General features: G+C 43.3%; 4 protein-coding genes and 1 pseudogene across 7 annotated transcripts; all 5 read right to left on the reverse strand.

The window, feature by feature from the left end:
- Positions 1 to 14,273: 14,273 nt before the first annotated feature.
- On the reverse strand, positions 14,274 to 27,021 carry MS4A10 (membrane spanning 4-domains A10). The gene is made up of 7 exons (XM_081061852.1): positions 26,954 to 27,021; positions 22,478 to 22,660; positions 21,890 to 22,009; positions 20,810 to 20,866; positions 19,069 to 19,200; positions 17,894 to 18,004; positions 14,274 to 15,379 (listed from the first exon to the last, which is right to left on the reverse strand). Exons 2-7 carry the CDS (start codon positions 22,637 to 22,639, stop codon positions 15,272 to 15,274), a joined length of 690 nt encoding a protein of 229 aa, XP_080917978.1. The 5' UTR covers positions 22,640 to 22,660; positions 26,954 to 27,021; the 3' UTR covers positions 14,274 to 15,271.
- A 6,927-nt stretch (positions 27,022 to 33,948) lies between these two features.
- On the reverse strand, positions 33,949 to 40,958 carry MS4A15 (membrane spanning 4-domains A15; the record flags this gene model as incomplete). The annotated part of the gene is given in 10 exon segments (XM_081064274.1): positions 33,949 to 33,966; positions 33,969 to 34,061; positions 35,052 to 35,165; positions 35,532 to 35,624; positions 36,360 to 36,416; positions 38,730 to 38,741; positions 38,745 to 38,827; positions 38,830 to 38,848; positions 40,734 to 40,871; positions 40,875 to 40,958. Coding segments are annotated over 10 exon segments (711 nt in total).
- Positions 40,959 to 57,771: 16,813 nt separating this feature from the next.
- Positions 57,772 to 72,718, reverse strand: LOC308503507 (membrane-spanning 4-domains subfamily A member 8-like). Of its 2 annotated transcripts, none has more exons than XM_081062792.1 (7): positions 72,485 to 72,718; positions 71,508 to 71,730; positions 69,411 to 69,536; positions 65,904 to 65,963; positions 64,745 to 64,873; positions 59,122 to 59,235; positions 57,772 to 58,939 (listed from the first exon to the last, which is right to left on the reverse strand). In XM_081062792.1, the coding sequence occupies exons 2-7, from the start codon at positions 71,724 to 71,726 to the stop codon at positions 58,832 to 58,834; spliced, it is 756 nt and encodes a 251-aa protein (XP_080918918.1). In that variant the 5' UTR covers positions 71,727 to 71,730; positions 72,485 to 72,718; the 3' UTR covers positions 57,772 to 58,831. The 2 variants fall into 2 exon arrangements, with proteins under 2 accessions (XP_080918918.1, XP_080918917.1); XM_081062791.1 differs by having other exon boundaries at positions 71,508 to 71,727; positions 72,485 to 72,665.
- A 21,076-nt stretch (positions 72,719 to 93,794) lies between these two features.
- On the reverse strand, positions 93,795 to 94,679 carry LOC308503951 (akirin-1-like; the record flags this gene model as incomplete). Of its 2 annotated transcripts, XM_081063748.1 has the most annotated exons (2): positions 93,795 to 94,186; positions 94,322 to 94,679. In XM_081063748.1, the coding sequence occupies 2 exons, from the start codon at positions 94,677 to 94,679 to the stop codon at positions 94,104 to 94,106; spliced, it is 441 nt and encodes a 146-aa protein (XP_080919874.1). In that variant the 3' UTR covers positions 93,795 to 94,103. The 2 variants fall into 2 exon arrangements, with proteins under 2 accessions (XP_080919874.1, XP_080919873.1); XM_081063747.1 differs by having other exon boundaries at positions 93,795 to 94,679.
- A 5,492-nt stretch (positions 94,680 to 100,171) lies between these two features.
- LOC308503235 (cyclin-G1-like) lies at positions 100,172 to 101,054 on the reverse strand (annotated as a pseudogene). The gene is made up of 2 exons: positions 100,962 to 101,054; positions 100,172 to 100,791 (listed from the first exon to the last, which is right to left on the reverse strand). The product of its transcript is annotated as a cyclin-G1-like (transcript).
- Positions 101,055 to 141,197: the final 40,143 nt, after the last annotated feature.

Below are 141,197 nucleotides of genomic sequence, written 5' to 3' on the forward strand. Positions count from 1 at the left end.
ATTTGTCACTTCCCTGCTCCACCATTCCTATCAGTGTGGCCAGGTCCCCATCCTCTTCCCACCGTGAGCCATCAACTGACACCTTGAGTCTGGTTCCAGCTGCTGTTCCCCGGATCCCAGTCACGAGCTGTTGATTTTTCTGGACAAGTGCTGGCTTTGTCATTTGGCCTTGCTACATTTTGTTTTGATCTCGCTGGAGACCCAGCTCTCCTCCTTCAGTATTTGCTCCCCCTCCTCCTTTGCGTGTGTGAACCTTGAATCAGGCCCTGCCGAGAAATTGCAACAGGACCACATTATTATGTCAGTTCTTATCATGAGCACTTATCTCAGAGGTTCATTGTTTCTTTGTGTTCCCAGCAGCTCACAATGAGTCTCAGATTTTCAAGAGGAGGAGCAGAGACCTCAGCAGAAGGGCAAGGAAGATGGATGGGAGTGGAACCTGGGACCACTGCTGTGAGACCCCCTCTCTGTCCCCATAGAGCATCAACAGGCTGCAGAGAACCTGCCCGGGCTGGGAAGGGACCTCTTTGCACAGCTCTTGTGTCCTGTATACCTGCAGAGCTTATCTCCTGATCCGCTCACAGCATCTGCATGTTTTGCTAAAACAAGAAGGGGGCAGACATGCTATCCCCAGGACGACAAGTCCACCTCCCCCTCCGCAGGCCCTGCCAGCCTCCACAGCATACTCCCCTGCCCCAGGCAGACCAGGGAAGGGGTGAGGGTGGGCTGGGGAATGAACACTTGGGCCAGGTGGGAGGTAGATACCCCAAGAAGGGGGGCATGGCAGCTCACACCCCATCTCACCCTCATCCCAGTGTGTCAGATAGCAATGTTTCTCAAACTTTGGTGAGCATCAGAATCAGACGGAGGGCCCATTAGAACAGATTTCTGGGCCCTAACCCCAGAAATGATGATTCAGTAGATCTGGGTGGGGCCGAGATTCTGCATTTCTAACAAGCGCCTGGGTGATGCTACTGCTGGTCTGTCGGCCACACTTCGAGGCACCGTGTCCTGCAGGACAGAATGCGCAATGCCTGAAGAGCTGCCCTGTTTCATCTGTGCACAGAGCAGGCACTGAGTTCTCCCTACCGTATATTTGTTCACCAAATATTTATTGGATGTTTCTTCTCTGAAAGCCACTAGGAATATGGCAGGGAAAGGGGCCATTGTGGCCCCTGCCTCAATGGCACCTATGTTGTCTTGAAACACTTGAATCTCCAAACTGTCTTTTGAGGAAGGCTAGGCAGGAATTGTTTCCCCTATTTTACAGGTGAGGACACAGCATCGCCGAGAGGTTACGTGACCTCCTGAAAGTCACACAAATGTGCAGTGGCAGAACTTGAACCCAGTATTTCTCAACTTGAAATCTGCCCGCCATCCACTTGTCGTGAGCCATCCTGGCTTCATGGGGTTGGGTTTCGATGGCAGAGCTACAGACTTTGGATGTGTGTCAGTGGGTGACAGCTGGGGGCTTCGTTCTTACGTATGGAAGGAGAGCTTGACAAACAGGCACATCCCCAAGCCCACACACCCAACTCTCAGTTCCCAAGACTACAGAGTTTCACAATGAGTCACTCCCCCTCCCTTCCTCTCATTTGCTTATCTTTCCCCTCTCATTTCCTCTAACATCTGGATTCTCTACAGCTCTGGTCCTTCCAGTGTGGTATCTGCTCCAGCAAGGAATGTCTTCCCCAACCAATATGGCAGCCGCGTCTCCATGGCAATCCTTGGAAACCTGCCCTTGGTAACAAGGAGCAAAATATGAGGTCCCTTTTTGGAAGCAAGTTTGAGGGTGGAATCTGCTGGCTCTGTGGCTGGGGAACCTCTTTTCTCCATCTCCTCACCCTTTAGCAGTGGAGTAAAACCGGCCCTGGATCTGACTGAGCTGCTGAGATGAAGTTCCCCTGAGTTGACAAGCTTGCGTCTCTGTTCTTCCCAAGGAGCCTCAGGAACCTCGGGTTCCAGGTGGAAGACAGAGCAGCTGTCCCTAGAATCCACTGGATCAGCCAGGCTCCTGCTTGTGGCTCCCACACCCCAAGCCTTGCTTTGTCAAAGGACCGTTATGGAAACAAACAGATCGCTTCCCCCCAAAAGACCCTTCAGTGCTTACAGATTCAAAAGCATATCATTCATGGTAAATTTTACAGACATAAAAATTATAGCAATATTGATGAGAAGACATTTTATTGCAGTGGATTAAAAAAAAAAAACAACCCACAAAAACATACCAAGTCCACCTGACGTTTAGATGGTAGAGATGTGTCCAGAGTGGCTACCAAGCATGGAGGGTGTTTGCAGATTTATCTCATTTAATTCTCATGGCGTCGCCTGAGGAAGTTAATCCTGCTCTTTTTTAGAGGGGAAGGAGCTTGTCAACTCCTTGCCAAAAGAGAATTTGAATCCAGGACTCTGCCTCCAAAGTGGGTGCACCTTTACCCACCTTCTCTGCCTCTGTGTTTTAGGCATTTGACCTAAATCAAGAATAAGTCCTGATTTTCTATTCTTTAAAAATAAGGCACACGGCAGACATTTCAGGGCATTAAGAGTGCCTTCCATACAAAGCAGGGGCTGATCAAGGGTTTTTCTGCTTTTTACAATTTTCAGTTCAAATTAAAATATTACACAACAATAAGATACTATCACTCTCTGAGTGGTTTTAGCTCTGCCTGCGAGATGACTCAGGTTAGACCTAGATAGCCCTCTTTTTTGGAAATTAGACACAGAAGGTACAGGAGAGTGCATTTTCTAAAGCTGGCTGCAATAGTATCTCCTGTCCACGTTCTCTTCCTTCAGTGTGACTTTGACACCCCTTTCCTTGAGTAAGTGGGGTCTATGTTTCCCCACTCCTGAACCTGGATGGACCGTTGTGATTGCCCTGGCCAAAATACTATGGCAGAACGGTTGCCATGTGACTTCAGAGGCTAGAGTATAAGAATGCCACGTGCTCCTGCCTGGGTTTCACAGGATGTTCACTCTTGGAACTCAGCTGCCATGCTGTGAGGAAGCCTAAGTCAGCTCCTGTGGAGAGACCACATGGAGACCAGTGAAAGTGTCCCAGCCGACAACCCACATCATCTGCAAGGCATGAGTGCAGAAGATGCTTTCAGATGCTTCCAGATGACGGCCCCCATCTGTCAGGTCACTCCCAACTTTGAGTCTGCCTAGCAGAGCTTCCAGAAACCACGAGGCAGAGACAACCTCCTCACACTATGCCTGTCCAAGTTCTGTGCTATAGAATCTGTGAAATGATGGTTTCACATCACAAATTTTGGGGGTTGTTACACAGCAAAAGTAACTGGAACAAAGGGTATTTGCTCATAGTCAGGGGTCTGTCTCAAGGGAGAAAATCTTGTGGCATTTTTTTGGTACCCTTTTCTGGGGCAGATGTAATTGGCAGGGGTAATACCCAATCATGGCCCCATTATTTTATGAGTGGCAGTTTGGATGGGCAAACCCTTCCTTGTTCTTTAGTCCCCATATATTAATATATGCTACTTGCATGCTTCTTTATTATTTATTTTCCATTGACTAGAATGTCAGTTTCCTGTGGACAGGATTTGTTTTTTTTCTGTTTTGTTTGTTACTGTGTTCCAGGAGCCCAGATTAGTGCTTGGTACTTAGTAGCTGCTCAATAAAAAATAATATTGAATGAATGAGTGAATGAAGAAACATCAAGTGAGCACAGTTTTTGATAATGATTTCTCAAGAGAATTTTGTCAATGTTACCACGTTCTAGTTATTGTGATAATGTAAAATTATTCTCTGGACAATGGCAAGCTCAGTGTGGTGGGAATTGCTTGAGAATCATAGTAGAGAACAGAATAGAGAACAGAAGAGAATAATAGAGAATAGTTAAAAGAGGTAGGAGTTAATAGTTAAGAATAGTTAAGAGTCCCAACTTTTTCTTGAAATAAAGAAAATAGAATCATTAATCATATGATGAGTGGTAGGGGGACTTCAACTATATACTAAGGAGTTTGTTTAAGGAATTTGTTCCTGGACACTGGTTAAAGGACTTAGGATCAGTCAACAATATGAATCTATTCAATCAAGATTTCTTTGTTGCCCAGTATCATGGGTATCATGGGGTCCTCAAGCTGTGTTGAGTCCAATTGGAGAGACAAGACTGAAGTCTGTGAGGTGGCCAGCGCAATAAGGAAAGCTAGGTCCAGTGATAAAACCAATACGGATTCCTCAGCTGAGGCTCCTGAGGGTGAGAATGTCTGTGGAGGACTTCCTGGAGGAGGCAGATCCAGGGGATTGAGAGACCGGAGAGGTGGGCAGGTTTCTCAGGTACTGATCCAGAGAGACACACTACAACACCACCGAGATTCATCAGAAATCTGCTGCCTATTAACTCAGGTTTTCACCTGTAGGTTCTCACATAGCTGGTGGAAAGGAAATCAGTGTCCCTTTTGCCAAAATACCCGTAAGTAGATAGGTAAGTACTTAAGTAGGTACTTAAGTAGGTAATACCCTTAAGAAGAAAGAAAACCTTCTCCTGAGCACCAGAGATGTCTGTGGGATATTTTTGTGATATGCATTGTAAATTGCTGCACCCACTGGCTCATCCAGCTGTGAGACCAGCCAGCTGGCAACCCCTGGAGTGGGCATTGCTGGGCAGCCCACATTCTGAAACCAAATAATGCAGAGCAGGGGCTGTGTCATGCAGGGTCTCTGGTTCCGCTCCCCGCACCCCGCACAAGAACGCAGGATATGGTGAGGCCCAAAAAGAACACCCACAGAGCCACAGATAGGGGAGTCATACCACTATATTCTTGATGGCGGCTGGGCTGGAGACACAGGAAGCAGGAGCCACACAATCTGCAACCCGCCGTCCGCTTCTCTGCCAACCAACCTCACTTGCTAGCTGCAATCCGTGCTTGCTAGCTCAGCCACAGCAGTTATATCAGTGGCCAATGGCTCACTGGTTATATCTGATGGCCAACTAGTCACAGCTGATTACCATCTACTACCCGAGCCAGCACCTTTCCACGTGAGGCCAAGAGCCTGGAAACCACTCTCTGAGACTCTGTCCCCACAGGCTGTTTACCAAGAACATATCTGCAAGCCTTTAAAATGTCTCCTCAAAAGCTGTTTGGTTACAATGGACAACTACAGAGAGATAACAGTTACAGAGACTAAGCCATGCGCACTAGAAGATACTGAGAATGAGACTCATTGGGATCCTTCTCCAAGTCACTGTCATGCAGGGTGGCCTGTGGGGGCTCTGGTCCCGCTCCCCACCTAAGAACACAGGACATGGTGAGGCCAAAAAGGAACACCCACGGAGCCATAGATAGGGGAGTCACATCACTATATTCTCACCGGTGGCTGGGTCGGAGACACAGGAAGCAGAAGCCATACTGTCTGCAACCTGCCGTCCACTTCTCTGCAATCCGCAACCCGCACTCCACCGTGCTAACTGCAATCCGTGCGTGCCAGCTCAGCCACCATCTTCTTGCTAGCCCCCATTTTTTTGCTAGCATAGCCATGGCGGTTATGTTAGTGGCCAATTGGCTAACCTGCTACAGCTGACGACCAACCAGTCACAGCCGAAGGCCATCTACCACCCCAGCCAGCACCTTTCCACGTGAGGCAGAGAGCCTGGAAACTGCACTCCTGGCTCTGTCCCCACAGTCACCTCCGCCATTTTGTAACTGAGTGAAAAATGCTCTTCAGGTTCGAGGGAGAGACCCAGGAGAGGAAGACAATTCCGAATAAATTAGAGTTCTGTGTGGTACACGTGACACACCCCATTGTGAACACAGAGGAAGAGGGTTGCAGTTTTTATTAACGGAAAAGTGATTTCTTTCCATCCTCACTGACTTAACGTTAAACAAACATTGAAAGATTATGAATTCAAAGAGTGCCAGATTTTCAGCCTGTCCTCAAAAGGGTGCCTAAGTGTTTCTGACCTGCCATGCAGGCAGGATGATTTCTGCCAGGCCACATTGTCCTGGGGGACAAATAATCCATGTGGAATAATTTTAGAATCTTCTAGAGGCCATGATTAGTGCCAGTGGTCAGGGTGACCACAACTGGAGGAATGGGTGTCAGTGGAAGAGCCCAGGAAAGCGCCGGCTTGGTGTCTCTGCCCTGTGACTTTCCTAGCTGTTCCCTACTTGACCAATTCTGTTCCATTCAGCAAATATTATCTTTCTGGGTGCAGCCTTGAGTGGAGCTGACCCCACTGAAACCAGCAACCTCAGCACGTGCCCAAGTTCTGTGTTTGATGCCATACTACCACCTGGTGGCCTTGTGGGGACAGAGCCCCAGAGAGCAGTTTCCAGGAGCTCGGCCTCAAGTGGAAAGGTGCTCACTTGGGTAGTAAATGGCCATCAACTGTGATTGGATGGCCATCAGCTGTGGCTAGTTGGCCGTCAGCTATAACCAGTGAGCCATTGGGCACTAATATAACTGCCATGGCTATGCTAGCAGCAAATGGGGGCTAGCAAGAAGATGATGGCTGAGCTGGCAAGAGCGGATTGCAGTTAGCAAGTGAAGTTGGTTGGCAGAGACAAGTGGATGGCAGGTTGTGGATCGTGTGGCTCCTGCTTCCTGTGTCTCTAACCCGGCCGCCAGCGAGAATATAGTGGTCTGACTCCCCTACCTATGGCTCCGTGGGTGTTCCCTTTTGGTCTCACCATATCCTGTGTCCTTAGGTGGGGAACGGGACGAGAGACCCCGCATGGCACCCTGCATGAGAGGCCTCTAGTCATTTGTCTCTGGGGCTTTGTGCCCCAGATGCTTCCAGATGGCAGCCCCTATGTGTCAGGTCAGCATTTTACTATGCCCACAGCTTCTGTAGCACAGAACTTGGACAGGCAGAGTGTGACGACGTTGTCTCTGCCTCATGGTTTCTGGAAGCTCTGCTAGGCAGACTCAAAGTTGGGAGTGATCTGGTAGCATCTGACAGTAGACAGCAACTTTCCCAGGGTCTACTCTGACCCTATAATTTGTCGACCGAACGGGAGCTTTTGTCCAGGTGGGATATCAGGACAACAGGTCAAAGTAGATCTGCACCAAGGACATAGGGTCACTTGGTTTTGGTACCTCCCAATACTGGGGTGTGCATTCTGCAATCTGCTGTCGTGTGACAGACGTGGGTACCAGGAAGTGATGTTCTTTGTAACATCTGTCGAAAGCACGCTCCCTCCTCTGTGACGAGGCGGCTGGCTCATGCCATTCCACAGTCAGTCTTAGGTTCTCTGGAACCAGGGATACACTGAGCGTTAACATAGCCAGCTCTGGAGTCCGGCAGTCTCAGCTCAGCTACGTCCAGCAGCCTGATTGGGGGGTATTACTTTACCTTTCCAAGCCTTGGGTTCCTCCTGTGTGCATGGGGCGAAGACCGGCACTTCTGTCAGAGTGTGTTGTGAGGATGGACTTGAGATACACATGTAAAGACCTTCGATGGGGCCTGGCATGCAGTCAGTGCTGGTGCAGGGTGCCCCGGGCCTCCTCAGGGACGTCAGCGACCTCACCGATCCATCCAAAGTTCCTGACATCGAACACACGCTCGTTCACTCACACTGGTCTCCTTTTCGGATGCAAGTCACGATAGATGAACAAAGTTTGGGTCTGTTTTATTGAAGGATTTGGGGTGTGAATAAGAGGTGAGGGGCCCTTGTGTCCCGGAGGACACACACACACACACACACACACACACACACACCCCTCTTTGTCCTGTTTCTCTGGAGAGCCCTGACTAGTACAGGTGGGGATGAGGAAGTGAGAAGGAGGGGAGCACTAACAGCCTCGGGGGGAATGGAGGAGACAGTGAGCAGTTTGGTGGCTCCAGTGTGAGACATTGGGGACAGGGGACAGTGCCCCCAGAAGGACTGTGGGATGCTTTCTGTATGGCAGGCTGGGTGAAATTACAGAGGTGACCCCTTAAGAAAACCTACGGTAAAAACCTTCCAAACGCCTCAGCACTTCTCCAGTCCTACTCCCGGGGCCCTGGGGCTCATTTGATTTCCGTTTGGTGAATGAGGGAATGAATGCACTCCCAGAGTTGGAAGGACCCTTTAAAACCACCTAGTTCAGCTCCCTCGTGTTTCAGAAACTGAGGCATGTCAGTTAAGAGGAAAAAACGGTCTTCCAAGAAGAATGCGAAGACTTTTCTTCCCCGTGGGCACATGTTTTCTTTATGTGTGTCCAGCAGCTGGAGAACTTAGCTTCTATTTTGCCTCAAAGGCTTTTGTATGCACCACAGCTCTTAGGAGAGCTTGAGGACTCTCCTGAGCTCCCCAGATTTGGAAAATTGGTCAAGACAATGAATGAACCTTCTGGGCAGGCACTTTCTCTCAGCCCTTCTCCACCCGCTACCCATAACTCGTTCTTTCCTTTGGTGCATATAATGGAACAGTACAGTTCTATGTAAGTGTATGTACATTCACATTACTTACTCCCTATGCACTTGTCTTCACTGGACGTTTTTCTGGGAGTAGCCTGGGTACCTTGGGTTGGGATAGATGGATGAACGTTCAGGTTCATGAAAGTGTCTTCATTTAATGGCTTTTCCACTTGGCAGCAGCATCTTCAGGAAGGAATTCAACTCATTAAGTTAGGAATAGGTGGATATTGCTGCCCACTCATCTGTCTACACATGTCGACATGATATGCTCAGGGTCCCCAGATACACAGACCAAGAGCAGGGTCTTGTCTCCATGCCAGTGTGTGTGTGTGTGTGTGTGTGTGTGTGTGTGTGTAAGGATTGGGGTAGTCATTTATGGAGCTAGGTGTGATCAAGGCAGGGCCACCCCCATGGACATGGGAGGTAGATAGCAGCGCAGTGCCCCAGAGAGGCCAGGTGCTATAGAACAGTCCTTGGAGGTCACGTTGAGCTCAGCTCCTGGGAACAGCAGGTTCTTTGGGCTCAGGTAGTGGCTGGGGGCTGCTGCACCTGTTATGACGGGCTTTCGGGTCGGGCTGCCGTAGCCATGGGCACGGTGGGCTCCGGTACCACAGTTGGGAGAGGAAGGAAGAACCAGGACTTGCCTCCAGTTCTCACAGAAGCCCCTGTGATCTCGTGATCCTTTCAGATCCTTCTCTTTCTGCCACCCTGTGACCCAGGCTTCTGCCTCTGCAGACCAGGCAGCAGTGGTCTGAGACCCCAGGCTGTGTGACTTGGGCTCAATCCGTCCTATAGTCATAGTATTCCCTGGGGAGAAGGTTGCCCAGGAGTCATACCTGGAGTTTGGGGCTGGCTGTGACCTCAGCCAGGTCACCTCCATTCCCGCCCCCAGGCCTGTCCTGAGGGTCTGGGGAATGAGCTTGTGGGAGCCTCCTGCCAAGGTGAGCTGTCATAGCCATCCTCCACCGTGGGGGCTAAGCTACAGGCTCAGCCAGGACCGAGGCGTCCCCTCCGCTCTTCCTTCCTATGGCATCTGCTGCCCCAACCTGGGTCTGGCCTGGCCACATGGCTGCTGTCCCCAGAGTTTTACATTTGCTCTGAGCTTCACACTTTTGTAAATATCTTTTCCCCAACACCCTCCCTGTTATTACAGGGTCCTCAGAGCAGCACACCCCAGTGTTGATCCAGTGGGGCTCATCACAGCCACTGCACAGGGCTCCCCAGCATAGGTCCAGCCAGGCTCACCATGGCCACTGCACAGGGCTCCCCAGCATAGGTCCAGCCAGGCTCACCATGGCCACTGCACAGGACTCCCCAGCATAGGTCCAGCGGGGCTCACCACGCCAGTGTACACTGGGTGCAGGAGGGCAGACTTCTGTCCCCTACCTCCACCGCTCTTGTCCTTCCTCCCTTTGCCTTCCCCGTCCAGGCACACATTTATTATTTGATAAACCCAACCTCCATTTCCCTCACAGGGAAACAGGACCCAGAGAGGGTAAGTAGCTTGCCTGGATCACACGGTTACTGAAGAGTGGAGCTGGGGCCAGAATCCAGGACAGCTGGCTACAATACCTGGGCTTTTCCTGCTTTAGCACAGCCCTCCCACCCCCTCCCCTTCTCTTCCTGCTCTGCAGGCTAGTTAATAACATCGCCAACTCCACGGCTTATACCTGTCTGCATAGCTTGTTACCACTTACCTAGCATCTGCAGGTATGTCCCCTGCTTGATTACTAAGCATTTTATGAGGTATGCAGGACCAGGAGTATCACCTCCCCATTTGCTCAGGTCAGACAGGATGTATGTAGGTGGGTCTACATGTGATCCCCCCACCTTCTGATCCCCATATCTAGTGTTCAGTCCACTGCCTCATGCTGCCTCCCTGAGCAAAAATGGAAGACATTAAAAAAAACACACAATTAAAACTCCCCCAAACACTTCAAGTTACAAGGGAGCACAGGAACAGAGAGCTGGGAGGCCCCCCGGGTCTGAGACCTGTGGCTTTTGAGCCTTCACCTGACCGAGGGGCGCTCTACCTGCAGCCTGGTGACCTCCTCACCTCTGCTAACATCTCTCCTTCTCTTCCCCAGCCTGCCACCTCTCACTGCTCCAAACTTGCCTTGCCCAGTCCCACTGCTGAGCCTGCACAAGCTGCACCTACAGCCTGCGAGCCAAGCCCTTTCCCTACCTGGTGACTCCCAGTCTTGCTCAATTATAAGAATCATCTGGGTGCTTGATAAACACGGACAGTTAGGCTTCAGTCCTGACTGTGGGAACCAGACCCCCAGGGGAGGGGTGTGAGAACCTCTGTCTTGAACACACCCCTTGGTGGTCCTTCTCATCAGGCCGGTTTGCAGAACACTGGCCCATCCCCCCTCTGGCCCTGTGGCCCCTGCTGTGTTTCTTGGTCTGAATGAAGACTCCTGAGTGGGAGCCTTCTGCACGGCCGTCTCAACGCCCACATCTGAGCAAGTCAGCTGATGTTTCTGAGCCTCCGTTTTCTCATCTCAAACGTGGGGGGAAATATTTGTCCCAGGGGATCTTGTGGGATGAAATGAGATGATACCTGGAAAGTGCCCAGCACAGTTCCTGACAACATACGTGTGAGCTTCTTTCCTGCCAGGTCCAAATCGCTGCAGGAAAAATGAGGCTGGCAACTGTAGTCACCCTTGGGTCCTGTGGACCTGTCTTACATGGCCTTCCTTCCCTGATGCCCACGTACCCTCGGTGGAAATGGCTGTACCCCCTTGTAAAAGCCTGTGAGTTTCCTTTTATAAGTGGGTGTCGGATGGTTGCCTGTCCGCCCCAGGTCTGCGAGGGCCATATCTAGACCTAAGCAGGCGATGGTCAGGCCAGCACCCCCACCCCTCCGCGGGCTGAAGGCGTCCAGAGCCCCAGGGTCACTGTCATCAAGCCCACTGCAAACGCCGCTGCTGCCCCGCCCAGTTCTGTGCTGCTTGGACTTACAGTTCCTCCTGCCAGCTCCGTTTCATTGCACAGCACCCTGAGCTAGTCAGAGCAGCTGGTACAATCGATTGTCAATTGCAGCTCCTTGTCTGTTTGCTTCATGTCTTTCTTGAGAGTGCAATCAAGTCAAATTCAGAAATTATGTGGATGCAGCCATGACTCACGTGCCTCAGCTTCCAATTTTGTGCTCATTGCAATGGCCCTGTGGCTCTCACGGACGCTCATTTACATTGCTCTCTTTGATAACAGAGTAATGCTATAAACTGGGACTTGTAAAGTACAATAATAATAATACTACTAAAATACCACCTTTATCTGTTTTAGCTACGTAAGATATTGCTTTTAAAAAGTTCTGCTGCTAAAACCTTTGAAGACCCTCACCTACTTTCTCCAGCCTCTCCTGGTGCTGACATGGCTGCAGTCCAAGGTCACGGAGCACCCACAGATGTGTGCGGTGGCATAACTTCCTTAGGTTCAACTCTTCATGCTCTGTCCCCTTGCTCCCTACACTACCCGGGGTTGGGGAGATAAGTCAGGGGACACCCAACACCTCCTTCTCTGAGAGCTGGTGTCCAGGAGTGAGCCTCGATGGTGGACGGAACGTGCTGCTCCCGCAGGCGGTCTGCTTCACGTGACTGAACTTCTGGGTAATTTATGGGATTTTCAAGGACAAGTCCCTACATGACCTTGACCCTACCTGATTGTCTTAGCACAGGCTGCTAGAACAGGGTACTATAGACTGGGTGGCTTAAACAGCAGACATTTATTTCTCAGGGCTCTAGAGGTTGAAAGTCGAGTTCCGGTGCCAGCATGATCAGATTCCGGTGAGGACTCTCTTCCTGGCCTGCAGACGACTGCCTTCTCATTGTGTCTTTACATGGCGGAGAGCCGAGAGGGAAGCAACTCTTTTCTGTCTCTGCTAAGGGCACTAACCCCATTCATGAGGACTCCACCATCATGACCGAATCGTCTCCCAGAGTCCCCACCTCCAGTCGGTCCCCACCAACCCTCATGGGATTAGGGTTTCAACCTACAAATATTGGGGGATACAAACATCCAGTCCACAGCAATGGTTTTTATCTTACCTGCTGACTGTGCATGCTAACCCCCGTGTGGAGGGGGCTTCCTGTACTTGGAAACCAGAATTGCTTCCTGCTTCTCTAAGCCCATGCCTTTGCCCATGCTGTTCCCTCTGCCAGGAGCACTGTTCCTCTCTTTGAGACTCAGCTCAGCTTCTTTGTGGTGTTAAATCTCTTAGTGTGATAATGATATGGTGGTTATGTAGAATGTCCATATTCTTAGGGAAAATGCAGGCGGGAGAATTTGAGAACAAGGGGTTATGATATCTGCAACTTACTTTCAAATGGTTTAACAAAAAATTACATATAAGACATATAAGTATGTATATGTGTATACGTGTATGTGTGTGAGGGCTATAGATACAGATGGAGAAGGACAGGAAGCAAATATGCACATTGTTAACACTTCAGTCGTACCATTCTTTAAACTTTTCTGTAGGTTTGCATTTTTTTCACAATGGGGAAAGTATTAGGTTTAGGTTAAGGATGGAATACATATCAAAATATTGATTAAAACCTTTGCATCAACAGTAGTCAAAGATTGCTTTCAGTTTTTAACCTAGTATTAGACATTCTGTATTCTGTGCTCAAGGTGTCAACTGTGTAGCGGTGGAAGCCACCCAGCAGGTCATGGTGTCGACCGGCCGGGGAGGGATTGGGCCGTGAGCACACTGGGCCAAGGCCGGCTGACCCAGCATGACCTCCCATCAGCCGCCTGAGAAAGTCAGGACATCGTGCCATTTCAAAGGGAAGTTGTTTCCATAAGTCTTTTATTTGTAGATTTAAAAAATACATAAATCAAGAAGGTGCCATTTCTACCTTTATGGAAGGAAACCACCAGTCTAGTACAACGTTTCATTTCACAAATGAGGAAACTGAGGCCCAGCGAGGGGAAGGGGCTGAGTCAAGATCACAAGGTAAGTCACTGCAGGGCTAGACTTTGCACCCAGGTCTCCTCGTTGAGGTTCTTTCCATCCTGTACTTTCCTCTTTTGAAAGCTTGTATTTGTCTGAAACTTTTGCATGGCTCTGGGCTCTCTCTGATGATTTCTCAGAGCCCATGACCTTTTCTTTATGTTCTGTTCTAAAGCAGGCTGCAACGCACAGAAGCAGCAGAACAGAAGTGGAGAAAAGAGGCTATGGGCAAGCCGGTGATTGGAACCAGAGGTGACAGCCAGAAGTGGCAGCAAGGGAGGGGACAAGGTAAATAGGAGAACCTTGACCCCTGGGAATTTCCAGCGCAAGGCAAGTGATCCAGAGGGCATCTCTACACATAGAGTGCATCATAAGACAATGTACAGAGGACTGCTGTCCCAGACAATGAAAAACGTGGGCTGCCTCAGGGGGAATGGCCTGTCAGGGAGGCCAGGGTTCCCACGAGCTGCGAGGGCCGGCTTTGCTGTGTAGACCAGTGTGGCAGCCGCTCGTACTATGTGCAGGTCTCATCTGAACAGATCCTGGAGAGCAGGGCCACACTACAGCCATGCTTGGGGGGTGTCAGGAGGCAGCATTTCAGGTTGGAACCAGAATGCCTAGGTCTAAATCTTGGCTTTGCCCCTTACCAGCTCTGCACCTTTGGGCAACTTGCTTAACTTCTCTGAGTCTGTGTGAAACGAGAATAGTAATAGAACCCACCTCATAGATTGATGGGAATGAAATGACAGCAGCCTTGGCGCAGAGTCAGTGACTTAGTAAAGATTCAAAAAGTGGGCTCTGTAAATAACTGGAGGAAGAGTCCAGGCAGAGGAAGGGCGAGAGGATGGCTCAGAGGCAGGGCTGTGCCTGGGGTGTCTGTGGAACCTCAAGGAAGCCAGGGTGGCTTTAGCAGAGCAAGCCAAGGGGCAGAGAAATAAAGGGTGAGATCACAGAGGTGGGTAGCAAGTCAGTTTTGGTTTATTTTCATTGTGTTTACATTATTTTTATGGTTAGCTTCTTTTTATGGAAGGATATTGACTTCCTGTTTGTTGCCGATACAAAAGTACCCTTCTAAAATAACATTATGAGAAAAAAATCAATTTAAGAAAACATAAAGGAATAGAGTACAATTTACAAATAAACGAAAGTCATGAAGATTGTCCCAGATGACTGAAATTTGGGAAAGGAGGGAGGCCGATCTCTCTCCCTCACCGTATTTACTTAGCGCAAGTAGGTGTGGAATTCTGGTTTCACTGGAAACCTTGGATGTCGCCACCGAAATCCTAAATTAGACTCCTGATTTAAGAGCTTTCCAGAGTGGAGGTCCAGGTCATTTCACCCTCCCGACCCCTCATCGTGCAGATGGAGACACTGAGGCCCAGGGAGGCAGAGACAGCTATTGCCAGTTTAGGGGGAGGAACCAGCCATGGTTTCTGTCTAACTCAACGCCTCTGCTACCCCTACCCCGAATTCATGGATTCAGACCCACAGTGCCCCCAGAAACTCTTAGTAGGTTGAGTCTAGGGAAAGCCAGGCCGCCTGGGCTCCAAGGACCCATCTCTGGCTCGCCTCACAAGCTCCCTGAGCGTCCACCACTGATTGGAGAACATAGACAAGGGAAGGTAGTGGGTGTGAGATGGGCACCAGGGCTGCTGGCCCAGGTCTGCTCCCGAGCTGGCAGGGCAGGTGGGGAGGACCTGGTCATGCTCTGGTCCAGCTGAGGCAGCTCGGGCCAACCTGTCAGGTGCTGTGGTCTTAGGGGGTGGGGACCTGGAGGCCCCTCCTGCAACTGAGGGGAGAGGGGCCACTCCATCTTGCCTACTAGTATGGGGCAGACAGTTCTTGCAAAAGCACCATTTGCTCCTTTCAGGTAATGGCCCCTTGGGGAATGGGTTAGAGAGAAGGGACCATGGAGTGAATTCTGATGAGAGGTGTGAGGGGGACCCAGGGCCTCTTCACCTTTGCTTTTGTTCCTCTTGTATGTCACCTTGAGTCACCTCTTCATAGGATGGTGGAGGCCCCGTGGGCACGTTTGTGTCAGGAACAAGAAACAAGTCATCCTTCTGCAAAAGAAAAGCCACTGTCCCCACTGCTCATATATGGGAGTGAGTGACCATTTACAAAGCACTTTTCCACTGGCTCATTTGTTGAAGTCTTCAGGTTGCTATGAAGATGGGGGAACTGAGGCTGGAAAGACAGATGGACTCCCATGAGGGTTATGCATGACTCTGTCCACCTCCCTGTTCTTGAGAAAGGAGCTGGGAGAGGTTCATGGGGCAGTCAGCTAACTGGGTCCTCACGCCAGGCCGCTACCTGTGCTGGCCACCAACGTCACTTACCCTGCTGGCTTCCCCGATGGGGTGGGCCAGCTGACACGCCAAGGCTCCTTCTAGCCGAATATATTCTAGGGGCCTGTTAATGCTGACAGCGTCCCCAGCAACTGCTGCCTATCTGTGACGGGGGTGGCACCAAACCTGGGTGGCAGAGCCAGTCCCTGGCACTGTCCTCTCAGCTGGAAGAGGCCACAAAGGGATTTGGAGGAGGCCCGGCTCGGCTACTTACTGGCTGTGTGACCATGCGAAATCGCTTAACCTTTCTGAGCCTCATTCCTCCTCTTTGCAAAGAGAAAGCAGACCCTGCATCCCAAGATGCGAGGTTCAAGGTCTGAGCCAGGGTGGTAGGCAGCAGGATGGCCGCCAAGGACATCCATGGACTCATTCCCGAAGCTGTGCCTGTCTTAGGTTACGTGGCAACGGGGAGTTAACATTGCTAATCAGGTGACCGTGAGGTGGGGAGATGATCCTGGATTCTCTGGAGGGGCCCAATGTTATCAAAAGGGTCCTTCATGGAGGAAGAGGGGGACAGAGGAGAGATGTTTGGGGATGCTAGGCTGCTGGCTTTGAAGATGGAGGAAGGGGCCACAGGCCCGGGAAGGCAGCTGGCCTCCAGAAGCTGGAAAATGCAAGGAAACAGATTCTCCCCTAGAGTCTCCAGAAGGGAAGGCAGCCCTGCCGACACCTTGATTTTAGCCCAGTGAGCCCCATTTCAAACTGCTGACCTCCAGAAACGCAAGGTAATATAGCTGTGTCATTTTAAGCGGCCGAGTTTGTGGTAATTTGTTACAGCAGCAGTAGGAAACGGATACAGCCACCTGCAGCATTTAACACAGTGCCGGGCACAGCAAGTGTCTTAAGTGGGCACAATTACTGTTCATTTCTGCAGCCAGGTGCGGGCTTGGTCTCCTAGTCCTTAAAAGTGGGGTTGGGATGGACATGCGTCCTATTTGGGAGACCACCTCAGGGATACTGTGGATGCCTGATCATGGCATTGTACACCAGAAGCTAAACATTAATGAATGCCAACTATAATTTTATATATATAATGTGATGGCTCAGTGTGAGGTCGGAGGGATAGTGGATGGGGGGATGGGGGTTCACAGTGTGAGGGATATAAATGATGAACGTCTAAGTATTACCTTGTCTTGTACACCTGAAACTAATAAATTAAAAAAAAAAAAAGTGGGGTTGGCCTCAATGGCTCCAGGCCCCCTTCCAGCTCTCTCATGTCCTAATGAGAAGGACATTAGTCCTAGTGACGGCCAGGCAGTAACTAGGACAACTTATTTGCTTGGTGTTAAATAAAACTAAGGGCCACGAACTCATATCTGTGTTATATGAAAATTCAGTAGATGGATGACACTAACATGAAAACAATTGGGGTGTTACATTTGCATAATTATGGGAGACTTAAAATATATGTTTTTATAGTGTTCTAAAGTTAAGATTGTAATATAAACTTTTTCCTTTAAAAAAAAAAAAAGCCTAGAAAATCACTTCTGGTCAGGGACAGTGGAGCAAAGATAGAATTCTATTTCCCAGCCTGCCTTTCTGCCATCTGCCCATGTAGACAAGGGCTTGGCCATGGGTTAGACATACCTCGGGGTAAGGCCTGGATTTCCTTACCGGCTGTTTGACCTTGAGAAACGATGTGACCTCTCTAAGCCTCAGTTTACTTATCTGTAGTATGGGGAAGTAAGTACCTAACGCAGAGTGTTGTTGAGAAGATTCAGTTAAATAAAGGTATCATTTATCTAAAGTGCTTAACAGAGAGAGCACCTGGTACACCTGAAGTGCTCAGCCTCAGCCCCCGGTGACCCCTTCCCGATTTTCCCACCACAGCCAAACCCCACAACATGCGGCAGCTCTTCCAGGCCTTCCCTGTCCTGTTGCCAAGCCACTGTACATGCTGTCTCCTGTGCTGGAGGGCTCTTCTCCCATCCTGATCTGAATCCTGCCCAGCCTCCACAGATCTCCCAGGGCCATCGGAGCTGGGGGCACAGTGGCCTGTTGTTCGGAGCACCCGTGACATTTTTCTCTTGGTGGCTCCGCATTTGTCACCTCAAACTAGCATTCTGTCGCCCCTGTGCCTTGTGTCCATCTTGGGCCGTGGGCTGCCTCTGTGGCCCCGCTAAATAAATGCTCAGCAATGAGAGACGAGCTCCTCATGTGCCTCCTGCCTGCACCCCCCCTTTCAGAACCTCCTCTTGCATCCTGTCCCCATGTGTTAAGGGCCCTCACCTCTGCAGACTGGCAGTCATCCCTGTAGGCTATGAGAGCTGTGGGCCAGGGCAGGAAGAACTCCAGGCAGGTGAAACAGAGCAGGGCCAGCTCTAGCCTTTGGATGTGGACCTAGGAGGGACAGAGGGAGAGAGGAAGATGGGGAGACAGGGGGAGGCTTCACTGGATGCCTGCACCCATTGCGTGGCACAGGCGGGGTCAGAGGGCAATGGGGGCTTTGCTCCCTGGTGTGCATGGGGTGGGTGGGGGACTGTCTGGGGCTGGGACTGGGTTTGTCTTTCACTGCTCTACACCCAACGCCTGGTCCCCCTGCGTCCTCAGTGAGATTTGCCTAATGTTTGAGGGCTGGAGAACCTCGTGGGTCCCTGGCAGAATTCTGGGCTGCAGACTACCATGCAGCTGGGACATCTCATGGGGCCAGAGCATTCGGTGGGGAAGTGTGTGTGGGTCCGTGCACGTGTGTCTGCCTGCGGCTCACATGTGCATTGTGCTTGGTGGAAAGCGGTCAGGAATAGCGAGCCAGCGTGGTCAGAACCTTTGAAACCTGACCGAGAGGCGCACAGCCACCCACATGGAGTGGCTGGTCCACCTCCTGCTTCAGAGGTGGCTGTGCTGAAAAGAGCACAGGGCTTGGAGTCGTATATCTGGCTTTGAGTCCTCCTTGCACCCTGCCTTGTTGTGTGACCTTGGTCCACTAATTTAGCCTCTCTGGACCTCAGTATTTACTCCCATAGAATGGAGGTAGCAAAGCGGACTCGGCCAGCTCTGCAAGGCCAGCTCTGCAAGGCTTCTGTGAGGCTCACAGATAATGGGGTCACTGGGGCTCTGATATTTCAGGAGCCTTGAACAGGGAACCAGCAGTTCCAGGTTGTCGGTCTGAATTGGCTGCCAACTTGCGGCTCAACCTCAGATGGGCCCCTCCCCCTCCCTGGGCCTCAGTTTCCCCAGCTATAAAATTGGGATTGGACTCAGTGATGTGAGTGACGTTGACCAGAGAGAAGGCCAGCATTCCCTTTGCATCACGGGAGCGTTGGGGCGGGAACAGATTGCCGAGGGCCCCAATACTTCCACCTGGGCTCCAGGAAAGGTTTTCTGAGAGCCAGAAACCTGCTCTCAGCCGAGCCCCGGGCCGCGCCTTCTGGGAGTCAGAGGACTCTGGGGACCTGGGCACTCACGGTGCTGTTGGGGTATGGTCTCCAGATCGAGGATTCAAACGGACTCTCCAGAAAGAGATCCTTGGCAATGACAAAGAGGCCGGCCAGCACGCAGAAGAAGCTGGTGATGTTTGTTATCAGGCACAACGCCTTCTACAAGCAAAAAATAAAGTGACAACCATTGTCCAAAGGTTAGAGCTCCGGATCTAGGGCCTCCACAGAGGCCTACCAGCAGCTTGCTTTGTGATCTCAGGAAAGACTCTGCCTGTCTCTGGGCTAAAAGCTCCTCCTCCGAACATGATTTCTGAGCTAGCTCATCACTGAGGAGGCTCTGCTGGCCCTCACCTTCTACAGGATAGGATTGCGGGACCCAGGAGCTGCCTCCAAATCTAGAAGCTTTGTGACAAAGACGGACGTCCCCACCGCATCTTCCTGTCAAAGCCAACCCTGACCATCCTGGCATCAGATATGCCAACTGATCAGGGACTCGACACCCACATGGCCACTGGCCCAGCCCATTTCCCACAGGAAAGGGCTGGAGGAGCCTTGGACGTGGCCTGTCCTCACGCACTCCAGGCCTGCCCCCTCCCTGCCTACCTTGGTCCCTGAAAGACCTCCATTCGTCATCATCTTGAGTTAAGCATTATTCCAAGAGCCTCTTACCAAGTCCAAACCCCTGTAAAGGGGAAGTGTATGGACATAGGGAATCACCAATGTCTTGTACTAGAATGGATTTCTCTACGGTAAGAGGCTCCCTATGCTCAGCTATAGGACGGAGGACGCTTGTGGGTCTGAAGTTCCCAGCCCAGGAAGACTGGGCAGGTTTTGCCATGTATCTCCTGCCTCTGCCAGGTAAACTGCACAACCTGTGAGGGCAGGGGACAGCCACAGCCCAGCCCAGGCTGAGGGCACAAATGAGGAGCAGGTCAAGCTTTCTGGGGCAGAAGGTGGGCTGAAGCCATGACATGGGAGAGTAGGGATGGTTCTTTCATCACCTACGGCCATCAGCCAGTCCTGGGCTGGTGTCTACTCTGTGCCTGCCCAGACCCCCCTGGCTAGAAACATGCTCAGACACCTGCTGCCCACACAGATTAATGTATGGGAGAGAGACAAGGGGACAGGCAGGTCCCGGGAGCTGTGGGGACACAGGAGCCAGTCATGGCAGGTCAGGGAAGACCTCCAGGAGGACGAGGTATGTGAGCTGAGTCTTAAACAATGGCCAGGAGTAAGTCAAAGCTGGGAGAGACCGTGTGGTGTGTGGGGGAGTGGGGGTGGGAAGAGGCAGAGGTGCTGGGGCAGGGGATAGAACAGCACAGGGGAAGACGATGGCTGTGTCTGGCTGGCACTTAGAGATGAGAAGCAGATGGAAAACCGGCTGGGGCTTGCAGACTTGCTGATGCTGGAGACAGAGGGCAGCAGGGAACCGAGGCTGACAGCAGTGGGGTGACCCAGTCAGACTGCAGTCAGACCAGTCTCTAGGCTGCTATGTGGAGAACAGGCTGGAGGACACCCCAAGGCCAGACACGACAGTGGACAGGACTGGGGTGGAGGGAAGGCAGTGGGTGGAGAGACTGGCATGGAGTCAGGCACATGAGGGGCAGACGTCCTGGGCGTGGGCACCTTTCTGCTGTTGTGAAGACTCGTACCCGCTCCTGGCCAATCCCGGACAGCTGCCTCCCAAATCTCCACTGCACACAGATGCCCTTCATAAGGCCACCCCAGGCTGGGGATGGAAGGGAATAATCTCAGTGTTCCCACTTACCAGGTAAGTTTTCAAAACCGTGTCCACTGTTATCGCCAAGAGCCCTGAAATGAGGAACTGCAGGCCAGATTTGAAACAGTTGTAAGAGAGAAGCTGGGGTTCCCTGAAACCCATAGATTCCTTCCCTTCCTGCTATTCTCTTTAAGAAAACAAAAACAAAAAAACCCAAACTCACCTCTGGTGGCTATTGGGGTCGAGAACACCATTTCGACAACAAAGGGAGCTCACCTTGCCCGGCACGTGGCCTATGCCAGGCTCGCTTAGCCAGGGTGCTGAGCCCACTGCACACTAACCTCCATGCCTGGCATCAAGCTGGGCCTCTCAGCCCCTCCCGCTTCCCCCCTTTACTAGCCCAAGCCATCCGTCTGGGATTGGCTGCACTATCCCCTCCACGCAGACCCTTTCTCCTTCCTGAATCCTACAATGTGGAGATTAACTCTCGGTTCTAAGGTCTCTGGTGTGTTTCTGCAATTCTTTCAAATGTCTGACAGTTCCATCCCTGTGCACTGAAAGCTTGGAGCTGGTGCAATGGACTGAGTAACCGTGGGGGCCAGGACACCCGCCCGAGAGGTGCTGTGGAATGGGGACAGAGTGTGAGCAGGCCTCCACCAGGGACCCAGGTTGGAGAGGACACCCTGGGGAGCCTTGGGGAACCGTGCACTGGTCTCCTGTCCTCTCCCATCCTGGCTGATGGCCTGGAGAGGACCGGAGCCACACCTCCCACCGTAGTGCTCTGGCAGGTCCGCCCCCACAGAGACTTAGGGCCCTGGGGATGTGTCGCTGCAGGCGAGGGCCGCCTGGCTGCCCAGAAGCCCGGGGAAGGTGGAGCTGCCCCCAGCTCACACGCACCCCCTTCTCTGCGGGAGGCACAGAGCTTGGGAGCGCCGTCCTGGGAGAGAGCCATTCCCAGAGTGCTTGGAGGACAGCAGCAGAGAGAGGGAGACTAGAGAAGGGGCTGGCTGCTGCTTCCCTCCTATGAGCTCTCTCTGTACCCCCATCCTCACATCAGGTCCCAAATGCCAGGATCCCCCAGGTCACCTGCTGGCCTCCACACCCAGCCCATGTTTGGCTCCTACTCACAGAGGCAGCCCCCCAGAATGGATACCAGGACTTCAGCACCACCAGGTGAAGGTCCTTGACTGTAGAGGCCAGGTAAGCCCCGAGGAACACTTGTAGCAGAGCGATGACAATGTGGAAGGCCTGGGCAGGGAACAGTGAGCCCGTTAGGGGACGGGCCCTGAAGGAGGTCACAAGTGCCCTGGACCAACTGCCTGACATGAGTCTCTTCCACCTTCTAAGGGCTCCTGGTGGGTCCGTAAGCAAGGACCACGCCTCCGGAAAGCAGGTGGGGATCAAGTACGGAATTGTCCTACCACCTGCGGCCATGCTGGTATCACCCTGATTTGGAGGGATGGGGGCGAGAAGCGAATGGGAGACAATGTCTTCTGTGGAGGATTTCCTGTGAGCTGAACCTGAGCCAGTGTTGGTGCAGGTGTAGGTGTAGATAGCCTCTGCCACCTCTCACGGCCTTTTCAATTTTAGGATGAGTGTTAAGCAGGGAAGCTGGAGGGTTTCTTGTCATTGTCCTCTGTCCTCAGGGCTCCTTAGCATCCTTCCCAGGTATCCCCCTTCCCTGTCCCTCCAGGGCCCCGGGAAGCGGACACTCACGCCCAGCTCCTTGAGAAGGCCACTCGGCTTCTGGGACTTCTCCTGGTGCCAGTCTGGAGGCAGGTGGCCAGGCTGGGCTGGACTCAGTGCCTGCCACGGCTTGAGCCCCCCAGCTCCAGATCTGGGAATCACTCTGGCTTCTCCAGTGGCTTCTGCGGCCATGACTCAGGCCGAGAAGCCTGGCTGTGGGCCAAGGAGAGAGGCCAAGTCAGAACCCGTCTTGTTTCTGGGGCTTGTGTCTGCGTGAGACTCAGTGCCTGTCCCCTCTGGCCTCGGGGCCAGCGCCTTCCCCAGAATAGTGGCTGCCCTGCTCAGCAGCCCTGAACTTGATTTAACCTGGGATAACCTGGCCCCCAGGGATGGGGAGAAACTGTCACTCACAACCTCTGTGGGGTTTACAGGGACACAGCTCCTCCTGGGGCAGAAAAACGAGGACCAGACAAACTTCCCAACCATCCAAAGACAGAGCTCACCCAAACTGGCCGACTACAGTTTGTCAAGAACCTGGAGGCCCAGGAGGCCTGGGCAGGTGTGGGCAACTTTGTAAACAGTCCCTACCTACTGGCCCAGGATGAGCCGAATGAGACCAGGTAAGAATCAAATAATTGTCCCACCACCTGTGGCCATGGTAGTGCCTCCTGGGTTTGGGGGATGGGGAAGAGAAAGGAAGGAACCTTCTCTGAGGACCTTCTCTGAGGACTTCCTAGCTCAACGTTGGCTCATGAGCTATGAGCCAATGTTGAGCTAGGAAGTCAGTATTTAAAGAAGACAATAAGTCCATGTCTACAAATACTTTCTCTTTTCCTGGCACTAGGATAAGCATTTTATAACCATTATCTGGTTTTATCTTCATCCCAACTCCATGAGGTAAATACTGTCCTTGCTCCCATGTGGAGATGGGGCTCCGAGGGATTAAGCCACTTGTCCAAGGTCACAGAGCCAGTGAATGACTAGACTGGGCCTCAAAACCTGGCAGACTGGCTCCAGAGCTTGTGGGCTTAAATCCTTCACATACCATTGCCTCAATGAATGAAAAGGAATGTTCTGGGTGTTTTAACGAGCACTAAGAGAGGGTTGGGAAAAACTTTGCAGGACCCTAAAAGCACCACTTGCTGAGGGCCCTGCTTATTGTGTGGTATGTGGATGCTGTGGGTGCTTCAGGACTTGGGGGCGGCCTGGTGATTTGGTAAGAAAAGACAGCCCCCAAGTTCTTTCTCAGGAGAATGGAGCTCGGGGACTGGGAGGGGAGGAGAGTGGTACTGGCTGTGGGGATCACAGCAGGAGATGGCTGTCTTTGGGGATGGGGCTAATGAGAAAATTCTTTAAAGGGAGTGGGCTGTTTTCACTCTAGTAAAAAGAAAGTGGGGGCACATGCCCCTGGATTTTAAGTCTGACTGGGTGAATCCAGGAGGTCCTGTCTGAGCATCCATACTTTGCAGTTTTCCTGCCATGGAGATGGTGGTGTTGGGAGAGGGAGAGAGCCTTGGGAGGCTGGGAGGGACAGGTAATCTGGATGACCAAATCCTGAACAGGGTGGAAAGGAAGGGACAGTGTCGGAGCGTCAGCGGGCTCCAGGGTTGGTAAGCACCAGCTCTGTGCTAGGCACTGCATGCGGACACCCCTCAATCCCCAGGAGCTTGACTTGATTCCATAGAGAAGGAAACCAAGGTCCAGGGGGATGAAGTGCCTTGACCAAAATCACACAGCAAGGACGCGTGTGGTCTGACTCCAGTGCTCTGTGACCGACTGCTGGGACCCCTGATCAATATCTCCAGTGGCCTGTAGGGACGGTTCCTGATTTACGGGAGAGGGTTGGGGGGAGGCTGGGCCTTTCTCCTTCCTGGGGTCTGGAAGCTGAACCCAGAGACACATTGCTGTGTGACTTTTTTCTGTGACCTGACCCAGTTATGCGTGGGAATTCATCCCTCTCTCAATTCCCGCCTCTTCAGAGCCCTCTGACATAGCTAGTAGCTGGACTGAGGGATGTAGCTGGTGGCAGAGGCCTGTACTAATCAGACATGGGCTGCAGCGAGGCTCCTCCTGGGCACCTGGGAGGACAGAGGCTGAACCTGAGCTTGAATACTATCGGGAAGCACAAGAGAAGGAAGTCAGGAGGCCGGGCTGGAGGGGGTCTCGGACGGAACATTGTTCAGGGAGACAGTACGAGCTCGGTCATTGAGGAGTCCTCTGCCCAGCATTCACTTTCCAGAGTTGTGGCAGCGGGAGTGGTTCAAATATCCAGTAGGGAATTAGAGTCAAGAGGCCAGAGTCACTTTTCTCAAAGTATGTCCCACGGAATACCGCTCCTGACAGATCAGCAGCAAAAGGGTTCCATGTTCAGATAAGTTTGGGGAACCCTGGATATCATCTTCCCCTTCTGTTGTGTATTAAAGGCCCTGAGAATTCCTGCAGTGGAGGATTCTATTTTAATTTAAGGGCGTTCCCCAAACTTAATTGGCCATGGAATCTTTTTCTCATTTGGTTTCCTGTGAGGAACACGTTTGGGCAAAGTGGCCTAAAACTCACAGCCTTCTGCTTCTGGGTGTTTGGGCTTTCTTTGCCTTCCTCTTGGTTTTCTCAGGTGCATATCAGGGTGGGGGCAGGGACTTGACTGTGATCTCTAGGGTCACTTCCAATTCCAAATAATTCTCTTACGGGACAAAGAGCCGCTCTAAGGAACTTTATCCACCCAGGAGGGAAGGAGTTGCAGAGGGCAGGGCTTAGATAACCGAGGCAAAAGTCTGTTTGTTGTAAAGCAGGTCATGAACTCTGAGCCCTTAGAAGTCTTATACCTGGGATGGGGACCCTTGACCCCTCCCTACTCTCCTCAGGCAGCTCAGGACCCACAGGACCAGGCAGCCTGGCAACTCCCAGAAAACCAGCCAGGACCTGGGTGCTCCCTGAGTCCTACACGTATACCCTTTGCTACCTCAGCTCCAAGACGGCACAGCGGCAGGGACAGAGCAGGGCAGGACCCTCCAGCCCCCAGCAGAGTGGACCAGGGCATGAGCACAGGGAGTGGACAAGCCTGGGCCAGATCCTGGCTCTGACCCCCAGAGCTTTGACCTCTGTCCACAGAGCTTGATTACATCTTAGTCTCCTCACCTGTCATCTGGGGGAGCTGGGTGGGGGCAGGAGTTATAAGGATGAAATAGGATTAGGTCTGCAACATTTGGGCCCTGGCACATAACCAATGCTCAATAAATGTTAGCCATTACCACCAGCCTGCCATATGCCTGGAATCCTGCCAACCATCCCCCGTCTGGTTCTCGTCTGGTTCTTGGTTAAGACCTGGCACATCCTGTCATTATCTGGAGGGGTGACCACAGGGGGAGAGGGGCATGAGATCTTTGGGCGCTTGGGGATGGTGAGGAAGGCTGTGGAGAGCACAGAGTGTATTGAACTAGTGGTCTGAGATTTGTCTCTGCGTTCTGAGCTGAACACCACAGGGACTCGGGCAGCAGTAAGATGTGTCCACGGGAGCTTTGTGGTCGAGCAGGCAGAGAAAACTTGTGATCCAGTCAGACTGTGCTGTGGAGACCTGAGGACACGGAGAGCTTTCTGAGGGGGTGTGTGTGCACGTGTGTGCATGTACATGTGTGGACATGTACATGCGTGTACATGTACATATGTGTGCACATGTATGTTGAGCAGAGAAAGGCAGCAATTAAGAGGTATCGAGCCGCACCATGTGACAGAGGGGCTGATTGGGGGACCGGGAGCCCCTTTAGAGGGTCTGGGTTCAGTAGATGCCAGTTAGGAAACAGCCGTGAATGCCAAAGCCAGCCTCCCCCACAGCTTCAGGACGAGTGCTGGTGGAAAGAGAGGTTCACCGGCAAGGAGCTGGGGCCCCCACTCTGGGATGTCAGGAGGCCTGGATTCCAGTCATGACTGAGTGGTCCTGGACAAGTCCCATCTCCTCTTTGGGACTCTGTTTCCTCGGAAGTGACTGTGTGTGTATGAGTTCCTGGGACTGGGATGGAAATGGCCTGAGCAGCCCCCACCCAGCTCAGTGACTGGCAGCAGCAGGACGAGGCCCTAGGTAGTGACTGCCGCCATGGGATTCATGCTGTCGGTGCCCCCCTCACCCCCCATGCCCCAGATCCTCTTCATGGGGTGGACACAGTGTATTGTTGGTGCTGAGGGCTCACAGCTGCTCCCTCCTGGGAGTTTAACTTATACTTTTCCCCTAACCCTGCACCAGAGCGTAAAAAAGCACGGCCTCCTTGCCTCAAGGTGGGACCAAGTCTGTGCTTCTGATCAGCTCACCACGTGGGATCAGGCTGAAGCCAGAGGGCAGTTCAGCCCAAATCGGTCCTTGGCTAATTTCCCCTGCCCTGTCCTGTTTCCCTGGCTTTTCTTTTCCCAAAAGCACACCCTCACAGACAGTTGTGCAAAATCCTTGTCTCAGGCTCTGCTTCTAGAAATCTGAGCAAAGACACTGCCCTTCTCTTCCAGCCATGGCGGACCACTCACCTGGCCCCGGGACCTCCACTCCGAGCTTCCAGGCACGGTCTGCCCTCTGTTCCACCTCAGCCACACTCAGGCAGCACCAGAAGGTCAGGATATCTTTATGACACTAGACTTTGGATGTTTTCCCTCCTGGCCCCACCTCCTGCTTCATGCCCAGCCACATGTGAGCTGTCGAAGTCTCGGTCATGCCCCAAACCCAGGCAGCTGAAATCTTAGCACCCTCCTTTATAGTTGCAAATCTCCTTGGCAAGTCAAAGGCTGACCATTTAACCTGTTTATAGGACAGATGGAGTGAAGACGATTGTAAATCTTCATAGAGTCAGTGGGGAGAACGGCCCAGGGAACCTCACGTATATTCCCACCATCCCCCAGCTCTCCATTGATCTTGTTCTGTCTTCTCCCCCATCGGTGAGCAAAACTGACATCCTACTCTTTAGTATTACTCTCTCAAAGATAAGGACTCTTAAAAAATAAAGTGTGACCAATGTCACAACCAAAAGATTAAAACGAGTTAAGTCCTGGCGCTCACGGAGTCACATTTCTGCACGAGGCAGTAAGCCTGTGACTCTACACAGCTCTGTGCTGCACAGAGAGACTGCTTGTGTGGAGGAAAAGCTCAGCACCAGGGGGCAGGAAAAACTTTTCTTGTCCCGTCTGTGTTCCCTACCAGATATCAAATATCTGGGCAGTGTTCAAATTTTTCTGGTTGTCTCATAAGAGTTTGTGACCTTGGATTTGCTCGAATCAGGATCCCGGCATGCTCACAAATTCCGTAGGGCTGATGGGTGGAGGCCGTGCTTGCCCTGGCACCCTGTCCCCACTCGGCCCTTGAGAGTGGCACCCACACCCTGGGAGGTGTGCAGGTCCCTGATGTGGTGGTTCTGGTGTGGGTGGGCTCGAACCACCCCCAGCTCCCACCCTGAGATCCTCCTTTTCCATCTGACCCCCCCTGTTATGCTGGGGGCTGGGGCTCTCCCAGAGGGTCACTCCTGCCAGCACATATGACTTCAACTTGCTGAGCACAGAACAGCCCTTCAGAGACAGCTCTGGGTCTGGGCTGCCTGAGTTCAAACCTTGCTTCATGGCTGTGAGACCTAGGGCAAGATATCTGACTTCTTGGCCTCAGTTCTCTCCTCTGCAAAATGGGGATAATAATACCCATGGAGCTGCTAGAGGGTTAAATGAGTTAGAATATGTAGGGTGCTTAAAGCAGTGCCTGACATGTGTTAGGTGCTGTGTATCAGTACTACCGTCACCGGACCCTCTCAGGGGCCACTCATGCTCAGCTACCATGCATGTTCTATGTCACACATGTCACACACAGGCAGAGAGCAATGTCTCCACACTCATTTAGCTGTCACTCCCACTGAGGGGTCCCTTACCTTCTCGCAGGCCTGCTGGGTTAGGCAGCTCTCTTGTGAGGGGTGAGGCCAGGGGAGGCTTCCTGGAGGAAGTGGCATCTATACCAATGTTTGAAGGAAGGTTGGGAGTGAGGGACAAATAGGAGAGTGGAGGGGGCAGGCAGGGGACAGCATTCCAGGCAGAAAGGTCTCACAGGTTCAGTATGGCTCCTGGGTTAAGTGTAAGATGAGGCTGGGGAGAGAGGAGGAGCTGGAGAGGTGACTAGGCTACATCTCTGGGGGTTTGTAAAGTTGCCAGGGCATTTGGACTTTAGCCTGAGGGCAAAGGAGAACCCCAAGTGACTTTGGGCAGAGCAATAACATTTGCTTTTGTACTTTAGAAAATTCCCGCTGGCTGTTATGTAACCCAGAGATGGATTGGGCCAGATTGGAGCTGGGGACACAGGTTAGGTCAGGAGGCTGAGGCTATGATGTGGGTGAAAGATGACAGTAGTCCACAGGTGCTGGGAAGGAGGATGGGAGGGTGGACTGAGTTGAGAAAGGAGAGCACGGAGAATCGTGAGGGACAATGACAAATGGGGCTGAGCCAAGAAGGGTGCTTGGGTTCTGGCTTGGGCAGCAGCCAGGTCTGTAGTGACATTGACTGACAAAGGTTTGAGTTGGAAGAGAAGATGTAAATTCCTTTTCAGTGGGACGTGAAAGCAGATGCTAAAGCTGGCTCAAGAAGAGAACAGAGATGTGGGAGTTGCCAGGATGGTGATGGAAGGCTCATATGAGTTCCATGAGAGCAGGGACTTTGGCTAACATCTGGCGTCCTCAGAGCACGTAGTGGGAGCACCTGCTAAATAAAACACTAAAGGAAACCGCAGCAGCGGATGAGCTCACCTAGGGAATGTGCAGAGTGCATAGAGAAGAGCCAGGGTAGGCAACACTTAAGGAACGGATGGAGTTATTATTATTATAACACGGGTTTTAAAAAGCCCATTGATTTTGGCGACAATGAGGTCAATGAAAACAGCCTGAGAGAGAGCAATTTCAGTCGAGTGAGTGGGAGGTGAGGAGGTGGACTCTGGTAAGAAGAGAAATAAACAAACAAACAAACAAACCCCAAAACCCATGGCTGAAAGGTTTTAGAGGGTTTAGATAGGACTTTTTAAGCTGGGAGAGAATGAAACATTGCATTTTCACATTTTCAGAATTCAAATGGGCAAAAGGTATTGTGGTGGACAGATTCTAAGGTGGCCCCCAATATCCCTTCCCCTCAGGTGTGGGCGGGACCCGTGATGTGCTTCTAACCCACAGACTATTGCAAAGGCAATGAGATGTCACTTCCAGGATTACGTTGTTCCCTAAGACTTCATCTTGCTAGCAGACTTGCTGGAGACACTCACTCTCGAGGTGGCTGTGAAGAAGTAAATGGTCATGTGCCAGAGCCCACCTGGCAAGGTGCTGAGGGCAGCCTCTGGGGCTGAGGGAAGTTGACAGCTGACAGAAAGGAAGTTGGGGCCCTCAAGCCTATAGCTGCAAGGAAATGAGTGCTGCCATTAACCTGCATCAGCGTCAGCATGGAAGTGGGTTCTTCCCCAGTCAAGCCTCCGGATGAGCATGCAGCCTGGCTGCCACCTTGACGGCATCCTTGCAAGACTCTGAGCAGAGGACTAAGCTGTGCCTGGACCTTGAGCACAGAACTGTGAGATAATAAATGTGTGCTGTTTTGGGCCATTAAGTTTGTGGTAATTTGTTATATAGAAACAGTTAACTAATATAGTAACTTTTTCCATTTCTTCACCCCCCCCACTTTACAAATTGGTGAGGTAATTACATAAAGTGCAAATACGTACAGCCCAATGAATTTTTATCTATGTATACACTCATGTAACCATCACCCAGATCAAGATATAGAGTATTTTCAATGCCACAGGAGGCTGCCTCACGCCCTGCTTGGTCAATACTGCCACTTTCTAGGGCAAAACCACTCTGCCGTCTTCTATTACCATCAGTTTATGTTGACTGTTCTTGAAATTTGTATCAATGGAATAATGCAGTGTGTTCTTTCACTCAGAGATGGATCTGAATGTTAGATGTACTAGTAGTTTGTTCATTTTTATTTGTTCATATTTTATGAATACACCACAATTTATTTACCAGTTCTATTGTTGGTAAACATTTGAGATGTTTCAAGTTTTTGCTTATTACGCATAAAGCTGCCATTAAAAACTCTGTATCTTTCTTTTGGTGGACATACTAATTTCTCTTGGGTGTATATCCAGAAATGTAATTGTTGGATTATATTGTTTGCTTTAGTTGGCCCTGCCAAACATTTTTTCCAAACTGATTATATCAAATTATACTCCCACCAGCAATGTTTAAGAAAAGGAGCTCCCAAAACTCATCAACACTTGCATAGCCTGCCTTTTTAATTTTAGCCACTTTGATGTGTTGTGGTCTCATTGTGGTTTTAATTTGTATTTCTCTAATGACTGATAATGTTGAACACACGGATTGGCCATTTTGATATCCTTTTTTTGTGAAGCTCCTGTTCAAGTTCTTTGCCCATTTTCAATGGAGTTGTCTCTCTTTTCCTTATTTATTTTCAGGAGTGATTTATGTATTTTGCACATCGGCCCTCTGTCAGATATTATGTATTTCAAAATCCTTTACCAGTCTGTGGAGCATTTTCACACTTATGGTGGTTTTTTTATTTTTTTATTTTTTTATTTTATAAACAGAAAGTCTTAATTTTAATAAACTCTCATTTATCATGTTTTCTTTTATGACTAGTGTTTGTGTGCGTGTGTCCAGTTTGAGAACTCTTTGCTTATCCCAAAGGACTAAAGATATTTTCCTATTTTTTTAGAAAATTGGTTTTTACTTTTCAAATTTAGGTTCATGGCTCATCTTGAATTAAATTTTGTGTGTGGTGTGAGATAGAAATTAAGGCCCTTCCCCCCCATCCCAATATTCAATTTCTAAAGCACCATTTATTGAAATGAAATGAATATCTTCTGTCCCCTGAGTTGCAATGGAGCCTTTGTCACAAATCGAGTGAACTGTGTATGTGAGGGGCTATTTCTGGACTCTCTATTCCATTGATTTAATTGCTTGTTTTTGCACTAAAAACTGTGCTGTCTTGGTTACTATTGCTTTATAGTAATTTTTGAAATCTGGTAGTTTAAGTCCTCCAACCGAACTTTGTTTTCCTTTAAGGTTTTCTTGAATATTTTAGATCCTTTGAATTTCCACATGAATTTTAGAATTAGCTTGTCATTCCCCCTGCTCCCCCATCCCCCCAAAAAAGCTTCTGGAATTTCAAATGGGATAATTTTGAATCTGTAGATAAATTTTGGAGATAAATGGCACTTTAACAAAATTTTGAAGTTTCCAATCCATGAAAATAGTATATCTCTTCATTTATTTAGATCTTAATTAATGTCTCTTAGTAATGTTTTGTAGTTTTCAGAATTCTTCTTCATGGTAATTACTTCTCTAGCTCCCATTTCCTTTCAGTGGTAGAAAACTTAATTTTGCCGAGTAAGGATAATGTGATCACTTCTGTGCCTTCCAATCCACAAGCCATGGTCTGTCCTTGCTGTTCTCTTACTGATGGCCATTGTCTCCACTCTTATTTGTTATAAAGCTACAGTCTCATACAATCCACATTGCACATCGACCCTCTCAGTCTTTTGCACTCCCTCTTGGGGACACAGAAAGCTTTCTGGTGATTTTACTTATACCCCTACGGGAGAGTAGGACTCCATGTCATGTTACCAGGCACGGCCCTCAGCCATGTCAGCTCCATATCCTGGTTCCGTGCTGTCTAGATGTGGACATCTGTAAGAGCCTTGCAGTCTTTCCAGATGACAGCCTGGGATGTGAAAAAGCATCCAGTTTTAGAATTCCTTCTACTTGATCTATGGTTTTGGCAAAGCTCTTTCTTCCTCTTTTTTCTCCCTTCCTCTCTCTGTCTCTCCAGACTTCTGCCCTTTGTTCAAAAATGCCTCTGTTCTCCTCTGTGAGAAAACCTGGTCTCAAATCTGCCAACATGTTTCCTCCGATTCTATACTTTATGGTCTTAAGTTCTCAGCTCTAAGTCCTCAAGTCTCCTCTGAAAGCCAAAGGTTTTTATAATCCCTACCCCAGCTCTGCACGTACACAGCTCTGGGAGAGAGTGCCTCCTTAAATGGGGCCTTGCTTGCTCCACCCCTGTGGCTGAATGGCACTTAGCCACCTAGCTGACTACCCCTCCTTTGGGAAGACCTCACAGAAGAAGCAACATTAAAATAGGGTTTTGAAGTAGAAGCAGGAGTTTGTTCAATGAAGAAGGAAGAAGTTGGGGTGCTGAGGAATGCAGCCCTGTCCCAGTCTTTGGGATGAAGGAACAGGAGGAAGGGGACGGGGTTTGTGGGAAGCACTTGTGTTTGGACTCTGGAGAGCCATGTAAGAGCATAGGCTCTGAACTCACATGGAGCTGCATTCAAATCCCAGCCTCTTATTAGCTTGGTGGCCTTGGGCACTTGATTTAACCTCTTCAAGCTTCCATGTCCTCAGTTGTAGAGTGGGGATATGAATGCCTGCTTATTTGGGCTTAGGTGGGGACAGAACAAGTGTAAGGATCGCACACACAGAGTCCTTTGCTGTGACAGTGGGACAGTAACTCAGGTCTTCTGATAAATACGGGACAACCCTTAGAAGATCCTGAAGTTGAAAAGTCATTGCGATGAGACCAGCTTAAAATGTAAGCCACACTGTTTATTTCCCCCTGTGGTGTGGATGAGATGAACCTCTGATACCTGGTGGTAATGTCTCCGTGGCCCCAGATCCAGCATAGCTCATTGTAACCTTTAGGGGCAGCCTTGCTCCTCAGGCTGGGGGAGTAAGAAGGGGCACTGAAAGGCACAGGGAGGTCTTGAGCCTCCTGGGGAGGGGCCGCCATCTCTGTGTACCTGTGGATGCTGACGGGGTACAGTGGGCTGGCTTCAGTCCTCCTTACAACCTCCCCAGCCCTGGGAGGGGGTAGGGCCAGGGTCAATACCAACTGCACTTTACAGATAAGGAAATGAGTGTTTCCAGAGCAGCTGGGGGACAGTGCCTGACTCAGACCAGGACTTCAGGGTGCCCAGGGGAGCTGGGAGGGCGTGCTATGGCATTTGGTTCAATGCTTTTGTTTCCAGGTGTGAAAACTGAGGCCTAATGACATGGTAGCAGATTACAAGGACAGAGCTGGTCCTGGGGCCTGGAGGCCTCAGGTCAGGCCACTGCTGGCCTCAGCTGTCGGGCTCAGCATTCCCTCCTGGGCTCTCTGAGCTTAATGACCTTCCCCAGGCCTCAACTTGTCTCCCAGTGAGGCCGGGATTTCCCCAGTGAGCAGAGAGAAATGCATAGCCTCACAGAGGGGCATTTCCGGAAGGCTGACGGTGCGTGCCCAAGTTGCCGAGGGACACTCACCCTTAGGAAAGAAATCACTGTGGGAAATGTGTGGGACAGACAACATCAGGGAGGACTTCACTCAGGTGTCATATTTATGAAGACTGACAGGGGGTGGGAGTGCGGCTGCCCTAGATTAACGAGGTTGGGGTCCGGAGAGGATGGGCCCAGAGGGGAAAAGCTAGACTCCAACAGGCCGACGTGACCAACTACTCAAACGACTCCTTGGGCACATATGCCACATTATCATAGGCAGGGGGTGGGGAGGCTGCGGGGCGGGGCATGTCGAAGTCTGTGCTGAAGGCGTTTGGCAGGAAAATCTCAGGCTGCCAAAAAAAAAGAAAATCCAATGACAATTCCAGCGGGCTCTCTCCCTGCAGGGAGGTGTTGCAATAGTGCCCTCTTGTGGGTATTCTGAGAACACCCTACTAATCTGCAAGTCTGAATAGGCCGGCTCAGAACTGTCATCCGTTCAATTAATATTTTAAAAAATATTTACTGGGGCCCACTATGACCCAGGTGTGGGGAGTACAATGGTGACCAAAACAGATAGAAGTCCCATAGCTCTAGAAGCTGAAGTTCTTTCTCTCTGATCGGACTTGCCCTGGTTCAAGCCTTCCATAACCGTAGCACTGGCTTCCTGTTGCTTGCCTGCCTCCAGCCCCCGCCTCTCTGAACCCTCCACCCCCCTGCATTGGACAAACCCTCTTGATTGATTTCCCTGAGCCCTGCTCTACTCACCCTTCCCTTTGGACACATCTGTCTCTGCTCAAAGACGTCAATAGTCTCACCTCCCATTCTGCGCAAAGCCACCTTCCCCACGCTGTGGCCTGCATTTTCTCTTGCCAAACAGCCTTTCGTCGGACTGGTTCTCCTGCCCTGAATGCCCTCCTTCACCACCTTTCTGGATTCACTGTTCTCCAGTGTTTGGGAAACTAAGCTCAATTCCCACCTGTCGTGCTGCCTTGTCTGACGCCTCTTGTCTCTTCCATGGCCCATGATCTAACTTCTAGAGGATTCTACTCAACTGTGTTCAGAATCCCACTTCATCCCCTGTGCCCAGGGCCTTGGCTGCCGGGTGTCAAGGCTCACAGAGCAGCAGGTCCATTGGTGCTGGCACCCCTCTGTGGCCATGAGGAAAATAGTCCCATCTTTCAGCAGAGACTTCTTTGGGTCCTCAGATTTATGAATGGGGAGCTCAGTGCAGCACAGTCCCCTAGACTGCTTCCCAGAGGGAAGCAGGGAGGAGCTGGAAACAGGGACCCTGCCCAGCTACAGCTTTCCTCAGAGGCCCAGGTTGGGGTGCACGTACTCACCGCGTTGGCTTGAGCGCGGGTGGCCTGGCAAGCAAACTGGGTGGCAAGGACTGCAATAAAGAACTCCAGGATGGTGAAGATGGTAAGCACAGCCAGATAGCCCCTGCCCACATCCTGGGGAACAGAAAACCCATAGTCAAGGCAAGCCGAGAATTCTAGAATCGAGAAGGGGGACCAGAGCGAGAATAATGTGCCCAGTCACAGTCATTGGTGGCAGAGCTGCACTGGGGCCAGTCCTCCTGCTGCCCATCCTGTGCCCTCCCCTCACTCCACCAGGATGTCTCTCTGTTCTCCCCAAACCCATGTTGGGGGCAGGGTCATGGGGTCCATATGCTCATGTGGTCTGTTGGGACTGGCAGGCCCTGCCGGTGCCCAGGGCCGTGGCCACCTGGTGCTACAAACTCATGCTTCACCTGGCCCCTGATATGGCTCTACAACTCTCCACATTTCCCCACTGCTGGGGGGTGTCTGAAAACACACCCAGTTAGTGACACCAAAATCCATGAGCAGAATGGCTGTCCCAGCAAAGGCTGCCATGGCACTGAGAATGTTCATCCCCAGACTGTTCCTCACCTGCAGGATGGACAGAGATAGGAGGGAAAGGAGCAGAGAGAAGAGGCAAGGAGGAGAGAGGACAAAAGGCAACAGCTCTCCCCGTCCCAAGCCTCCCAACCCAGCCTTCCTATGGCCAGGGGCAGTGGCCCCATTGACTTGAGTTCTTGTTGACTCCCTCCTTTCCTCCTAGCCTCCCCCTAGACCTTGGGAGAATGGCCCTGCTCAGCAATCTCCTGCCCAAGAGCTCAGTCACCTCCCTGTTGCCTGCAGAAGGCACCAGAGCCTTTCTTGATGAATGGACCTAGAGCATCACTCATTCTGATTTCTTCCCTTCCAGTTGACCTTTGCACTGGTCAAACGGAACCACACATGGTTCCCTCAGCAGTCCTGCCCATGGTCCCTCCTTGAGGTCTCATGCTTTTCCTTCAGTGTTACTCATCCTTCCCACCCCCCAGGGCCTAGCTCAGCCAACTCCTCTTCCAGGAGGCCTTCTTGCATCTTCCATTTCTCTCAACAACCATGAGCACTTTACCTGCAGACCCTCACTTCCTGCTTTGCTATGTATTTTGAAAGTATCTTGGCTCCTTTTCTCTCCAGTGTAGGGCAGCGATTGTCTGGATGCTGTCCCACGCCTGGCACTCAGCAGCCCCCCAGGAAATGCTTGTTGAAGGAGCCAAATGAGTGAGGTTGGGGTCCCAGTGGAGTGGAATCCTCATGGCCCTACCCTCATCCCAGGTCCCCAATCAGACTTACCAGGCAGCTGGTGTGGTTCTTCTCGGCTGCCACTGACAGGAACCCAGAGATGATGAACTGTGTGGGGGAGAGGGGACCCTGGTAAGGCTTTGGCTGGGACACTGTGGGCACACTGTGCCTGGGCTCTGTCGAGGCTGTGGGTACTCGGGAGAGGGAGTAGCCTCTAGGCTGCCACCTTCTCTGCCTCCTTGGGCTCTCTCTGTAAGCGTGTCCCCTGGTTAGGGGCCCCTGTCCAGGGTACTAACCGTAGCTTGTTTCCATTGGTATCATATGGTCAGAGCCTCATAGTGAAGGCAATGGTCCTTTAAACATTCTCTCATGAAACATTTACTGAGCAGTAGGTATGTGCCAAAGACAAAGCCGAGCTGAGTAAGACCAGGCAAACCCCTGCTCTCATGGGGCTTCTATTCTAATTGGGGAAGAATGACACTTAGCAAATAAACAACCAAGAAGTACGGGTGGTCGTCATGACAGGAGCTGTCATGGCATAAGAAACTACTGGGGGGGGGGCTACCTGAGGTTGGGCCTCTCTGTGAGGCCTCTCTGTGCTAAACTGCAAATGAGAAGACCCGGAAGGAGCCACTACAAATGTCCAGATGGTGTGGACCAGGGTGGGGGCAGTGGAGGTGGCAACACGCAGACAATTGCAGGCTCTGCTTGGGAGGGTGAACTGATGGTACCTGCTGGTGGGCTGGACAGGGAGTGGGAAAAGGGAAGAGTCTAGGATGACTTGGGATGGAGGGATGGAGGTGCCATTTGCTGAGCGGAGGACAAGGTGTGGAAAAATAGGGAGAATCAGAGCTTAATTTTGATATACTGCCTCTTTGACATTAAGAGGAGATGTGAAGATGGAAACTGGATTTAGAATCCAGCTCTCAGGGCTGGAGACAGACATGGTGCTTCATAGACAAAGAAGCTGAGCCCCAGTGAGAGGCAATGATCTGCCTGTCAAATAGAAGGAGACCCACCGGACTCGGCACCAGAACCTCATCCCAGCTATATCGTCTCTCGCCTGCTGTACCGAGTTATCCTTCCTTCCTGGGCTTTTGGGACTTTTTCAGCTAAGGACTCCTGGGAGCATCTTGCAAAAGCTATGAGCCCTCACTAGAAAAACATGCACAATACATGTATACCTTCAGGGGCCCCTGGAGGTCAGCTACGTGAAGATCCAACTGAATGATTAAATATTGGGGCTCACACACATCCTGTCTGGGTCTCCTGACCCTGATGGCTTTTATGATTGAAAATCAGTTTAGTTTCAGGTATACAAAACAATGTAATAGACATTTATCACTTATACCCCTCACCAATTTTGAAATCTTTCTTGGGGCATATCTTGTGATACAGCTTGGCAGGAGGGAGCTCAGAGAAGAAAATGACACCTTCGTTTCTCCCTGTTACGGTTTCCCCCTTAGATTCTTCCATTAGCTGACATTTCCACCCCACTTCCGTGGGCCACAGCCTGTCCCCAGTGCATGGCCAGGTGACTATTCTGCTCTGGGTGTCACTTGCTTTTGCCTCTCTGATCCCCACTTTTGAGGGTTTTGAGCTCTTGCTGGAGGCAGCGGGGGACAGGAAGTCACTGTGCCCTGGCTTCAGAAAGCCTCACTCACTGCAGGGAGGTCCCTCTCATGCACGTCTCTGACTCTAAAGGGGAAATCGTTGCAAATGACAGTCACTATTTGGTGCCGAATCAAGGCTTGGTAATTGGCTCCCACATGCGCTAGCTCTTCATCTCCTCAAACTATGGGGGAGGCAGAGCCAGAACTATGGATCCGATTTTAAGATGAGGAGGCTGAGGCCTGAGACTGAGAGGCTCGCCTAAGGGACTCGGTGGTACACCCACTGGCCTGACCGCAGAGCCTGTGTTCTCCTGGGGGCCCGGGAGGCCCTGGTGTGGATAGGGCGGTGCAAACGCTGAAAGGCTCTCTCAGGCTGCAGGTGATAACGACACCCTCCCTGACACTCCAGCAGGGCTGGCTGGTCAAGCTGGCCAGGGTAGGAGCAGAGGAATGCGCTCAGCGGCTTCAGGACTGGTCAGGGGGCTGGGACCCACCAGAGGAGCTGGCGGGTTTCTGCAGGACGGGGTTTGGATGTGGGGTGAAGCGCAGGATCCAGGTAAAACAGGTGCTTAGTGTCCTCCATCCATCCTTTTTGGGAACCTTCTCTATGCCAGGCTCTTTGCAGGGAGCCTGGAATACATAGGAGTGGGGTCTGGCTGAGTGTTAGGATTAGGGTCTGTGGTTAGGAGGTAGATGTAGGCTCCGGCCTCCACTTAGGGGCGGCTGTGTCCAGGAGAATGTGGTGGGGGGTGGGCACAGGGGAAAGAGGTGGACCTCAGCACGGTCCCCCCGATGGCCGCACACTCACGCAGGCTCCTCCCTAGAAGGCGACACCATTTTCGATGGAGAGCACCCCCACGTGGCCGCGGCGGACCATGAGCAGCACGCAGCCGAAGCCCAGGTGGGGCGTATGAAGATCTGGACCGTCTGCGGAAGCGGGAGGCTGCTCAGCCAGGGGGCTGCACACCGTCCCCTGCCGCCCCGGAGGAGAGCGTGCAGGGAGCGCCCTGCTCCTCAGGCCACCCGTTAGCAACTGAGAAACAATCCCCGATTCTGTTCCTTGGAGGAGATACCATTACAACAACCATAAAGGACAGTTTTAAGACGGAAAGGCAGTTTCCCCACAGCCTACGGGATCCAGCTGCTTGTTTCCATGTCTCTATGGCTTTACATCCTGCTTTGTGCTCTGACCCATGGCTCTCAAGCATCGCTGTGTGTTGTCCCCGGTTTTCTTCGCCAGCATTTCAGTGACACTGCATTCCCTAAGCCAGATGCCTCACCTTTTCCTTCCTCATCCCCTTACAGCCTGCACTGAATATCTTCTTGAGCATATTTCTCATTTCAGTTGCTATTATTGCTCCATCCAGGTGTGGGTTGGAGCTGACCCTATTCAGCTGAAGTCAGGACTTGTGTTTTTTTTTAAAAAGAGGTGGTTTATCAGCATCCCATTGACCCATTTCCCAAAGATGAGGACATGTGGGATTCTAGTAACTTCTGTCACATGTCTTCCTAATTTTTTTTTTAACAATTGAATTCTAGAACTGAGTGGAAATGTTGGAGGCCCCTGAATTCAAGGCCCCCTTCTGTTTAATCCAGGAACACTTTCCAGCCCCTGACTTCTAAACGGTGCCCTCAGTGACGAGGTGCTCAGCACCATCCAAACCAGCGTGGTCCACATATGGGCAGTTCTGACTGTGAACCGCTAGAATCATATCGTTGATGTCATGTGAAATAGATATACGTCTTTCTAACATGAGTGCCACGAATCTGGATATTTACAGGCATGACCCCTTGACTTTTCTCTTTGGCTCCTTGTCTTTCATCTTTTCAGCTTTCTTATGGAGCACGGTGTCCCAGCAGCCAACACTGCTCTCCTTCTCTGCAGGTCCTTCTCCTGCCACTAGACCACCACTGCTATGGCGATTACCCCTCATGAAACACCAGCCGCCACTTACCTAATGCCTGTCTACTCTAAGCAATGTTTTACAGGCATTATCTCATTGAACCCTACCGTGATGAGGTAGGCATTATTACTATCCTAATTTTGGAGATGGGGACGCTGAGGCTCAGAGATGCTCAGTGACTTGCCCAAAGTGTCCCAGCTGGGCAGTGGCAGGCCAGCTAACTCTAAAGCCAGCGTTCTCCTCACCGGGTGACAGTCCCTGACATCTGTTTATGGTTTCCACTTCTATGTTCTTCAGCAATTTGTATTTGTGTCGTCAAATTCCTTTGGAGGTCATGGGTTCCTAGGGTCAGCCCCGAGGTTTCAGGATTCCAGCAACTGATGACCGCATCTCTGTGCATGGCCTCTAGTCCCATCAGGCACCAGTGGACTTGCTGCTGCTGTTCGTGCCGAATCCTAAATTTCAGCATGTTCAAACCAAAGCTCCTGGATGCAGTGGAGCAGTGGGGTTGAAAGTAGAACCTGATAGGTCATCCTAGGGTACAGTACGCCACTTGCTGTTCCCTCTTCTTGGGGAGCTCTTGCCCCCAATCTTCCCTTGGCTGGCTTTAGGCCAACAGCTTAAATGCCCTCTCCCCAGAGAGACCTCTCTGTCCACCCTCTCTAGTGTTTCACTTCCTCCACCCCCCATTTTAACCCCATGACCCTAACTCGGTCATTACTTTACTGGTGTATCTCTGTGAGCTCCACTGGAGAAGGGTCGCTGTCTGGAGCACAGCTGAGTCCTCAAGTTCTCACTATTTATCGACTCTCTGCCTCCTCTCCAAGGTGTGCACTCATGCTCCAGTGCTGGGGTGCTCCCTCCCGGCCCAGTACCCGCCTCAGGTCGTCTGGAGAGGCTGTTCTTACCCCTACAGCTTTGGGCTCTCCCGTCAGAAAGATATCCACGGGTCGCAGGTCGGGCGCCTGGGTGGCCCTTGGCGTCTGAGTCGCCAGCGGTGGCTCCTCAAACTGCATAATCCCAGGAGGCTGGCACATGGAGGTGGGCTAAATGGCCGGAGGAGGGCGGAGGCCACTGGCATTGCTGGGAAGAATGATGACAAACACCCCATTGCAGGTGGGAGCTGCGGACATCGTGCTCAGAGACCCTGGGAGACAAAGGCTCAGGAGATAATAGTGAGAGTGATGATGGTTGCGTATTTGCATAGAACTGTTTAGCTGATAATATGCTGCCAACCTCTCTCATTGCAGCCCTCTTAGGATGGCACCAAAATCTCTGATCGTCAATGGAGGAGGTTCACTCAGAGAAGGGATAGCCTAGGTCCACGGCCTCTGGGTGAGGCAAGGCCGAGCCTTGAATTCTGGTCTCTCTCACCCGAGAAGCCACCTTCTTCATCTCTGCTGTGTTACACGGAAAGGACCCTGAGGAGAGCATGTATTTAAACCCCCTCCTTTCCCCAGAGAGGGCAGGTGACTTGCTGAAGAACACACAGCCAGTGCGAGGCAGGCAGCGCTGAGGTGGCATGCATCTCCTCATCTGACCAGAACTCGCGGCCATTTCCTGACCCTCGGCCCTGGCTAAGGAGCTTGTGTAAAGAATTCCCTGGGGAATTTCCTGCTGCGGGAGCCTTTCTCTTTGGCCACTGAAGCATTCGCCATTAATGTAGCCAAGATATGCACGGATTATGGATTACGGAAACTTGATGTAGGTGTGGCGGGCCTGAGCAAACACTTTGGGGGAAACGGCCCAGCTGTCAGGAGATGAGTTTCTAGGCAACAGCAGAGTGTGGAATCTGCCAGAGTAAACAGTGACATTAAAAGCATACTTCTCATTGGCATTAAGTGATTCGGCACACAGATCTGGAAAGAGACGCCAGGATTTGAATCCTGGCCCATTTCCCCGCAGCCCCCTCTCCCCCCCTCCCCAGTTACTGTGAGACATGGGACAAGATGGCCCCTCCGCTTGCTTCAGTTTCCTTCCCTGTAAAGTGGGGATGATAACACTACCAATCGCATAGGACTTGGTGTGAATTAGATTAAATAACACACAAATCTGATAAAAGCCCTCCTTTGGAGGATGTATACAATTATGGATCAAACATAGAGTCCCTGCAAAAAACATAGAGGCTCAAGGAGCCTCGTGTCTCGCAGGAGAAGCAAGAGGTTTGCAAGCCAGTCCAATAAATGATTGAACATTTACTATGAGCACCAACCTTAGGGGCTGGGGATATAATGAATTAAGACCAGATGTCCTGTCCTCGCGTCCTCGTAGAGTCTCCCAAGGTAGAGCAGGGCCACTGCGAGGAGAGAGAGGTCGGTGGAGGGAGGGAGAAATGACTTGACCCTGGTTGTGGAACTCAGGGATCTCTTCAAGGAGGACAGGGACCTAAATCAGGGGTCCTCAGAGGGGACTGCTTCTCCTCTCTCACTCCCCTCACCCCACGTTCCTTTGCTTTCCTCTTTCTCTCCTCCATCTTGTTCTCCTTCCCCACCCATCGGCTGCTTCCCTACCTGCCAGACATACTGAGTAGACACTTGCTGAGGACAGTGCTAAAGATGGCCTGGTCTGACAGTCCAAGAAAATGGGATGAGAGAGTGAGGTGGTAGAACGATGGAGTCTGGGCTGAAGGACCCACCTATCCCACGGGTATTTGCTTCTTGGGGTGTGAATAATGATCATTTAAGCCCACATCTCATTCTCAGGGAGACGCAGGCATGGATAGTTAGCTGTGCTTAAAGATGAGGAAACAGAGGTTCAGAGAGGGTGAGGGAGGGTGTCTCCCATGGTCACACAGCAGCTCAGTGAAAGAACTGGGGTAGGCCCTGGCCTCCCATCTCTCAGTAGGATACTTGACTTTATGAAATTCATCCACTCCTGGGTCTGAATCCTGCCTTTGTCAGAGTGAGACCAAGGCTTGTACTTTGCTCCTTGGAGCAGTAGTTCTAAAATGCTCAGCGTTCACAGAGCAGTAAATTAAAAACAAATGGGGACTGAATGAGTCTGCCAACTTTCCACTTTCTTGGGTAAGTTCATGTAAAGAGATCATCCATGTTCTCACCATCATCTAGAAGGGATATTTAACACCAGAGAGGGAGGAAGGACATACTTTGAGAGTAGAAGGACAAAAGCTTTATGCAGAACAAATTTAATTGGGCGAAAACCTCACTCTTTTGCCTGTATAGTTGTCATTTCACCAGGGATGGGTGAGAACTACCTGAGACCCGTGGTGGTTTGGGGCGTGTTTGTGAACATTCTCTGGGGCCGCAAGGGTGGGCACCATGGCTGGATTGACCGCCCCTAACAGGCTGATGGGCCTGAACAGCCCTGGGGAGGGAGCACTTGTGTAATTAACAACATCGCTCCCAGGGAGGTGGTGAGAAATGAGCTGAGACCTTGCCCTCCTCAGGAGAAGAGAAAACACCTATAAAAATAGGCTCTTGGCTGATAAGGTGGGTTAAGTGGCAATCCCGGGCAAGAAAGTGTCACAAAGCTCCTGAGACTCTTTATCTCTTCTTTCTACTACCACCCACCCCCAGCAGCCACCACCAGCATCTCTGTACTCTCAGGCCAGGGACCACCCCTTTGTTCCAGGGGCCACCTGGACCCTGACCCCAGCTATATGCCACCAGAAAGAGAACACTTATTTCCTTACTAACCAATCATCCAGGGACAACCCTAAACACTAATATATGTGTGCCAGAGACAGGCAGGTGAAAAAGAAGAAAACTCACGGTCCCCTGCCTCCAGTAGCTTATAGGGTACCCACCAGACGAACAGCTGCCTGTAGCAGAGACACAGAAAATACCCAGACACCCACAATAGGGCAGGTTATCAATGGCTGGATGGCCCTGCTTTTTACAGTCTACGGAGTGTTGTTATCTGTATGAGACGTATATCCTTACAACAGTCCTGTGAGGTAGGTGTCATTCAGCCCATTTTGCCGACCTGTATACTGAGGGTCACAAACAGCAGTGTGGTGGGTGGGATAGGCTGTGGGCCTTCAGGTCGGGCATATTTGTTAGAGATGTTAAAATAGACATTTCAGCTGATGCCAGATCCTGCAGTGAGCTGTACCACTGATGGCCCACGGGGACTCACAAAAAGCAGGTGGCAGAGATGACTTTGTCACCCTCACCCACACGGTCGGGAGTGGAGACAGAGGATTTTGGAAGATTTAGAGTGATGCGAGCACTGTGTGTGTAGGTGGGGGCTATATCCTTTTCACCTCGGGACAAGATAGGGAGGCTGGCTTTAAGGAGATTTGGAAAAATTGATATGCACCCCTTTTTTGGGGAAAAATTATTGGGGGAGGTGCACAGGAGACCCCCAGTGATGGTGGCATCTCCATAGATCTTGTAAAACCCCTCTGCAGAGAAGTCAGCTTAAACACCGCTGTCTCAGGGAGGTGTGTGGTACAGAGGGCAAGTGCATTTCCCTGTCCCCTTCATCTCCTCCTCCCTGTGGCCCCGGAGAGGGTGGAAACCCAGTTAGCCCGCTGTGGGGGAGGGAGAGTCAGGGCGAAGACCACCAACTCCCCTTCTTACCTGCCTTGTGCTGGACTGAGGACCCAGGTGCCCCAAATCACGCTGTAACACAAGACTGGACACCAATGACTAACTCAGGGCATTTGCCTCACCTGAGAGCAGCCAGAAAAGCCACGGAGCTGCCCTAATTTCACCCTGGCATAGTCTCTGTAAGTTTCAAGGAGTTTTCAATGCCCACCTAGTGCCCACCAGTGCCTGGCACGCAGGAGGCCTTCATTGCCTTTCAGCTTCTACTGCTGCTACAACCTCAGGAGGTAGGTACTAGTATTCTTCCCCTTTTGCCCATGAGGAAATTGAGCTGAGTCGTTCAGTGAGGTGTATGATCTCGGGCCAGTCACTTACTCTCCATGAGCCTCAGTTTCCCTATCTGTAAGATGGGGCAGGGGGATGGTCCTGGTGGGTCCCTGAAATCCCTTCCTCTAGAACTTGAGGTGAGGTGAACTCGCTCTTCCTGGGAGCTTTAGTCTAGGACCCTGTTGGGCAGGCGGAGACACAGTGGCTCAGCCCACTCCATCTGGGACAGGGGGCTCATTACCTGTCACCTTGAAGATGAGCAAGGTGACTTGCCCAGGGTCACAAGTTCAAGATAAAAAATAGAGCTGGATGCAAACCTCGGTCCTCTGACTCCCTGCTGTTCCCTAGCTCCCTGTGGCCCCTCTGATTCAGGGGCCACATAGTCGGGACACAGGGGCTGCAGCAGATGACATCTGCCAGCCCCACGATGCTGACTCCACTGGCTTCCCTCGGCTGATCCGAGGTCTCAGGTTCCTGTGCTAACTCATGAACCTCACTGCCTTTGGCCAGGCAGAGCCCTGTCACAGGCCACCCAGACTCATAGGCTGAGCTGCCCCTGAGCAGCCAGGTGTGGTCCTGTGAGCCCCTGGCCACCATCTTTATTCACAGGCAGCCAGAAGCAGCTGTGTTCATTCACAGTTGGAGCAGCGTGGGGAGTGTTACCAGCTGGAGGAGAGAGGCTCTGAGCGTGTCTTGGACGAAACGCACAGGAACACATCTGGGAAGGGGCTACACATCTGCACGTCTGGGAGGAGGCAGCTGTGCTTAGTGGTTGAGGTCATAGGCCCTGCAGTTAGCCTGGGAGGACTCCACCCCACCACTCTGCGAGCTCAATCAGCTACATGACCTCAGGCAAGTTGCTTAACCTCTCTGGGTCTCAGTTTCCCCATCTGTGAAATGGGTGGCTTTGATGGTGCGGGAGAAGAGGTGCTCTAGGCTTTCTAGGATGCCATACCTCCTGGCCCTACCACATTGTCAACAGGCAGGAATTTGCTCCTATCTAAATCTGACTCTGTGGCATTGGGCTGGCAGACCATCCCAGCTCCTCCAATCCCAGCCCTTCCAGGACTGCCCAGACCTGCTTCCCTGGCCTGGAAAAGATGCCAACAGATGAAAACACATGACAGGAGGGGGCAGGCCTCCCAGTGCCCCCACTCACTAAATTGGATTGCGCATATCACCCAGCACCTCAGCAGGGCTTCATTCAGCTCTGCTGCCCACCTCCAACTGACTGGGGGTGGCATAGCCCCTTCCCCTCGCTGGTCCTCTGTATCCCCATCTATAAATGATGGGTGAAATTACATTGTCCCTATGCCCGTTTCCAGCTCAGAATTCCTGTTAGGTCCTTCTCTTTCCCTTGGAGAAGGGAAACGGTGGGGCACCTGCGTCTGGGTTGGAGTCACACTTGAGGCAGGGGGAGTGGGTGCAGAGGAAGACTCCATTTCCCTGAGAGGATGGTTAGGGCCCTAAGTTCTCTAGGGGATGCCTGAATCATCTTAGTGACCGGGTTGGAGGAAAGACAACCCTCCTTTACCACCCCCTCACCCGTTCAGGGTCCTTAGCTGGCGGGTCCCTGTCAGTGGGAGGCCAGTAGTTCAGATGGCCCTGGGAACTGTCCTGGCCTTCTTAGTGCCAGGCTGGGTAAGTCCCATGGGTCGCAAACTCTTCTGCCCCCAGTCTCTCCCTCTCGCCTTGTCTAGGACCTGATTCGCCCCTGCCCTGTTTCCCCTGTTTGGGCACAGGGCCTAGGTGGCCTGGGCCACTGCTCCTGGAAGGGCCGTGGGTACTCACCGCTGCTGCACCTGCCGCTTGCTCCTTGCTCCTCTGTGCTCCCGCAGCTGCCTCTCCTGAATTCACACATTTTCATGTGAGAACCTTGCTATTCCCATGGGGCTTGGGACTCTGCTCTGCTGTGAGCTGCTGCCTCTGGGAAGTTCCCAACTCCCTCCTGCTCTAGGCCTCCACCCACTGGCCCCACAGAGGAGCAGAGGAAGCTGCTGGTGGGATGGTTGGTCTCCAGCCACAAGCCCTGTGAGACAGTTTAGTTCCTTCCTTTAATCTACAAAATGGGAAACTGAGGCCCAGGGAAGCTAGCGGCCTGCTGGGGTCTCACTGTTTGTTTCAGAGCTGGGAGCGGGATCCACGTTGGCTTTCACCTTCCTGCGGCTGAGGAGGGAAACTGAGTGTAATCAGGAGGCAGCCTGATTTTCTTCCCCACAAACTTGTCTGACGATAGATAAGAAGGGCCAGGTGGTCAGTCCACAGCTGTGCTGGGGCAGGGGCAGAGTGAGTGTGAGCATGAATGTGAGTGAGTGTGAGAACATGTATATGAGGGTGTGTCAGTGAGAGGGCACGTGTGTGTGAACACGTATGAGCATGCGTGAGTGTGCATGCATGTGAGCACGTGTAAGTGTGTAAATGCGTGACTGTATGTAAATGTGGGTGCATTGCGTGCATGTATGGGGTGCGAACATGGGAGTGTGTGTATGTGTGTATGTGTGTTTGAGTGAGCACGTGTGAGTGTGTGCATGCATACAGGGTGATCCTCAAGTGGCCTATGCACGGAGAATTTGTGCATCAGTCTCTGGATTCAGGTTCTCACCAAAGCAGCCCGAGTCCTCTGTGCAAAGTCGGGGAGACGACCCAGGATCGTGGGTGCAGGGTGGTGTGGGAGATGCTCAGGAATGGCCTGGGCTAGCTCTCAGCTGGACAGTGTAGCAGGTTGATTGCAAAAATGGCCCTGGTTTCGTCCCCCTCAGTGTATCCACACCTCTTGCAGCTACAGCCAGAATCTGTTTCCCAAACTCTTGAATCTGGGCTGCCTTGGGACTTCCTTTGCCAACAGAATGTGGCAAAAGTGGCCACGTTCCAGTTCTGGCCTGAGACCTCAGGAAGCCTCTCCGGCTTCTGTCCTCCTTCTTCCAATACTTCCTGCTATGAGGAAGTGTCATCTCACCTAACCTCTCTGAATCTCAGTCTTTTCATCAGGCAAATGGGTGTGAGATAACAATCCCCATCCTCTTGACCTACAAGTGGGTCATGCAGATGGAAGGGGAGAACAAAGGTGGGAATTACAAATGGGAGGACGGGGCGTTGCTAGCACTCTTGAAGTTAACCCCCAAAGGAAGTCACTTCCTCTACCACTGGGGAGGCTAGAAGGCAGGAGGGTTGGAGCCCCAAGGGCAGATTTAGGGCTTGCTGGGAAGGCTCCGTGGGACTTTCAGAGAGGACAGGGGCATGATGGATAATTGCCCTCCCCAAAGGCTGCTGTGGTTATAACATCAGCTCCTGAAAGCGGCCCTCAGCTTTCCAGCTGTGACCACATTCTTCACAGATGGGACTTGTTTATGTTTAATTTATGTTGATCTAAGGGGCAGCTGTTCCTGTCACCTGTGCGCAAGGAAAACAAGCCTGGAACAAAGTCATCAGAGTGATAAGCTACTCTAAGTTCCTGCGAACCCCGTGCTACGTTTGAATGGCAAAGTGGAAAACTCTAAGTTTATAGTTAGGGAAAAGCAGATTATATTGACTGAATCTGAATTTTTCTTACTGTGAATTTAGTCTTTTACATGTAAATCTTTCTAGGGCAAGGCATTTGACATCTTTTCCATTTAATTTTTAATCAACTCGGTATGCAACAATCAATTCAGGTATGTCAAATAAATTTCAAAAATGCCAAGTTAAAAAAACCCACACACAATGGATTAAGGAAATTCTTTGACAAGTCTGATGATCTCATGACAGTGTTGGAGGTACAGGTCACCAAGGCCCTTTCCAGCTCAGAAAGAATAATAACACTGGCGGGGGGAAAGGCAGCATCTAGAAAGTCACTCCGGCCCAGGGGGAGCGCTCCTGCTTTCTAGCCAGATGATCTCTCTGAACTACCGTTTAAATACTTCAGTTTCCTCTTCTGTAAAATAGCCACTGTAATCGTTCCTACCTTACACTGTTTTTTGTAAGGATCATTGAGATGCTGTCTGAGAAGTACTTGTAAATACTGAAGTGCTCGGAAAACATTTATTGTGACTAAGCCTTGTAAATTTGGATGGAGGCTTTGAACTGGGTAATCTGAAATCCTGAAAATTATCATCTAGTTCCAGATGGTTTAGTTCAGGAACTAAAACCTAAAATATAGCTGAAATCTAAGAATGCAGGAAGGAGGTACTAGCCAGGGTGATAAGACATGGAAAAGAAATGAAAACATAGGAGGATTGAAAAGGGAGAAACTGTCATTATTAGTAGATGATATGATAATCTGCACAGAAATTCTAAAAACTCCTACATGCAAATCACTAGAACTAATAAGAAAGTTTAGCAACTTAACTAGATATAAGATCACAATGCACAAGCCAGTTGCACGTCCACACACCAGGAATGAGCAGTTTGAAAATGTAACTTTAAAATTTATTTACACAAGAAAAATGAAATCTATGTAAGCAAGGAAAATAAAAGACATTTAGGAAAAAACATCTAAGGAAAGATACAACGTTTTATGGAGAAGTTAGTTAAACCTTATTGAAAGATATTACAGTTGACCTTAGTGAATAGAGTGGTAGCCACATCAGAAGGCTCAATAGAAAGAGATGAGAGTTCTTCCTAAATTGATCTATTTATTCAGTGTTGTGCGGGGGACCCTGCTAGCTGCGCCATTTGTCACGCAGGGACTCATGCGGGTGTCAAGCGGGGTCTCTGGTGCTGCTCCCCACATAAGAACGCAAGATACGGGGAGGCCAAAAAGGAACACCCACGGAGCCATAAATGGGGAGTCATACCACTATATTCTCGCCAGCGGCATCCGCAATCTGCTCTTGCTAGCTCCCATTTTTTTGCTAGCGTAGCTATGGCAGTTATATTAGTGCCCAATGGCTCACTGGTTACAGCTGACGGCCAACTAGCCACAGCTGATGGCCAACTAGCCACAGCTGATGGCCATCCAATCACAGTTGATGGCCATTTACTACCTGAGCCAGCACTTTTCTATGTGAGGTCGAGAGCCTGGAAACTGCTCTCTGGGGCTCTGTCCCCACATTCAGAATAAGTAAAATCAAAACATCAACAGAGTTTTTCATGGAATATGAAATTTAGATGGATGATCACAAGTTAATATTAGTTAAGACACCCTTTCCTGAAAAGAAGGAATTCAGGGAAGTTCTAGATAGGTTGCTCCCACTATCTGAAAGTATAGCACTTCTACGAAACCTTTCATAAGCTGAAACGGTGAAAAGAGAAGAAGCAATTACTTTAGGACGCAGCTTGCTAACAGATGCACAAATAAATCGAGATAAAGCACAGGTGCTCACAGACACAATTCAAAGCTATGGGGCTTGATGCTGGATGCTGAGTGTGGTTCCCGGACAAGGAGCTTGGGGGCCCACTCTCACCGCTCTGGTGAGCGCTGCCTCTATAAGGCTCATTGCAAAACAAATACTGACTGCTAGTTTTGCTTTTTGCCTTTTATCGTAAAAGTGAAAATTCTCTTTGGATTTCTTTCGGTTCGCAAAAGCAGGTACTAATGTAGGTCTTTTATAAAAGTGAAGGGGCAGAAAGCGAACTTTTGAAAAGTGGGGGACACCTGTATCAAGATTTACTATAAAACAATAGTAATTAATACAGTGTAATGTATCAGTGAAGAGCAGACAAGGAGACACCTGGAACAGATTAGAAATCCCAGAAACAGACCCTCATGTGTACAGATATCTGACATGTGAGTGGAGAAAGGACGGACTGATAAGTAAATGATGCTGGAACAATTGATTATCCACAGAGAAAAAAGTAAAATTGACTTTCACTTCATAACATAAAACAGAATCAATCCCCTACAGGATTAAGGATTTAAATGTACAAGGCAAACTTCTAAAATTTTAGAAGAAAATACAGAAGAATCTGTTTATGACCTTGGATAGGAAAATATTTCTTAAGCAGGATACAAAAAGTATGAACCATAACAATTTTGACAAATCAGACCACATTAAAATTAAGATCTTTTGTTCATCAAAAACGACCATAAAGAAAGTAAAAAAAGAAGCCAAAAAGTTGGAAGAAGATATTTGCAACACATAACTAACAAAGGGGGAACATGCAGAATATACAAAGAATCCCAAAGAATCAAATAGACAAAGACAAGCAACCAACAGAAAAACAGGCAAAAGAAATGAACTGGCATTTGATAGAAAACTGAATGGCTAATGAACACATGAAAAGATGCTCTACTCAGTGGTAATCAGAGATGAACATCAAATCACAGAGATGGATGGTGTGATATCTGCCAGAATGGCAGCCATTTCAAAGTTCGATCATAGGTTTGAGTGGGGTTCTGGGGCACTGGAACTCTTACTGCTGGTGGAAATGTTGATCGCTATGACTTGTTTGGAGGGCAGGTTGACTCTACCTAGCAAAGCTGAATTTAGTTCAAACATCATACCCAGCCATTCCACCCTTAATAATAGTCTAGAGCAGCACTTCTCAAACTTGAATGTACACACGAATACCCTGAAGATCTTGTGAAAATGCAGATTCAATAGGAAAGATTCTGCATTTCTAACAAGCTCCCAGGTGATGCTGCTGGTCCAAGGACTGGAATTTGAGTATCAGTCGAGTGTTGGTTGAATTTTATTTCAACCAAATGGCACAATCTCCTTTCAGTCACCCTCAGAGGAGTCCTGGCGGAAGTCTCTTTGCAGTCAGAAGCATCTGAACCAGAGGTCTGGTCTCCTCACAGTACACCTGACTATGGGGCACCATCTCAGGACATACCCAGAACCATTCCCAGAGTGCTAGTGTGGGAGCTTCGGCCACGTGCACCAGGAAGCATGCACAAGCATGGTCACAGTGGCATAGTTTGTATTGCACAAAACTGGAGACAACCTAAATGTCCATCAACAGGAAAATGAATAAACAAATAAATTGTAGTGTATTTGTATATTGGATACTATATACTAGTGAAAATGAATGAACTACAGCTGTTTGCAACACAGATGAATCTCCCAAAGAAAATTTCTCAAGGGAAAAACCTGTGGCATTTATACTAAGATATAGTCATCAATGTGAAAATGGGATTTAAAGCCAGGAGACTGGATAACGTCAACGAGGCGGTGAGTATAGCTAAAGAGAGAAGACCCAAGGACTGAGTCCTGGGAAAATTCCAATATGTGGTAGGTCAGGGAGAAGAGAAGGATTCTGAGGAGGAGCAGATGGCCAAGTAAGGGAAAACACAGAAAGTTTTGTGAATGTGGGTCCCTCGCCACAAGTGCAGAAAGGTTTAAAGGGGAAGGACAGGACCAAGTGAATTAATGCTGCTGATAAATCAAGTGAGTTGAGGACCGAGAACTGCTAAAGGATTTAGCAAGGTGGAGCCATTGGGACTTTGACAACAGTGGTTCTAGTGAACAGGTAGAAAAGCCTGACTAGGCAGAGTTAAAGAGGGATGGGAAGAGAGGAATTGGAGACAGCAAGCAGAAATTGTTCTGAGGAGATCTTTTCTGCAAAGGGGAATAGAGAAATAGGGCGGCATCTCTAGGGGGTTCTGGGGTTAGAAGAGTGTTTCATGTTTCAAAATGGAGGAATGACAACATGTTTGGGTGCTGTTGGGAATAATTCAGTGGGTTGTGAAAAGCTATGACGTGGGAAAGACAGTAGAAGAGAGGCGTGGAGTCTGCTGCCAGGTGGAAGGAGCCTGAAAACTTCCTCTGCAGTAACTGGTGGGATGCTATGGATATAAAAATATCAGTCTTCTGAACGCATCAAATTTCATAGGGAAGCAGGAAGCAAGCTAGTTATGTGAGAAAGAGAATTGGGGGGCAGGTATTGGGGTTTGCAGAAAGGCGATAAGATATGAAATAGTTGTCTACAGGTTGGGAGAGAGTATAGACTAGGGAAATGAAAAACAACTGCTAGACAATTATTTTGGGACATTTGGTTGGGTTAAACCAGGGTTGGGATTTTGGCAGACAGTAGTACACTGAGGTGAGAGGGGGGCAAGGGAGTTGAGAGCAATGATGAGTCATGGAGTCTAGGATGAGTAATGGGGGGAAAGCTGTAGCAGTCAGTGAAAAGGTGGGAGATTGATGGGCTGTAGGTCCTGTTGGAGTTGAGAACTACAGGACTTGGGGTGGTGAGCTAGAAAGATAGGAGGTGGAGGTTGGAGAGATGGGCATTGAAACCGAGGTTGGAGAGGGGGTGCCATTGTGAAAATGACTAGGTAAAGGTGTGATCATGGGAATGAGTGATTGAGATTGGAGGGATGGGAAGCAGGGATCATTGCTCCTAGGCGATGGGATATTATAAATTCTGGAGCAATTATTAGAGGATATTCAAGCACCATATGGGGGTTATCTTTAAGTTCTTGGCCACCTCTGAAATTCTACGCTCCTGTAAATTCTTAAAACATAGATAATGCCACTCTGTATTATTTGAGAGGAGGACTAGTTTCCTTATATTCAGAGAAAAAGGAGGTCGCAGAGGGTGACTTTCACAAGCATTTTTCTGTTCTCCTTTCCCCTGCCTGCCTCTGCCCCATTTGTGTTTTTCCTTTTTCCTATTTGTGTGGGGCTGATGGTTGTAGGAGAAAATGCTCTTTATTGCCTGATTATATGTTTCCACCTGGTTTATTTCCTGTTGGTTTGTGTTTTGTTGAGTAATATTCACTGAAACCTGTAACCCAGTCCCATTAGAGACTAATGGGTGCACCACTGTTGACATTTATTTACTTTACCCTTTTTAATTGCCTGTCAAGCTCTATTTCTGTGAATAGAGCCCTTCCCTTATTCATGGTCATATGTTTATTGTTTCATCACCAGGGGAAACCTCTGATTGTCAAGGGCAAGAGAGGATGGGTGGATCACAGCCAATTCATGCCACCATGAGCAAGTAGCTTGGAACACTATGATTCACTAGGACATAAAGGACTTTGATTCTATCATCATTGCCATCATCACATGCTTTCTTTCTGTCCTGGGGCCAGCACTGCAGACATGACAGGATGAAATGCTCACAGTGCATGGGATTTGGAGGCAGGGGATTCAAATCCAGGTCCACTAATTACTAGTGGCATGGACTCGGGCAAATCACGTCAACTTTCTGAGCCCCAGAGTTTTCAGATTTCTTGTTCTTAAGATGAACATAATACCCCTCTGCACTGTTTGAATGTGAAATGAAATAATGCAGATGGAAGAGTATTGAGCAGAACAACTTGATAGATATGAAGGACTCAATAAATGTAAATTTCTTTTCTCCCCCTCGGAAGAATGAGTCCATTCAACAGATATTTACTGAGCACCTACATCCCCTGTTCAGTGTTCAGCAGTGAAGGGTGGGAGGCATTCTTTGATTGCAGGATGACTTTTGGCAGCCTTTGGACTGGCCTGGGGGTGGGGGAGAGTCTAGGGGGAGAGGTTTGTTGGTCTCTTCTCTGGGTGAAGTCCAATCTGGCTGCTCTTGCTTTCATTGCCCTCTGCACCTGAACAGCCTTTTTCTATTGATTCCTGGTTGGCGATTTAAGTTTATGAAACATAAAATGTGTACTTGACAATAGCCTCACCTGGGTCAGAAGGTGAGAGAGTGACCAAAGGGAAGGTGAGGGACCTGGGCCTACGAGAGGCTCTGACAGGAAATGGATGTGCTGGGACCGAGTCCTTTCTGGTACTTAGGTTGCTCAATTCTGAAGGGGGAAGTGTCATTTTTTATCTCCCAGGTGATCACTTGGGGGGTGTCGTATTTGGATTTCCACTTAGACTTGGTTCATTCTTTGGAAGAGCGTCTCAGTAGAGTTATCTGAGGATGACGTAGGCTGCCTTTGGAGACACCATCATAATATACAACAGCATGTGAGTTGCTCAAAAAAAAAGGAAGAATCATTTGAGGTGGTACCATTGAGCAGAGGTTCTCAAACTTCAGTGAGCCTCAGAATCACCTGGCAGGTTTGTTAAAACACGAATTGCTGGACCCCACCCTTGGAGTTTCTAATTAAGTAGGTCTGGGGTGGGGTCAAAGAATTTGCATGTCTAACAGGCTCCCAGGTGATGAGATATTATAAATCCAGTGGGCAATTGTAAAGGATATTCAAGCATCGAATGGAGGTTATGTTTAAGTGCTGGGCCACCTCTGAAACTCTATGCTCCTAGAAGTTCTTGAGGTCATTAGTGCCGAAATCTTGGTTTTTCTCCCCAAGCCTTTTTCTATTGCAGCCTTCCCCATGTCAGTAAGTGGCTGGTAACTCCATTACTTGAACCATAAACCTTGACATCTGCCTCAGTTTGCTGCCTTCCTCTGCTACCCCACACAGTCCATGAGCCCTAGAGATGTCACCTCCGAACCTTGTCCCAAACCTGTGTCTTTGTCTCTACTGTTAGTATCTATGGTCTCTACTGTTGTATGTTCTCTGTCACATCGCTGACCTCTGCTGTTGTAGCACAAAAAAGCCAGGGACATAATGAGTGGGTGTGGCTGTGTTCCAATAAAACTTTGTTTACAAAAACAGACGGTGGCTAGATTTGGCCCATAGGCTTTAGTTTGCCAGCCCCTGTTCTGGATTATAAAGCAGGCAGAATGAATGAATGATCTTTCAAACTTGTAAACCTGACGACATCACGCTCCTGTTTAAAGCCATCCAATGGCTTTTAGCCCTAGAATCAAATCCGAATTCTTCACGTGGCCACTCCTGGCTTTTCTGGTTTCTTTTTGAGTCCTTCTCCATCTGTGTCACTGTGTTCCATCTGCACTGGAGTTCTTTTCAGTTCCCTGAACACTGAGTACAGGTTGTTCTCTCCTCCTGGCAAGGTTTTTACTGCACTTTCTGTGCGGTTAGTTAACTTCTTTCCTCTGTAGAGAGGGCTTCCATTCAGAAACCCTGCTCCTTTTTCCCTTCCCCAATAATGTCTGTATGAGCGTCCTCTTTGTTTTCCCCGTCACTTTCTACCACCTAACTGATCATGTGACTTGCCTGTGTCACATTCTGGCACGTCACCTCCCGGAGCATGGGAAATAGGTCTGCTTCGTTCACCACTGTATATCCAGCACCTGGCATGCAATCGGCACTTCATGTGACTCAACGACTGAGTGAAGGGATATGTAAAGGATTCTTTCCTGGAAGTAAGAGGACACTTTTCATGTTAGGAAATAGTCAGTGAACAGCTATTTTGTGCGGAGCCTTATCCAGAGCCCGGCAGAGAGCTTGGAGCTCTTGAAGACATTGTGTGCACCCATGAAAACCGAATCCATATGAATGGTACAAACTGTGGGAAGTAAGAGTCCTGGGAAGGAAAAGTCAGGGTGGTGTGAGACGTAGCCTGGCACTGGGATGGGGTGGGTGGGGTCTGGGGCACACATGCCTTTCCTAGACGTGACATACCTCCTGATATTATAATGTACCTTCCAAAGACTGAACAGACTTTCCCAATGTAATGTCCCAAAGTTCTTAGGGAGGTTGGGAGGAGCTTTAAATGCTGCAAGTGTGAATTAGCTACTGTGAAACATAAAGTCACAGTTCTATTTTAGCTACAATACAAAAATCAGAATTTTTTTTTAGTCAAGGAAAGAAAAACCCCTGCACGTTAAACTGCACGTCATTACTGCTAGGTCACACTGTGTGCCTCCTTTCTTGCTCCCACCACAGGCCTGCGTTTCACGTGGATGCTTCTGGCTGTAGGAAACAAAGACAGTCTCCTTGTGAATTGGCCTTTGAACTTGCCAGGTGGAGAAGATGGAGGTAGGCATATCGAGCAGGAACTAGAGTGGTCTCTTTCATAAGAAACCCCAAATTAGACGACGATGAGTCCTGGGGTGCAGGGCCAGATTGGAAGGCAGTATGTACGCTGAGCAGTGTTTTTGTGCACCGATTAGATCATTTGAATCTCACAATCTCACTTGAGATTTGAATCTCAAGCCACCAGGAGACAGTTTTGAGTACACAAGCTGGAAAGAGGGCCAAAGGCAGTGCAACGGGGAGCCATGTTTGAGGCATGAGAGGAGAAAGAGGAGCGGGTGTAGGAGAAGTTGGAGCAGAACAGCAGACAGTGTTTTAAGGAGAGAGTGGCTTTCTCTTTAAAGAGAAAGAGATGGCTTGTGGGACGTTGCAGTGTGAGCACACAGTTTTATTGCTTACAGGAGACAGTGAACTGTCACCCCAGGTTGGTGAAGGGGCCCTTTGGGATGAGAGGCCTAGCACAAGAACTAATAAGGTAGGTGGTAGGAGAGTGAGGGGACTGTTCCAACAAGCCCCATGGTGATTTCAGCAGGGCAGGTGGCAGATAGCAGGCGTCACCTCTCTGGAGAAGCACCAGGTGTATGAGTAGATGCTTTCTCTGCGATGACTCATACTGTAGGAAGTGAGACACATCTGGACCATTTGAGTTGACCCACAGGTCAGACAAGTCAGGAAGGATGCTCTGAGAACAGAGTGGAGGATTAAGGTTGAGGATTAGCGATCTGTAGAGTGAGAAGGTGTGGAATTGGGTGGGGTAGTGAGAGGCAACAGTAAAGAAGAAGATGGAGAGAGGGCCAGATTCACTCTGACCATCCAGCCCTCTGAGAATGATCCAAACAGGCCAGCCCCTTTTGGGAGCCCAATGTGCTAACATCTCAGCTTACAAAACAGATAAGTGAAGTGCTGGTCTAGAACCAGTATATTACATGCCCATATTCCATTTTTATTGGCTGTGATTTCCTAAGGCACACTCAGTTCTAGCAAATGAAAACCCATTGGAGGCCTTGGAACCTCAGCCATTCCTGACGAGATGATGGGCAGCCGAAGGCTTCCTGGTCAGAGAAGAAGCAGGCGCAGAAGGAGAAGGAACTGTGAATAATAGCAAGCCACTTAGAGGAAACTTCTTAGATAAAGTCAGAGCTTAAAAACATTTACAAGAGTAAAATCATGGTCTGTAGTCAGCAACAACAACAAATCATTGCAAGGCTTCTGTAGCAAAGAGAAATTTGATGGCACCTGGACTTTAAAGATTATTGCTATAATCTGTTGCCATGTAACTTTTTGGAAACCAATTGGCCGTAATGGATAACAATATTAAAATTAATGTGTGCAAATCTAGAAGTTAGAGACTTAGCCATTTCTCTTTGAATTAGTCCCCACCTTTTATAAAGAAAGATATACTAGCCTCATAACTTTGGAAGTTATCTTAAGACAATATTTATTCACAAGAACTATTGCATCAGTGGTAAGAGTATATAAAAGATACAAAAGAATTGATCATTTTATTGGATGACTCACTCTTTCCAAAGGTCTTCCCAACAGTGTGGTTTCTTATTGCATTAAAAAAACAACAAAATGCTCTCTCCTTTTATGACCCACTCAAAAGTGGCTTCCTTAACCAGGCTTGTTCTCTGCTTTCCCCATCACTGCCAGAATAGAGCACAGCCTTCTCTGTGTATCCCCACATTCTGCTTTGTGTTAGAGGAAACTGCCTGAATGTTGTCCTCTCTGTGAGGCCAGAAGTGCCTTGAAGTCATGGGTTTTGTGTGTTCACGCTCCTCCTGCCATGAATAGAAGCTTGAACATATCAAATGATCTGTGCATGTTTATTCAATGAGTGAATGATTGAAACAATGAAGCTTGGGTGGTCTAGACATCTGTTCCTCTAACACACAAGCTCACACAGGTAAGCATATGAATATGTGCACACAAAGACCCCACAGGTAGATGCCCTAGGAAGGACCTCTTTGTTAAAATCCACTTTAATTCCCTGCCTCCTTTTGCTGCAATGGTCGGATATAGCTGAATAAATATTTCCATCTGCTGACTGTGGATGGAAACTTCCAGAAAGGAAGTTTAGGAAAGCAGATGTACATTTTTCTATATTTTTGTGTTTTTCAAGAATGAATAACAATAGGAAATTTTTATACATAAAAATAATGTCATTTATATACAAAGCAGCTCAAATTGTTATTATTAAGTGCATAACAGTCAAAATACCAACTTTTTGGTTTGTTTTGTGGATTTCTGACACATTTTGGAAAAAACCTTGAAGTCAATTAACACAGTGAAAGAGTTAATAAAGCAACAGCACGAATGTTCAGACTGAATTGAATGAAGTCAGGATGCAGTTGGATGAGACATTGCCCTTAAATTGTCAGGGAAGGAAGAAGCTGAGTTTCAGAAGCCCAGAAAAGGGTGGTCTTCTGTTGGTCCCAGTGAAAGATGCTTCTAGAACCTTTGGCTGTGCTTATCTGGAGCCTTGGACCTCACTGGAATACATTGTTGGTAGTGGGTTTGCTGGTTCTGGGATGACCACGGAGTTTGCCATATAGACATTTGGGTAGACCATGCCCACCTGGAAAACACAGGCCCATGAAGGGTGCTAGTAAGGGTGCAAGAAAGAGTACATGCACGGAGGACTTTAGACATTCTGGGACTCCTCACGTTCTTGGGCAAGAAGGGGAAGTGTGAAGACCACTCTAGTCTCCACCCTCTTTGGGAAATCTTTCCACCCCTGGAGGAGCCTCCAAGACTCACACTGTTGGGTGAATAGCAGACCAATTGGCAGCCAAAGTGGGCAGATGTGGACGCAATGCAGAACTCCAGGAGGCAGAAGATGAGCAGCACGCCAGAAACAGCCATTCCAGGGGCCTGCAACCAGAAGGAATCGGGAGTTCCTGACTGCTGCTCCAAGAGTCCAAGGTCTGGCTCTCCGTGTGGCTCTGCAGAGGACCATGGCTTTGAGGAAGTCCCCTAACTTCACCTCAGCCTCATGGAGAAAATATCTCACCAGATTTTTGTAAGGGTCAAGTGTGTCTGTAAGAGAATTGTTATTTTTACATTTATTATCGGTGTTTCTCTAAGGGAAAGGATAGTTGTTGTTTAGGGAAACACCTTGATAACTTGTTTCAGGTATAGGGGATGAGACCTGAGGGTGTGGTCTGGAGTCAGTGAAACAGTGAAACTGTTCTGTGTAGGAAGTGAATAGAAACTTGGGGTTCTGGACAAGCCACAGAGAGGAAAGTGAGATGGTTAGAGGGGTAAGATGGGACTGACCAACATGGCAGGAAAGTGGTGGCTGCAGAAAAAGGCATCCTAGGAGAAATTAAGATTTACAGAATGGGGATGTCTAATCTTCAGTCAGCAGGAGTTTGCTGGGCTTGGATGTAAACTTCCACCATCCCTCTGAACCTTTAGAGAAAGTTGGCTGCTGAGGGAACCTTCCTGGCTTATGAGAGTGGCATTTTGTGGAGAGAAATAATTGGAGCTGTCTTTAGCTTAGCAAGAAGAGTTCGTGGAAGGATCTCCATTTGAACTATTTCAGCAATAGTAGATTTCATCTAAAGACCAGGAGACATCTAAGTCCCCTTTTTGCGGTTCTCCAAGAACACCCAAGAGAATGGGGTTTCCCATTATATCTGTGGAGAGAGTTTGGGTAGAATCCATTTGATCTCAAAGGACAAGGAATGAATAACCCCAATAACCATTTAGATTCCAATTACACAAGATAATAAATACGAGAGTAAAAGTGCAACATGGCAGGTACCAAATGCTTGTCAATTCTAATCTTTAAAACGGCATTGTTGATGGTTGGCTGCTTAGAGGTTTCCCTTCTGGAGAGACCCCGCCTTAGCACTTTCCTTCTCCCTCTCACCTTAGCAAGCATTTATTAAACATCTGTTTGGTACACATGGCTGAGAAAGGATTCTGAGAGGCACAATCTAGTGAGGGAGGCAGGTACAGATATAGATAATTATCATTCACATCAGACATGGTAAAAGCTATAACACAGCCAAAACAGTGCCCCAGGGACACTAAGAAGAGACAGATTCATTCTTGCTAGAAGATTTAGAGAGGGAGGGTGTAGGACAGGGTGTCCCAGGCAAAGGGAAAGACAGGATGATGATGTTTTAGTCAAAGAACCATAGAAGTTCAGGGAGGAAGGGCCTTTACAAGCGATGCTAGTCCTTTTCAAATGTGTTTTTAACAACAAAATTCCTTTATAAATAAAACCTCTCAATGTAAAGGGTTTGGGGGGGGGTTGGGTGAAAAGGTGAAGAGATTAAGGAGTACAAACAAAAATAGTCATGGGGATGTAAAGTACAGCGTAGGGAATATAGTCAATAATATTGTAATAACTATGTATGATGTCAGACGGGTACTAGACTTATTTGGGTGATCACTTTATAAGTTATATAAATGTCTAATGACTATGTTATACACCTGAGACTAATATAATATTGTATGTCAACTGTAATTGAAAAATTAAAAAAAAATTTAAAAGATTGAAAAGAAGAAAACCTTCCATGAGGGAAAAGGCGTCCCACAAGCAACATAGATATTTATTATTTGATGGGCATTAATTCATGCTTGTGGAGCCCCTGGAGTGCCCCATTCCTGGGGTCATCATTTGCAAAGCTGTGATGAAGTCCAGCCCCCCTTGTTCAGATGGGAGGACTGAGCCCAGAGATGGGGTGGGTGGTTGGGATGGGGGAATTCTCTTTCCAAGATCAGACATTGGCAGAACTGAGATTAGAAGCCAAGTTTTCTGAAAAATTACTGCTCTCTCCACACCAGGACACTGACTATGCTTCTGGTATTTGTTTGATTTTGAACCTTTCCCCATCTTCCTCTACCTTTTGCTTCAAAATTTGCTTCCTAATGTCTTACACAGGGCAATCTGTGCTTCCTTGGTAGGTTCTTTCCCAGCAGGAAAAAAAACCTAAGTATTCATCAATGCCTGCCTCTCCCAGTGGGTTGGAGTAGCTGGAGTTCAGGATGACTGAGGGATTCAAATGGGCGTGAGCTGAGGGACATGGGGAGTTGGAGCCAGATTTCTGGAGAACAGGAAAGAGCTGGCTGAGGAAGTTGGACTTTAATCCGAAAGCAACTGGTAGCCATAAAATATGTTTGGGAAGGGAAGATTTAAAGGTACTTTTGGTAAACGACATGGGAGTGGTTGAGGATAGGTTCTCTGGGGAGAGGCTTTTCTTAGGAATCTTGGAGAGGAAAGTCCTGGGGAGGCCCTTCTGATTGAATACGTATAGTAGTTAATGGCGACCATCTGCCACGTACAGACCACACCTGGTGAATTCATTTATTCATTTGACAGATGTTTCTGGAGTGTCAAATACTGCCAGGCATGGTTCTAGGTATATAACATAGTGATTAGACATTTATATAACTTATAAAGTGATCACCCGAATAAGTCTAGTACCCATCTGACATCATACATAGTTATTACAGTGATGAATGAAATAGAGAAACATGCCTGCCTTTATGAAGCTTATCTTATAGTGGGAGGAGACAGACAGTAAGCATAAAATGTAATAGACCAGCAAACTATAGAATTTGTTAGGAGATGTTTCAGACTATGGAAAAGTAGATTGGGGGGGAGGAGGAGAGAGGTCCTGGGATAGTGTGGGTGGATGCTTGTGACTTTAGGCACAGTTGTTCAGGAGTGTCACTGAGAAGGTGATCACTGAGTAATGGCCTGATGGAAGTGAGGAAGGGAGGGAGCCTTGGGGATATCGGAGGGAAGAGCATCCCAGGCAGAGGGAACATTCCAGGCCTGAACGTGGCAACATGCCTAGTGTGTTTGAGGAAACATCAAGGATGTGAGTGAGGCTCTAGTGGGGAGAACCAGAGTGTACCAGAGGACCAGTGTCTTGAGGCCACTGTAGGGAGGTTGGTTTATTTTTTTTTGGGGGGGGAGGGGTTGGTGGTAAAATGGATGTAGTGAAGGTTTTGAGCAGAGAAATGATCAAAATCAATCACTGGCTGCTGTGCTATCAACAGCTTCAAGGAGACAAGGGTGGGAACAGGGAGAGCAGTTGGGGGGTTGTTGCAGTGACTGAGCTGACAGGTGGTGGCAGCTCGGGCCAGCGTGGTTATGGAGAAACTGGTGAAAATGGCTGGATTCTAGATGCATTTGAAAGGGGAAACCAGCAGGATTCCCCAAGGAATTGGCTGGGTCGTGTGGGAGAAGGGGGTGGGTGGGGTGGGGTTAATGATTTCGTCAAGGTTTTGTCCTAAGCAAATGGAAAGGTGCGATTTCCATCAACCAGGATAAGGAAACCCGAGAGAAGGTTTAGGAAGTAAAATCTGGAGATCAGATTTGGATATGTTAATTTCAAGATGTTGAGTGGACAATTGGATACAAGACACTGGAGTTTGGGGGAGAGGTTTTGGCAGGAGCTGTGCATTTGAAGTCACTGTCACAGAGAAGGTATTTTAAGTCACAAGACTGGATGAGATTGTCAAGGCAGTAAGTGTACAGAGAAACAGAAGACTGAGGACTGAGCCTAAAGGATTGGGGAAAAGAGACCAACCAGCAAAGGAGACAAAGAAGAGAGCAGACAGTCAGTGTAGGTGGAAGGGCACCATTACAGAGTGGAACCTGGAAGACATGGGCAGTCCATCAAAGAGGAGGAATGACTGGGGACCTTGAGCAGTGGAGGTTTTTGGAGAGGTGAGGCTGAAAGTATGGTTAGATTGGGTTCAAGAGAGATTATGAGAGGAGATAATTGGAGACAGCGAGTATAGACAATTCTTTTAGGGATTTTTCTGCAGAGAGGACCAGAGAAATAGGGTGGTAGGTTAAGTAGGACCCAGAGAAGTTCGTTTGTTTTTTAAGATGAAAGAAACAAAGAGTGTTTAGATGCTGATGGAAAAGCTCTAGTAAAGGGGTAAAATTGATGCAGGGGAGAGGCAGTCGGGGGGAAAGTGGGTGGAGAGAAGAACTTGGAGTGATAACATTGGGTGGGTGGGAGAGGACAGGCTCTGTTGTGCAGATGGAGAAATTGAGTTGATGTGGGACTCGTTTATAGTTGCACTTTTCAGTCCAGTAGCCACGAGTCCCCTGTGGCTGTTGAGGACTTGAGATGTAGCTAGTACCAAATTGAGATATGCTGTTAAATGCAAAATACACACTGGATTTCAAAGGTGTGGCAAAATATTGAATTAATAAATTTTCATATGGATTACATATTGAAATGACATTTTGGATATATTGGTTAAATAAAATGTATTATTTTTAAAGGTTTTTATTAAAATATATCTAACATATAATATTATGTAAGTTCCAGGTACACACCATAGTTATTCAACATTTATAGACCTAAAGAAGTGATCATCATGATAAGTCCAGCGACCATCTGACACCGTACTAAGCTCTCACTATATTACTGACTATATTCCCTATGCTGTACATTACATCCCCATGACTTGTTTGCTTCATACGTGGAAATTTGGACCTCTTATTCCCCTTCACCTTCCCCCTGCCTTTTTAATTTTTCTATTACTGTTGACATTCAGTATTATTTTTTATTAATTTCAGGTGTATGGCCTAGTGAATAGACATTTATATAATTTAAGAAGTGCTCCCCTGACTAGGCTAATACCCACCCGGCACTATACATAGTTATTGCCATATCATTGACTAATATTCCCTATGCTCTACTTTACATCCCCATGATGATGATTATTATAAACAAAATGTATTAATAAAATTAATTTCACCGTTTTATTTTTCTTTTCTCATGTAGTGACTAGGAAATTTAAAATCACATACATGGCTCACATTATATTTCTATTGGACAGTGCTGGTCTACAGCACGGGATGGCAAATTATGGTCTGTGGGCCAAATCCCATCCTGCCTATTTTTGTAAATAAAGTTTTATCAGAACACAGCCATGCTCATTCGTTTACATATTTTCTCTGGCTCCTTTCACACTATAGGATAAAGTTAAACAGTTATAACAGAAACTGGATGGTCTGCAAAGCCTTAAATAGTTGCTCTCTCTGGCCCTTTACAGAAAACCTTTATCTATAATAATGGGCAGGAAGGTGAGCGTGTGAGTAGAGGTGCAGGTTGGTGGGTACATGAGCATTGTCTGTAGAATTGCATTTAATTTTCTCAACAATGTCATCAGGTAGGTACTGTTTTATATATGGAGAAGCTAAGACTCTGAAAAGTCACGTGCTTAGAGTAACACAGCAATAAAGCTACAGGTCAGGGACTTCAAACTCCATTCTGATTCTGACAGCACCACCTACAATGCTTGGTGAAGAAAATTTGTGGTCAGGCTCTTCCCAGGGATTTTCTAAACATAGCTGAAACTGGAAGCCAGAGGAGTATTAGTTGAGGAGAATACTTACCACCTGCCAGTAAGGATAGTAGTCGGGGTAGGCAAACTGGTTGGTGATACTCATATCAGTGATGAAGAGTATGATTCCAACCACAGAACAGATTGCACTGATGATGTTCAAGCCCAAGCTGCCATTCAGCTGAAGAAGACACAGAGGGTCAGGGTGAGACAGGAAAACTATTATAGCTGAGATAAGCAGAGACACACATTAAGTGTTTCTTAACATGAATCCCCGGGACCCTAGTTTGCAGCAAGTAAAGAGGTGTTCTGTGCAAAAAAGGTTGTGGTTTTTTGGGGGGTGGTGGTGGTAAATTAACTTTGAAAAAATCTTTGGTGCAAGACTCCTAAGAGTCTTTAACAAAAATTATGGATCTTCCAGAGAGGGGACTACTAAATAGAGATTTTCCCCAAGTTTACCTAACCATCTTCAGAGAGTATCTCGTGGGAAAAGTGGTCCCCAAAGTGGTAAACACTCGACCCATTTATCCCATAGGAGATAGGCAGAAGACTTGGCCCCAGTGTCTTGGGATGCAGCAGGCTTTGATGCTCCATGACTCTGGGCCATGTAGAGATATGCCCAGAATTTTGAGCTTCCCTTTGGAGATTTTCAAAAAATCTCATCTGGTGTGGAGACCCAGCCATACTGGGGCCCCTTGCCTTAGATAACCTATTTGTGAGAGAAACAAAGGTACTTTCTTGGCCCACGGTTAGCAGACCATAAAGTCTTGTCCATGTTGATTTGCAGAGCTTGGTTGACTGCATTCCTGAGAGAAGCTGGGGCCTGCAGAAATGGCAGGAGGCCGGCTCTGTGAGCTGCAGGTACTCTCAATTTCCTGCTCTGCTGGTTGGGGGCCCTGGGTCCCTGGCAGCTTTGTGTCTCCTGCTGTAAGGGCCTCTTAAGAAAGTTCTTCTTCTGTCTTCACCCTCTGATGTGTTAACTAAGGTGTGGCCGTGTTGCTCTTCTTTGCCCGAATCCTCTGGACTCTTTCCGACTTGTGACTCTGGCCAGGTTTATGTGGTCCTGTACATGAGTGTGAGTGAGAATGAGTGTCAGTGCCCTGTGTCAGTGCAAAGATGAGGGAGGGATTGTGTGTTAACCTTCTTTTCCCCTTTGTGTGTCTCTCCTATGGGTCCCCAGCTGGGAGAGCCTGTCTCAGGATGTGACTTACCAGGCAAGTAGACCTTGGCTGATTTTCTGCTGATACTGAGAGGGATCCTGAAATGATGAACTGGCACAAAAGAGAGGGAGTTTAGAAAGAGGTCAGAGGTCAGGTTAGGGTCCCCATCTTCAGGCTTCTGTAGTTCTGGTCATACACATATTCTCTCGCACATCATAGGCTCCTCTGCTGGGACCTCCAGCTCAATATGGGGAAAAGAGTGAATGAATGAATGAACGAATGAGCTGTTTTGCACCACATGACAGGATAATGAAGTGGGATAAATATAGGTTTTAAGATCGAGCAGAACTGGTTTAAATCCTGTCTTGAGACTTATATAATCTTGGTAAGTTATTTATTTCTCGAAGTCTCTATTTCCTCACCTAAAAAATGGGAAAAACTATATGTCATTGTCAGGAGATAATTTGTGCCTTGCGTCTGGCATTTGGTATATCTTGCACATGTAGATAGTAGATACTCAATAAGTACATAGTAGATACTCAAAAGTTATTTCTTTCTTTGTCGTTTATTTTCCCATGTGCACATCTTGTTGGCTTCCCATTTTTATCTCAGGAATCAGTCAGATCTAGGGTCTCTGGAAGGAAGAGGGAAGGGGCCACCGCCTCCACTGCTTTTAGGTATAAGCCCACCGTCAGTCCTTGCCTGTCTATATATTTCGGTGAGTACGTTTTAGCTAATCAGAAAAATGCTGCATCTCTACAACGTTGAACATCAAATATAAAGACAGTGGGGTAGACTGTATGCATTTATTTCAACGCAGCTCTTCAGCAGGCATAGTGGCTGACGGGATCACCTGCTGTCAATGTAAACAGTGGTCTGAGGCTGTCAGTTAGGGTTTGATAAGAGCTTTGCTAAGCACTACTTGGAGTGCTTTTTTTAACCTTGCCTTACTTACCTGCGTGATGGCCCATCAAGCACTGTTATTATTCCCATTTTACAGATGGATGACTGAGGCTTAGAGATTTTAAATTACTCACCTAAGACCATCCAGCAAATAGCAGAGCTGAGAATCAAACCCATGTAGTTGACTCCAGATCCTAGATTCTTACCCCTCATCCTATAACCCCTTCCTCTCACAGTAGACGCACGTACCATGGAGTGGAAATGGGTATTTACAATGAAAACTTACTCTAGCTGCCTATGCCTTCTAAGGCGAACGCCATTTTTCCTGTAAATGGAAAAATAAATCTCAATCTTACACCCTTCTGTTTAGAGAGCGTTGATGGGGAAGGAAGGGAACAAAAGGCTGGACTTCTGATGTCCCTGCTGGTCCTTTTGAGGTGCCAAAGGAGATGGGCCTTTGGTTGGAGAAAGACATTAATGATCTTGAGGAAATAAAAAGAGTCAAGAAGGCAACAAACAGCAAGACTGTCCTGCAGAAAAAAAGGGGATGGATCATGAGGGCTGACGGGAGCTGAGTGACCTGGCGGAAGGCAAGATGGCCCAAGAGCTGTTTGAGATGCCCGGGCAGCCACTGGGCACTTAAGAATACTCATGAGCGTCTAGCACTCACTGGCAGCTGTTCTGTGGCCGTGGTGTTAGTCCTCTCCATTGCCCCAAACGCCACTACAGTCAGACACAGGAGCCTGTGGCTGAGGGGAAAAACAGGTGCTGAGTTCTAAGTCTGAGTCTGGGCCGAACAGAGAGAACACCTCAGCTCAAAAGATAAGACACAAAGGGGAACAAGAAAGAGCAGGTACTCAAACAAAAACGCTCCCAAGAACATAAGCCCTGCAGACGATGTGTGCATGTGTGTATGAGGGTGGGCCATACTCTAGGCTATTTTATTTATATCTCATGGGATAGGGTGACCTGGCTGACTTCCAGGTGACTCTGGAGTTTTGTTATGTGTGAGAAAAGCTGCATTTGAGTCATAGTGTGTGTCAAGTGACGGACCATAGAACAGCAAAGAGAAAAAGGAGATGGGAGAGAGGGGAGGAGAAGGAGGGATTGAGTGCACGCCTGTGTGTGTGTGTGTGTGTGTGTGTGTGTGTGTGTGTGTGTGTGTGTAGGAGGAAGGACACTAAGGAGAATGCAAAAGAATCCAGAGAAGACAAAAGACCTGTGGTTTTTAACCCTTTATGGAGTCACAGATCACCTTGAGAATCTGATAAAAGCTATGGACTTTTCCAGAAAAAAACCAAAAGAACCCACAATTAACATACCAAATAGTTTGCCATAATGGGGACTCTGAAGCCCATCTGTGACTCTAGGTTGAGTCCCCACTGCTTAATGACTGTTCTATGGCTGGGCAGCCACTCTTAACCCTTGGTGGAAATGTTTTTCTCCTGGAGCTCAGGCTGTGGGCCTACGTTGAACAACACTCCAGGGCTATTCCCAATACATCTTTTACACATTATTTTTGTGTAAATTAGTAAAGGTGCCACCTCTAGGCTGATAAACTAGAAAGAGGTTCCCTGATTTCTGAGGTGGGCCAATTAGAAAAGGTGCCCACTCTGGGAGTTGGCACCTTACAGGGTTGTTGCTTGGTGTTATGAGCTGAATTGTGTCCTTTCAAAATTCATGTTTTGAAGTCCTAACCCCCAATACTTAGAATGTAACTGTACAGATGGTCCCTGACTTATGATATTTTGACTTATGATTTTTTCTCTTTCTGCTGGTGTGAAAATGTCTAATTTAGTGGAAACTGTCCTTTGAATTTTGATCTTTTCCTGGACAAGCAATATGTTGGACAGTGGCAACAAGCCACAGCTCCCAGACAGCCATGTGATCACGAGGGTAAACAACTGATACTCTACAATGTAGTATTAAATGCATTTTTGACGTAAGTATTTTCAGTTTACAGTGGGTTTATTGGGATGTAACCCCATCATAAGTTGAGGAGTATCTATATTTGGAGACAGAGCCTTTAAAGAGGTGATTAAGGTTAAATGAGGTCATATGGGTGGGCCCTAATCCAATATAACTGGGGCTCTTATAAGAAGAAATATTAGGGGGCCGGTTGGTTAGAGTGCAGTGCTCATAACACCAAGATCGCCAGTTCAATTCCTAAATGAGCCAGTGAACTGCACCCTCCACACTAGAGCGAAAACAATGACTTGACTCGGAGCTGATGGGTCCTGGAAAAACACACTGTTCCCCAATATTCCCCAATAAAAAAAAAGTTGAAAAAAAAGAAGAGCTATTAGGACAGACACATAGACCCCATCCTGAAGACACAGGGAAGAACATGGCTATCTGCAATCGAAGGAGAGCGGCCTCAGAAGAAACAACCCTGCTGACACCTTGACCTTGGACTTCCAGCCTCCAAAACTGTGAGATAATAAATGTCTGTTGTCAGTCACCCTGTCTGTGGCATTTGTTATGGTGACCCTCGTAGACTAATATGCCTGGAGAACAAGGCCTGAGCTGGATGCACACCCCACATGCTCTCTGGGCTGGAAAACTTCTGCCACAAACTACGCAATTTAACACGGCGGTCCTGAACGTGTCGGTGATTTCTGGGAACTCACTTGCAGGGGGACTCCCATTACTTACCCAGATGCCTCCCCAGAAAGGAAAGCCTCCGTAGAATGAGACAGCTGTGTAGTAGTACCCGTGAAGCAAGGTTCCCATGACACTGCCGAGGCCGATGTGTATCAGGCCAATTAGGATCTGGATGGCCTGTCAGGACAGAGCCACAAGCTGAGACCTTTGTTTCTGAGGCTGGATCCTGCATGCCACCCCTCACCCCCTTTCTGCCTCCTTTTTATTCTAGTGAATTGTTTGTCTTCTTGGTCTAAAAAGTAATAATGGAAAACGTAAAAATGAAATAAAAACTTCCCATAATTTCTCCCCCCAACCCCCCAAAGGAAACAACCACTTATATTTTGGTGTTTAACCTTCCATTATTATTTTCAAATATGCGTATATACTTTGATAATATGAAATGACTCTGCATATTTAACTTAATATTTCATTATGAAGACATTCCCCACGGTATTAAATATTCTTCAAACATATGCTTTATAAAAGGTTGCCCAGATTCTGTCGTGTGGATGTTCTGTGGGCTAATAGGAACAGAGATATCAGGTAGGTAAGATTGTTTCTATGTTTTCATATTATAAAATAACACTGGGATAAACATCCTTATGATAAATCTTTGTGCTCCTCTCTTATTTCTTTGGGATGTTGTTATGGATTGTGTCTGCCTCTACCCCATCAAATTAATATGTTAAAGTTCTAGCCCCCAGTCCCTCAGAAGTGACCTTATTTGGAATAGGGTTGCTGCAGAAATAATTAGGTAACATGAGGTATATTGGAGTAGGGTGGTCCCTAATTCTATATACTGCTGTCCATTTAAAGAGAATGCCATGTGAAGAGACACACATGTGCACAGGAGAACGCTGAGCCTGGAGTTTTGCTGCCACAAGCCAGGGACCTACCAGGAGCTAGGAGAGAGAGGCCTGGAACAGATCCCCATCTACCCTCCCCCCCACATCCCGCCCAGCACCTTCAGAGGGAGCACGGCCCTGTGGACACCTTGATTACAAACAGTGGCCTTCAGAACTGTGAGACAACACATTACTGTTGTTCTAAGCCACCCAGTTTGTGGTACTTTGTTATGGCAGCCCTAGGAAACTAATATATATATTCTTGCCCAGATGGTATACTACAAACACGGCAGTGAATACAACTATATTATTTCCTTAAATTTACACAAATGGTGGCAAATTATATGGAGTGTCTGCCCTTATTTTGTTTTGTTTTTTCCCATTAATGATTTATCTTGGGTGATATGTCCATATCATTACATAAGAAACTGTTTTTTCATAGTTCCACAACATTTCATTCTTTGGATATACAATACACTGATTTAACAAGTATTATATTGATAGATATTTTGGTTGTTTCATTCTTTTGCTATCACACAGCATGCTGCAATAAATAAGCCCATACACATCACATTTCTCATGTGCACAGTCGTATCTGTAGGACAAAGTCTCAGAAATGATATTATTTTTATTTACGTATTTATTTTATTGGGTATTTTTAAATTTGGCAGGTACAAATCCCTCTCCACACAGGCTATATCGATTGACACTCCCACGAGCAACGTGTAAATAGGGTGGAGCCAGGATTTCAGCTTGGGCAGCCTGGGTCAGAATCCACGCTTGTCATCATTAGGCTATGCAATGACATGGGCCTCCCTTTGTCCTACCCAGGACAGCCTTTCAGGGGGAAAGTCATCATGAACTCTTACTTTGTTGGTTGTCTAACCTGCTGCTTTTGTTCTTCTTCGGCAAAGATTCTTTTTAAGCACATTGGGTTTAGACTCCCCCTGGTGGATCGCAGAACCCATTTTCTTCCAGAGGCCACACAGATCAGCATGGATACTGACAACGGGACCAGTGTTCCCATTTATTACTTTTATGTTGCTTTTCTTCGTCTTTCCTAAAATGCCTAAGTTAGAAAGTATAAGGCCGCACACCGAGGCCCTGGTGGTGCTGCACAGCTGAGCTTTCTAATAGACCTGAGCTTGGCAAGGCTGGGTCAGCTCCAATCCTGCTTGCTGGGTTTGGAACTTCTGTATTTCCAGACCTCCTCCCTCCTCTGACTCCAGCCCCCTGGTCTGCAATGTGAAATCTCACTTACCCCTAAGGTTTTGCCGTCTTTCAAGGCTCTCTGGGCAGGTTGCACAGACACAGATCTCTCCAAACCAGGTGGGTTCCCAGGAATTAGGTGGACTTGGGGCTGGCTGCATGGATACAGGGGCACCTGAGGCATGCCCCCCGGGGCCACAGGATACCCGTGTTGGGGTGCCACCACAAACACAGAATTGGCCATGGGGCCTGCTGAAATCGTTGAACTCATGCTGCTAAAACATAAATGTGCTAGAGTCGTCACTCACATAGGCACTAATGTTTACATTGATAAAGGACTTTGGCTGTCATTAACTTGTTTGAGCATCTCAACCCCCTAGGAGTTACTTAATCCTCTTTTAGAGATATCAGGTACCAGTTATAGGGCACTTATGAAGTGCCACACTGTCAGTGCTTTACAAATACACTTCCTTTAATCCTCACACTTGCCCAGTTTCACAGATGAGGAAAGTAAGGCCTAAGCAAGGTAAGCACTACGGAGCGCAAAGGCTGTGCCTTTTTCATTCTTGTATTTCTCCTCTTGCCCAGTTAGCATGGCGCTTTGCCCTACTAGTACTGTCTGATAACAAAACTTCAGAGCTGGAAAGTCTCCTGGAGAACATTGAGTCCAATTCTCTCAATTTCTGAAAAAGGAAACTGAGGCTGGGAAAGTGGACGTGAATTCCCCTAGGTCCCAGTCATATAAATATTAGTTAAATGGAGATCATTATCCTCAAAGGAAGCCCATTGCCAGTGCAGTACACGTTCATTGGGTCTCAATTTTCTTGTGCATTTTGTTTGGTTTTATTATAAGAACTTTTTTTTTTCTTTTTCTTTCTCGTTTTCTGGAGCAGACCCCAAAAAGCTAGTACAATCAACCCTGCCATTGGCTTTATTCAACACCCAGATTTATCATAAGTCTCATTTGGCAGATAAACCTTATCAGCATCCTTCAGTTATCCATAGAAATCATTAATTAAGCATACTCACTTTGCTCTCCCAGGGGCTAGGTCTCTCTTGCGCCTCTTTCTAGTTCTTGGCTGTAGGCAACTTATTTTTCCCGAGAGAATGAATGCACTGGGTTCAGTTGGTTGAGTGATACATTTGAAAGATCCAAAGTCCTCTCCACTTTCTCCTAGGTGCAGGCCAGGTCACCAACTGCTCAGAGCTCAGCTTCCCCACCCATATTTACTTCCTGTATTGGCCAAGGAACCAGTTAAATGCAATTCAATTGGGGCAGTGCTTAAGAGCTCTCTGTGTGGAGAAGAAAGGGTTGTGCTTGGTGCCCTGGGAGACACAGGAACAAACTGGGCCCTCGGGGGTAATGTATATAGCTGCCTTGCAAGACAGAATGACAGAAACACCACAGGAGAGAAACAAGAGTCCCCTGCAGGAGAACAGAGAAGAAACTGATTTGTTGGATTTGAAGAGATTAAGGAAGACTTCAAACAGAACGTGGAATTTTGACATCAATATACTGCACGAGAAAAGGGGAGTCACAGGATGTGAAATGAGAATTGCCATCAACTTAAGTCCATTTTTATCTGAGTCAGCGCTGGTAGAAAATCAGGAAACACCCATGGGTGGGCACCCAATGTACCTATGATGTATATCAAGTGAACTGAACAGACAAAATGTTCAAGAACTGCTGCTCTAGGCAGTATCTTGATGGAATAGTTCATGACACATTCACCTTTGTACTCCTATTGGCATATAATAGACACTGAACAAATGCCTGCTGTATGAACAAATGAAGCTGATGAGATGGCCAGAACTTGGTGAAAGCGTTGATAGAAAGAATATATTTACAGGTAGAGGGTATGGAGGCGGGCAAAGGCAGGGAGAAGAGAAGGCATAGGATATATTTTGGGTGTGGTGAATAGTGGTTGAAGCATTTTGTGAGTGAAGGACTTTGAAATAAATAAGGATGAAAAGGGAGACAGAGCCAAACTTTATGTCTATAACTACTTTTTTGGTTCAATTTCTGGATTTTTGTCCCTCAATTTTTAAGAGTTCTTTATATATTAGGGATATTAACTCTTCATCTGTGATATATTTTCTCCAACTTTGACAATGTCTTTTGATTTTGTTTTTGGTGTTATTTTAATGGTGCAAATAAAAAAATTATGTAGTAAAATTTATCAATCTTTTGCTACTGGATGTAATTTTATATTTTTCCCAAGGCTACCTAGTTGTCCCAGCACCATTTATTAAATAGTCTACCTTTACTTCAGTGATTTGAAATGCCATCTTTGTTACATGTTAAATTTCTATTATTTATTTGGTTCTACGTCTGGTCTTTCTCTTCTATTCCACTGGTCTATTATCTATTCATGTATTAGTTTAATAATGTTTTTTAAAAAGATTTTTATTAACAATATAGCTAATATACAATATTATATTAGTTTCAGGAGTACACCATAGTTATTTAATATTTGTATTTCTAAAGAAGTGATCACCATGATACACCCAGCAACCATCTGACACTGTACCATGCTATCACAATATTGTTGACTATATTCCCTATGCTGGACATTACATCCCCATGACTTACTTGTTTTGTACTTGGAAATTTGGACCTCTTTTCCCCTTCATCTTCCCCCCCACTTTAAAAATTTTTAATTACAGATGACATTCAATATTATTTTATATTAATTTCAAGTGTATAGCATAGTGGTTAGACATTTATATAATTTAACAAATGATCCCACTGATTAGTCTAGTAGCCAGCTCCCTTAAGTTTCAGCCCCTGATAAAACCTTGTGCAGTATGTAAGTTGGGTGAGGCAGGGTCTCAGGGAGTCACTAGAGTGGGAAGAGTTGTGGTCAGCAGGTTAATGTAGATTATGATTTGGGGCCAGTGCTGACCCTGGAGCTACTCAGCAAGTCTCAGTGCACACCGAGGCCAGTTACCGCCAGCCTGGGGCCCATAGACTGATAGTTTTCCAAGAAAAAGTGCAACGTGGGTGGGGCTGGCTGCTCCCCGAGAAAGTGCCTCTGGCATTGGGGGAGTTTCAACCACCACACGGAGGTTTTGGGCCAGCCCATTTCCTGTCTCCATCCCAGTCTTGACGTGGCTTCTTCTTTATATCTTTAGTTATAAAACTTTTGTTCAGCTAGATTTCAGATGGTTCTCTAGGTTTATTGTTCTATAGTTGTAATTTTAATGTGTTCATGGAAGGAAGAAGGCACAGTATTTATTTACTCCACCATCTTGGATCTCCAATAATGTTTTAATTATAGAGGCTTTGTAGTATGTTTTAATGTCAGATAAGGCTAGTCTCCCCTCATAATTTTTTCCTTTTCACTATTTTTCTGGCTATTCATGCATGTTTCTTTTTCCATATAAACTTTAGTATTAATTTGTATGCCTCCATAAAATAGCTTGATAACTTTTTGAAAAGATGAGTCACATGAACCAATCTGCCTTGAATAAAGTAATAAGAGACATCTAAATGGGGACATAGAGATTACTAAACTTGAGTTCTTTGGGGACCAGCCTTAACTAGATATTTTAGAGGACAGAATTGTCCACCTTTTAAATGAGTTCTCAGAAATGGTACCAACTTCATAGAACAAAACTGAAGACATACAGAAAAGAGGATTGTTGTCTAAACCTACCATAGCAAATGCTGTTCATGCCTCATCCATACCCCCTTGGCCCACTCTGGAAGTCATCATCAGTTTCCATACCTACAGATAATTCCTACCTCTCTTTTCCTGCGGATGCTTGGTTATGGTGAGGCCAAAAATGCTGGGAAGTGAAAAGTAGGCATTACTGGATAATTACTCTAGCTTCTTTACCCCCCAAAAGGATAATCCTGAAATGAATCCAAACCCTTAGAAAGTCCTTGAAAAGATTGAGCCCCACTTCCTCATAACAGGAATCCATGCATCAATGCATACTTTATCAGCTCTCTTTCCTTCTTATATCACTTTTCTATTCTCTCACAATAGCCAAATCTTTTGGGTCTTTTATTTTGAGAAACCCAAAATAAGACACGTACTCCTTGGTTTTTGAAATAACTACCAAGAATAAGAGAATAGAAGACTCTAAAGACCAAAATAGATTATGGAGGCTGTATATCTAGTTTAACCCTCCCCAACCTCCAAATGATGCTCAAGTCCCTTCTGTGGCATCCTTGCCAGTGCTGAATGCTTCCAGGAGTGGAGAACTTGTTGCTACTGTAAATTATCTTGTTACAGAAAGGTGGTGAATGGATCATCTTCCCCTATTGACCTATAGATTTAGTCAGTTGACACTGATCACACCCACCCTGAGTATGCTGATAGCTTATGCATATTTTTGTTCATTCTTGCACCACTTGGAGTCCCAGAAGTAAACAGAAGGCAGTCTTAAACTGTTTAATTGAAGGTGGCTTAATGAAGGAACTATTTATAGAAATGTGGGCAGGGTCATGGGGACGGAAAAAGATGTTGACACACTTGGAAACCAATAATAGATGAAAGCTATTCCCCTAAGACTTAAGGGACCAGGGGCATGAACCATGTTACTGTAGCAGGAAGAGCTGTAACCAAGGACGTGAGCTGCCTAATAGGAGTTGAGGCCTTAGCTGGGGAACTCAGCGACTGCCAAAACTGTGACCAGAAAAGGGAGGGTGAACTCTGACTTCTCTCTCCTCCTGGCTTCCAATTTTATTGGCTGACCATCAACAGAAGGATCAGAACCAAGGAGTGTACGTGATGTTGTGCTCATAGGCTGTAGAGCACGGAGCAGGGCAGGGCAGGGCTATGCTGGCTATCTTTCACCTGTTTCTCCTGATCTCCTCTCCATCCTTCTCCAGTCTATTATGTCCCTGGGGACTAATATTTATATGGATTTCATTAACAGGCACCCTTATCCTCTGGCTTCCAATTGTTTTCAAACAATTGGACACCCTATTAGGAGACTGGAGGAGAGAAAGAGCAAATTATTTAGTATCCCAGTTTCCTCCTTGTGCTGTTGCCAAGGGCTGGTGGGTCCCTTGACCAAAGGTCACCACTCATGTTAGTGGTCCTCTCCATGTGACTGTCTCCTCCGTGAGGTCTGGGGAATCATTCCTTTCACTTGCGTATTCATGCTTAGAGGATTATGATTTGCATCTCCTCTGAACAACTTTGGGATATTATTCTATCAGTTGTGATTTCTCTACACTCTGCCTTTGTAGAAAGGCTTTGTATTAGATGTCCCTCAAGTTATCCCATTTGAAAGCTCCATCTCAGTCTTACCTGTTACCTGACTGCTCTAAGGGCAGAAAATGAATCTGGATGGGCAAGTGGAGACTTGTTTACCCCTTTGGTCTCCCCTCCCTTGCCATAAATTGAGGCAAACATGATACCTATGACTCTATAATTTTTTATTTAAAGGAAGAACTTGGAAGCCTAGTAACACAGGACTTCCAGTAAGTACATGACTACTTGTCTTCCCCGGAGAAGGCTTGGCTCATAGAAAGCTCCAGGCAACAGTGTGAATATGATTTTTTTTTCTATTGAGTGGATACATTTTTCTACTTTCTCTTTGGATAAAAATAAGTGTATATAGTCTCCAATTTGCCCACTAATTAAACTTTTTTTTTTTTTTCACTGTTAGAGCAAGTTCTTTTTCCTTTGGTGAAAGTTCTTGTGAATTGAGAGATGGGAGTGAGGAATCTACGAGGAGGTTAGGATGCCAGTAGAGACTACAGTCTTTTGATTCAAAGTATTAGATGTGCAAGACCTGCATATTTGCCAAGAAAACAACATCAAAGAGAACCAAGGTGTACAGAGGTAAATCTGTTTAAGTTCTAGAACTGTTCAATTTGACTGCCTAGATTCTCCTGTTCCCAAAATAAATGCAAGAGTTTCTAATTTCTAATTTCTAGTTCTAAGATTAAGATGGGTTGATGAAGGATGGAGATGGAAACATGTCCTTTAGAAGGTTTCCTTTGAATTGGATTGATAGTCCATCCTTGGAGGGCATGAAAGAATAAAAGTTGTCAAGTCTCTCAGAGCAGTGGAGCTCCAGTTTGATTGGTTTCAAGAAACTAGCCCTTATATGCAAATATAAGGCAAAGGCTTTCAAAAACCCCTAAGAAGAAAAATAATAAGAAATTATATAAGAAAATTTCTCCATTCTGGGATAAAATTATATGCTCTGTAGTCACTGTTTACAAAGAAAGGCAGATAGTGAATTACACTCTGTGATTTGTACAAATATGTTAAATAGTTTAAAAAATTGGTTGTCAGACTAAATTTTGTAATGATTTTCTACCTGGAAAAGATACTTCCCAAGTGAAAATCTAAATAACAAAACTGTGGTTTACAAGTAAAGATTACACTTGGAAATTGTAAAATGACATAATGTGTAAATATTGTATGGAATAAAAGTTTAAACAGGGTTTAGTTTTTAAAAGCATAAGGCTTTTTCTATCCCTAAGAATTTTTTAATGAGAAAAAAGACAATTTAACATTGGGTATGATGGTCTCAGCTTCTCTGCCTAGTTATAACATAAAGAATAAAAGCTTGAAAATTGACAACTAACTCACAATTAGTAGTCATAAAGATGAGATTTAAAAAAAAACCAAACATATAGGTGACTGCAGCATATTCTTTTTGTTGTTGTAGTTATTGAATGCAGTTTTATTACATGAAGTTAAGTCTCACATATTGGGTTATATAGGGAATTCAATTTTTCACTTTCTTGAAAACAACAGTGGACTTTCTCTTGACCTGTTAATTCCCAAACATGTTCTTAATTCAGAATGCTTTCCTTTCTGTGGGTTAATTCTTTCCCTGTATATATGCTCAAAAAACTTATACTGTTAAATGCTCAGTGGTCTCAGGGGAATCCAGATGCTTCTGTGGCTTTTAACAGCTCAGTCTATATTTATTGAATTCTTTAAAACATTTTTTTATTTTGCCTTTATAATTGGCATACAATATTATATTAGTTTCAGATATACGACATAGTGATTAGACATTTATATACTGTCTGAAGTAATCACCATAATTAGTATGGTGATTACATAATTAGTATCCACCTGGCACCTGACATAGTTGTTACAATATTATTGACTCTATTCCCTGTGCTGTAATTTATATCCCCATGACTGTTTTCATAATGGGCACTTTCTGCTTCTTAATCCCTTCTTGAATTCTCCATAAGCTAACATCGTTTCTGGAACGATTCACTCATCGCTAAGAAACAGTGTTTACATTATGAAGGGGGAAATTATGGTATAGCTAATGTGAGGAGCAACTCCTCTTTGAAAGTCAAGGACTGCCCACCAGTACTTAGATAAGGCCACAGAAGGTCAAACACTGTACATAAAACTTTAAAAAAAAAGTAATTCATTCCTAAAAAGATCAAAAGAATAGCATGAAATTAGACAGTAAGATTCATTATCTATTATGTTATTGTATATTAAAATTTTGAGTGGCATATTTGGGAAAGAAACCTAGCAACCGTTTGGTCTAGGCCTCTCACTTTACACATGAAGTAACTGACACATAGAGAAGGGCAGTGATTGGCTTACCACCTCCAGCTAGGTAGTGGCAGAACCAGGACTGTCCAATTATCTTCCAGCCCAGAGTAATGCCTTCACTGTAATATAAAGGGCAAAAAAAAAAAAAAGTTTATAATAAAATGTCTATTTCACTGTGTAAAATTTCATGCCTAAATATATTAGAAGACATAATAGTTAGATGTCCGTACATTTTTATAATAATAAGTTTGGATTTAAGAGAAGAAAATCAGAAGCCATCTGTGCAAAAAAAAAAAAAAAACCCACAAAAGAGCAGAGGTATGAGTAGAAAAAAGTCATAAAAGAACAGACTTATTAGTCTAAGATGGGAAAAGAAGGATAAAATGTCAATCTACATAGGAAGAGTAGATCAAAGCCAATCACAGAATGTTGAAGTAGAGAAAATGAATATTTTCATAATTAACCAAGGGAAATACAGTGTAATGCCTTGTGTTATGACATGGGATGATGAAGGAAAAAATATCCCAGAAAATGTATGAACTATGAGAGATCCCACCTGGGGCTGGGACATATATTCATTCATATATTCATTCATATTCATTCATTCATATATTCATCTGAGGATCTTAACATTAATTTTGGCTGCCATCACCTTCAAAAGACAATGGGGTATCAAGGATGGAAGAAGAAATGGTAATAAAAAAGGTTTTGCAAAAGATGAATGTGGACCCCTGGAAATAGCATCAGAGTAAGACTGAAAAACAACAGGGAAAACCCAAACATATAACTTCAATACGTAATATTCACAATAGAGATTTTAAATTATACTATCATTATAAAATATTAAAATATGCATATAGGATGATGTATTAGTCAGGGCTCTCTGGAGAAACACACACGTATTTCTACAAGGTGTTGGCTCACCTCACTGTGGAAGTTAAGAAGTCCTACGATTTGCTGTTTACATGCTGGAGACCCAGGAAACAGGAAAGCTGGTAGAATAGTTTGAAGGCCTGACCGCCAGAAAACTGATGGTATAGATATCAGGCCGAGTCTGAAGGCCTGAGAACCAGGAGTGCCGAGGGCAGAAGTACAATGTTCCAGCTCAATCTGGCACAGAGCAAATTCAACCTTCCTCTGCCTTTTTGTTCTGTTCAGGCCCTCAATGAATTGGATGATAACCACCCATACTGGGGAAGGCCATCTGCTTTACTCAGTTCACCAATTTAAATGCTAATTTCTTCTGGAAACATCCTGACAACACACAACATCCTGAGCAATTATGTTTAGCTATCTGGCCATCCTGTGGCCCACTCAAGTTGACACATAAAATTAACCATCACAAATGGCAATAATATGAAGTATTTTTAAAACAATCTTTGTGATTGTTTTCTAAAATTAAATTAAATGAGCCCCCTGTATTTCATGTGTTTTTCCAATCTAATAATAATTGATTTTATGTAGACGGTGTCTTAGATCTTTTCTGTTACATGTTCACATGAGATAGTTACAAACGTAGACTGATATATATGATTGTGCTGTATTGGTAACTTAAATGCCACACGTGGCATTGCCTTTTCTCCTATTGTTTTACATGGTGAATCACTCTTGGTGAATTCCCAAGTAAAGCAAAGCACGTTGGCAACCATGTTCCTGGAAACTTTGGTGTAGAATAAAGCCATGAAAATTATTCATTAAGTTCTGGGCTCTGATAATTATAAATAGGTTTATCTTCTTCATGGATGTCTGGTGGAACATTCCAAAGTCACGAGAAACAATTCATCCTTGTTTAGGACTGTATTGAACATTCAGAAAGTCTAGCATCCCTGGCTCTATTCTCCAAATGCTCTCAGTGATTCATCATCTCTTCTACTCACTGTGCCCAATAAGACGTTCATAAAACTCCAGAAATTTCACTATGGCATGGTACCTTCTTTGTTGAAGAACTGCTGAGGTATGCCTTTTCAGGATGAATTGGAAGCACACCCATGTGCAATAACTAACACCACGACAGGCAGCAAAATTCTTCTATAAAGATTATCATCCTAGGTTTGGCCTATCCTTTTCTGTTAATAGTAATCAAGGTGCACATTGTATAGGAAAAGGCTAAAGGAAGTTTGTAAAACTCCACTGATTCATCAAGGCTTTCAACTGTGCATATCATCAGGGATCCGTGAGGAGACGGAAGCATGCAAATGGACTTTGATCTAGTCAGAATATAAGCAGAATGGGAGCTAAAGAGTCGAGAGGCTCTGCCCTAACTCTTAGGAACATGAGCTCTGTAGCAAACAGAACACTGGGAATCTTCCCACAGGAAATGCTGAGCAGGCCTGTGTGACTGCTGGGTACTGCTCTGGTGGTCACCCACTGGCAGGAATTCATGTGTTAGAAACCGCTGTGTTAGGTATCACAAAGTATTAGTTAAGTTTGCCCATGCATTCTAATTTCTTAGGAGTACCCGTTTATGTGAGAAGAGAACACACAATAGAGCAGAGAATCAAAACCACTCAGGGTAGTGCTTACCCGCTGTGGAAAGGCAGGGCAATCAGGCTGGGAAAGGGCACTCAGGGTCATGCAATGGAGCTGGTGATATTTCAGTTCTTATAGTGAGCGCAGGTGAGTGGATGGTTCTTCCATTCCAGTTGTTTCAGTTTTTGTTATGAAAACATTCTCATTTAGGCTCTTAAGGCTCAGGACTGACAATTTTAACCTTCAATTTCATATGTGAGTTCAAAGTTTATCTGCTGCCCTAACTTAGGGTGGGCCCGTCTTTTGGCTCCAATGGCTTAGTGGGATGCTTATTGCGAGTGCTGGGGATGGGCCCCCTCTCAGCTCTCTCCTCTATTTGTGGTGTGAAACATGACTGTTCATGCAGTGTCTTGCTTGCTTGCTGTGGATGTTACTCTCTATGTGTGTAACCCCAGGTCAGGATATGGTCCTCTTCCTGTAGATCAGAGGGGGACATGGAGGCCTCTATCAGACACAATAAGGAGCCCTGAGCAGGTCTCTTAGGCATCAGTAGCCTCTTTGTAATTTGGCCTCATCTTGGCCTCATCTTCCTACTGACCCTCGACTGGTAGCATTTTGCTGAAGTGCTTTGATATGCATTGCTCTCCAAACTACAGCAATTCTCAGGCGACTTGTGGCTTCCAGTCTCATCTCTCTTTCTTTCTCTCTCTTTTTTTAAAAAAGATTTTATTGGGCAAGGGGAACAGGACTTTATTGGGGAACAGTGTGTACTTCCAGGACTGTTTTTTCCAAGTCAAATTGTTGTCCTTTCAATCTTAGTTGTGGAGGGTGCCGTTCAGCTTCAAGTTGTTGTCCTTTCAGTCTTAGTTGTGGAGGGCGCAGCTCAGCTCCAGGTCCAGTTGCCATTGTTAGTTGCAGGGGGTGCAGCCCAACATCCCTTGAGGGAGTCCAACTGGCAAACCTGTGGTTGAGAGCTCGCGTTCCAACCAACTGAGCCATTCGGGAGCTCAGCTCAAGGTGCTGTGTTCAATCTTAGCTGCAGGGGGCGCTGCCCACTATCCCTTGCAGGACTCAAGGAATCGAACTGGCAACCTTGTGGTTGAGAGCCCACTGGCTCATGTGGGAATCGAACCGGCAGCCTTCGGAGTTAGGAGCATGGAGCTCCAACCACTTGAGCCACGGGGCCGGTCCAATTATGGTTATTTTTGAGTATTTTCCATACTAACAAAATGTGTTTTAAATTTATTGAGTTCTTATATATGTACCATGTACTATGTTAAGCATTTTAATTCTAGCAACAGCTCTACAAGTTGGATACTTTTATTTCTGTTTTTATACATGACAAGACTGAAAAATAAAGAGATTACCTGTTATACCATGGACTGTTGGAATTCTTCAAGGTCTGGTACTGAGTGCCCATCTGTTGTTGCTCTTTATATTCTCTTTGTTAGTAAGACTGACTGAATGATCTGTGTTTTATGCTTTTCCATTCAGTGCACATATAATTTGCATGTTTTGTTTTCTTTTAACTTATGTATCATGAGCATTATTACATGTATTAGATGGAACCACTGTCTTCTTCTTTCCACATTTCTACCACGGCCCAAAGTAGGAGTTACTGCTCTCTTAGAAATGGCTCTCTTAGAATGGTTTCTGGTATTTTCCAATGCTCCATGTAAGAAGCAGAGATTCATCTAATTGGTGATTTTGAGAGCAGGACCCCAGAACCTTCTGGATTCTTTTTTTTCTCCCAGAATGGTTTGGCTGTATCACCACAAATTCTTTTCCTTAACATCTGATAATTGTTTAGTCTTAGCATAGGGAGGCCTATGGTCTATCTGTAACTAGGTGGGTGAGATTAATTCATGAAGGGAGGTACCATCAAGCTCATTTGGTCAAAGATTTAAAACTCATTCTCCAACTATAATAATCAAGATAAAACTGATAGTTTTATGTACCTTTGCTTGATTCTTGCGGCTTACCTCAGTTGGTTCTGAACATGAGAGGAGAAGAGCGGATGGCTATTTATTGGCTTCCTGTACTAGTTTTCTAGGGCTGCTGTAATAAAGTATTACAATTGGGTGGCTTAACACAACTGAAATTTATTGTATGACAGCTGTGGAGGAATGCATTGGCAGGAATGCATTGGCTCCTTCCACAGTCTGTAGAGGAGAATTCTTCCTTGTCTCTTCCAGCTGCTGATAGCTCCAAGTGTCCCTTGGCTTGTAGCAGCATAACTCCAATCTCTGCCTCTATTTTTATTTATTTATTTATTTTTAAAATAAATTTTATTGGGGAATATTGGGAAACAGTGTGTTTCTCCAGGGCGTATCATCTCCAAGTTGGTGTCCTTCAATCTAGTTGTGGAGGGCGCAGCTCAGCTCCAAGTCCAGTTGCTGTTTTCAGTCTTTAGTTGCAGGGGGCGCAGCCCACCATTCCCTGTGGGAATTGAACCGACAACCTTGTTGTTGAGAGCTCGCGCTCTAACCAACTGAGCCATCCAGACACCCCTCTGGAAGCTCAGTGGCAGCTCATTGTCTTCAATCTAGTTGTGGAGGGCACAGCTCACTGGCCCATGTGGGAATCGAACCAGCAACCCTGTTGTTCAGAGCTCACACTCTAACCAACTGAGCCATCCGGCTGCCCTTTGTCTCTGTTTTTACATGACCACCTTCCTTCTGTGCCTGTGTTCAAATTTCCCTCTTCATGTAAGAACACAAGTTACATTGGATTAATGGCCCTACTCCAGTATGACCTCATCTTAACAATTACATTTGCAAAGACCCCATTCTCAAACAATGTCACATTCTGAGGTACTGTGGGTTAGGACTTCAACATATTTTTTAGGGAAACACAGTTCAACCCATAACAGTCTGTCTCTGCCCAACCCCATGCTATATTTACCCGATCTCAATATCTCCCGAAGTTTTGACCCATTCCAACATCAACTCTAAGCCTAAAATCTGATCTGAATATCATCAAATTAAAAAGCTCCAAATCTCATCATCTAAATTATCTAATTCAATTATGGATGAGACTTGTAGTATGGTCCATTCTGGAACAAAATTCCTTTCCATCTGTAATCCTCTGAAACCAGGAAACAAGTTATCTACTTCTAAGATATAATGGCGGGACAGGCATAAGATGGGTATTCCCATTCTAAAAGGGAGAAATAAGAAGGAGAAAAGGGTCATAGTTCCAGGCAAGTCCAAAACTCAACAAGGAAAATTTCTTTAGATTTCAAGGCCTGAGAATAATCCCGTGTGGCTCATATTTGTGAAATGAAATGTGTCTCTTTTTCTCTTTAATTCTTGTTTGTGTCTCTTGCTTTTATAAGTAATATACTAATTCCATAGTCTATGCTATTTTTTTAGTGTTGTTTTTTTTTTTGGGGGGGGAAGGCGAACAGGACTTTAATTGGGGAACAGTGTGTACTTCCAAAACTTTTTTTCAAGTCAAGTTGTCCTTTCAATCTTAGTGGTGGAGGGTGCCGTTCAGCTTCAAGTTGTTGTCCTCTCAGTCTTAGTCGTGGAGGGCGCAGCTCAGTTCCAGGTCCAGTTGCCGTTGCTGGTTGCGGGGGCGCAGCCCACCATCCCTTGTGGGAATCGAACCGGCAACCTTGTGGTTGAGAGGACGTGCTCCAACCAACTGAGCTATCCGGGAGCTCAGCTTTAGTGATTTTTATGACCGTTTATTTAATGTGTGATTTCTTGGCATACATTGGGCAAGTAGGTGCTCACTATTATTTTATTTGAAATGGATAGCTCATTGGTTTAATTTTATTTACTTAAATCTCATCTTTTCCATATGGATTGGTAAAGTTGTCACTCCCCAAAATAACGTTTCTGTCCACACTTAGATTTATTTCTTAACTTTATTCTGTTTTTCTGATCAATTTTTTCTTATAGTAAGTATTATATCTTTTTATTATAATAGCCTAATAACACATTTTAATATCTGGTACAGCAAATTGTTTAGCTCTTGTCACTCATGATATGGCTTCTAGGCTTCCTTGGCAATTTTCACACAATTATTCTTCTATCATATGTATTTTAGGATAATTTTATTGTATTCACTCCCAAAACTTTGTTGACATTCTAAATGGAATTGTATCACACTTATGTATTAATTTGCAGAATCTTGCAATTTTATATTGCTAATTTGCGTTCAAGAACACAGTTTCTCAAAGTATTCAGTTCTTTTTTAATGCCCTTTATTATAATTTTACAGTGTTGCTGTTATTTTTATTGGATTATTTTTTTTCCACTTTAATATCTAAGTGGACATTTCTAGTGTAAAGAAAAGTTATTAATTTTTGTAACTTTTTCTTTTATCCAGCCTGTTTTACTAAATTGTTTTCCTTATTTCAGTAGTTTTTCAGGTGAGTCTTTGGGATTTTTGAGGCATCCTATCACTTTATTTTCAAATATTGATAAGTTTGATCTCTCAGAGGTTCTAAATTTTGGAAGAAAAGTGATTTTTTTAATATTCCCATGGCAATCTTTTGGAGGAAATGCAGTTTGTTTTTATATTTCTATACCAAAGGTGGTTCACAAGTTTGGTTGCCTTTTCCATACGTTGCTCACAACACCATACGTCACTCACCGTGGTTTTTCAGTTATTTCTAAAAATTTCACCCAGTTGTTATTAAACTTGGTATTTTACAAGTGACCAAACATAGTCATCCTTTTCTGAATGGTGAGTAAAACACGCAATGCTTAATATAATTGTACCAAGTCGAGCAAAGCAGGCACTTATGCTGTCATAACAATGGCAGTCATAAACCGTAATAGACATACAAAAAAACTGGTCACGGACGGCATAAACAGGTTTTGCTCAGTCTGTTGTATTTGCTAGAACATTCAAATTGAAATTTTTTATTTGATTTGCTGGAATCTCACTGTGGTTGATAGCAGGATTCTACTTCAACTTTGCCTAAAACCTAATAGGACAAAAAAAAAAATACCTCAGTTGAAGTATTTATTTATTCATTCAACAAATAATTACACAGTGCCTACAACATGCTAAATATTGTACTGGGGATTAAGTTAAGGGTTCTACCCAAGAATCTGACAATCTAATGGGGGAGACAAAATGACAAATTTGATTTAATATAATTTAATAAATATATCATGGTATGGATAAGCTTCGAGTCTATGATTTGTCAGTGTCATTCCTACTTCAGCAATGTCACTTTCCTACTTCAAGCCTTTCCATAGTTCCCAACTTCCCTGAAGGCTGTATCCAAACTCTTGAATGGCCTCGCATAAGCTGTGAAAGGAGGCTGTGCCCCTTTCAGAAGTGTATGTGTGAGAGAGAGTTACATGTTAAAGAAGATTTTTTTTTTTTTAAATAGGAAGAAGGATGTGATTTGGTATTGGTTAACCAAAGGAAGTTCTTAAGTGGACATATTAATGTTTGGTTGTCTAGCAGGCAGCTCCCTTCCTATTTTGGGAGCTCTCCTCATTGGTTTAGTCTATATAAAAGAAGTTTATCAAACTTCAACTATGAAATCCAGAGGGAGGTCAGAATGGTCCTTTCAAAACACACACTTCATGTCACTCCTCAAAATACTCTATTTTCCCTAGGACAAAAGCCGTTATGTGTCCCATAACACACAGACCTCATTTCCTGCTATCTTCCCTGAGCTACTCCGATAGCCATATTGGTCTCCTTACCAGAAATGCCAGACATGTTCCCACTTTAGGGCTTTTCCAATGGCTGATCCTTTTGCTCAGAGGATGCTGTGTCCTCTGATATCTGCATGGCTGTCTTTCTCCCTCAAGCTTCGCTCAGTAAGACTGATTTGGATCATCTTATGTGTTATATGTGTTATATGTTATGTAACATCTTATATGTTATATAACATCTTATGTGTTATATGTGGTAAGCTATGTGTTATAGCTTACCAATGGCAGCCCCTTTAAGGTTGTCTTTTTTTCCATTGCAGCTATCATCTTCTAATACACTATGTTATTTCCTTATCTGTCATGTTTATCGTCTTTACCCCCCTATTACAATATAAGCTCCACAGGGTCACTAAATATTTGTCTGTCTATTCAGTGATACATCCTACATACCAAAAACATGCCTCACACTCAATAAATACTTCCTGAGTTCATTTATTGGAATTTAGCTACATTAGATACATTAGGTGCATTATGATACCTAAATATAATGGAATATTATGCTGCCACTAGAATAATTTTTCCAAAGCATTTTTTTCATGACTTGGTAAATGATTATAACTGATTTCCTCTTGTGGAGCTGAACCACACTGGTCTGGAAAATTCCTGGACAAGCATCCTTGCTGCAGATGAATCTCTGTGTGAGGAATGATGTCAAGTGTTTCTAGAGAGGGAAATAGAATTTCTCTGTATGAGACAAGAAGAGGACTTTAGTTTTTTCTTCTTGAGGTGGTGTGAGGAGAGGGAAAAGGGAGGGCAGAAGATAGAGTGGATGTTGGAGGTTGGGGGAAGAATTACTAGGGGAACAAGATCATAACTAGAACATGAAAATTACTGTCATAATCTTCTCCCACTCTCCCTCAAGTAAAAGACCAAACACTTTTTGTGAAAACCAGTAAAGGGGCCAAGTTTATTTACACCTGTTTTCTTGGAGGTTGTTAAGGAAAATTGGGACAGTATGAGTACATACAGAAATTAAACCAGGAGAATTTCAGTTCCAGAAATTTGCAAAATCACATAAGGGCTTCATGGGCTTTGAGATCAACTATACTTATATTTCTGGGAGGAAGCAACACCAAGAAAATGTCTGGATCATATGTACCCGATGTTTGTAAATATTTGTAAACAAACTTGGGAAAAGGACTAGAATAGAAAATGATGCTAATAGTAGGTACCTAGGTGGTGGTACAAGTTTAAAAGACGGTATAAAAATGTAATGGCCATAGTTATAGCCACCAAGCTGCTGTGGAGCAAAATAACCTCTGTGTCTCTTTGACCCTGTCCTTTGAGGAAAAAAAAAAAGCAGACTTTAGCTGAGTTATTAAACAAAATTTCTTCAGTTTCTTCTTTCACCAATCCCTGAAAGCACCTTGTTTTCCTCAGTAGGTTTTGATAAGCAGAGCTAACGTTTATTGAGAGCTCACTGTATGCCAGGAGTGGTTCTTTATGCTTATTTACTCATTTAATTTTCACAACACCCTTTCAGGTTGGTACTACTATTAGCCACATTTTTTTTTCAGATGAGGCGAGTGAAGGACAGAGTGAAGTAATTTATCCAGGTTCACACAGCCAATAGCAGGGGACTCAGAATCTGAATTCAGGCAATTTACCTCAAGAGCTGTCATCATAACCATAAGGGGAGAAATTCTAAAGGAGAAAGTGACTGTCATTTGTTGGATGTATTTTTTTTTAATTTTTTTTGGATGTATTTTTAATGATATCTGATTTGTACTCTAATGATGTTTTCTAGACTTGCTGAAGCCACTTCTCTTTTCAATCATTATTTTGTCATATCCCTTTCTCTAACTTAACACTGTTATCCTAAGCCTACCCTATCTACTTTTCCTCCCTTCCCACTGCTTTGACTCCCAGCTCAGAGTTTTGTATGGTTACATATACCCCTTTGGATAGGTTGAAATGACTTATTCCATCAAAACCCTCACACCGAAAACAACAAAACAACAAGACAAACAACTGAAAGAACAAAAACTCATAGACACAGACAATAGTTTAGGGGTTACCAGAGGGTAAAGGGGGATGGGGGAGTGGGGCTCTAGAAGAGGGTACACGGGGTCTAATATATGGTGATGGAAAGAGAACTGACTCTGGGTGGTGAACACACAATGTGAGATATAGATAAGGTATTACAAAATTGTTCACCTGAAATCTATGTAACTTTACTAACAATTGTTGCCCCAATAAAGTTTAATTTAAAGAAGAAAAAAAACCCCTCACATCTGACACCTTATAAAACCAATTCCTCACACTGCACCCTCAACAGCCGTTCACAAAAGACACACTGGAGTGCATCCTTATAAAAATTAAATGTTGTTTTCCCCATCCAAATGATTGAAAAAGCCACCCCCCAAAAAAGGAAAGTTAGCTCAGAAGTAATAATTTCTTCTCCTCAGTTTGTATCAGGTCATCTTTTTATCTTTGACGTTGTTCCAAACATTCCAGTATAACTTACATTGTGTAGCTTTCTTCTATGCCCTTGCACTGATGGATCCTGAGGTGATGAACTGCGGATAGAAACAGGCTTTGTAAACACCCATTCCTGCTGATGGTCCCCTAAGCAAGTACTTGTCCTAACGCCAGTGGTATTCTTGAGATCTGAACTCTCAGTGAATTCTCTGAAGAAAACGGTTTTAACTATTTCAGTTCTTGACTCTGGGTGGTGAACACACAATGTGATATATAGATGATGTATTACAGAATTGTACACTTGAAACCTATGTAATTTTACAAACCGTTGTCACCCCAACACATTTAATTTAAAAAAATGAAGTAAAAAAAAACAACAAAACTATTGCAGTTCTGTGGTGACCACTTTCTAAGAAATGGGTTCACCATTTCTCGGTTACAGAGATGAAAAGTTAGTGTCTGGTCATTAATGAAACCTTTGTATTGGTGATGAGACTTAGAAACCTCACAGTGATTTTATAGGAACAAGCTGTAGGCACTTCACTTGTTTTGATTGTCATTTATTAAAGTGATGACCTAAGTTATTAGAAAGTAATCCCTAGTGACTAGTGGGGTGGCTATCACTTGCAAGAAATTTCCCCCCATAATTTGTAGAAAAAAATATGCCATCAATAGAAAATAGTTTCACAAAGCATTTCATCTGAAGAGTTACAGGTTGACCACAAACATCGCATCCTAAGTTGTTATCACCTGGCACCTGTTGAAAGGATTGCTGTTTCTGGTATGTCAAGAATTCAATATTTCCCCCCACTATTATATCTTATACCACTTTCGATCCGCTGACAGCACTAACAAAAGATGACTCATTTGAAGGGCACTCAGACTCCTGCACCCCAGGAAAATAAATTTCTATCATGGAAGCAGAAGTACCTTAGCCCGATTTTTAAAATCTCTGACACTTTATTGCTGGGTCATTCTGTAAAAGTGACTTACATTTTCTAAGTCTTGGTTTCCTTATTTGTAAAATGGGGACCAATGATAGCTATCTCCTGGGGTTGTTGTGGCAATTTTATAAAACAGACCTGAGGCACTTTTGGAAGGTACCTGATACAAAATAAAATAAAATGGGATAATTACTGTTTGTGGCTAATTTCAGCTGGAAGCTTCTCTTCTATCTTGGACTTAGGATTCTTTCTAGATGCCTTGTAATGGGTGATTCATTGTATTCGTTCAGTTTAAAGCATTTCTCTTTATGACATGCTTCTCTTTATGATAAGCCCTTTCCAGAACATTCTCAATGTTAGTAAGTGTTTTCCAGTTGAGGACTTGAGCTGTAGGAAAATTCTGATTTTAGTTGCTTTTTTAGGCCTGTCTATGAGACACTCTTTTATCTTTAAAATAAAGTCCCCTTTATTTTGTTACAATTTATGTAAGAGAAAGAACATGAAATGAGAGTTTCCATAGTGTTCCAGAATAATGACTGAGTCTTAAAGGTTGGGACAAAAGGCAATATTTTGTATGTTAAGTTCATAAAAATGCCATAGATTATGGTTAGTAGCTTCCCCAAAGACTTGTTGGTATGGGACGGTTCAGAGAAGTGGCTATGGTCAATTGAATCACTGTCCCCAATTATTTTGTCCCTTTTCTCTGTTAGAGAATTATACACCTTCATACGTTGCCCTGTGACTTGCAGTGTCCACCCCTCCACTCCAGTAAAGGAGCAGTTCTCTACATTACTGGTATTGGATTTGACTGTGTAACATGCTTAGACTGATACTATATGAGGGACATGACACATGCCACGTCTGAACCAAAACTTTATGAGGTATTGTAAGTTTCCATCAGTTTTCTTGCTCATTTTCCTCTGTTGTGAGAATATCACTTCCCAGGATATTATTATTATTCTGTACTTTAGTGTGGATCCCAGAATGAAGACACATGGAGCAGACACACAGCCTATCTATAGCATTGAACAAAACTTGCCATAAAAAAGAAAATCTTGTCATTTTTGACATGGATGAACCTGGAAGACATCATGCTAAGTTAAACAAGCCAGACAGAGAAGGACAAATACTATATGGTATCACTTATATGTGAAATCTAAAAACAAAACAAAATCAAATTCATAGAAACAGAGTAAAGTGGTGGTTGCCAGGGGCTGTGTGGGTAGAGGAAATAGAGAGATGTTGGGCAAGGGGTACAAACGTTTTCAGATCTAATGTACAGCATGGTGACTACAGTTAATAAGACTGTATTATATACTTGAAATTTGCTAAAAAAGTAGATCTTGAGTGTTCTTAAATATATATAACTATGTGAGGTCATAGATATATCAATTAACTTGCTTGTGGTAATTATGTCAAAGTACACATATATAAATCATATTATACACTTTAAATATATTATAATTTTATTTGTCAATTATACCTCAATAATGCTGGGAAAAAGTCTAGTTTTTATGAAGGCAAATTTATCTATTTTTTCTTTTGTTAATATGACACTTTTGGTGTCATATTTAAGAAATCTATGCCTAATCCAAGGTCATGAAGATTTACATGTTTTCTTTTAGGCATTTCATATTTTTAGCTCTTACATTGATCCATTTTGTGTTAGTTTTCTATATGGGGTACAGATTGAAATTCTTTTGCATATGAATATCCAGTATTCCCAGCACCATTTGTTGAAAAGTCTATTTTTTTTTTTTGCCCCACAAATGGTCTTGTCACTCATCTAAAATCAATTGACCATAGATGCCTAGATTTATTTCTGGACTCTCAATTCTATTCTATTGATCTTTATGTCTTCCTTTATGCCAGTCCTACACTGTTTTAATAGCTTTGTAGTAGGTTTTGATTAGGAAGTATGAGTCCTTCCCTCTATACTTTTTTCAAGTGTGTTTTGGCTAATCAGGATCCCTTGCTGTCCAGTTTCTTCAAGAAAAACCAGTTTGGATTTTGATAGGGATTTAATTAAATCTGTAGGTCAATCTGGGAGTATTGCATCTTAACTATGTTAAATCTTCCAACCCATTGAGCACAAGAAATATTTTAATTTTTTTTTAAATAGCTTAAGTATTTTATTTGTTTGCAACTAAGCTTGTTAACACTATATAATGAAAATGTACAAAGAGTAACATTGCAATTTTTGGTTAGATTTAAGTCAAAGACATTCATTAATAAGGAATCTTCCAATGTGAATATTCCAGAAATTTCTCTAAGCCATCTGATCAGAACTGTCTCTGAATATTACCTTACTTTGGAAGGTATTGGCATACATTTGAATTAACCTCAGAATTTTTCAAAATAAGCTCTAATTAAAAAAAAACTATTCTATATTTAAACTAAAACAATTTTATTAGAATTTTCCTTTCCAGAAACAATAATAAATGAAACAAGGCATTTTGTAAAATGTGGTCCTGAACAAGTCACAGTGAAAAATAAATGTATACTTAACTTCCACCTCCTCAAAACAGAGGCTACTTTCTGTTCTTCAGCCTTGGCAACAAGGTGAAGAGCAGTCTGTAAGCAATTTCGGGCAGGGGTTGCCAAAACAAAGATCAAGCAGTTGAACATGGGCACCTCTCAAAAGAATTTGGGGGAAGCTGACCAAAGGATCCACTCTACGTGTAACCGAGAGAAAGGTGAAGCGGCTCCTCCCACGTAGCAGCGCCGTGGGGTCTGGCCCAGCCCCGTGCTCACCTGTGTGATGCTCCCCCGAGAGAGCCCTGATGCTCCTGCTCCAGGGGAGACTTTTTCTTTTCAGACGTTCAGTGTCCAGGGAACTCTTTGTGTGAATGAGGTGAGCACAGACCCCATGTGGGTATTTTAAGGCTTGGAGTCAAAGTATTTTTCTAACACGGCTAGGCAGAGCTTCCTTGTATCAAATGGCGCGTCTCTGGTTTGTTCTAATTCCTCACCGTGCATTTGTAGACCTAGAACCACAGACCTTTGCTATATCATTATAATCACATCTAATGTCCATCCTAACTTATGATTCATATTCTGTGCCTGGATACAGTCCCTGTATTTAACAGCAATACCTACACATAAAACAAGCCATGGTTACAACTTATATGGTCATAAAACATTAATGATCTTCTGTAGACCAAGCAAATGTTTTTAACCATAATTGTCGTGCATCAAATTCACAGCCAGGATCCCCAAGATCAAAAAAAAATTGCACAATACAAATAATAACTTACAATACACATACACACATATACACACACTCGCACACACACTTCTTACAGAACTGTGCTTGGGGAAACTCCGTATGTTGCATGCCACTGAGGGCATATTTTGCTAAACTGCTGCTCCAGATATTATGTTTGGAAAATCTATCACAGTAGGGCATAACCGTTTATTGGATGAGCAGAAAAGAAAGATATGCTTGTGGCAACCAGAAAGTTTTACGGTCTTTCAAGTTGTATAAAATGGACCTGCAGAAACGTTTAAGTGTTCTCAGGATGCAAAGTTGGAGCTGAAATGTGATATCAAACCAGTTGCAAAAAGTGTACAGCAGCCATCTCTTGAGGTCAAACCTGGTACCCAGATATGCAAGAAAGCTTCAGGACACATAGTTTGTGGGCCTTGTCCCATATCGTCGCATAATCTGATCATGTGTGAATTTCACAAAAGATTCATATTGTTCTGCTAGTTTGGTATGGAGGATTTGCTCATCCTCCTCCCGAATTTTATCTTCATAGTCTTTTAAGAGACGCTCACATATTATTCCAACTTGTCGGAGAGTAAAGGTGGGCTGGTCCTTCTTCATCCAGGAGGAACCTGGAGAACGAGGTGCTGTGAGTGCTGAAGCGTGAGACTGACTTTCCGAAGGACAGGCTTCCTTCTGATGAAGAACAACTTCTAAATGTCTCCACCTCTGATAACGACTATATTCTTGTTTTATGTTCTGAAAAATTTGCTCCGGAGGTGGAAGGCGTCGCTCGCTGCCCGGAGGGGCGGGCTGCTGCAGAGTCGGCGGTGGGGTCTGCGTCTGGAGCGGCGGCGGCTCGGCGTCCGGGGGCCTGAGGCCCGGAGTGGGGCCGGGCAGAGGGGCGCAGCGCCGCCGCTTCGGGGAACCCGGGCTCAGCAGCGCCGCCTCGAGCTCCAGCGGCCGCTTCAACGTCGCCCCGCACGCCATGCCGCTGCGGGGCCAGGGACCAAGAGCGGTCGCGGTGGTAACAGTAGCCCAAGCTCCGGCTCCAAGGGCACCTCCAACACCCGGCAGCAGCGCTGGTCCCGCCTCCTGTCAGAAACATTTTCATTTATGTAGGTCTTCTTAAATTTCTTTCAACAATGTTTTGTTGGTTTAAGTGTGTAAGTCTTGCACTTTCTTTATTAAATTTATTCCAGAGTATTTTATTCTTTTGATTGTTATTGTAAATGGAATTGTTTTCTTCCTTTCATTTTTGGATTGTTCATTGCTAGTGTATATAAGTACAACTGATTATTGTGTATTGATCTTATACCTGGAGACCTTTTGAACGTATTAACTAATTTTTTTTGTGTATGAATTTTTAGGGTTTTCCCTATACAAGATCATGTCATATGCTAATTTAGTTTTACTTTTTACTTTCTAGGGAGATGCATTTTATTTTTTTGCCCGGGTAGAACTCCCAGTACAATGTTAAATAGAAGTGAAGAGAGTGGACTTCTATCTTGTTCCTGATCTTAGGAGGAAAGTTTTAGTCTTTCACCATTAACTATGATGTTAGCTGTGGTTTGTCATATAAGTCATTTACCAGGTGAGGAAGTCTTTCTGTTCCTGGTTTGTTGAATATTTTTATCATTTAAGGAGTATTGGGTTTTGCCAAATGCTTTTCTGTATCAATTGAAATAATCATGTATTTTCCCCTTCATTCTCTTAATATGGTATATTACATTGACTGATTTTCATATATTCAGCCACCCTTGTGTTACTTGGATTAGTCCTATCTGGTCATGGTGTATAATCCTTTTAATACACTGCTAGATTATGTTTGATACCTTAGCACTGGAATAGTTCTGAGTTAGGTGAGACAATGATGAATCCTTTGAGCAGGTCTTCCAGGAAACCACCAGACAGGTCAAACAGCCAAAATTCTTTGAGGATAAGATTTGTTTTGCTCCTTCTAGCACTTGGTACTTGCACTGGGAATGTAGACTCTTTTCTTCAAAGCCATCATTGATGAGCTGGGGAGTGGGAGATGAAAATAAGATAAGCTAAAATTCCACAAAACTTTATTACCAAGATTCAGTTGTGTGTTCTTGTTTGAGCATTCATTCCCTTCTTACAAGTTTCAGTTAATTTTCAGAGTTGGGAGACAGTTGATTCTGATAGCTTTTGCCAATTTATTCATTGCTTGATGTTCCCTACTCTGCCATTTCCACTATGTTACCTCTCTCCATGTCTTTTTAAATTAGTTTCATTGCCAGAAGTCTCATATCCAGAAATGAGCCCTGTGGGTTCCCACATGCTCACTGTATTGCAACTTTCCTCTAATCTCTGTGAGCTCAGTGGAATTAAGAGGAATTAAGAGGACCAGAAACTTACTGACGTATCATTAAGCTTGGATATGCTCACAGGCGTATTGTGACCACAACCACAGCGTTGTTACCGCACCACGCAGGATGAGGAGCACATCCCAGGACACAGACCCCACCAGGTTCTTCCGGCTGAGAGTCCCAGAACTGAGAGCGCCCCCTGCGGGATCACACCCTCTGGCCCTGTGCCTCCTTTTCACTTTCCTCCCCTTCACCTTTCTTCCCTCAAAGCCAGCCCAACTTGACAAATCAACCAACCAACTAAAACGTGGAGAAGCCAAAAACCAAATCTATTACTATGTGGAGGGGTAGGTGAAGAGCTAGGAAATGGAGAAAAGCTAAAAGATCAGTAGTTGAGTTGACATGGGATTCATTTTATGCTTGGATTATTGCAAAGTTCTCTAGCTTGGTCTCCTTTCCTCTAACATCTCATTATTCCTTTCCTTGCCCCTTAAGCCCATTCCCCACATTTCAGTCAGCAATTTTTCAAATCTGATCATATCACTTAAGAGGCTCCCCACTGTCTTCATGGGGAAGACATACAAACATACAACATACAACAGCCTTTCATGATGTGCCCTCTGGTTTCCTTTCCAGCCCAATTTCTCAAACCACATTCCAGCCATTTCTGATGAGTTTCAGTTCCATCAATGGGCTGAATTTATCATACTTATCTCTTAACTGTTTTAAGCACTATTTATGGCACATTTTTGGAGCTCAATGACTGTTGAATAACTGTATAAATGCAAACAAATTTCTATGTGTTCCTGCAGCCTGCAAACAACTGAACTGACTTTCATTTCATGGTATTTTAGGTGATAGGTTTTAGTATATGGGCTCACACCATTCATGAAATTAATATTAAAGAGATAAAATTAGAAAAGTGTTTGGTATATAGTAGATGTACAACAAATGTAGCCATCGTTGTATTATTACTACTATCTTAAAGAGCAAGCTGAAACTTCAGATAACATTTCATCAAATTTGGATGGTATGTCTGGAATGGAATGATTTAAATCAAAGCTATGTGACTATATGAGATTCCCTTTAGGGACCCTGGAGATACACCTCAAGGTGATAAACAGTAATCATATAAAAGAGCTGAAACTCAGACTCAAGAGGATCTCATATGGAGATCCAAAGCATTAAGATGAAAAGAGAAAACAGTGGTTTGAAACAGGAACCCAAATTGGGTGGATGCTAAGAACTGTAGGCCTTGGTTTATAATGGTGCTGCCAACTCACAAGGTCAACTCTCCCGCAGAAGTTTACTTACTTAAAATGATAGAAGATGCTCCCAGGCCATGCGGGTTAAGCCACGTAGCCTTCTTAATGGTGCTGAAAAGTGTAGGATGAGCATGGATCTTCTCAACTCACCTACTGGTACCAGTAAAACATTCCTGGAGATGGGAGAACCCAGGATGAGGGAGTCCTTAGTTGCCAGGACCTGGCAACCTCTGATCTCAGGGTTACGGGGTCTGAGTCCTAGTGGCAACTCGGCCAAGGCTCGCTACGCTTAAGTCGTGCCCTCAGCATATGGCCAGCGGGATGTGATCCCGCTGAGAAGCCACTGAGGTGGCTCCCTCAGTTCCGGGCCTCCCAGCCGGAAGAGCCTGGTGGAGTCTGTTTCCTTGGATGAGCTCCTCACCCCGCCTCGTGAGGTAACAATGCTGTGGTTGTGATCAGGAGCAACGCTGCGTGGGGCACTGTGCGTGGAGACCCGCGCAGACGCATGTGGTGCAGTGGAACCTCCACAGCTCCATTGAGCCTGCAAGCTCCCAGGATGAGGCCGGAGTAGTGGAATGGCAGAGATGCCACCCTTCCCTGGGCTATGTCAGCATCTTACTCTGTCCCAGGGGGAAGAAGCTGTGCTTGAAAACTCTGCAGAGTCACCCCTTTGAAGAAGTGAATTCATGGAAACTCCCTGCCACCAAGAATCTTCCAAATGCTGTGGTGGGTACAACACTGGGAAGAATAATTAGCTTTTTTGGTCCTCAGTTTACTATGTAGAGTGGAGAAAATACCTGCTCAGGTACCTCACAGGCTCATGCTACAGAACTTTGAAGATCAAAGCTATTATATAGTCTACTACTATAATTACTATCATTTTATTCTGATTAAGTAAAAACCATGAGTCAAATATTTGGAATCCTCCTAGATGGTTATTTTCATGAGGGCAGAGTCCCTGTCTGACTTCTTTACCTCTGTGGCCCCCATCCCCATTCACTCTCTCTAGCTGCTGGAAATCAGCTACCAGTGTATACCACTGTGTCTGGCACATAGTATGAATGAATGAATGAATGAATGAATGAATGAATGAATGAATGAATGAATGAATAGACCATGGAACCGCTTTTCTGGTCTTGCCTGGGGTGTTGATCGCTGAAAGATGTTTATTCACTTTCGCTTTCTTCCTTTGGACAGAATCTGGTGGTGTCTTCTAAATGCATGTTAGCAAAAGAGCTCTGCTTTTTGCTCTGGGGCCTCTTTTGCAGGAAGAAGGTGTTAGGTACTCTGCGGGTGATGGTGGTGGTGGCAGCGGCCTCTGAGGTTTTCTAGAGTGAAATAATTCCGTAATTCAAGACAGCAAGATCTAAGCTGAGAAAACTTTATACTCAACATGTCCCATATAGAAAATACAAACCAGAGTTATCCGTTTTAATTTTTATTTACAGAATGGGGAAAAAGAAACATTGAGATGAACTGAATTGCGGGAAGTGAGTCTCAGAAGAGCTACCTCTTGCATGGGAAAGATGAGCAACAGCAGAATTTGCTTTTTTAAATCATGGTTAAAGAGTCTCCCAAGTAACGCTTGCAAACTCAGCTAGGAAAGGGAATACACAATCAGAGAAACTTTTTTTTTTTTTGCATTTCAGTAACTTTATTGAAATGTATATCTAGTACCAAAACATAATGGTAGTTGGTTAGTTTACCTCTGTCAACTCAAAATTAACATTGGTATAATCAAAATATTGAAATATATCAGCCTTTTGGGAAAACTGAAAATTTATCTAGAAAACATAGTTTACGAAAGTATAAGATACACTGTGGTTCTTTGGTTCATTTTCCAGTGCATATTTAACGATAATACGATGTCAAATCTGATACAGCCATCCTGGATGGCCTCAGGCTACACATTGCACTGAGTAACTGTTTACTCACTGTTAACACTGTCGATCTCCTTATATTCACTGACTGCATAGAAAATGCTGAATACTCCCTCAGCAACCTCACAATTATGAAGATGTTTTATTTACTTTTTTTAAGACTTTCAGTTGGCATAATAGGTGCAATTAGTGAAAGTATAGTCTATTTTAAACATAATTCTAAATGAGAAGCAATGAGAGTTTTATAAAAAGAGTCCTTAGTAAAAACTTCTGGAGTGTTAAATCGGCAAATTTTCAGAGTGATGTTAATTTATTTGAGTTTCTAATACAACGAAAACTAATTTTCTCGATGGAACTAGATTGAAGCATGAAAACCTTTGTTATCATGGATACAAACTCCACCTGCTTTCTAGAAAATATGTTAAATATAACTTAATAGGCCCAAGTTAATAGGCTTTATATAAAATGCCCCCAATTAAATGTAATTCCCATGTAGCAATAAAGGCCACATCTCTGGATTATCTGTGACTTGCATTCCGGGTGCCAAGAAACCATTTTCACTGCCCAGAATAGTGACCCTTGTTATGCCTTCAAAGTGCATATGTGAAATGGGTTTGAGGTAAACCTCATAATTTAAAATTAAAATGTAAACAAAGTAGGTTACCACTTTTAATCCCACCTAAATATATTGATCCAACGTAGAAAGTTGGATCAGTGTTAGAAATGAAGACTCAAGTACCTTCCCAGACTGTCATTAACAATTCACATTTATGTTCTTGGACTTTGTTTGCATGTCTCACAGATTAATTCAAAGTTAAGCTTAATTCCATTACAGCGTAATATTAATTAGGCAGTTTTTCCAAAGCTGACAACATCAATGCTAATCTAGTTGTGATGTTTTGAGGCTTCATAGCTTAAATCCATGACAACATTATGGAATCCATAGCTCAGGGTTGTGGAGAAAGGCTTCAGAGAAGAGTTTTTTTGTTGCTATACTAATCCAATTAAGGGACCGTTTCAGGAATTGTTGGAAGGTGTGTTATTCTGTAATAATGATGCTTCAATTGCCAGGCAGTACACCCAGAAACAATCCATTTCAACTTCTGAACATTTGGTTTGGAACTCTTGCTTGATGAATATTCAGTTAAACACTTGAATATAAGCTCTTGCCAGAAAGTCGAATCTCTGCCATTTATCTTGCAATGTTTCTGAAGACATCCTACTCCTTCTGTTAACTCTACACACTTCTGTGCTTGGATCTCCAAAGCAATGATAGACAATGCCAACATAGAAGGTGTTGCTTTAGAAAATATGATTCTGCAGTGGCATGCCTTAAGTTGAGCTTCTAGTCTTTCAAAATTAAGGCTCTTCCTTCTTTCAAATGGCAAGTTCTTTCCAATGAGTGAATAGAGTTGCAGAAGTTGAAAGGCAGTAGTAGCTTTGATTTTCCAACACATCTTCTCCAACACAATCTTTTCCACCCTCATCAAGTCTGAAACTGTGAGCCTAGGCTGGCTTATTCTGATCAAGTTAGTTGCCAATGGGACATTCCTTTCTTCTTCTATGGATTTTACAGCTAAGTAGAAGCAGCTCAGTCCAACACACCCAAGGTGCTTGGACTGTACTGTCATTTTGGACAGGAACCTGGTCAGTAAATTCACAACTAGAAAACGTCTAAGTGTCTGAAGCCAAAGAGCTGAATTAGACTAAGAAGATCTTATACTTCAGAGTCCCTTAGGCTTGCAGTCATCCTGAGGCCGTTATCATGTGCAGATTCAATTAGTCTCAAGCCACAGACCTTTGGCGGACATTTCCACTCCTGTTCCAATAGGGCATTCAGCTGGTGTAGCTTTTCTGAGAGTCAGTTGTTGTCAGTACCTCTATCATCTCAATCAGGAATGGGGCTCCTCAGCGCTAATCGCCCTCCCGGAGCTCTCACCTCAGCCCAGGATATCAGATCTGGGAGACACCTGCTAGACCGATGGGATTCACGCAAAAGGGGAGGGGTCCGGGGAGCTGTCCTGGGTGGTCTCCGCAGCGCCCACCAGGTGACACTGCCCTCCTCTCAGTCAGAGAAACTCTTAACTCATCATTCTTGGAAATCAACCACAAATATATGAGTTTCAGTTTTTACAGTCTCCATTGTAAAATCTAATGCTCATCTCCTAAACCACAAAGAATATAGGAATGTGGTCAAAAGGTGGAAGGCAAGACTCAGTACTGCCACTACTTGCTCCATGACCCTGGGATCCCCAAGTCACTATATTCTTCTTTAGCTAACTTTTTTTTTTTAAAAAAAAAAAACAATATCATTATTAAACCTAATAAAATTAACAATAGTTTCTTGATCTTATCTAATACCTAATCCATATCTGTCGTGGTCCGCGCTAGGAGGATTGTGGGGAGTGAGGAAGGCAGTGCAGGGTTAAGAAAAGACAGTAGCCATGAATAGAGTTTAGGGGAGCCAAGGGCAGCCTCAAAGACTGGGCTGGGGTAGTGCCTAATCAGGCCTACGCATTAGCTTTTATTAGTTAGGTGGGGAAGTAAAGGAGATAAAGCTTGTCAATCTCAAGATCTGTGAATCCTATACATCATAATAGGAAACTGATTCAAGCCAAATCACCTTTGCCTGCAGGCAGCAGAACCATAAGTCTCAGAATGTTTGTACTCCCAAGGGACAAAACCTATATGCATATGAATAGATGGAGAGCACATCATTGAATCACTTCCCTTGCAGGTTTTGGGAAGGAATGCAGCCACAGAGGCAGAGGCTTTCCTTAGCCTGGGGAAGGTGGGGGCTGTGCCCACCTCTATGAACCCCATGGGTTCTCCTGTTGAAGGAGACACTGACCTTCAACATGGTTCCCTGCCACGTGGAACTGACCTAAAATGGTGGCCCCAGTGGAGAGAGAAATCCCCAGCCTAAGCCCCAGCCCACTTCTGCATAACCCCCTCCAAGCCACACCCTGAGCCAGTCACCAGATGACACCTACTCCTTCCCCAACTCAAGGAAGTCCCCAACCCATAAAACCTTGCTAGGGGCTCAGTATTTTGGGAAAGATCCACTGAGCCTGACGGGGTAATAAAGCTGACTCTCCTAACTCTCTGAGTGCCGCTTGGGTTCTTTCCAGTCCTGGTATTCATAACACTGTCAGTCCCCACTCGACTGTGCCTGGCTTGCGTTGTCCCCGCCCCCCCCCCCCCCCCCCGTTCCCGTGGGGAATCTTACTCGTCATTGGCTGACCAGCCATTTTTCTGAGACTAAACAGGGAGATATAAGGTGCAAATACAAAGGTGAAGCAAAGTCCCTGAAAGGATCCGTCTCACAGACTCTCCTTTTTCTTTGGGGGCAGATACAAGAAGACAGACGGGTAGGCTGCTGTGTGGCCACACATATCCAAATTTCCTGATTGTCTCGAAAGTGTCTTTTTGTAGTTGGTTTCTTTGACTCACTACTATTCAAATAAGATCCACTTACTACATTTAATTGCTTTATGTTGTAAGTCTTTTTAAAACTTTCAGTTTCCCTCCTTTTTAAAAATGCCATGTATTTAGAGAAAACTGGTAGTTGATTTGTCCCTTATAATTTCCCACAATTCTGAATTTACTATTTTATCCTGTGTGATATCATTTAACTTGTGTCTCTTTTTTCCATATTTCCTGTAAACTAGTGGTCATATATAGATGCTTGATTAGATTTAGGTTCAGATTTTCTGGCAGAATGCTTCATGGTGGAGTCTACTTCTTTTTGCGTCATATTGGGAGACACTTGATGAATGGTTTGCCTATTTTAGTGATTCTAAAATTGAATGGTGCATTTAGGTTTTGTCTCGAGCTATCATTACATATTTTCTCATGACCTTTCCTTCTAATGAATTTTAGAATCTGTTGATGCTCTTTACTTAGATCCATACCACTGGGGATTCCATAATTGTGGTTTTCTTAGTGCTGTTATTTCTTCTTAATTTATTGTCTGATATTCTTCTGAAAAGAATAATTTCCCCCAAGGAATTTAATTCTCCAAAAATAGTTTGTATAGGAAAGGCAAAAGGCACAGGCATTCTGGAACAGTACAGTAAGGACCTCCAATGAAAGCAATGAGGACATTGGAAAACATTGTGAAAGTCAACTTTTCAGGATTCTGGAAATTAACCAAAGGCTTGCAACAATCTGAGAAGTGCTTATTCAAGAAACATGGCTGACTTTTTTGGCAACACGCTTTGTGGTGTTTTAACTTGCCCTTTTAACTTGCCCCTCCATCTTCCTGGTAGCTTCTGAAACCACAGCCTCAGAATGATGGAAACTGAAAAAAAACAGCAGACTAGCTGGCGAGGTCTGACAGATTTAGAACTCCCCCAAAATCCCTCTTTCCAGAGAACTGTCACCATTTGACCAGTATGGTAGCTCCTTGGAAAAGACTTATTGACCTGACTCAGAGCTCAGTCAATGAGAAAAGTCCTATGCCAGGGTGTTTGTGGAATCTGATAGGTGACTTTTTAAAAATCGCAGCTGCCAGCTACCTGATGAAGCAATACCAGTAGCAATATGCAGTAAGAAAGAAATATTAGAAATTGTGTTTAGCGCTAATCTGCTGAGAGGCCTTCACAGGCAAGGGGACTGTTTATAACTTCTGTTAATATTCCTTTTCACAATGAAATGATTTCCTTGAGTTAGCATTTAGTATATTACCCTATTAATATTAGATCTAAATCCTACTCAGGAAACATGTACCCATTCTTAGAATTTCTTTTGTATGGAAGAATCCCTTAACTTAGGCTGACCAGATTTAACTTGAGATAAATTTATGCTCACCTCTACACACAGACATAATAATTATATTTATTAATTTAAATTTTTATTAATGAAATGGAGGAAAGGAAATGCTGAGAAGGATTTAATTAAAATGCATTTTTGAAGAAGTTTGTTGAAAAAGTGAAGTTCTTTATTCACCACTAAACTTTCCTCCTTGATTGAGGTCATGCTGGTTCTTTAATACGTAGGAAAAGGGTCCCATTCTGCCATGTACCTGAGGTAAGTTGGGTGTTAGTAAATTGATCTTAATACACTCTAAAATAAGGAACTACAGGATTTTGGGTGGAGTTTTGGAAAGAATGCTAATAGGAATATTCTCATCATTGAGATTTTTAAATTAAATCATGTGCTTTTGACGTTTTTTCCCTTCTTCCTCTCCTTTCCTTTCTTCCTTTTCCCTTCCCTTTCTTTTCTTTCCTCCTTCCTTTTTTTCCCTTTGTGTTGACAGCCAAAGACAATGCTATGTGAATAAACAGATCCCCGAACACAGATTAATCATATAAGAACACATAGTTTTCTACTTAAACTAAATTGCATTATTATTTTGTATGATGTTAAATACCTATCTGTTTAAATTATATCTAGCTGAATAGAAAACTGCACAATATTATATATTGAATTCACGTTTTTTTTCTCTTTTCACTTTATTCAGAGGAGAATTAAGAATTAGACGTGTGTGTGTGTGTGTGTGTGTGTGTGTGTTTGATGTGTGTTTTTGTTTTGTTTGTTTCCTTTTGGCTAACACCATTTCTTCTTTAAATTCTGAGTTTAAATGCCTTCAGATGGAACTGCAGCTCTCCATGTTACTAGTTGGCTATCATTTTCTAATCTCATAAACCTCACAAATTGACCTTTTAACCTGGCTTTTATGTGGGCGTTAATCTCTTTAGGCTGCTATTCTGTCCCTTGACTCTTCCAACTATAACTCTATAGTCTCTCTATGGGCAATACCACTATGTCAACAGCTTGGTTAACCACATGTAAATTTACAACCATCCTAATGCTGAATTTTTATCCAAGACTTCTCTAGCTCTAGACTCACGTTCCCAACTTCTTACAAGAGGTTTCAACTCAGATGATCCCACCACACCTCAAATTAAATATATCTCAAACTGAACTCCATCTGACACATGAAATCATTTCCTTGTCTTTTTTATTTATTTATTTTTCCATTTAAGAGCACCATCATCACCCGGAACCTGGCCAGGTAGCTGAGAAGCATTCTTAAATGGAAAAAAATCTGACCATCCGTTTGATATGACCTAAATATATTTAAATTATGTACTCATTTTTGTTATCACCCACAATTAAAGCTTAGATAGGCAGCACACAGCATGACAGCCTGATAGCATAACATTCATTTCTGTAATAATTTAGCCCCTATCTAGTTGCTTGACCCCCATTTCCCACCACTCACTCCTCCCTACAAAGAATGAGGATGTGCTCCATCCTCATTAATTCCCTTACTATTCCATAAATATGTCTTGTTTAATTTACCATCTTAATCTGCAGATTGCTTTGCTTAAATAATCTCTATTTTGAATTGATCTGATAAAATTAAGAATAAGAGGGAATTATCACAAAAATTCTTTTTCCTTTAGATTTTCCAGTTTTCTTAATACTCAGAGACTGCATCTCCATTTGTACTGCAAAAGGCATTTCCTTTTAAAAATATGTGCCTTAGATGTCACTCCAGAGAAATTAGGGTATTAAAACCCTGATATCTGGATCACTGATTGCCTTTCAACAAATTTTCTGTAAGTTTTTGAGATCCTGAGTTTTATTTCTAGCAAAAGTGTCATCATACATTCTACACAACGACACTTTTGCTAGAAATAAAACCCAATAGTCTTGTCTGTAACTTTTAGATGCTGGGATTTATCCATATCATTCCTACAGCATCTCACTGCTTATACCCAAAGTTTCCTTGGACTTCTTCCATTTCTTCACATTATTGGGGCATTTTGCTTTCATTCCCATTCTCCTCTCAGAGCAATGCTAGACTTCATTTCAGTCATTTGTACTTCAGTATGAATGAGTTTCAATGTGTATTCCTAACAGATGTTTGAAGTACAGGAAAACATCTGGGTGTCGATGGCTTCATTCAAGTACACATGAAATCCTAGAACCAGGAATATTAGAGAACAGGATCTGTTGGCATCTCCTTCCCTCTTTTCTCTCAATTCTCCTTTTCCTTCTTCTGCTCTAAGACTTTCAGGCCCTAGGTATTCTGATTTTTTTCTCGTTATTTCCTAAATCTCCCTGTGTATCTGGTCTAGGACATATGGACAAATCACTCTCTCTTTCATGTTAACTTTCTGCTCCCTTTAAGTTCTTCTTATGATTACATTGATCTGTAAACCTGGGCCTGTCATATGGGTACTGGGGAGGAAAGGGCAGATGTATCGATCACCAAAGTTCTTTGATTCAGTGATGTTGAGATCAATTGGAGATCAAGTTTCTTTAGACATGAAGTAATAGGTGTGGAGGAAAGGAAAATAGCTTTTTGTGAAAATGGTTTTAACCATCTTTCCCAACTTTTCAGTTACTTACTCTAACTTGGTTTCTGAAAATACAAAATGTCCTACACTTTCATATTCAACTTTTTTTTTTTGGCAAATTTTGAGAATTAAAGGCATGGGAATTCAGTATTTTCTTATTCCTGTGCCTGGTAATAATTCCCACAGTTTTTTTGTTTCCGGGGGAGTATGTGTTGAATTAAACAGACCTGAGCCAGACATCATATATCTTCCATCTTATTCTTTCACAAGGTATGAACATAAAAATTTCCTGTAATAAGAAACACCTTTGTCTAGGGCAAATTATTTGCCTTCAGTTGTATAGAAACCCATATAATGCACAACAGTTAATGCAGTGTTTTCAGCTGCCTATAATCACAGCTTACAGAAGACACTATTTACACTTTATTCTTATCAAAATCTTAATTCTTCAAATAGGGTTCATAACAGAAGCCAACATCTTCTGATTTACCAAGGGGTAAATTAGATACTCACCACATCTTTATTATCTTCTATATTTTGCTTTGCATGCCCAGTGGACCACTGTACATGCCACAGACAACTCCAAGAAGTTGAACAGGACCAAATATTGTGAAAGGAGTTTACCACTTTTCTGTTTCCAAAAAGAAAATGTACATTCTTTACAGATCTTTATATGTTAACACTTAAAAAAAAGGTATATAAAATTTCAGAAAGATGAAAAATAGAACAGAAAAACTACTCAATATATCCCCCACCCTAAACAACTATGGTTATTTATATATATTTTTCTTGAGCATAATGATAACTGATAATTATTAAAAATGATTATAAGCTGATGCATTTCTGCCAAATGGATAATGAGAATCATTGATTGTGTTTTCCTGTTTGTTGTTGCGGATAAGGTCAGCAAATTTTTCTTTGAAACCACGGAACCTCTGGAGAAGATGGAATTGGGACACTCTTGAAGTTCAGTGTTGTAGAACTTATTTGATAGAAAGATGTTTAAAATTAGACCTGTTGCTAGGATAAAGCCCAAAGAGGAACTCACAGTGAAGGAAGAGGAGGTTTGGATTTGTGACCTAGGCTTAATACAAGGGCTCATGTGTTCTGGGGATAGGTGGTTTCCTGCTGGGATTGTGCCTCTAAGTGTAAACCCCAATATCCTTGCAGATTAGTTGGGCTGGGTATAAAAATACAGAATCTGTAACATTGGAAACCCAAGCTTGAAGGACCCAAACCACTTTTGTGACAGGGCTACCGTGGGCTAATTGGATCAGTTTTCAATAGTAATATCATTTAAGAGTAACTAAAGCCATGGCAGTGGAAATTATGAGCATGTTGGAGGAGTGCTGAGATGCTCCAGGGTTCTGTTAACTAGAGGTTTGGAGTCAATATCGAACCTTTGATTCCCAACGTTCCCGAATAACTGGAGGGGGTCAACTTGGAAGCAGCTTTAAGAGAAAGATCTTGGATTTCTTGCCAATATGAACATTGGTGGTTCGAGAGATGAAAAAATGAAAGAGTTAAGACTACGATTGTACTCCAGTCCAGTAAAATGGGACATTCATGTTATGCAAATATAATCTTAAGTAGTAATATCTGGAGGTTCATATTTATTTAAGATTTCAGTTAAAGGTATCCTTCAGGGTACCATAAAATATTAGCATCCCCTATAACAATAAAATGGTTCTTTGATGTGCCATTTAATTAATTTCTGTTAGTTTTCAATTTTGTGTAGTGAAATAACTTGAAATTTAGACCATCCTCGATTAGAATAAATGTTCTGCAAGTGAATAGCCCTGTGACCTTAGCAAGTAGCTTAACGTTTCTCAACTTATTTCTTTAATTGAATCAGAGACATAAATCATTGCCTAAGGAAATTTGTAGTCCCTCTTGCTATAGAATCCCTTTCAAAGCTATGTAGAAATAAGAAAAATTCAGCAAAATGCAAACCAACATGCTTTGGAACTAGCTAATTAACCAACAGTTTGGGATGTTGAAGTAAGGAGAGCTTACTAACTTAGCCTAGGAGTTTAAAAACAGGCAACATCCAATGGGCTCAATTCAGAAACGTTGGTTTCTAAGTCTTGTCAAAGGCCTAGCTATTTTGAACACTGTCAAACCCTAGGTAGATGGGATATAAGAAGAGAAATCCATAGAGAAGGCTTTGGAACCTATGGCTTCAGTTCCTACCCAGCTTGCTTAGCACTGACTCCCATCTCTTTGGCCTCCTAGCTCCTCTTCTCCATACCAACAAACTTATATAGGTAAGTGCACATATGTCCATAGTCCCACATGCATAGAAACACAGATATACACAGATGCTGATGCACAAACACACTTAAACAGACTCACCTGTGGACCGACACAAAGCAGGGTGTGCAAAAACGTCCACACAGTCATGTGCATAGAGAACTGAATACCCGGGTATTCCAAATTACATACATGTACAGAGACTGGAGACTACAGCTCTGACATTGAACATAAATCCCTGGGTATCACAAATACATAAGGGTACTATTTCCTTCTTTGAAGATCAAATCCTGCTAAATAAACTTGGTCTTTTAAGGCCTAGGAAAAATGAGATGCAGAGATGCAGATGCCTGGAAATAATGGAGCTATCATAAAAATATTTTGGCTACCAGGTGGGGCCAGAATTGAATATAATGCTAAATCACTCAAAACACATCTATTAACATTTATAATGCATTCTATTTTGTTACTTGAGATTTTGGGTGATCCTAGGTTTAGGAATATAACCTGTAGTTTGAACCACATTTATAGTAGGTGCCAAATAGTAAACTAATGATGAAGGTTACTGCCATATCTTGCATAATACTTAAATACTTTGATCACTCACCAAAGAATTTAAAATGCAATTCTAAATTTATGATGAAATTCTCGTAGAAACCTGGTATTTACCTGTGGCCAAATAGGAACTTTAGAACTTAAACGAAATACTAAAAACTCAAGTAATATTATAATCAGACCAATCACTGAAACGCAGGCACTTATGATATTCACAAGAATAGTGCAGGACAGCTGGAATAGATAAAAAGAATCACCTGGTTACTGAAAGTTATCAACATGCATCACTGGCAAGTATATTCAAATAGAAAATTTATATAAATTCTTATCTTTCCAGAACAGTAAGATTCTTAAAAGGATTGTCTGATATTCAAACTTGTCAGGATCCCAATAGGACTGAACAATGTTGGAGAAGATATAACTTTTGATGTAGCATGCACGTCTCTATTCCTTCACTGACAAACAATTATTGAATATTTATTCTGTATGATGCAAACTAGGCTTAGTGTTAGTAGATAAAGAGGCCAAAAAGAAATGGCTTCTGCACTCAAGGAGCTTTCAGATTATTGAGGAAGATAAACACATGAATATTAAATGTAAATAGAACGTAAAAATATGTTAACATATAGGCAAATTCATGGTGCCATGTAGGATCAGATTACCAGAGATCTAATATTCCAGGAGTTTGCTATGGTTCATTTTAGAGTGCAAGCAGGAGAGTTGTGGGGAATTTTGTTGGAGAGACAGACACTATCTAGAGAATACATTTAGGAATTTACGTTGGAGACAGTGGTGAGTTGCATTGCTGGAGGTGCCTACTCTGTTTTCAGACCACACTCTTATCAATGTATATACTCCAGACAATGCATATGTATAATGTTGCTGCATAATACATTTTGACCATATATGAGGTCAGAGAGGTAATAAGCCATATGAGATTGCTCTAGGACAGATCCTTCTCTCTTTTTCCTTGTTCTCATTTGCACTGGTAGAATTCTTTCCATCTTATATGAATTAGATAATAAATATGACAACTTCAACTGCTGAATTCTGAAATCTATTTCACTGGATACATCATATGTTTATCTAAATTGCTATTCATTGTTGTACAGTTTATTGTTTTGGAACAAATCTCCCTTAAAGGAAGACAATCACATTTTTTAAAATGTTCACTAATTCATATAACCTAAACGTCCAACATTATTGCTTAGTAAATTGTAGTATATAAATGGAATGCAATCTTTAAAATGCAGTATTCGATGAATTTTCAATTATATGAACAAATGATTATGCCACAATAATAAATTATTATTTAGAAAAAGAGCCACCTTTGTTGAGAAAATGCATCAATAAGACCAGTCAGAGCAGGTGTTCTGTGCAGCGTGGAGTTTTACTGGCAAAGGCTTGTCGGAACAAGACAAGCAGAGCACATGCTTTGGTCGTGGTATAGGTTGGGGTGGTGTTGGCGTGCAATGTGAGAGAGCAAAGGTTTGGAGGAACTGAAACACTCAGAGCCTGTGGGTGGGAAAGTAATACGATACAACCACTTTGGAAAACAGTTTGGGACTTTCTGAAAAAGTTAAACATTTACATATACCATATGATTCAGGCATTTACCTAAGAAAGATGAAAGCATATGTCTATACAAAGACTTGTACAGGAATGGTCATTGTAGCTTTATTTATAAGAGCCCCAAACTGGAAACTGTGCAAATTCAATCAACAGGTGACTGGATTAACAAATTGTGGTATATCCATGTACTGGGATACGATTCAGAAAGAAGCAGAAATTACTTATTGGTATATATGGATGAATCTAAAGATAATGATACTGAGTAAAAGAAGCCAGATAAGAAAGAGTATGTACTGTATGAGTCCATTTATATAAAACTCTAGGAAAAATATGTTTCCATTTATATAAAATTCTAAAAAATGAAAACTAATCTAATGTGACCAGAAGCAGATCAGTGGTTGCCTGGAGAAGAGGAAGTGTTGGGGGAGGGGTTGGGAGGGCACAAGGAAACTTTTGAGAGTGATGGTTATCTCACTGTTGGTGACAGTTATGTTCATTTGATTGTATTAATGGCTTATCAAATTGTATACTTGAAATTTGTGAAGTTTGTTGTTTATTGTATATCAATAAGTCCGTAAGTCCATTAAAAAAAAAGAAAAGAAAAAAATGAAGGGCACTATGTGAATTCCAGATATGGTGGAAAAAAGGGTGAGGCACGGGATCAGCTACTCCCTGGAACCCTGCCATCTACTACAAAGTGGTTTTTATTTGTTTTTTTGTTTGTTTGTTTTTAGTAATATTTAAAAATAGGGAATATATAAATATTTTAAGAAACACTTTTATATTTTTATTATATCCACTGAAAATTACAAACTATTAATCTTTATTTAAAAGTTCCAGGCTTTTTTTCTAAGAGAACTAAACCATTTAAAATGAGGGTTCCTGACGTTTAGTCCAGTTTCACGTTTTGGCTATTATGAATAAAACCGCTATAAACATTTGTGTGGAAGTTTTGTTTCTGACATAGGTTTTTATGCCTCTGCAGTAATTACCTAGGAATGGTTTGTTGATTCATATGGCAGGTGTATATTTAAATTTACAAGGAATGACTACATATTTTTACACAGTGGTTGTATAATTTTGCACTTCCATCAGCAATGTGAGGGACCTGTTTGCTCCACGTACTTGTCAACATGCTTGCTTGGTGTGGGCAGGCTGTTTTATTTTTGTCACTCTAGTGGGTGAAGTGATACCTCCTGCAGTTTTAGTTTGTATTTCCTTCATTATTAATGATGTTGAGCAACTTTTCCTTTGTTTATTGCTCATTCATATATTTTCTTTGTCAAGAGTCTGATCAAACCTTTGCCAACTTTTAAGTGGGTTGTTTGTCTTCTTTTTACTGAGCTGTAAGAATCTCTTTTATATATTCTGGATGCAAGACCTTTTCAGATACGTACGTTAAATATATTTTCTCTCAGTGTGTGGCTTGCCTTTTAATTTTCTTGACAATGTCTTTTAAAAAGCAGATGGGGAGGGGGATGGTGGTTATCACTCTGTGAAGGGTATAAATGTCTAATCTTTAAGTTGTTTTATATACCTGAAGCTAATTTAGAAAAACCATAAAAAATAAATAAAAGGTAACAACAACAACAAAAAGCAGAATTTTGATGTTTAATTTATCAACTTTTCTTTCATAAGTTAGGCTTTTTAGATTCTTCTACCACAAGATCACAGAGAAAATCTTCTATTACTTGTAGAAATTTTAGTTTTAGTGCTTAGATTTATGATCCATTTCAAATTAATTTTTTTGTATAGTATGAGGTAGAAGTCAAAGGTCATCTTATTCCATTTGTACATTCAGTTGCTTCAGCACCATTTCTCTAAATGACTATTCATTCTCAAATGACATTGGTAAGTTTACTAACAATTGTCACCCCAATAAACTTTAATTAAAAAAAATTACATTGGTGTCTTTGTCAAAAATCAATTGATCAAGTATGTGTGACAAGACTAGGAATATATATGCATATATATTCATACATATATTCTTATATATATAAACTCATATATATAAATGCACACACTAGTGTTGTCTTTCTTTTAAAGATTTTTATTAAAAATATAGCTAACCTACAATATTATATTAGTTTCAGGGGTACACCATAGTTACTCAACATTTAAAGACCTAAAGAAGTGATCACTATGATAAGTCCGGCAATCATCTGACACTGTACTAAGCTATCACAATATTATTGGCTATGTTCCCCATGCTGTACATTACATCCCCAGAATTATTTTATACTTGGAAATTTGGATCTCATTACCTGTGCCCTTTTCCCCCTTTGTAAAACTGATCAATTACAGTTGAAATTCTGTATTATTTCATATTAATTTCAGGTATATGGCCTAGTAGACATTTATATAATTTAAGAAGAGGTCCCCCTGACTAGTCTAGCACCTACCTGGCACTACACATACTTATTACCATATCATTGACTATATTCCCTATGCATTACTTTACATCCCCATGACTATTTTGTAACTACAAATTTGTACATCTCCATCCCTTCACCTTTTTTGTCCTGCACCCCAACACCATCCTGTCTATTACCCCAACAAATCTAGGACCCATCTGACACCATACATAGTAATTACAATATTATTGACTATATCCTTTATACTATATCCTAAATCCTTGTAACTACTTTGTAACAACAAATTTGTACTTCTTAATCCCTTTCCCTTCTTTCACCCACTCCCTCAAACCTCCTCCCATCTGGCAACTATCAAAATGTTTTCTGTATCTATGAGTTTGTCTCTATTTTGTTTGTTAATTTTGTTCTAAGATTTCATATGTAAATGAAATCACATTGCATCAGTCTATCTCTGTCTGATATATTCCACTCAGCACAACACCCTCCAGGTCCATCCATGCTGCTGCAGATGGCAAGAACCCATTCTCTTCCATGGCTGAGCAATAGCCCATTGTATACATGTACCACCTCCTCTTTATCCATTCTTCCATCAATGGACACTCAGATTGCCTCCACATCTTGGTTATTGTAAACAATTCTACAATGAACATATGGATGCACACGTCCCCTCGAAGTAGTGTTTGGGTTTCTTCAGATAAATACCCAGAAATGGGATTACTGGGTCCTTCATTGTCTCTTCTTATAGCCTTTGTTTGAAAGTCTATGTTGTCTGGTATAAGTATTGCTACCCCAGCTCTTTTTTTTTATTTATTTGTTGGTCTTAAAAAAGCCCCTCTAAGATTCCTTGTGATAGTGGTGGTGAGAAACTCTAATTTTTTCTTATCTGGGAAGCTCTTTATCTGTTCTTTGATTTTGAATGATAGCCTTACTGGGTAGAGTAGTCTGGGTTGTAGGTCCTTACTTTTCATTATGTTGAATATTTCCTGCCAATTCCTTCTGGCCTGCAAAGTTTCTATTGAGAAATCAGCTGACAGTCTTATGGGAGCTCTCTTATAATTTACTAGTTGCCTTTCTCTTGCTGTTTTTAGGATTCTCTCTTTGCTTTTAACCTTTGCCATTTTAATTATAATGTGTCTAGGTGTGGGCCTGTTTGGGACTCTTTGTACTTCCTGGACTTGTATGTTTATTTTCTTTGCCAGGTTAGAAAAGTTTTCAGTCATTAGTTTTTCAAATATGTTCTCAATCTCTTGCTTTTTCTCTTCTCCTTCTGGTACCCCTATGATGTGAATGTTGTTATATTTGATGTTGTCCCAGAGGTCTCTTAAACCATCCTTATTTTTTTTTATTCTTTTTTCTTTTTGCTGTTCTGATTGGATGTTTTCTGCTATCTTGTCTTTCAAATTGCTGATTTGATCCTCTGCTTCATCTAGTCTGCTGGTGATTCCTTTTAGTGCATTGCTCATTTCAGTTATTGTATTCTTCACTTCTGACTGTTTTTTTTTTAAATTGGAACAGTGTGTTCTTCCAGGACCCATCAGCTCCAAGTCAAGTCATTGTTTTTCAGTCTAGTTGTGGAGGGCTCAGCTCACTGGCCCATGTGGGAATCGAATCAGTGACTTTGGTGTTATGAGCACTGCACTCTAACCAATTGAGCCAACCAGCTACCCATGACTGATTCTTTTTTATGGTTTGTATGTCTCCCTTTATGCTTGCAATCTCTTTGTTGAAGTTCTAAGTTCCTTGAGCATCTTTATGACCATTATTTTGAACTCTGTATCTGGTAGGTTGCTTGCCTCTATTTTGTTTAGTTCTTTTTCTGGATTTTTCTCCTCTTTGTTCATTTGGGACACATTTCTTTCCCCCCTCATTTTGGCTTCCTCTCTGTTTGTTTCTATGTGTTAGGTAGATCTGCTATGTCTTGCAGTCTTGGCTGAGTGGCCTTATGTAGTAGGTGTCCTGTGGGGCCCAGTGGCACAGTTTCCTGGTCACCTACTCTGGTTGCTCCAGGAGTGTCCCTTGTGTGGGTTGTGCATGTTCTCCTGTTATAGTTGAGCCTTGATTGCTATAGGCATATCAATGGATGGGATTGACCCTCAGGCCAACTGGCTATGGGGTTTGGCCACGTCCACCGCTTATGGCCTGCTGTGTGGGAGGCTAACCCCACTGACTGGGATTTGTCCCAGTGGACTCTGGTTCCCGTTGAGGACACCCTTTGTGTGTGCCACTTGTAGGGCTAATTGGGCAGTGCTCTGCTATGGAAGCTAACCTCCAAGTATGTTGGTTCTGGGGCTTCCTGGGAGGGGCTTTGGTGCACACCTAGGTCACCCATTGCCTGTGACTGGCCAGGGGCTATCTGGTAAGAGCTACAAAGCAATCTGCGATTGTTCACTGCCTGTGCTAAACCTGGAGGTGGGTGGGAGAGGCCATGTTTCGAACTGAGGATGGCTGCCATGAGTACCAGGCCTGGGGTAACGCTGCAAAAAGCCAGGACACCTGGAGGCCTGCTTTCACCTGCTGGCTCCTTTAAGGGTTCAGCCACTGATAAAGCCTTATGTGTACATGAGTTGGGTGAGGCAGGGTCCCAGGGAGTTACTAGAGTGGGAAGAGCTGTAATCACCAGTAAAACCAGTAGACTCTGGTTTGGTGCCAGTGCTGAGCCTTGAATGATTCAGCAAAAGTCTCAGAGCAAACTGAGGCCAGTCTCCATTCACCTGGAGCCCATGGACTTTGATAGTTTTCTAAGAAAGAGTGCAATGTGGAAGGGGCTGGCTGATCAAAGAGAAAATGCCTATAGCTGTGGGTGAGTTGGGTGGGGTGGGGTCCCAGCTGAGTCAGCAGGATGGAGCAGTGAAGCTCACCAGGTCAATTGAATTCAGATTTGGCCTATGGGGGTGGGCTCAACATAGGAAAGATGGTGCCCACCTGCCGGCTGCAGGGGAGAAGGACCCCTCACTGTGAAAATGCCGACTGTCCTCCAGTCCTTCCCCGAAGTCACACACCTCAGTCTGTCCCCCGTGTCACTGTCCCTCTGCTGGAGCCCAAGGTAAGTGCCTGCGACCGAGTGAGTCTGTGCGTGGGCCATCTTGGATCTCTCTGCCTCATGTGTGTTGACTGTGGTAGCTACATGTGAAATCAAGTAGTGTTAGTTCTATACTTTTTTATTTTGGGTTATTTCCATATAGATTTTGAAATGAATATTTATCAACATCTAGAAAAAAAATACCTTCAGTATTTTGATTGGGATCATATATTTTTATTTATTTATTTATTTTAAAAAATTTATTGGGTGACAATTGTTAGTGAAATTACATAGATTTCAGGTGTACAATTCTGTATTACATCATCTATAAATCCCATTGTGTGTTCACGGGATCATATTGAGTTTATAAAATGATTTGAGGGAAAACTGACATCTTAAAAATATTTATGTCTTTCCACTGTGAACATACCTGTTTATTTAGATATTGTTCAATTTCTCTTTGCAACATTTTGTAGTTTTCTATGTAGAGGTCTTGAAAATATTTCAAGGGGAAAATACTTGGGAAATATTTTCTAAGCGTTTTATTTTTGAGTGCAATTGTAATTGGTGTTTTTAAAAATTTCATCTCCAAAACATAGAAATACAACTAAAATTTTTACATAGTGACTTGTATTCTGCAATGGTGAGAAATTATCAGTTGAAGATTTTTTTAGTGGGAGATCCTTTCCGTTGGTCCTGCTTACATTTAATTGGTTCTTTTCATTGGGGTTTTCTCCTACCTTGTATGGATACAGTTATTCCATACTTTTTGCTCTCTCGTAGCAGAATTCTTTAGCTTATATGTCTTCTCTTGGTCTTACAACTCACCAGGCCAGCTGCTGGAAACCTTTCTTTTGTTTTACCAAAACTACATCTCAGGTTTGTGGTTTCTCCCTTGCTGTAAATCCTGGCCTGTTTTCTGTTGGCATTCCCTGCCTGCTGGAGCTCAATCTCTCACTACCCTTGGAACAGGCCTCAGAGTGGGGTAGGTGTGGGTTTAGCACTTCAGGCATTGGGGTACCTGTGGGCCAGGTTGGGGGATCCTTTGGTGAAGTTTTCCCAGTGGCTCATGGGCAGCTTCTGGCTGGAGTTCAGAATGCAGTCAGCAGGAACTACATTCATTTAATGCCATCTGATATACTTTTTTTTTAATTTTAATTTTTAATTTTATTGGGGAATAGTGTATTTCTCCAGGGCCCATCAGCTCCAAGTCATTGTCCTTCAACCTAGTTGTGGAGGGCGAAGCTCAGCTCCAAGTCCAGTCACCATTTTCAATCTTTAGTTGCAGGGGGTGCAGCCCACTATCCCATGTGGGAATTGAACTGGCAACGTTGTTGTTGAGAGCTCATGCTCTAACCAACTGAGCCATTCAGCTGCCCCTCCGAAAGCTCAGGGGCAGCTCATTGTCTTCGATCTAGTTGTGGAGGACACAGCTTGGTGGGCCATGTAGGAATCGTACCAGCAACCCTGTTGTTCAGAGCTCATGATCTAACCAACTGACCCATTTGGCTGCCCCCCTCCCATCTGACATTCTTATCTGCTTCTTTCCTAATCTCTTCCCCCAGTCTTGGAGGTCCAGCCTCAATACTCTGGGTGCTAAGAGAGAAAAATAGGTCTCTCCTGCAGCATCCCACGCTGCTGGGGAGGCCAGGCATTCACTAACTGCTTTCCCTTTACCGTGAAGGAGAAGTTATCAGTGGCTAGTTCAGCCCCAGGCTGTGCTGCTCTGGAGGACAGGTGGTGACGGCAAAGTTCCTCTTAGCCTCTCCAATGTGTCCAAACTCATATATATGTATTTTTTTTTCCCTTCAGTAGAATGCTGGAATCTTTCTTCGGGATAACTGGACTTCTGTGAAGGCTCTCTTGTCCTTGGATATCTGCCCAAGACAATGCCTACATGTGTTCCCCAAGCACAGCAGGGAGGGAGTTTGGCCAGTTAGTTCACCGATTCCTACTGATTCTATAGCCCGTACTGAGTTCTGTCTGCTTATTACTTGATGCCCAGATGGGTCACTTGGCATATGATTTTGCATCCCGCAACGCCCACGCAGCACTTTTGTTCATAGATGGATGCAGAATTTTAATTGTTAAAGGAGGAATATGGTTCCATGATGCTGATGTCCAATCCTTTTATTTATCGAGACTTGAGGCTTGTGTTATGGTCTACCATGCGATTTATCCTAGAGAGAGTACCATGTGCACTTGAAAAAATTGCATTTTGCTGTTGCTGGGTGGAGTGTTATATTGATATTTGTAAAATAGGATTGATTTATAGTGTTGTTTAATTCTTTTATATCCTCGTTGATCTTCTGCCTAGTTTTTCTAATCATGATTGATAGTGGGGTATTTGAGTCTACAAACATTATTGATGAATTGTCCATTTCTCACTTCAATTAAGTCCATTTTCTTCATTTATTGTAGGGCATTTTTTTTTCAGGTGCATATCTTCCTGATACAATGCCCTCATACAACACCCTTCTTTTGTCTACTAACAATTTTTGTCTTATAATGTATTTTGTCTAATATGAATATAGACAATCCACCTCTCTTTTGGTTAGTTTACATGGCATATCCCTCCTATCTGTTCACTTTAAACTTATTTGCATCTTTGAATCCAAAATATATCTCTCTCAGAGATATAGTTGGATGTATTTTTGTTATTAGCTCTGTTAGTCTGCTTTTTATTGAAGTATTTAACCCATTTGTATTTAATGTAATTACTAATAAGGTAGGATTTGTGTCTGTCATTTTGCTATTAATATTCTATATGTCTTATATCTGTTTTGTTCCTCTATTCCTCCATTACTGCCATCATTTTTCTTAAACACGTATTTTCCAGTGTATCATTCTAGTTCCCTTGTTTCCTTTACTACATATTTTTAATAGTTTTCCTGGGGATTTCCATTACCATATTAACTTAAAATAATCAATTTTGGATTAATACTAACTTACTTTGTATAGTATATCAAACTGTGCTCCAATATACTTCTGCTTTCTCCCCCTATTTTCTGTTACAGGTTATATATTTATACATTATGAGCCCATCAACACAGGTTAGAATTATTGCTTTATTTAATTGCTTTTAAAAATTAGAAGAAAACAGTTAAACAAAAATGCATTTATAATGTCTTTTATATTTACTTATGTGGTTGCTTTACCAATACTCCTGATTTTTGCATGCAAATTCAAGATCTATCTAGGGTCCATCCATTTCAGCCTTTAATACTATTTTGTAGTGCAGGTAAACTGGTGATAAATGCTCTTAGTTTTTGAAAAACTTGATAATGTCTTAATTTTTCCTTTACTTTTGAAGGATAGTTTGGTTACATGAGTTTTTTTTTTGACATTTTCTTCAAAACATTGAAAATGTCATCCAATGCCTTAACCCTCTAGGATTTCTAATGAGAAGTCAGCTATTAATCTTATTGAGAATCTCTTTATATTATAAATCTTTTTTATATTGCTGCTTTCAAGATTTTCTCCTTATTTCTGAATTTAATCAGTTCAACTATGGTAAGCCTATGTGTGGACCTTTTTGAGATTATTCTACTTGGAGTTTATTGAGAACCTAATATTTAGATTATTATTTTTCGTCAGGTTGGAAAGTTTTCTGCTAACTTCAAATATGTTTTCTGTCCCCCTTTTTTTCTCTTTTGGGGAGCTCTATTATGTGTACATTGGTATGCTTGATGGTGTCCTACAGGTTTCTGAGCATGTGTTCATGTTTCTTCATTTTTTAAAAATCTTTCTGCCCTCATATTAGATCATCTCTGTTGACCTATCTTCAAGTTTTCTTATTCTTTCTTCTGCCAGCTCTAATCTATTTATCTCCTCTAGCAGATTCTTTATTCAGTGTTTGTACTTTTCAGCTTCAGAATATTTATTTGGTTCTTTTTTAAGATTTCTGTTTCATTGTTGATATTACCTATTTGGTGAGATATCACTTTTATACTTTTTTTAAACACTGTTTTATTTAGTTCTTTGAACATATTTATAACAGATGAGTTAATGTCATTGCCTATTAAGTCCAAAATCTGTGCCCCATTAGGGATATTTGCTGTTGGTTACTTTTCTCCCGAGTATGTGAAATATGTTTCAGTGTGTTTGCAAGCTTTGCTTTTTAATGGACATTTTACATAATATATTGTAACAAATTTGGTATAAGATTGCTCCTTCCCCTCCAGAATTCATGATTTTTGCTGTACTTTTGGTTGTTTTTCTTGTTCCTGCTTATTTGTTTAGTGACTTTCCTGGACTTATTCTGTAAATATTATATTCCTCCATGTGGGGTCCCTGAATTTTCTGCTATCATTTTTATGTACTAACGTTTATTGAAGTGTCAGAGAATTAGAGTTCAACATTCTCACCACATTGAATTCATGTGCTCTATCTTTTCATCTGTCATGCGATTTTTGGTGTTTTTTTTTGTTTGCTTGTTTTGGATCCTTTACTTTAAAACTAAGTAAATAGTTAATCACATATTTATGGTTAATAAGTATAGCTACCACTTATGAGTGTATACAATATTCCAGGCTCTCATTTTGGCATATAATATGCATTATGCATTTAATCCTTATAACTCAATGAATTATAAAGAATCTAAAGCTCAGAAATATGGAGTACGTTGTATGACATCACATAAATCCCAGGGATATAAAAACAGTTCTGTATAATTTCAAAGTCTATATTCTTTCCCCTTACATAATAACTTTTAGGTATTAAAATTTTTAGGACCTCATAAAAGTACATTTGGTCAAATAGTTTCCAGGAGGCTACTTATCAGGCCTTCTGTAATAGCTCTTTCACTGGTCTTCCTGTTTCTCCTCTTGGTTCCTTTCACTTTATTTTCCACAGAGTAATCATTTAAAAAGTAATCCTTTTAAAGCAGAAAGCTGATCATGTCACTCTCCTCCTCTAATGAAGCTTCCCATCATACTTAGAATAAAATCCAAAGTCCACTGTGCCTCTCATGGCCATCTGATATCTTTTTCTTATTTTTTACATTTATTTTCATTTACATTTTTGATGGAAATATATTCTAATTTGATACTCTTTGAATATAATTACATGTTAATTTTAATCCTTTAGATGCTTATTGTCAGTGGCACATAAATTTTGTGTATATTTTTATTATAATTACTAGTGATACTAGTTATAATAACTAGTGATATTTTTTTCTGGCATGAATGTAAAAAAATATATGGAATATATGATAATTCATAAAATATGCCTTTATTTTATCACTCATCCAAATATTTCTGGGCCATCAATAGCACATGCACAATAATAATTAAATTCAGTTGTTTGATATTTTGCTAACCTTCAGTTGAAAAACTATAGTTTTTCAATTTTAAAATAATTTTGCCTTTATAAAGCCATATTTGTCAATGTAGAGAAGACAAATTCAATTTAACAGCTTGATTTGTAATTTTTAAATATTTAGATCTCTTTTTTAAAAGTTCTTTTTCTTTTTACCTTCCTTCCCTCCCCCCCCCCCTTTTTTAAACACTGGCTTTCTAACCAAGAGGTTACCCTTGGATCAGTATAATTTAATGCTAGTCAATAATCATTTGCCAAGGGGAATCTTTATGAGAATACACGCCTTAAAACTTCAGTCAGTTACAAAACAGGCTTAGCTTTCATTTCCTGCTTGAGCAGGGCCTCACAGTCAGCCAGAGCTGAATGAATGGGTCCTTATCCTTTTCCAGGTTTTTCCTGGTCATGCATACAACCTTCCACACATATACAGCATTTTTGATCTCTAAGAATATGTTGGAGCTTCTCAACGCTCCTGTGGTTTTCTAGTTACCTAAGCTTTTCTTTTAAATTTCTGGCCAGGCCTTTGTTCACCCCAACTGAAATCACAACTTTATCCAGAAAGACTGTTGCCTGCTCATTGATATAGTTTCAGTAATTCCCTGGTAGTAGGGTTTTGTTTTCACTGAGATGAGATCTGTACCCACATAACTAGCTATAACACCTGGGGGATAGAGATATTTCAGGTTGCTGCAAGTTCAAACAAAATATTGACTGTGCTCAGAGGATGGTGATTTTAAGAGAACTTCAAAGAATATCAACGCTCTCAGCTGGCTATAAAACGACAGGCATTTCATGGCTACCATGCCAGTGAGCTGGGGATTGAGTGGTAATGGGAATAGCTCCAAGTTAAAACATTGCAGATTCCTCTGATTTTGATGTTTAATAGTTGTCTCTTGTGTAGACAATTTTCAGTCTTTACGGTGACTTGGGTTAATTTCTAGTGTTCTGAAATTATGAATTCTAATTGTTTTGCTGGTATTTTCCTTGTTTTTTGTCAAAGAATGAGCTCATGGAGTTGTCTACTCTGCCATTCCAGAGTCAATCTCTAAGCATTAACATTCAAAATTACTCTAATTACTCATTCTTCCATTTTGCTACCTGTCAACATAAAACTCAATACTCTCTAAAGGAAATCAGCATAATCTAGACTCTACAATATCTCATACTCATTGTCCACCCATTGTTTACCACACAACCAAAAGTTCCTAGACATATGAAGAAAGAAGAAAGAAAGAAGGTAATAACAGATACTGGGTCATTTCAAGACATCCAAATTTACTAACTCTCCTTCTTTTGGTAAATAATACTGTTATCTCTAGAGTTGCTATAAACATTCTGACTTACCAATAACCTTGAACGCCTCCTCTCTAATAATACCGCAAAGATTCCTGAGAGGATAAACTAGAAACAAAAATCACATTTATTAATACCCAGTCATTATGTTTATAGATATTCTTAAAGAGAAAGAGAATTCAGAAATGTTGTAACATGAAGAATATCATCTTAATATCCTCTTAGTGGACCATTGAGGAAATCATCCAGGAAATAATTCAAGGGTTCTCTATTAGAGAGATGAGAGAAGGCATGAAATCTCTGGTCACTAATGTAACACATGTATTGGAAATGGAATCTAGGGGCACTTTGAGGTGACTTTGTGGGGGCAAAAGAGTGCCAAATTTTACTTAGTTTTTGTTAATCATAATTTATTTAGCCCATAAGGTGAATTCTAAGAAAATATATCCAGTTAATGAATTTACTGCTAGACAATATTATATTCTGGTGATTTCACATGCGAGTACATTAAGTATAATGTTAAAATATTTTATTAATAGAAAACAGCATTCAGAAAACATTTAAGCTTCATTTTGCATATTTAAATATAAATATAATATAATGCTTCCATGAGTAGCTTGTTCTGAGACCTTCCATCATTTCCTAAAACTTGCTAGAAAGATGGCATAAATTTATGGGATACCATAAATTTATTTTTTCATGGCTGCAACTTTTATACATGCATAGAAATTTCCCACAGGATTAAAAAATAAACTATTCAGTTAGCAGCCAAGAGAAGGAATGTTCTTTCCCCAGAAAAATGGGCCTACTAACATGTTAATACTAAATAGTATTTGGGGGTCAAAATCGTCTGAATTTGAATTTTTTGCACATTGCTTTTTATATGACTCAAGAGAAATTACTTAACCTCTCATTAAGTTTTTCTTTGTTTATTGGTAAAGTGGGGATTAGTATTTTCTATGTTGTTGTGTTATTGTGCTGTCGTTGTAATAGTTACATATAAAGCAATTTGGTGAATTATTTACAGTCAGTTTGGTCCTACAGCTTCCTCCTGAGGCTTAGTACTATGTTTTCCAGATTTCTCTTCTTGTATGGTTCCTGGTTACAACTAGTCAAGAGAAAATCTCAAGCAATATTTAGAAGGGAGAAGGGAAGCGGAAACTATTACTTGTAGAGAGTCACAGTGATCAGGCATGGCAACTGTGGCCTTCTTTTTTTTTTCTCTCTCTCATTTCTTATGTTACCATTTTGTCTTCCAAAGTTAACAGTTTCCAGTCTTCTCCATGACCTTCCCTTTGCAGCACCACTCTGGTGGTCAGGAGGCCAGGGCTTCCTAGATTTAATTACAACTTCAACTAGTCCATTCATTCTCGAGTCTTAGGCAGGAGCAGTTAGTGTCTCTCTCTCTCTATGACTCTCTAACTCTTCTGTCTACATCTTCTCATCTCTAGGAACTCCCACATTCATGAATGCTCCAACTCTCATACGAGTTTCTCTGTTCCTATAAATCTTGTAATGGTCCTGTTTTCTTTACAAAACCCTATACTGAAATAAGTACTTACCAGAGAGCCCAAAATGTAGACAAATGGCAAATATTATTTTTGTTACTTTCTACTATATTTTCTACTTCCACATAGCTTACTTGAGATTCTTCCTAAACTTTTGAAAGGGGTGCTTCTTTTGTCTTCCAGCTACTTATCTTAAATAGTCTACATGTAGCCAGAGAAGATTGTTCCTTCTCAGCATTCAGGACTTCTTCCACTTGAGGTTCTTATTCTAGAAAAATTCTTCCAGAAAATCAAAGCATAAAACAAAATCATCAAAAAGAAAACTACCACCAGGACAATGTTTTCTCTTTGATCTCAGGCAAAATCATGGTCATAAACAAAAGTTCTGTCATTATTTACTGCATGTTGCAGTCTTCTTCATGAAGTGCGGAGGCAGAGGGACTTTCCTTCATTCTCTCTTGCAACTCTATTTCTGGCTGGCAATCCATTAAAGACATCAAAGGGGTGTATAAGCAACAGTGAATTCCAAATGATTTATAGTTAGATCATCAATTGTTTCAAAGGTGTTAATCCCCAATTTATGTAGGACTCTGAAGGAGGGCTTAGGACATGGACATGAGTTAATAGGATGCAGTATAGTGACAGGAAAAAACCTTGATTTTTATGGGACATAACTGATTTAGTATATTCCCATTTTCTCCATTAGTACATTTATATTTGTCAGGCTAGGGCTGGTGATATGTAAGAGAATACTTGGGGGCTATTTTAAGTAGGTGGATCAAAGGAGGTCCCTTGAGAGAGTAACATGAAAGCTGAGCTCATACGACAAGAGTGAACCTAAGGTCTTGAAGACTGGAGGCAAGACTTTTCCAGAAAGAGAAAATGCAATCATTTACAGAGGAAAACATCTTTATTTGTTTAAGGACCAGTGTGCGTGGAGCGTAAAGAATGAGGGGTATGTCTTGTTCATTGTTTTATTACAGTCCCTAGAGCAGTTCTTGCAAATAGTGACTCTCCCATATATCTTTACTGAATGAAAATATAATTTAAATAACATAATTCATGTTAGAAATGAAGTTAAAGAAATACATGAAAAGTTCTTTTAATAGATTCCATGTCTTCTGATCTACTCCTTCAGAGTTCATCTTCAACTAGACCCCAGGTGGTAGAGACCATAAAAAATAGCATCTCATGACCCCTTCAGGGTGTGTGTGTGTGTGTGTGTGTGTGTGTGTGTGTGTGTAAATTCCACACTTATTCCAAAATTTATATGGTAAAGTGATGCAGGAATAGTCAAGATAACGATGAAGAAGAACAAGATGGCAGGACTCACTATACTGATATGAAAACTCGTATAATGCCACAGTAGATAAGATATTGTAATACTAGCACAATTATAGAAAAAGAGCTCAGAAGTGGATCCGAACCTATTTGGACACTTGACTTGTAGAGGCAAAAGAATCTGCTTTCCAATTAATTATGCTTTTGAAAATCCATATCATAAAAACATGAAATTTGACCCTTAATTCATATGATAAACAAAAATAAATTCCAGGTGCATTGGAAATCTGAATGCAAAGGTAAAACAATTCAGCTTCTGAAATATAATATAAAAATATCTTCCTGAATTTAGAGACAGGAAAAGAGTTATTAAGTTGGCTATAAAAAGTACTACCTATAAAGGGAAAATTAGTACATTGGGCTACCCTAAAATGAAGAACTTGTTTAATTAAAAGACACGCTTCAGGGAGAGAAAAAGCAAGTCACCGAATAAAAATGATGTTTAGAACACATATACTGACAAAAGGCTTATATCCAGAATATATAAAGAACTATAGCAAATTAGTATGAAAAAGAGAGGCAATCCAATTCAAAAAATGTGAAGAAACTTGTAAAAATACTTTTAAAAAAATGCCTCTACTTTCTTAGTCGAGATAAAGAGTAAACAAGCCTTTTCATTGTGAGAAGACTGCGCTTTCCGTAGCCACCAGACCAAGAAGGAGCCATCAGACTGAAAAGAAGCAAGTCTGGGGCCAGCCCGGTGGCTCAGGCGGTTAGAGCTCCTAACTCCGAAGGCTGCCGGTTCGATTCCCACATGGGCCAGTGGGCTCTCAACCACAAGGTTGTCAGTTCTATTCCTCGACTCTTGCAAGGGATGATGGGCTCTGCCCCCTGCAACTAAAATTGAACACGGGACCTTGAGCTGAGCTGCCGTTGAGCTCCCGGATGGCTCAGTTGGTTGGAGCGCAGGCTGTCAACCACAAGGTTGCTGGTTGGACTCCCACAAGGGATGGTGGGCTGCGCCCCCTGTAATAGTAACGACAACTGGACCTGAAGCTGAGCTGCGCCCTCCACAACTAAGACTGAAAGGACAACAATTTGACTTGGAAAAAAGGCCTGGAAGTACACACTGTTCCCCAATAAAGTCCTGTTACCCTTCCCCAATAAAATCTTAAAAAAAAAAAATGACAAGAATTAAAAAAAAAAAAGAAGCAAGTCTGTATCTGATCTGTAGCTTACAGCCAAGCCTGGCTTGTCCCAGCCTAGATCGGCTGAATCTCTCTGCCTACCTACAGATGTGTGAGTAAGAAATAAATACCTGTACAGGCCTACCTCTACCATTGAATTTTAAATGATAACCCATATCCCTTTGCTACTTTCCAAGAAATTCCATCCCCCCTTACCCTACTCTACTTATAATTTTTTATTTCTATAGCCTTATCATCTTCTAAAACACTACCCTTTGATAGAATAAAGTTCCACCAGAGCTGGGGTTTTTGCTTTGCTTGCTAATATATTTCAGACACCTAGAATAAAGCACCTGACACATAGGAGATACTCAGTAACTATTGGTTGAATGAGCAAATTTCAAATGTATTATTATTATTATTATTATTATTATTATTATCATCATCATCATTATCGTCATCATATTATTATTGAGTTTCACTGAGGATTTTGTGGGAACAATGGTACATCACCGACCATAATGTCGGATAATAAAATTTACTTTAGAAGTCTCTGTTAAATTCTACCAACTTCTTTTTTGGAACAATAGAACAAAAATATTTCATTTTTCTTTCCCCATACAAGTTCTGTATGTCCCACTAATTCCTTAGTATTTATGCTGTCTCACCTTGTTTACCCCACTGGCAAAATAAATGCCCTATGGGTAGCTGTATAGTCACCAACCATTTTATGTTTCCCAAGATGCCCCTTGTGTATCTTCCCGTTTTTCACTATATCTAAGGAACATGTAAAAAGTGGACCTTTAATAAAAATAGGATTCTTATGAATAAACATTACTGATAAGAATCTAGTTGTAGATATCAACTAGCTATAAGAATGAGTTCCTTGAGTACAGGGATTGCACATTTTTAGTGTTCTATCTCTGGTACACTGCTTGGCTCAACAATAGTCATTAACTATAATGGATACATTAATGAATAACAACCAGGAAGTAGATTATTTACTCACAGACACAGATGACCAAAATGGGTATCCCATTGTTGCTGCCAAAGGAATATATGCTGTTCCAAATGCAACAACTTGTGTGACTAATAAATATGTCCAGATCAGTCCCAGCCAGTGAACAATCAGACCAGTCATTATTTGTATGGCCTGGGAGAAAAGAACACCATTAATTACTTACCATTATTCCAGTCTAACCATTGAAAGGAGCACACATCAAGAAAAAGCCAAGGTGGCTATTCAGGGTCTTTTGTGATTCCATACAAAGCTGATGATTTTTTGTTCTATTTCTTTAAAAAATGCCATTGGGATTTTGATGGGGATTGCATTAAATCTGTATATTGCTTTGGGTAAATCTGTATTTTAACTATGTTGATTCTTCCAATCCATGAACATGAAATATTTTTCCATTGAGACTATTATGCTAAGGGAAATAAATCCGACAAAAAAAGTCATGAACCATATGATTTCATTCACATGTGGGATATAAAACTGAAAACAACAAACGAACAAGACAAACAAACAAACACTCATAGACACAGACAACAGTCTGGTAATGGTTACCAGAAGGGAAGGGAGAAGGGGGGATGGTAGAAGAAGGTAAAGGGGGTCAAATATATGGTGATGGAAGGAGATTTGACTTTGGCTGTTGTACACACAACGCAATATATAGATGATGTATTATAGAATTGTATACTTGAAACCTATATAATTTTACTAACCAATGTCACCCCAATAAATATAATAAAAAATAATACAAATAAAAAGAAAAAAAAAGAAAAAACAAGGTAGAGAAGGAAAGTTACAACCTAACAGAATCTGAGTTTTCTCAACATTTAATTCAGATGAGGGGGGTTTATTATTTCAGAGCAGTTTACAGAAACAATGATTGTTTACCTGTTCAATTAAATTATACTAGGAGCCTGTTTATCTACTTGGTTTAGGAGGTCATAAAGCATGAGACTGGGAGCCCTGAAATAATTGACCTTCCTCAGTAGTATATGGTCAACAATTTTCACCTTGTAGATACAGCTTTTTGTGTTCAACAGCCTAGCAGACTTGGTATTTCTGACTGTACCTGCCCTTCTTCATCCTCTCAAAACTGGGAATTGGATTCTGATTCCTTTAGTTCTGCCCACTCCCATGCGTATCCATATCTATGGTTTATATCAGAGTCCTGGGCTCTTTATAAATAAGAGTTAAAGAAAGATGGCGACCCCTTGGGCAACCTGGTTTTTTATAGTTCTTCCTAGGGACCATTAGCTGGTTGGCGATTGCAGATGATTTCCACCCACAGAAACCAGGCCAGCTCTGATAGTTTCTGAGCCTCAGGAGGAGGGAAATTCTGAGCTTGCTATGTAGAGCCCTTTAACATCTTACTGTAGGATCTTCAGTTGGTTTTCAGGTAGGTGTTTTCCAGGCATGCCTCCTTCTGCCACAGCTGATTAGCCACCCTCCCTTGCAATATAGGAGTTAAGCCTGAAAAAACTGAAGGAATTATACTGGAGTTCAGAACCTAGCATCTCTTGTCTTACCTCAACTTGTATTTCCATTATGCCTGGGGACACTGACAATCCTTTTTCTCACAGATCTTCTTAAACAGGATTACCTCAACTGCAAATTTGCAATAGGCTTCTGTTCTGGTGTGTACTTATGAGAAGAGATAAGAAATGGGTAATTGGTGTACTTCCCTCACTCGGAGAGTACTCTGACCTCTAGGCAACACAGAACTAGGCGTTTAGTGGCACTTCCGACAGGCTGTGGCAGAGGGAGGAGGCAAGGGGACACTGGGACAGATAGGACTTTTCCCATTACTGCCAGTTTCAGCTCCTTGATGGTCTTGGGAAACACTGACTTTCTCTTAAGTTTGAGTCCAGTGAAGGATGCAGGACTTGCAAAAACTTTTTATTTTTAAATAATTATAGATACACCGGAATTTGCAAAAACAGTACAAGAGGTCCTGTGCCCCCTGAACCTGGATTCTCAAATTATTACATCTTACATAAATACAGTACAATATCAGAATGAGGAAATTTACCTTGGTAATGTGTGCATATAGTTCTGTGCCTTTTTGTCACATGTATATATTTGTGTGCCCACCACCATAATCAAGATCCAGAACCGTTCCATTACCACAAATATTCCTCATGCTACATCGTTATAGTTACTTTGTCTTCAACTTCCCTATAACCCTGGCAGTATTATTCAGTCTTGAAAAGGAAGGAAATTCATATATATATATATATATCTCAACATGAATGAATCTTGAAGACATTATGCTCAGAAAAATAAGCTAATTACAGATGGGCAGTACTGAATAATTCCACTTATCTGAGGTACTAGAATAGTCACATTCATAGAGACAGAAGGTAGAATGGTTATTGTTAGGGGCTGGGGGAGAAATGGGAGAGTTATTGTTTAATAGGTATAGAGTTTTAGTTTTGCAAGATGAAAAGAGTTCTGTGGATAGATGATGGTGATGGTAGCATACCAATGTGAATGTACTTACTGTCCTTGAACCGTATACTTAAAAATGGTTTTGACGGTAAATTTTGTTATGTGTATTTTAGTACAATTAAAAAACATATGACTTTAATCTTCTGTTTCAGCAGATCTTCTCCGGTATTTTGCTGGCAAGGGCACGGGGGCACAGCCTTGTTACTGCTAGGTGGGAGTTAAATTCCCCAGTCAGCCTCTGTTGACACTGCGTACGGGGAGGGAGGGACATCTGAGGGCCTCTTCTGACTCCACCATGGCTGTTTGGAACAGGGTCACCACATTGCGCTGCCTCATGTGGTCTCTGCTGACACAGGAGGCTGGGGCAGTGGGCTCGTTTCTGCTGAGATGATGAAAGTCTTAGCCTCTCACTTAGCTGCCTATGATACCACCTGGGAAAGGGTGGGGTGCCTTATTATAAGTAGGTGATGGTGGAAGTCCAAGTTTCCACGTGGCCTTTGTTATTGGGGATGTGGGGGGTGGCCATAGTTTTTCCTATGGTGTTTGGCTAGAGTAAGACAATTAATTGTCTAAAAGTTTTCTGCCTTGCTAGACTGTCCCTTCCCTGGATGAGTGAAGTCAATAATAGACTTGAGATGCTGGGAATATTCCCGGACCAAGCGTTAATCCTGCTGATTTGATTTCTAATCTGGTTCCATCACTAAACAATATGATGGATAACGCAAAAGGATAAAACCTGCTAGATTTGATGGGAGTTGACTGGGAAACATTGGTCTATCTGGGGGAATGATATCAACATAGTACTATTATCACCACTGTCCACAAAGCACCTTCTCTTAAATATAGTTTCCACAATCTCATCATCTCCTTTGGGACCATGTCATCATCAGTTTAGCTTGAAATAATTTATAGATGCCAAATAAAGGGGGGAGATTTTCATTCCATTTATAAACTCAGAAGTATGACTAGGTTGTGATGGTTTGGGGTTATTTAAATATAGTTGATAGATTTATCATTTCTGCTTTATTTAACTTTAGCCTGATAATACAGCTTATATGTTCAGGCTACATGTATATGGAAAATGTAGATATTGCATAACCATTTCGGGACACTTCCATTAACTCTCCTCTATTTAGGGAGTTCATAAAAAAGTGGTTAGAGTCTTTTTCTATTTAGAAATTGCAACACTATAGTCATTTATTTATTCAAGTAGCATTTAGTTCTTACCCCCAACACTCTTGTTTCCATTCTTATCCTTAGACGACTTCTTGGCATTTTTCACAAATATGCAATAGAAAAGTGAGAAGATAAATGTGTTTCTTTTCTGTAGGAAAATACGGAAACAAATTAATATTAATTATTTTCCTGAGTAAGCTACTTAAAAAACAGTGCTAAGTTTGCACTGTTTTATAGTCTCTTGAGAGATGTTTTTCATCAAACCATCACTATTACTATCTTAAAAAACCCCCAAGAATTATTTCTCAAATAGTTTTGTTCATCTGCCAAACTTAAATTGTACTGTATTAAACAGTATGTGGTGGGTGCCCCCATCCATCAATCCCTCCATAAATGACCCTATCCCATGTTCACAGGATCAGGAAAATGGAACATTTGCTTGCTATGGTTTATTCTCTTACTCCGAGTTATTTCCTTCCAAATTAAAGTTTGGTGCAGGGGCACCTGACTGGCAGAACCCAAATCACATGCCCACATCAGCTGCACAGGAAGCTGAGAAATAAAGTGCTACTTTATAGATTCTCCTTTGGAAAGGTGGACTTCACAGGTTAGGGACCTATAAAAATGTAGGGAAGGTATTCAATAGACAAGATGATTGAAACTCACAGATAGCGAGCATTACAATTATGAATAACTTTTGGGATTTCTGTAGAACTCCTATCAGTGCTCCCTAGACTCCATATTTAATATCTATGAGAATTTTTCCTTGAGCCTAGCTGATAGGATCAAAGGTGAGCATCTCACTCAAGCTGGGCCTATAAAATACTCTTTCTCAGGTTGTTTGGGCTGGTCTCTTGATAAGAAGATGTAAAACCTTAGGAGTAGTGACATTACCATGCTCTAATCTAATGGGCAGAGTTGTAGAGAAAGTGAGTTTTGAGAGTCAGAAGAATAGAGAGGACACCCAAAGAAAAGCAGAGACAAGAAGGAGCAGAACTTCCCGAGTTTCTGATGGTTTTCAATTTTCCAGTTCCAATTTCTTTTGGAAACCTGGCTGACTTTTTGCCCTTACATTATGTAAACATATCTGTTCACATATTACAATAATATATCTTCATTTCATTAAAACTAGTAAGAGGTAGTTTCTGTTTCTTGTAAGAAAAATGGTTTGTTTCTTTGTTTTTGCTTTTGTTTTTAAATATCACTTTGTCTTCCAACTTGTCTCACATGGCTTTGACAATCTACTCTCTGGAATCTTTAATGTCTGATGCTTCTTCTTCTTTTTCTTTTTTCTTTTTCTTCAACCTTTTATCCATAGCCATAACTGAAGTCTGAGACCTTGTCCCCAAATTCTTCACTTGTAAACTTTTCCTTCCATTTACATAAACCACGAACTCTTAAGGTTTGAGTTGTCCCTGCGATAGCCTATTGAATGCTTGAAACTGAGAAAGTATTGAAAGATGTGGTGGGAAAAAGTCAAACTTGAGTTCAAACTTGTCCTTACCAGTTACTGTCCTTACCAGTGACCTTGCCCATATCCTTTATTCTTTCAAAGGCTGTGTCCTCAGCAACAAAAAACCTGAATGAGTATATTGGGGAACAAATAAGAGAAACTGGTTCAAAACTGAAACTCAAGAAAAACTAACGTTGGGAACGCCTGCCCACAGCGTGGTCCACACGCACCACGGATCCCTACATTCACCTGATCACATGATCACAGGGCTAGAACATCATTTACCTGCTGGAGCCCTTAGTCCCGGACCTTTCTGCTCCGGGAGTCCTGGCAGCAGCACTTGCCCAGTGGCCGCTGCTGCTTCCTCGATGGTGGTGCCTCTCATCCCTTCTCACGCGGTTTCAACGCTGCGGTTGTAACCAAGGGAGCGGCTTGGGAAGGGGTGGGGCGTCACTGCGCGAGGAGCCCCGCGTGGGCACCTGCGAGGTGGGGGCCTCTGAGCTCTGCTGAGTCTGCAGGCTCTCAGGATAGGGAATGAAATGCATCACTCTGACCACGGATCGGGCCCACGCCTGATCCCTTGGCTGCCTCTGCGGAGAATCTCCATCCAACAAATGCCCTCCTATCTACTTTTCTGCTAGGTTAGTATCAGCAAAAATCTTTCTACCTTTAATCTCTGCAAGGGGTAGAGGGAAGAATATTGGTCAGCAAACCTGGACTCTAGTCCTTAAGTCTCCTTGTTATTAGATACTTGGGCAGAAAACTTACCTTTTCTGTTCCTTACATTGTTTTTCTGTACAGTGAGATAATGTATATTCTGTGTACCTCCCACATTCACACTAATTTACTATGAAAACCAAAATCGTGTTATACAAGTTTAAAATCTGCTATAAGTAGATCCCAACAACTAATTATTAGAATCCTAACTTAAGGGCCATCTCCACTAGACCAGTTACCATGAATAACTTATTTGTTCTTTGGTGTTTTTTTTTTTAAACCACTGAACACTCAGTTGTAAGGGCACTGTGTCTGGCACATAAAGAAATAAATGAGTCAAAAGTCACTATTCAAACTCCCTCAGTTTATACCGAGTCTGAGATTGAGTATAAATGATTTGCTTTGATGGCTAACTAGAGGTAACGTTATGATAGGGACTGGAATTAATATTTGTTGAGGCTTTAGGTGTCAGGTGTTTTCACATATTGTGTAATTTATTGAACAAAATGTCTTAAAATAATGTTTCAGCTATTTTTCTGCAAATTGGGAATAAAGCAGTGAAGAAAATACATATATATATTCCTGCATCTCATGGAGATTATCTTGTGGGAAAGGTTGGGGTGAAGGGGTGTGATAATTGTTAGTGTCAGAAGATCAAGGAAATGAATAGTATCCAGCATAGGAGGTAAGGAGTGGCCAGAAAGGTACCTGAAGAGTTCTGGAATCTAAGGAAAGGAAATACAAAATTATGGCAGAGGTCTCCCGGATGGTCAGTTAAAATCAGGACTGAGCACTGGTCATTAGATTTTGCAATACGGAGGTCACTGTTGTCGTTAACAGGAGTAGTTTTAGGGGAGAGGTAGATGCCAGACCCCCCTAAGTGGAATGGATTCAAGAGAGAATGAGAGGAGAAAATTTGGGGATAGCCGATATTGTCAGTTTTTCTGAATTTTGCTTTTAAGGAAAGGAAAGAAATGGAGTCCCAGGTAGAGGGAGAAGTAGTCAGGAGGTTTGGGTTTTGTTTTTAAACAGCAGAAATAATAACATGTTTATATGCTGGTGGGAGTAACCCAGAAGAGAGGGGAAAAGTCATCAGCTGAGATGAGGATGGGGTGGGAAGTCTTTGACTGCTTCCCCTGGAACCTGCCTCCTATTGTGCACAGACCCTTGTCCATCTTCAGTCTCTTCACAGGAAACTTTCTGCACATCCTTGACCTGAATCCTAGCTTTCTGGAGGGCAATACTTTTCCAATTACTTGCTCATTCTTAGGAACCAAGAGTTCTTGGGTAGGAAGAATGGGGAATATGTTTTCTGTGAATTCTGCTGAAACTTTGAGACCCATGCTATCCAATACAGCAACCACTAGCCACATATGATTAGTCTGAACGTGGTTAGTCTGAACTGACATGTGTTTTAAGTGTAAAATGCACACAAATTTTGAAGACTTGATCATGATAAAAATGAAAGTAAAATATCTAAATATTTTTGACATAGTGGGTTAATGAAATCTATAATTAAAATTAATTTAAGCTGTTTCTGTTTACTTTCTTAGTGTGACTACTAGAAAATTAAAAATTACACATGTGGCTCATAGTATTTTTCTAATGGATAGTATTATTCTCGATCTTTTCACTGTCTTATGAACTGCTTCGCTCTTTTAGCTCTTATCATCTTCTCAATGCATTTTGTCCACATTTACATATAATTCTAACAACTTAACAAGGCCAAAAAGGCACTATGTGAGCTGACTCTGCCTGTCTTTCCAACTTCATCCTTAATCACCTGCCTTTTTGATCAATGAGTTCTAGGTGTGCTATCAGGAAAGGCCCTTGCAGGAGAATTTACCAGGGAGGAAGAGATTCGGATTGTGTCTTTGGGCTCAACAGTAAGGTGTAAGTGTTCCTGGAGGCCTCTCTGTGCTCTGGGGACCTGGTTTTCCATATGCGCCAAGTAACTCTATAGGTTAACATTTGCCGTCTTCAATCAGAGAGACTGAAATAAAAAATTAACATTAAATATGTATTATTAAAAATTCTCAAATCTAAATAAATGTAAAATAAATTTTAATAATTAAACGCTAAAATGATTTGTTTTGTAAATTTGTACTTCTGAAGTTATCAAATCTTAAAAGTGTACTAAGCCTTTTAGCCTTTTAGTAAATTTGTACTTCTGAAGTTATCAAAGCTTAAAAGTGTACTAAGCCTTTTTCAACTGTATAAGTTGAAATTCCTTCTCCTAGTCTGCTGTTTGCCTTTCCACATTTTAATAGTGTCCTTTGATGAACAGATGTTCCTAATTTTAACGTGTACCATTTAATATCAATATTTTTGATGGTCAGTGCTTTCTATATCTATTTAAGAAATCTTTACCTTCCCCAAGATCATGAAAATATTCATCTATGTTAAAATCTACGAGTTTGTTTTCTATAATAAAATTGTGATTAAAATATACATGACATAACATTAATCATTTAAACCATTTGTAAGTGTACAATTCAATGCCGTTAAATACATTCACAATGTTGTGGACCCATCACCACTACATATACCCAAAGCTTTTCATCATTCCCAACATAAACCCTGTACTCACTAAACAATCACTTCCCCTCTGCCCTCCCTCTGGTTCCTGGTAACCACTATTCTGCTTTCTGTCTTCATGAATTTGACTTTTCTAGGTACCTAATGTAAGTGGAATCATACAATATTTGTTCTGTGTCTGGCTTATTTAATAACATGTAATGTTCTCAAGGTTCATTCATGTTGTAGCTTGCATCAGAATTCCATTCTTTTAAGACCAAATAATATTTTATTGTATGTATTTAACACATTTTGTTTATCCCTTCTTTGTTTGTGGACATTTGGGTTGTTTCCATCTTTTGCCTATTGGGAATAATGTTGCTATGAACATTGGTATACAAGTATCTGTTTGAGTATCTGTTTTCAACTTGGAGTATACACCTAGACGTGGAATTGCTGGAAGTATGGTTATGCTTATGTTTAACTTTTTAAGGAATGGCTCTTAAAAAGAGCTACAGAGGCTACAACATTTTATGTCTCCACCAACAATGCACAAGGGCTTCAATTTTTCTATATCCTCACCAGCACTTGTTATTTTCCATATATACATACATATATATATGTACATATATATATGTATGTATATATGTAAAATACAGAAGGTACCAAAAAATGTATACACATTTTAAGAAAGGAAAACTGTATTAAAATTATAACATATACTGATAACAAAGATTAATACAAGTCACATTTGACTTCTTCAATTATAAGAGGTGCTCACCTGAAACTAATAAAAAAAATCTAAACATAAAAAAAGGAAAAAAACAAAAACAAAAACAAGAGGTGCTCAAAGTGGTTACTATCGGTGTCCAGACACTTCTGATTATGGCAAACTACTTCTTGAGCAACGTTGACCAAAGTGTCCACATGTATACATTTTTTTGGCACCCCTGATTTTATATGTATGTATAGCCATCCTAATGGGTATGAAGTGGTATCCATTATGGTTTTGATTTGCACTTTTCTAATAATTGGTGATGTTAAGCATATTTTCCTATGTTTATTGGCCATTTGTACACCTTCTTTGGAGAAATGTTTATTCAAGTCTTTTGCCCATCTTTGAATTTTTTTGTCGTTGTTATTGTTGAGTTGTAGGAGCTCTTCAATACATTCTGGATGTTAATCTCTTGTCATATATATGATATGCAAAGATTTTATCCCATTCTGTAGGTTGGCTTTTCAATTTCTGGTTAGTGTCCTTTGATGCATAAACATTCTTCATTTTGATGAAATCCACTTTATCTACTTTTTCTTTTGTTGCCTGTTCTTTTGGTATAATACCCATGGAATTGTTGCAAAATCCAATGTCATGAAGATTTTTCCCAATGTTTTCTTCTACAAATTTTATACTTTTAGTTCTCAAGTTTAGATGTTTGGTCTATCTTGAGTCAATTTTTGTATGTAGTGTAAGGTAAGAGTCCAAATTCATTCTTTTGCATGTAGATATCCATTTTTTCCCAGTACCATTTGTTCAAAAAACTGTTCTTTCCTCATTAAGTAGTCTTGACACCCCGTTGAAAATCAATTAACCATATATGTGAGAATTTATTTATGGTCTTTCTCTCATGTTCAAGTCTATATGTCTATCTTTACTGACTGATAGACATAAAGATAGACATATAGACTTGATGAGAGAAAGACCACGGTTTAATTACTATAGCTTTGCAGTAATTTTCAGTCAGGAAATGTGAGTCCTCCAACTTTAGTTTTCTTTTTCAATTTTTTTTGACTATTCAGGGCCATATTCCATATGGATTTGAGGAGAAATTTCATATTCCATATAAATTTGAAAATCTACTTTTTCATTTCTGCAAAAAATGTTGGAATTTTGATAGAGATTGCATTGAATCTGTAGGTTGTTTTAGGTAGTATTGACATCTTAATGTGGTCTTCCTGTCCATGAACACATGTTCTTTCTGTTTACTTAACTAAAAGCACTAGCTTTTAGTTGTTAGCATACAAGTATTTCACCTCCTTCATTAAATTTATTCCTAAATATTAAATTTTTTTAGATGCTATTGTAAAGAGAATTGCTTTTTAAATTTCTTTTTCAGATTTTTCATTGCTGGTGTATAGAAATATAACTGATTATTTTTGTGTGTGTTGATCTTGTACCTTGTAAATTTGCTGAATTCATTTATTAGTTTTTGTAGCTTTCTTGTGGATTCTTGTAGATTTTCTATTTAGAGGATCATGCTATCTGAGAACAGAGAGAGTTTTACCACTTTCTTTCCAATTTGGATGTCTTTTATTTCTTTTTCTTGTGTATTAGCTTGAGCTAGAACTTCCAGTATAGTGTGGAGTAGCAAAGGTGGAAGTGGGCATCCTTGCCTTCTTCCTCATCTTGAAGGGAAAGTTTCCAGTCTTTCACCATTGAGCATGATGTTGTCTCTGGTTTTTATAAATATGCTTTATCACGTTAAAGAATTTTTCCTATTTCTAAAACAATTTCCCTCAACTTTATTGAGGAATAACAGTTAAATATAACTGTATACATTTAAAGTGTACAAGTGATGATTTGATATACATATACATTGTAGAATAATTACCAAATCAAGACAATTAATCCATCTATCACCTTCCATAATTAACTTTTGTCTATGTGTATGTGTGTGGTGAGAATGCTTAAGATTTATTCTCAGCAACTTTCAAGTATACAATACCATTTTATTAACTATAGTCACCGTGCTGTGCATTAGATTCTCAGAATTTATTCTTATAGCTGAAATTGTATACTTTGACCTACATCTTCCCATTTCCTACTCCCCGTAGGAGTAGTAGGAAACCACCATTCTATTCTCTGTTTCTATGAAATCAACTTTAAAAAAATTTCCACTTATAAATGAGAAAATACAATATTTGTATTTTTCTGTATTTAACTTAGCATAATGCCCTTCAGGTTTATCTATGTTGTCACAAAGAGCAGGATTTCTTTCTTTTTTATGGATGAATAGTATTCCATCATACATATTTATATATTACGTTTTCTTTATTCATGTATTTGTCAGGGGACATTGAGGTTGTTTCCACATCTTGGCAGTTGTGAATAATACTGCAATGAATATGGGTGTGCAGATATCTCTTTGAGGTACTGATTTCATTTCTTTTGGGTGAATGAGATATATCTATTTAAAAATTTTTGAGGAACTTCCATACTGTTTTCCATAATGGCTATATCAGTTTACATTTGCACCAGCCATATATAAGGGTCCCTTTTCTCAGCATTCCCACAAACTTTGTTATCTCTTGTCTTTTTTATAACAACCATTCTAACAGGTGTGAGGTGATAACTAATTGTGGTTTTTTATGCATTTCCCTGATAATTAGTGATTTGATCACTATTTCATATATCTATTGGACATTTGAATATATTCTTTGGAAAAATGTCTATTCAGGTCCTTTGACCATTTTAAATCAGATTATTTGCTTTTTAGCTATTGAGTTATATGAGTTCTTTCTTTTTTCTCTTTGTATTTTATATGAGTTCTTTTATATTTTGGATATTAGTCCTTTATAAGATATATGGTTTGCAAATATTTTCTCCTATTCTGTAGCTTGCCGTCTGATTTTGTTGATGGTTTCCTTTGCTGTGCAGAAGTGCTTCAGTTTGATGCAGTCTCACTTATTTATTTTAGCTTTTGTTAACGGTGCTTTTGAAGTCTTATTCAAGAAATCATTGCCAAGACCAACATCAAAAATCTTTTCCCCTATGTTTTCTCCTAGGAGTTTTATGGTTTTAGGTCTTACATTTAAGTCTTTGATCCATTTTGAGTTAATTTTTGTGAGTGATGTAAGATGGTAGCCCAGTTTTATTTTTTGCATGTGGATATAGTTTCCCCAACACCATTTTTTAGAGAGACTGTCCTTTTCCCATTGTGTGTTCTTGGTGACTTTATTGAAAATTAATTGACTGTATATAGGTTTATGCCTGGGCTCTGTTCTAATCCACTGGTCTGTGTCTGTTTTAATACCAATACCATATTGTTTTGATGACTAAAGCTTTGTAATATAATTTAAAATCAGAAAATGTGATGCTTCCAGCTTTGTCCTTCTTTCTCAAGATTACTTTGGCTATTTGGGGTCTTTTGTGGTTCTATACAAATTTTAGGATAGTTTTTTTCTCTTTCTTAGAAAATTGCCATTGGAATTTTTGACAGATTGCATTGAATTCATAGATTGCTTTGGGTAGTATGGATATTTTTAGCACTATTAATTCTTCCCACCCGAGAACCTGGAGTAGCTTTTTATTTATTTGTGCCTTTTTCATTTATTTCAACAGTGTGCTAAAGTTTTCAGTGTATAGATCTTTTGCTACATTGGTTAAATTTATTCCTAAGTACTTTATTGTTTTTGATTCTATTGTAAATAGGATTATTTTACTTTTCTTTCAGTTATTTATTGTTAATTTTTGGAAATACAATGATTTTTGTATATTGATTTTGTATTATATTTTGATACTTTACTGAATTCGTTTATTAGTTCTAACAGTTTTTGTGGAATCTTCAGGGTTTTCTATATATAATATCATGTCTTATTCAAGCAATGATAATTTTACTATTTGTTTTCTGATTTGGATTCCTTTTATTTCTTTTTCTTGCCTAATGGCTCAGTCTAGGACTCTGGTACTATGTTAAATAGAAGTGGCAAGAGTGGGAACCTTCCTGGTCTTAGACGAAAATCTTTCAGCTTTTCATAATTGACTATAAGGTTAACAGTGGGTTTGTCACATATGGCCTTTATTATGTTGAGGTATAGTCTTTCTATTCCTAATTTTTGAGAGTTTTCATCATGAAAGGATGTTAAATTTTGTCAAATTATTTTTCTACATCTATTGAATGATCATATGATTTTTATCCTTCATTGTGTTAATGTGGTGTATCACGTTTATTTATTTGTGTATGTTGAACCATTCTTGCATTCCAAGGATAATCCCACTTGATCATGGGATTCTCACGATCCTTGTAATGTACTG

Source organism: Rhinolophus hipposideros (genome assembly GCF_964194185.1).
Source record: "Rhinolophus hipposideros genome assembly, chromosome: 10".
Lineage (NCBI taxonomy): Eukaryota > Metazoa > Chordata > Mammalia > Chiroptera > Rhinolophidae > Rhinolophus > Rhinolophus hipposideros.

What these genes read in the sequence shown, in the direction of transcription:
- MS4A10 (XM_081061852.1), bottom strand. Translation starts at nt 22,639, where the DNA reads ATGGCCGCAGAAGCCACTGGAGAAGCCAGAGTGATTCCCAGATCTGGA. An exon ending in GCCTTCTCAAGGAGCTGGGC is followed by an intron (nt 22,010 to 22,477) that starts GTGAGTGTCCGC and finishes TTCCCTGCCCAG; the next exon opens with GCCTTCCACATTGTCATCGC. An exon ending in ATGACTGCCAGTCTGCAGAG is followed by an intron (nt 15,380 to 17,893) that starts GTGAGGGCCCTT and finishes TTTCTTTTGCAG; the next exon opens with AAGGATGACTTGTTTCTTGT.
- LOC308503507 (XM_081062792.1), bottom strand. Translation starts at nt 71,726, where the DNA reads ATGAGTTCAACGATTTCAGCAGGCCCCATGGCCAATTCTGTGTTTGTG. An exon ending in AAGACGGCAAAACCTTAGGG is followed by an intron (nt 69,537 to 71,507) that starts GTAAGTGAGATT and finishes CTGTCCTGACAG; the next exon opens with GCCATCCAGATCCTAATTGG. An exon ending in CTTTCTGGGGAGGCATCTGG is followed by an intron (nt 65,964 to 69,410) that starts GTAAGTAATGGG and finishes CTTTTGTGCCAG; the next exon opens with TTCATCATTTCAGGATCCCT.